Consider the following 144,179-nt stretch of genomic DNA (forward strand, 5'->3'; position numbering starts at 1 on the left):
TTTTTCTTGATTTCTGCTTCTGCTGATTCATTGTTAGTATACAAAAATGCCTTTGATTTCTGGATATTGACTTTGTAACCCACTGTTTTGCCAAATTCATTTATTAGTTTGAACAGTTTTTTTGGTAGAGTCTATAGAATTTTCCATGTACACTATCATGTCATCTGCAAACAATGACAGTTTTGTTTCCTCCTTTCCGATTTGGATACCTTTTATTTCCTTTTCTTGTCTGATCGCTGTGGCTAAAACTTCCAATACTATATTGAATAGAAGTGGTGAAAGTGGACAATCTTATCTTGTTCCTGATCTTAGTGGAAAAGATTTTAGTTTTTGCCCATTGAGTATGATGTTGGCTGTAGGTCTCTCATATATGGCCTTTATTATATTGAGGAATGCTCCCTCTGTTCCCACTTTGCTGAGTGCCTTTATCATAAATGGGTGTTGTACCTTATCAAAAGCTTTTTCTGCATCTATTGATATGATCATGTGGTTTTTGTCTTTGCTTTTGATTATGCGATGTATTATATTTACCGATTTGTGAATATTGAACCATACTTGCATCCCTGGGATAAATCCCAGTTGGTCATGGTGTATGATCTTTTTGATGTATTGCTGGATGTGATTTGCCAATATTTTGTTGAGGATTTTAATGTCTATGTTCATCAGCGATATTGGCCTGAAGTTTTCTTTCTTTGTTGTGTCTGTATCTGGTTTTGGAATTAGGATGATGCTGGCTTCATAAAAAGAGTTTGAGAGTTTTCCATCATTTTGGATTTTTTGGAATAGTCTGTGAAGAATAGAGGTTAGCTCTTCCGTAAATGCTTTGTAGAATTCTCCTGTGAACCCATCCGGTCCAGGGCTTTTGTGTGATTGGAGTTTTTTGATTACTGCTTCAATTTCAACTGCTGTTATTGGTCTGTTCAGGTTTTCTTCTTTTTCATTGAGTTTTGGGAGATTATATTTTTTTAGAAATTTGTGCATTTCACCTAGGTTTTCAAATTTCTTGGCATACAGTTCTTTATAGTAATTTCTTACAATCCCTTCTATTTCTGTGGTATCAGTTGTAATCTCTCCTCTTTCATTTCTGATTGTGTTTATTTGAGTCCTCTCTCTTCTTTTCTTGACGAGCCTACTTAAAGGCTTGTCTTTTTTTTTTATCTTTTCAAAAAACCAACTTCTGGATTCATTGATTTTTAGAATTGTGGTTTTAGTCTCCATGTCATTTAATTCTGCTCTGATCTTGGTTATTTCCTTCCTTCTGCTTGCTCTGGGCTGTCTTTGTTGTTGTTCCTCAAGCTCTTGCAGGCATAGGGTTAGGTTGTTTGTTTGAAATGTTTCCATCTTCTTTAGGTAAGCCTGTATTGCTATGAACTTCCCTCTCAGGACTGCCTTCGCTGTGTCCCATAAGTTTTGGGTTGTTGTGCATTTGTTTTCATTTGTTTCCAGAAACGTTTTGATTTCTATCCTAATTTCATTCTTGACCCATTCATTGTTTAATAGCATACCATACAGTCTCCATGATTTTGGGCGTTTTGGGTTTTTTCCTTTGGGGTTGGTTTCCAGTTTCATTCCCTTGTGGTCAGAGAAAATGCTTGGTATGATTTCAATATTCTTGAATTTGTTGAGGCTCGTTTTGTGTCCTATCATGTGGTCTATCTTTGAGAATGTTCCATGTGCATTTGAAAAGAATGTGTATTTAGCTTCTTTGGGGTGAAGAGCTCTGTATATATCAGTTAAGTTCATTTCATCAAGGGAGTTGTTTAATGCCACAATATCTTTGTTGATATTTTGTTTGGAAGATCTGTTCATTTTTGACAGTGGGATGTTAAAAATCCCCTACTATAATTGTGTTGCTGTCAGTATCTTTCTTGAAGTCCTCTAAGATTTTCTTTATATATTTGGGTGCTCCTATGTTGGGTGCATATATATTTATGATGTTAATGTCTTCTTGGTGGATTCTTCCCTTGAGTATTATGAAGTGACCTTCTGGGTCTCTCTTTATGGCCCTTTTTTTGAAGTCTATTTTGTCTGATATGAGAATTGCTACCCTGGCCTTTTTTTCCTGTCTGTTTGCTTGGAAAATTTGTTTCCATCCTTTCACTTTTAGTCTGTGATGGTCTTTTGTCCTGAGGTGGGTCTCTTATAGGCAGCATATGTGTGGGTCATGCTTTCTTATCCATTAGCTATTCTATGTCTTTTGATTGGAGCATTTAATCCATTTACATTTAAGGTTATTATTGATAGGAATTTATTCATTGCCATTTTTGTACCTGTGTTCCTCTTTGTCTCTCTCTTTACCTTCCTTTCTTAAAGCAGTCCTTTTAGTATTTCTTGTAGAGCTGGTTTGGTGGAGGTGTATTCTTTTAGACTCCTTTTGTCTTGGAAGCTCTTCATTTGGCCTTCTATCTTGATTGAGAACCTTGCTGGGTAAAGTAGCCTTGGTTGTAGGCCTCTGGTTCTCATTACTTGGAATATTTCTTGCCATTGTCTTCTTGCTTGGAGTGTTTCCACTGAGAAGTCAGTAGCTAACCTTATTGGGGCTCCCTTGTATGTTACTTCCTTTTTCTCCCTTGTTGCCTTTAAGATTCTTTCTTTGTCTTGGAATTTTGCCATTTTAATGATGATGTGTCTTGAAGTGGGCCTCTTTGGGTTCCTCTTGATTGGGACTCTCTGTGACTCCTGGATTTGTGTGACTTTTTCTCTCATCAAATTAGAGAAATTTTCCATCATGACTCTTTCAAATAGGTTTCCTATTCCTTGTTCTTCTTCTTCTCCTTCTGGTACTCTTATTATTTGGATATTTCTATGTTTCATATTGTCTTGCATTTCTCTTAATCCCTCTTCATTCTTTCTCAGCCTCTTTTCCTTTTCTTGCTGTTTCTGGGAGTTTTTTTTTCTACTTTGTCCTCCAATTCACTGATCCAATTTTCTGCTTTATTGATCCTGCTTTTGATTCCTTCTACTGTGTTCTTCAGTTCAGAAATTGTATTCTTCATTTCCTCTTGGCCTTTGCTGATAGTTTATATTTCCTTTTCCATGTTGATATAGTTTGCAGTGAGTTCATTATGGCTCCCCTGTAGTTTCTGGTAGTTCATTGTGAGCTCTTTGAATTTCCTGATAACCAGTGCTTTGAATTCAATATCTGATAGTTGACTTGCCTCTATTTCATCTAACATTCTTTCTGAGGCTTCCTCCTTTTATTTGGGAATTGTTTGTCTTCCCATTGTTTGTGAGACTCTTCTTGTTAGCCTCAGCTTCTTAAATTGATCCGTTCTGACTCCCTGGGTTTATGGTGTGAACTTCTGTGGTAGAATAGCTGTGAAATTCAGTGGTGCAGTCTCCTTCAGGTATCTTGATGTTCTCTGCTTCCACCTACTCCTTTTTTTGTTTGTGTGTGTGATCACTTGGAGGGGGAGGCAAAATGGTTTATGATAGCAGAAGAGTATTTTATGATATTTACAGTCACAGCCGGTAGAGAAGAGATAGAAGATCTTTGGGGTTTATGTAGTGTTAACCATAATCTTCAACCCAACTTGCCACTTTTAAGGAAGGATGGACAAAAGGTAAGTCTCTTGTTGGGGAGGGAAGTCTAGTGAGTTGGATCTAGAAAGCAGTGAGGCTGCAGGCGGTCAGATTTTGAGGTAAGGTGAGAGTGAAGAATAGTAAATAGGTGTAGCATGTGAGCAAATAGAGTTAATCACTACAGTAATAGAATTCAGGAACCTGTAAAGTTGGCTAAGACCTAGGAGATGGGTTGTAAAGGATTTACAGTTGTATAGAACAGCTATTATTTACAATAATATTAGAGCAACAATCATATAACAGACTCTATGTGATCTGTCTGAATAGGGGGTATAAAGCTTTGGGTAGTGTGCTAAAGAAAAATAAGGCATGAAGTATAGAAAATTAGCAGTACACCGTGGAGGAAAGAACAGGGGCAACCTGTCAAATGATACAATACAACCAGCCAAAACTAAGAAGCCTATAGAGAAAGAGGAGTAATACAAAGATACTATTAAAATATAAAAGAAGTGAGAATAATGAAAAAAATAATACAAATATGCAGCAACTTGTGGCTTCTCTGCTATAGCAAAGTGAAATTTGTCTTTCTGGCTCTACTGTTGAAATGCCCCCTCTTTGGGTCCCACTCTTGTCTTTTTGCAGTTTCCAGTTGTTTGTGTCTCTTGTGGGTAAAAGAAAACAAAGCAACAAACAAACAAACAAAAAAGAAAAGGCAGGAGAAGGGAGGAAGAAGTGATAAGTTGGGAAGAAAGGAAGAAGGACTAAAACAGGGAAAAAGAAAGGAACAAAGTATTGAAAGATAAGGCAATAATAAAATTAAAAAAATATAAGATTACTAAAAAAAAAAAAAAAAAAAAACCCTTCCCTTGTTGGTTTCAAACTGTCCAAACTGGTTTTTCTGGTTGCAGCAGGACCTCTCTGTGTGCTGGGGTGCTAGCATGCGCATGCGCCAGCAAGGCTACCAGACTGGGGTGCAGGCACCCGCACACCCGCCAGGCTGCCTGGGTCCCAGGGGATCTGGCATGGTCCTTTCCAGACCTGTGGTGGGACTCAAATGCTTCCACCCATCCTCTGGATCGCTGCCAGGCTGGGTGGGGAGCAAGCCAAGCTGCTGTTGCAGGAGAACACCTCAGTCCACTTTCCAAAATAAACTTCTCCAGAAAGCCTGCCTCTCAGCCCAGCCCAATCCCCAGCCAAACCAGTGATGATAATGTGCCTCTCAATTCTCCCAGGCTGGCGACTACAGAGTCCGCAGCTGAACATGGCCTTTTGTCCTTGTTACCCTCTCTGTAAACTCAAACAGACAGGTCTCTGCCCAGTGTTGCCCAGCCTTGCTGAGACGGGGAGGGAGGGAGCTGGTGACCAGCGCTGGTTGTCTACCGAGGCCGCTGGGTGCCTGGGCTCCTGTGGCAGACACCTCTGGCACTAGTCCTAGACCGATGCCTCTGGACCCGGACCAAGGCGGCACCCGGCCGCCTGGCCGCGGGCACTAGCCCCCACTGCCACTCTTGTCTTTACCTAGGTCCCCGAGACCCCACTGGCCTGCCGCTGTCTGGTCCTTCAGTGTCCATCACAATCTGTGGTCTCTTAATATCATAAATGCTGGGGAAATGTTGGTTGATTGCACTGTTCCTCAGTAGATCTGCCAGGATTTTTCTCCCATGTGTATGGGAGCTAGAACCCGCTCCGTCCTACTCCACTGCCATCTTCACAGCCTCTCTCGATTTTTTTGCTTTAAAATAACTCATTAAAATCCTAAGTGATAAAAGGTTTAAGTTTCCAAACTGATTGATACAGAAAAAAAATGACTATTGTTTGCATAGTTTTCAAAGGGCTGAAGCCATCTACTGTCATAAGAAAGTACTTCAGGCAAAATACTAATGTCAGCTGAACTTTAATCGTTTTTATTAAAAAAAACTATATAGTATATGTGTGAGAGTACTGGTTTATGCACATTTTCCTCAATCTTTCAGAATACTGTAGCATCTGGCTTTTGTTTTGCTGAAGTATGTAGGGATTTTTAAGGCATACGTTAGTTCAGGGAAAGGTTTCCAAATTGCAATGTGAAAATAAACAAGACAAAGACTGCTCTTTTTTTAAAAAACAAATTATTTATTGTTGTTCAAGTACAGTTGTCTGCATTTACCCCCTCCATTCCCCCCAACCCCAGCCATCCCCAAGGACTGCTCTTCTGAATCATCTGCTTTCATTATGTTAATTAAAACAAAAACTCTATAGAGCGTGTAAGTGCCTCTTGAGCTATATTTTTAAAAAAACAGTTGATGCATGAGAATTATAAAGATAATTTACACAGTTGGTGAAGAAAACAGCCTCTACAGAAACGCAATTAAACAAGAGCTGTATCACCACACTACATTTATAAGGGGAAATATATGTGCAGAAAACTATGTAATCATCATTACTCTTATACTTGTCTTCTGGAATGGATTCTCTTAAAATTCTTATAATGCCTCCTTTCCTTTCCTTTTCCCTTTCCATTTCCCTTTCCCTTTCCACTGTAAACAAGGGCTACTCATACCTCAATGTGCACATACTCACCTGGGAATCTCGTTAAAATGTCGATTCTGCCTCATAAGGTCCAAAGGGAGGCCTGGGTCCTAATCAGCTCCCAAGAGTTTCCATGTCACTGGTATTTGAATCGGACTTTGGTTAGCAAGAACTTTTCGCAGCCAGGAGTTGAAATGCCAAAGGACAAGGAGTGCCAGGGTTTCTGGTTTGTTTTGTTGGTTCCACTAACCAAAACTCAAACTGAAATTGTTAGCTTGCTTACTTAGCTTAATTCTAAGCTTAGATTAGTTTACTCCTCTTTGCCCTAACTTCCTCTTCACTGGTGCCTTCTCTATTCTCACAAAAGTAAAGGTTCTTACATACTGACACCAATTATTATCTCGGATGCCAATGGGTAAATGTTATCCATGTAACCTGTAGGCTAGGGGTCCTGGAATAGTGTTCCCTACTGTGCCTGACGGGGTCATGGTAAAGGGACCCTCTGTCTGACTCTACTAGAGAACAAATTGTTTCAAAACCTAAGAGTGAATAATTCAGCAATCGTTTCTATTGGGTTTTTGAATATAATAGAATTTGTAGAGGATTCATTTTCTAATTGCATTTTATTCAAGGTAATATTAAAATAGATTTGTATGCTCTGACCATAAACCAACTAAGAATATTGGGAAGAAGAGGACGGGGATGAGGGCATCTACCTGAAAGCTTGAGAAGTGTATGTCGGAGGGAGGTGTAGGCTAAACATTTTTCCATGGATGATACATCTGTGGAAAGTCAAGAGTTCATTTGTCAAGTCCTGTGAAACTCACAGCAACTCAAATATGACGAGTAAATACTGTATTATTTAACCACTAATGGCTTATTTAAAGTGCATTTAAAAACACTTTCTTTAGTACTACTATTTATGGAGCACACAGAGTGTTTCAGTCCCTAATTAAAGAGCTTCCTATGCAGTGGCTTATTCAATTCTTACTTCATACCTACGAGGTAGGATCCATTATGCCAACAACACACATGAGAAAAAGAGAGCCTATTAAGGAGATTTTTAATCGAAAAAGACTTTTGAAAAAATTTAACCCAACTGATATTTTTGTAAAAAGCTCTGTTGTATGGTTCATTTTATATGAATAAATAAACCAAATATATTTAAAAGTTAAGTTACAAAATAGGAAACCTTAGGGTTATTATTTACCTCATCAAAAGAATACTACTTTAAGTGGTCAGTATGAAACAGGGTTTTGAGTTACATACATTTAACATACACATAATTTCCCAGGTAAACACTTGTACAAAGTAAAATATGTCTAGTATAACACTGTCAAATCATTTATTTTGATTACTTAGGAAATGAACCTGTTATCTACTCCAGTGTTTCCAAAACTGGCCTGATCGTAATGACCTGGAGTGTTGGCTAAAACTTACAGAATTTCCAGTTCCCTCCACCTGGAATTTCTGAATCAGTAACTCTGAGGTGTGGTCTGGGAATTTGTATATTTAACATTTTATCTGTATGTCTATGATCAGGCATGTTTGGGAAACATTACTCTGCTGAGTAATGCTCAGTTCTTTCTGTTTTTTTTTTTTTAATCTTAGTAAGTCCTTCACAGTCTGGCCTTCAGGTATATTTCAAAGATCTCCTACAACATTAACCTGTGTTTAAAATGATCTATTCATTATTGCCCAAAAGGACACCTTTTCCCCCTTAGAGCTTTCCTTGAGCTGTTCCCTCTATTTAGAAGGAATATATTTGTCCATCAAAATCTTTCTTGAATTCATCTCATCCCAGACTTTAACTTCTCTGTAAAGGCTTTCCTGACCCCAGGGGCAGGATTACATTCTCTCTCCTATGAACTCCCACGGCATTTCAAACCTCTGCTGCCGAGACTCCCTAAACATGATCCCTGGATCAGCAGCATCGGCAGACCCAAACACTTGTTAGAAACACAAATTTCAGGTCTCTCTCTAGACTTACTAAGTCAGAAAACCTGGGTATGCCCAGCAATCTGCTTTCAAACAAGCCCTCTAGATGATTCCAGCACACCCTGCAGCTTGAGAACCACTTTTCTGATGTTTATTATGTATTTTAGTATTGCTTTATTGTATGTCTTACTTTTTCTACCAGAATGTAAAGTAAGCTCTATGAGAGTAAAAACAGTGCTTTCATCATTTGCATCCTTTGCAGTACCAACAGTGCTTTCGCTTAGCAGATACAATAAGTCTTGTTGAACTAAATTGTTATTTCTTTAGTGTCAAAATCTATGTATGCAAGATGAGCAGATTGTAGTGCACCAATATTTCATATTAATGGTGTTTAATAACCTTTAAAGGTTGTAGCATGATTGATTCAGATGCAGAAACATCACAGTTGTAAAGGCGACTAAAATAAAGAAACTAGTTGCCCTCATTTTCCAACAGAGATAAGGCCTCTTAGTTTTAAGTTTTTCTCTATGTTTAGGACATGTGATGACTCATAAATGTTTACTAATAATAACACTCTCATCTGGAAGTTTCTCTTCTCTCATCTGTAAGGCTTTTATGCTTAAAGAAAATTTCTAATATTTCTAAAATTTCTTAACTGGACTTCAACTTCACACTGTTGCTGTAAATAAATTAGATAACAAATACTTCTTAGTGTGCTTATCTACTACCTATCAATAAATAAAGTTGAGATATAATTTATTGGAAAATAATGTAAGTAGCTTTTGCTATAGTAAGAGCCAACATAACAAAGTTGTATTAATTCACTAATTGAAAAACAAACTAAAAGAACACAATAATTTATATTGATTAATGATTCATTTATTACTTGAAGTTATATAACAACAGGTTCAGATGGCCACTGAAGTCTTAAAAATCTTTAGTGAGACAAAACAGTACTGGTGAATAATTCATACAATATATAGATTCACTGAGAAGCATTAATTTGCTTTAATAGTATGCCCTTCTAAGAAGAAATGCCTTCATTAAGAAAAAATAAAAATTTAAATTGGTTCTTATCAAAATCCAAAAATCCAATTAATATCCAAATAATAATTTCTAAGTATAATTTAATTATCAGGTTATTGAAACAAAACTGCTATAAAAGTGCTTTTCACAAAGTTAATGGGAAAATAAATTAGTCCAGATATTTTGTTGTGAAAATATCAACAAAACTGATGAAATCCAACAGAAATAAACCCAAACAATTATTATCTACTTTTAAAAACAAAAAGCATGCTTTGTAATTAGGTGTCCCTATACTTTGTCTCACTAACATAAGGAACATTTTGGTTTTGTTTTTAGAAAATACCATCAAATATTCCCAGAAAAGACTTCATTTCATCGGCTTCATCATCAGGATGATACCTATGGGGGGAAAAAGCAAATTAAAAATAACTATTATTGTATCACAGTTTATTTAAAAATACACAATAAAGAATGTAATAAATATGAAGTGGGTAAACTTGAAGAATGCTAAGATGTTAGTATAGCAAATGAACTTCAATATGCATAACCTTGTGCAAAGTCTGTAGGAGAAAATTAGAGTTAATAAACTGTAGGGTAGCAACCAAATCTCTTAGATATTTCTTTAGTTATATTGGAAAGTAATGTCATTTATAAACTTTGACTATTCAAGAGGTGGGGGGACCTGCTACAGAGTTACTCATAAAAATGACCCATAGTTTGGGCATTTATTAGAATTAACCTAACTTTTTTTCCTCATTGAACATGTAGAATTATGAAAGAACTACCTGGCTAAAATACAATGTGAACTTTTGAAATATTAGCTGATCTCGTTTGGATTTCTTATTTATGTATTTTAGTTATTACAATATTATGGAGATTTGGATTTATTTTTGTTTTAGTTATTACAGTACTTTTTTCCCTATGCTGTACTTTACAGCCCCATGATTATTCTGTAACTACCAATCTGTACTTCTTAATCCCTTCACCTTTTTCACCCATTACCCTAACTCCCCTCCCATCCAGCAACCATCAAAATGTTGTCTATGTTTGTAAGTCTGTTTCTGTTCTGATTGGTTTGACTTTTGGGTTCAATTGTTGACAGATATGTATTTATTGCCACTTTATTGTTTATATTTTTATCCTTTTTTTCTTCTTAAAGAATCCCTTCAACATTTCGTGTAATAAATACCGGTTTGGTAGTGAGTTCTTTTTATTGTTTTCTTGTCTGGGAAACTATATGTCCTTTGATTCTAAAACAACTTTTCTGGGTAATCTTGGTTGTAGGTCCTTGCTTCTCATCACTTTGAATATTTCCTGCCAATCCTTCTGGCCTGCAAAGTTTCTCTTGAGAAATCAGTTGACAATCTTCAGGAGCAACCTTGTAGGTAACTGCTTTTCTTTTGCTGCTTTTAAGATTCTCTGTCTTGAGGTAGGGATGGCTGGGGTAGGGGGAATGGGTGGGGGGTAAATGCAGACAACTGTAGTTGAACAACAATAAAATTATTTTTAAAAAATTATTTGTCTTTCACCTTTGGCATTTTAATTATGATGTGTCTTGGAGTGGGCCTTTTTTGGGTTCATCTTGTTTACGTTGCTCCGAGCTCCTTGGACTTGTATATCTATTTCCTTCACCAGCTTAAGGAAGTTTTCTGACATCATTTTTTCACATAGGTTTTCAATTCCTTGCTCTTTCTCTTCTCCTTCCAGCACCCCCTTGATATGAATGTTGGTACACTTCAGGTAGTCCTAGAACTCCTTATATTATCCACATTTGGGGGGGATTCTTTTTTCTTTTTGCTATTCTAATTGGGTGTTTTCTGTTCCCTTATCTTCCAAATCTCTGACTTCATTCTCTGCTTCATTTACTCCATCACTAATTCCCTGTAATGTATTCTTCACATCAGTTAATGTATTCTTCATTTCTGATTGGCTCTTTCATGTTTCCTATCTCTTTGTTAAAATTAAGTTCAATTCTTTCCCTAAGCTAATTAAGCATCCTTATAACCATTGTTTTGAACTCCGCATCTAGTAGATTGCTTGTCTCCATTTTCTTTAGTACTTTTTCTGGAGTTTTGATCTGTTCTTTCATTTGCAACATATTTCTTTGTCTCCTCATTTTGGCAGTCTCCCTGTATTTGTTTCTATGTATTAGATAGTGCTGCTGTCTCCCAGGCTTGGTAGAGTAAACTTATGTAGTAGGTATTCTGTAGGGTCCAGTGGCATAGCCTTCTGATCACTCCAGATACATCCCTGCCCTGTGTAGGCTTGTGCAGCCTCCTGTTGTAGTTGAGCCTTGATAGCTGTTGGCAAGTCAAAGAGAGGGATTGACCCACCCAGATTAATTGTTTATAAGGACTGGCTGCAGCCACCATAGAAGATCAGCTATGCAGGGGTCCACTCCATGGGCAGAACTTATTTCAGTGGGCCTGTGGTGCTCATTTAGTCTACCCTTTGAGTGTATTACTTGTGGAGGTGATTTGGTTTGTTCTTGGATATGGTATGAAGCTGCCTGCTGGATGTGCTGGCTCTGGGGCCTCCTGGGAAGTGTAGGACAAGGTCAGTCATCATCTGTGTTCTACTCCGGACCATCTGGCATGAGCTATAAAGTGAACTGCAGATGACTGCTATTTGTACAAGGGTTGGTGGTGCTCAGAAGAGGCCAAGCTGTAAACCAAGACTGGCTGCCACTAGTGCCAGGCCTGCGGCTACTTAGGAAGATGTGAAGGGTATGCTGACGCCAGAAAATGATTATTTGAAAGATTTTAGGAAAGTCTGAAGCATGAGCCAAGATAAGCCATTTGAATGGAAAAGGCTTGGGTGGGCCCACAACTTGAATGGGGCAGGGTCCCAAGAAATTCCAGGGCTGGGAGAACAGTGTCAGCCAGGTTGATGAAAACCCAGATATGGTACCCACTTGCCAGCTCTGTGGGGGAAGAGCTCAGGAACAGAACAATAATCTCTGCCAGCACTTCTATCTGAGAGAAAGCTGCCCCTCCAGCTCTCACCCTGATGTCAGACACTGCAGTTCCTCCCCGTATGTCCCTGCTACCTTCTGAGCTGCTGCCTCAGCCCTGGAACTGAGAGAGGGTGAGTAAAGGTCCTATGCAGGCCTTTAAGAGGAATACCTGGGACTCCAGCATTCTCGCTCAGCCACAACCTCTGCTGGTTTTCACAGCCAGAAGTTATGCGGACTTCTATTCCTGGTGTTGGAACCCTAGTCTGGGGAGCCTGGTGTGGAGCTGGGACTCCTTGCTCCTCTGGGGGGCTTTCTACAGTGGAGATAACTCTCCTGATTTTTGTCTGCCACACATGGGTGTGGGAGAGGCCTGTACCGCATCTCCACCCCTTCCACCAGTCCCCATGTGGCTTCTTTTGTATATCCTTAGTTGTAGGACTTCTGTTCAGCTAGATTTCAGGTATTTCTGAATAATGGTTGTTCTGTAGTTTAGTTGTAATTTTGAAGTGGTTGTGGGAAGATGCGAGTACCATATTTTCCTAGGCTGCCCTCTTGACTGGAACTATTGTTTTTCCTCATTTGAATTTCTTAAATGACTACACTTCATATTATCAACATACTGCACTCATATCAGTAAAAGAGTTTATCATGATATAATGTATTAGTTAATAGGATCAAACATATATATTCTCAAAAATTGAGATATTTGATATTATAAACTATCATAAGAAAGTTAGTTCACTAGATGTCTAAAATTTCAACATCTTCAAGTAAATACAATGTTTAGATTCTGTCTTTAAAATAACCAATGGAAAAGAATCCTGAATTTCTCTATAAAAAATATTTTATTGATATTTCTTGAAATGTCTTTAAAGAATTCTTACCTGAAATCAATTTGGTTTTTACATTCACTGTTTCTAGTAAAGAACTCCACATTTTTGAAAAAATTTGAAGAATTTGAATTTTTTTCAGAGTGAGGAAAGTACAGTCTTTCAATCTCTGGTGACAGACTCTGTTGTTTTCCTTTTTGTAAATGTACCTATATTTTGAGGTTAAAAAAAAAACAGCCATCATTAAAAGTTCAACTATTTGAGCAGAATTTTAAAAATTCACAAACAAATAAAAACTGCTTCTTACAAAATTTGTATTTTCATCTTGTTGAGGCAATTTTATCATGGAGGATGCACCAAACTTGGACATAGCAGAATCTGATAAATAAATATCTGGCTCCATATGTGATGAAACAAAACTAAAAATTAAAATCAATTATTTGTAAAATGTGACAAATATGATAAACATACCGTTTCAATTTAGATCAACAGTGATTTTTTGGGAAATAGGATTAAAGTTTATACTTGTTACCATAAAATTGATGCTCTGTTTGTTAGATTCATGGAGAACTCATTATATCTTCCTTTCCTCTGGACAAAACAACAACTTACATATTTCAAATTAGATAACAAAACTATTTTTAAAGGCCTACAGAAATAATCATTCAATAGTTTTCTTTAAAAATGGGTCTTATACTTAGTTGTCTTTCATCTAGCAGTCTGTAAATCTTTTCTAAATCCCACTTTTAATCTCCTTTCCCTATTCTGATCTCAGTGTAGACAGACATCTCTAGTTATCATCCTATGTATAACTTTATACCAGAATTCACCTTTAATCTTCTGTATTAAATTCATTCATAAAAAATATTTATTATTCTCTTCTCTATGTCAGATATTACACTAAGATCTGGGTATAAAGTGGTAAATAAATCTTCAGGGAGTTATATTCTAGTACAAGAGCAGGCAATGTGTAAACAACAAATATACATAATTATAGATCCTGAAGTGACATGTAGGAAATTAACTGAGGAATATTACAAGAAATAACCCACTTGTGGAGGTACAAACCCACTGTAAAATGGTGGTCATCACTGCCTCTCTGGGGAGTTGGCAGTTTAAAGTGACATTATGGGTTAAAATGTGTCAGCCATACAAAGAGCAACAGCAGTGGGTAGGAAAACAGGGAATCACATATACTGATAGAATTAAATCTTTTTGTCTTTGATTAATGACAATGAATTAAAATAGTAAAAAGGGTGTAAAAGGAAATACATGTCTCCTTTGCACCCACATCCTGGGGTTGCACTGGCCTTCTTCCCATCAACAAGTTCCAGCATAGTTCCTTAGGGGCGTCCAGATAGGACTCCTTGTTAAACCCACTAATCTCCTGTTGATCACATTTAAACTCCTCCCAAATTATTTGTAGTTTTCTAAAGGTGTGGCACACAAAACTGTTCATGTGCTTTGTTATCGTTCTCCTTTCTACAATTTTTGCTTCTCTAGATCTGCAGCTTTGTTCCACTGTGATGTTTCTACCTGTACGACTCAGAACCAACAAGTGGAAATAATACAAAGAAATTTTAGGCAAACTCATATTTTAAAAAGCTATTGAACAGTGTAAGAGATCCAAACATGGAACCAACACTCAGGAGTGAATGTGTTCCTGTTCACTGGAGTTGTTTGGGTGGAGATGGCATGATTACTTGCCAATGATGTTGAATGGCATTCTCTAAAATCTATAATTCTTTGATGTTGAAGATCAGTAAAATGAGTAAATAACAGCAAACATAACAAAAGATGCCACAAATTTAATATCTTAACAAAGGAGAAATAAATGATCCTTAAGTAAACTGTACCCTGAGTAAGAAGTTGCTAGTATTACTTCTCTGGAAAAAAATTTGGCTGCAGCTATCATTTCTCTCCCTTGATATCTACTCAAGTCCAATATCCAAATGTATTTCTCATTTTTGTAAAAATATATCAAGTTGAACATTTCTAAAACTGTTTTCTTTTCAAAATGACTATGTATCCTATATTCTGATAATACTTCCATCTATCTACTTGCCATTTATTCTTCCCTCTTCCTCAATTACCATATCCCATCAATTGCTAAATCCAATCTGTGTTATCTATGAAATGTTTAAAAAAATCCAATTCTATCTCTCAGTTTTCATCACCTCTGCCCCAGTTTAGGCCTCCTTATAAGTTGCCTTTCTCAAATTGGCCACCATGCCTCAGACTCTACCCTCTATAATTCATTCTCATTATCACATCATATCAATACATATCATTCTACAAATCACTAGAATGTTTTTCTTCTGATTATACTGTTTAGCCTGTGCTTAACAATCTTAGATGACTCCTCAATACCTACTATGGAGGTAAAAAGTAGAGGTCCTGAGGCTACATCCATACATCCAGCCTGTAGACATTACTACTACTACTACTACTACTACTACTACTACTACTACTACTACTGGGGCAGGGTCACATTTTTAAAAATCAGTTGTCAAAATTTAAAAGTCAGGAGATGTCACATAAAATTTTAGATTCCTAGTTTTTATTTTTTTAAATTAGAGTATTTGACAACCCCAGACACTCCTTTCCTGCACAGCAACAACTTCCTGGAGCTGAGCAGTGGTTTCTCTCTTTGGCTGGCACACTCTATAGTTGGCTTTGGCCCACCAAGTCCTGAAGTCAGTTTGAATCTGTGACCTACTGGATACAGTATAGGTGTCTAAAAATGTTATTTAATGTTCCTCACAATCAAACCTCAGCAATTTCAGCTTTACTGCTGTGGCCACACAGACCACATTTTACTGACCCTTGAGCATGGGACACCATTTAAAGCCTTATCCCTTTACATGGGCTTCTACTTGGAACACCTTACTGAACTCCTATTCAGCTTTCAAGTCTTGTGTAAAATGAAGGTTCTTGGGTTCCAGCCCCAGAGACCATGATTCAGTAAATTTAGTGTGGGGCCAGGAATGTGCATTTTTAATATTATTTCTTATGCGATTCTGAGGCAGGTGGTCTGACAACATCACTGTGAAAAACACAGCTCTAAGATTAAGTGAGTTTAGTCTGGCTAATAATACCTAACAGCTTCCTTGACATCTTAAGACTTTATGTCCATCTCCAATTACATGTCAGGAGAATACAAAGTTGTAAAAACTTGTATTGAGTTGTTTTCCAAACCAAGTTTCTAAAACTTGCCTGTTTGACATTTCTCTTTGGAATTTGCTCTTTGACTCTTGGCAGGATAGATTACTTCCCCTGGTACTTGAACTCAAAGTGTTTCCAAATCCTACATAAAGAGATAACATTTTGAAATAAAATGCCAGAAAAAAGCTGAATGGAGCTTTTCACAAGTTCTAAAAGGGCTCACTCTCTCCAACACTTATAACCTGGTTATGGAAGGAACGAATAATTCTTCTCAATAGTCAAATTTAATTTGCATAGAGAAATAAGGGAGCAAAGCTAAGGGAGTAAAGCCATAAAACACATACATTAGCTTATTAGTCATATATTAAAAGTCCCCATATCGCTATTATGTATTTAGTTATTTTAATTCAAATAAGTTATCAGGTTAAAGTTCATTCAATGTTTTCAATGGCCTACTTGTAATTAAGTTCATTAAAAGTGCTCTCTACACATGGAGGATCATTTATTGTGATTGATTTCCCCAGTGTCAAAGCTATACCCAATAGGATTAGGCTACCTCAAAGGACCAGTATAAATTGCCTCTTAACTTGTAGTTCACAATGACTTTTAATTTTGAGGTAGGGTCCACAGTTGTCCAGAAATATAGGAAACTGTGCCTCTTGACCCCCATGTTGGAAAATTTTCAGGCCTATTTTGTGAAGGTAGTCAAACCCTATTTCTTTTGGAAGGAGTATTAGCTCTTCAGGTAATTCTTAGGAACCTGAAACAGTATTTCAACTTCTAATTGCTTCCTTTAGAAAGATTTTTTTTAAAAAAAGAGGACTGGCATGGATACATTCAGAGGCAACTATAATTCTGAGGGAATTACCTCCTTCTTGCAGCTGTCATGGGAAAGAATATCTCCATCCTGTTGTCATGTAATACATTACCAAGATTTTCACTTCTCTGTTTTAGTGAACTAGAGTAAATCTGCCAGTAACTCAAAGAACTAAGTCCCATTATTTTTGGATTGTATATAATTTAAGTACAATATCCAATACAGAAGAAACTAATCCTTTCCTATTTATTTATACCTGAAAAATTAATATTTCTACCAGAAAGAAAAGTTATCTGTTATTATTTTCCTAGCAGATGAATTCTTTAAAAAAGGAAATACTTTGGCTGGTGTAGCTCAGTGAATTGAGAACAGGCCTGTGAAGCAAAGGGTTGCTGGTTCAATTCTCAGTCAGGGCACATGCCTAGGTTGCAGGCCAGGTCCCCAGTAGGGGACACATGAGAGCCAACCACACATTGATGTTTCTCTCCCACTCTTTCTCTTTCCCTTCCCCTCTCCCTAAAAATAAATAAATATGCCCTGGCTGGCATAGCTCAGTGGATTGAACGCCAGCCTGCGAACCAAAGGATCATGGTTCGATTCCTAGTCAGGGCACATGCCTGGGTTGCAGGCCAGTTCCCGGCAGGGGACTCACGAGAGGCAACCATACATTGATGTTTCTCTCCTTCTCTCCTTCCCTTCCTCTCTAAAGATAAATAAATAAAATATTTTAAAAAAAGGAAATACTTTTGACTTTCACAAACATTAACACACTATGTGTGATCTTGGAACGCAGAGCCGGATAATGTTTTATAAGGGAAAACTGAATAAACAATCTGAATTTGAATATGGTCTTTAAAAATATAGAGGAGCAACAGAATAGAAAAAGCCCATTTGCTATATTATAGTCATGGAATAATCTTGACCTCTGTCCTTAGGAGGAGGAAATGTTATTTGTGGAATGGTCAATTTTCAGTTTTGCTAAAAATTATAATCTTAAAAAAAACAAAGCTAATTAAGTAAGCAGATAAAAGAGAACAAAAATAATTAGTCCCAGAAGCTGAACTGAAAAACATTCAAAGAATTTCTCATGAAATTATTTCATGCTAACATACAATTTTACCTGATATTTTTGTCTTCTTATTATCTGTTGAAAAGGTAGTAGCTTCTACTAAGCTTTCATCATCAAAATCATCCCAAACTTCATTTCCCAATTCAAAGTTCACATTCAAAACTTCTGAAAATGTAGAGTTGTTTTTATCCACATCTGTGAAACTGTAGCTTTCAGATGGATTAAGATTTCTGTTAAACAGCATTGTTTGAGGGACTTTCTCATTTAAACTTGTAGAATAGGTCCATCTAGAAAAATCTGTCATGTGTATATATAAAAGAGTACAGGTACTTTATAAACCATAAGCATTAGTATCTATTGATATATAAAACACATCTTTCAATTACTAAACAGAGGTCTTGAGTAGTAGTTTTCAAAAGCATTGGATCAAGCACTGTTGAATACTGTGTTAAACCAAGTCTATTTACTGAATTACATGTACTGATAATTGACCTAAATTTATAATTTTCAATGGATTCTTTTAGACTGAATACATTTTCTTTCTTAGCTTGGAAAATTGTCTTCCTCCCTCATATGTTTTCCTTATATGTTAATTTTGGGTATTTTATGAAGTATATTTGTCCAAAATATATCTTAATTTCTCTCCTGCTAAAAAATCCTTATGGTTATATATTGCTTGAAACCTGGGCTTAGAGCCAGACTATATGGGTAAGAATTCTACCTCTCATCTATTAGTTGTATGATCTTAGACCAGAAATTTAAACTCTCTGAGCCTAGTTTTCTCCTCTGTGAAATGGAATGACAATAGTACCTATGAGATAAGATTGTTATGAGGACTGACTGCCTTCTCTTGTGCAGTTTTCCATGGCAGTATGCTAATATTTAGTAACTGCTTCTCTTAAAAAGTATGCATATACAAACATATATGTGTTTAATATATGTGCTTTATGTATTTATTATAAGTAAAGGGTATGCAGCATACAGTTTACAAATAATAAAATATACAGCATACTTTATTGTAAATTCCATGTATCTAATTGCTTCTCACTCAATGTTTTCATTGACTTTTGGCAAACTCTTACATCTACAGTCAACCTAGGCTGCAACTGACAAATAAATGTAGTTCTTACATGAATGTTATTTGATATTTTTGTTGACTTTAACAAGTAGGATGAAAGTTAAATAACAAAGGTATATGTTGGGACTTCATCCATTCATCTACTGACTTAGGCAACTTCTTTGCCAAATTATATAATAGTTTTCAGTTTTTTTTCTGTGCTATTCACAATATAATGGCTACAGACACAATACACTGTTAAACTTAATCTGTACTGTTAACATTTTCTTCACCTTATTAAGTCTAAACAATAAATAAAACAATAATCAAGCCTGATTTGTAGTGTTTGTTGATTCCCACATTATAAATACTTCCACTCTGGTTGACTTTAAACTATCAATATGACATCACTGGGTACAAAGTTGAAAGAAATGCATAACTGCCTCACTGCCCAGTATTTCTACTATATGGATACAAATACAAATGCAAATAATCTGAAGAACACAGATAATAAAATTTAGTAGAATAGGAAATGACTCGCTTTGAATATTTACAGCCTTTGTTTTTAATATTTTATTGAGTTGAAAGTTTACGTAACTAAACTTTTAATGATAGTTGAAAGATTCCCCCCAATTTACTAATAATCTCTCACAAGCCAATATAAATTTGCTTATATCACTGCTAAGTTTCCTTCACTGCAAATATCTTCTATCCTCTTCTTCACCTCTGCAAATCCTACTTTATCCCTCAACTGTACCTACAACCTCTGTTCACATTATTCTGCTTTTGCACATCGATATACATACACAATATACAATAATATGTACTAATACTACAAGTATGTACAAAGTGCAAAGGGAATTCAAAGAGAACAGGACCTAAACCTACAATGGAAGTCAGAATAAATATCTTTCAGATGTAACTGGGTAAAATGGTAACATTGGAATTTGAGCTTGATAGAGCTGTGTGATTGTGGAGCAGGGCAAGAAAGAAAGTCAAGATGTTCCATGAAGTAAGAACAGCATGTGAAAGGCAAAGCAGTATGAGAGAGGAGAGAATGTTTGGAGAAATATGCACGTTCTCATGATTCCTGGAACACAAAGTAGAAAGAGAAGGCAGGCCTCTTGAGACTGTACAGATAGTTAAGAGCAAGATTGTATTGAAGTCTGTTAAGGAATTCCCTTTATTTTTCTTATAGGCAGTGAATAACTATTGAAAAGATTTCAGCAAGAGGCTTACATGACTAGATATGCCTGTTAGATTACTCAGAATATTTATGGATTAGAGGATAATGAGACTGGAAGCAAAGGAAAAAGTAAGAAAGCCTCTGTAATAAGTGAAAGACAATGAATGCCTAAGTTAAGAGTATCTGCAGAAGAAATGGAGAGGAAAGAATGGATATAGAGATGTTTAGGTGGTAAAATACATAGGACTTGGTGATTAATTTGACATGTGATCTCTTAGGTGGACATGCCCAGAAAGGTGACTGTGTAGATGGGTCAGGGAATAACAGAAAGATCTAGATGGGAGTATAGATTTAGAAATCACCTAAATACAGTTAGTAATTGAAGACATTGGCTTAGGTGATATTGTCTAAGAAAAGTTTATTAAGTGAGAAGAATAAAGAAGCAAAAATAGAATCTTATTGCAACATCAACAGGAAGAAAAGCCCAATCAGTTCCGGAAGTAGTAGGAGACCCAATTGAGTGGCTTAATTGAAACCAAAGAAGTGATTTCCAAATACAAGAAAACAACGAATGTGTCAAATACTACAAAACTCAAGAAAATAAAAGATGAAAAGAGTTTACTAAATTCAGCACTTAGGAAGTCACTAAATGTGTATGAAGAGAGATAGGGAGATAAGAAAGTGAGCACAATGAGTATCAATTGCTCTTTCAAGAATTTTTGCTTTGATGGAAAAGCAAAAGATAGTGAGTATAAAGACCAGTGATTCTGTTTTTTGTCTGCTTGACATGCTTTTCCTTCTTTTTTAGTAAGAATATCTTTCTTTTGCTATGAGGAAACTGCGCCCAACATTCCAGATGATCCTGGTGAGGATGTCATTCATGGTACTCTGGCTTCCCCAGGGCTACATGGGTAAAGCACACAAGCCAGTCCTCCGGGTATAGGGATTGCTTAAAAGATAAACACAAGACTCAAATACGGCCAAGCAGAATGAACTCTGGCCTGCCAAAGCTAACAGGAAAGGCTGCATTTTTCTACTGAAGCTATTAAATTGGAAAAATGTGATTTGAGAAATCACTGCTGTACAAGAAGTCCTGTTTAAAAAATAAAGCCAATTAGTAACCAGGATATCTTTTTTAAAAAATGAAAGAAAACCAGAGGCATGATGAGATCATTTGAATGCCTGAATCTAGCAAGATCAAAGTAAGATACCTGTCTGAACTTTCCAGTTTACATGAGACAGTCTCCTTTTTTGTACTAAGTCACTTTGAGTAGAATTTCTGTCACTTACAATAAAAAAGACCATACCTAGTTAGATGGGAACATGGAGCTGAAGAAGAAAGAGACTTGAGCATATTTATATGCTGAAGAAAAAGAGACAATAGTGAGGAGAGCTTGAAAAAAGTGGGAAAAAGGAGAGGGATAAATGGTCTCCAAAGTTCCAGGGGAGACAGAATTGGAAAAATTAAGATCACAGATGGAGAGGTAAACCTTGAAAACAAGATCATTATTCTTTTTAGACAAATAGAAAGTTTAGAATGGGTACAGAGACAGAGAAATATATAATTGTGGGGCGAAAAGTTGAGAGGTCATATACTATTGGTTAATTTTCAATTCTCAACTGGTAACCAGAAGTCAATTTCATTTTATAGAAATGTCGTTGGTCTGGGAATCAAGAGATATGGACTTTATTCTGGTTCTGCCATTAATTAGATATGTAATTTTGGGCAAGTTATTTAATCTGTCCAAGTTTTGGATTCTTTCACTGTAAAATGAGAAATTGCACAAAGGTAACAACTAAAATTTTATGATTCAACATGCTTTTTCTTAATTTCTGACATTTTTTTCTTTGCTTCTTGAGATTGGAATACAGGTAATAAAACTTACTATGTTTTTTTAAAAACATTCTCAAGAACAATATTTGAATAAATTTATAGTATGTTTTGTCACCAAAAACAAATAATTGTGAAAAGTATGATATACACAATTACTAAATTACTCCTACTAATAGTACCATATACTATGCTATGAGTTTTATATACACTATCTCATTTAATCCCAAGATTCCTAAAATATAACCAGATGAGGGTATCAAGACAAAATTGGTAAGTATACTATGAAATGTTACCCAACTACTAAAAGGCAGAGCTAGAATATACTATACAGATCCTTCTTTCAAAAAAAGGGGGCTCATTAAGCAAAACAGGGAAACAGTTAACATTGGGGGTTAAAGTATCATGATGAGACTTTTGTATCATAATGTAAATTGGATTTGTAGTAGTGGGTAGAAAAGAAATACAAGTAGAAGTACTCTGTAAAAACATGAAATAAGTAGAGGGAAGGATAAACTCTGGTATGGAGAGGGGCCAGGTAGAGCCAGCCATACAAGAAGTCAGTCAGAGGGCTATGGGGTTGAAGGGAGATAAAAAATGAGGGTTGACAATCTTATACCTCGTATGCATATTGTAATGACATGCAGGCTTTGGACAAGTTGGATAAAGGCTCTGATACTCTAGGTGAGATTAGGGGACTTTTCTTGACCTTATATTGGGCCTAATGGCTACCATGGTGTCATAAGAAATGGTGGGTACTCTAGCCCTTGCCTACGTAGAAGAAGCATAAATCAACAGCCTGAAGTAAAGCATAGCAATAGACGCCAAGTCTACACACATGAAATTATTTTCAGAAACCATTTCTACATATAGGAACTTGAACAAACAACTCTGTGGCCAACATTATTTCTCACACATTTTAACAGACTGGTTGTTAATAATGTGACCCTTAGAAATGATGTTGTTAATGGCAGATCCAAACTATGATGAATGAGGCACAAGGTTGAAAAATTTATATGCACTATTATTTCATTACTTTAATGATAGATACAGATAAAAGACAAATCTAGATTACATAACAGCTGTCTCCTACAAAGTAGGTTATATTCTTATTTGATGTCAGAAATTATAAGAATCATAGGCTTTAGAGATATTAAAGGTCACCCTACTTAATCCCTTAATTTTAAAGATAAGGCCCAAAGAACTTAAATAATTTTTCCAAGGTCACACAACTATTTTGTAAAATTGGACTAATCTTATAAACATAAAATTATTTAAAATAATTGTAAAGATATGTAAAAATAATAGTTCATAATTTTAATGCCTTTTGTACCCAGAGACCCCTTATCTCAACTTTTCCTTATATTATCTTTAAATTAAAATTCAACACTATGTATTTTTTTTTAAATATCACAGATATGGTAGGACCATTTGAAATAACAGGCCCAAAGAATTTGATATTGGTTCAGTAACTCAAGAGAAAAATGTTGCCAAATTTTAAACATTATTTTAGATGTTAATTTTCAAAAACATTTGTCAATCTAAAATAATTATAAACCATATTCTTTTTGAAGTCAATATTAATGGTAATCTACCTTGGTCTTGATATTCAGATATTTCTTGTTGAGCATTTGTACAGATTTCATGCTGATCCCTCTCCTCCATGACAGATAATTCAGGTATGTTTAAGTATTCTGACCTTTATAAAGATAAACAAAACCATAAGAATTTTAAATAAAATAATAAAATTAATCTGACTTTGAAAATTATTTATTAATATATTTTTGTTTGTTTTTATTTTTAATGTTTTATCAATTGTGCTGTTAGAGTTGTCCCATTTCCCCCCTTTATTTCCCTCCATCCTGCACACCCACCCACATTCCCCCCCCTTTAGTGCATGTCCATGGGTTGTACATATAAGTTCTTTGGCTTCTACCTTTCCTATACTATTCTTAACCTCCCTCTGTTTAATTTCTACCTACCATTTATCCTACATATTCTTTACCTTTTCCCCACTCTCCTCCCCCACTCCCTTGCTCATAACCCTCCATGTGATCTCCATTTCTGTGATTATGTTCTTGTTCTAGTTGTTTGCTTAGTTTGTTTTTGTTTTTGTTTTTGTTTTAGGTTTGGTTAATAACTGTTTGTTGTCATTTTATTGTTAATATTTTTTATCTTCTTTTTCTTAGATAAATCCCTTTAACATTTCATATAAAAAGGGCTTAGTGATGATGAACTTCTTTAACTTGACCTTATCTGGGAAGCACTTTATCTGCCCTTCCATTCTAAGTGAAAGCGTTGCTGGATTGAGCAATCTTGGATGTAGGTCTTTGGATTTCATGACTTGGAATACTTCTTTCTAGCCCCTTCTTGCCTGTAAAGTCTCTTTTGAGAAATCAGCTGACAGTCTGATGGGAAGTCCTTTGTAGGTGACTGTCCCCTTATCTCTTGCTGCTTCTAGGATTCTCTCCTTCATTTTAATCTTGGCTAATGTAATTATAATGTGCCTTGGTGTGTTTCTTCTTGAGTCCAACTTCTTTGGGACTGACTCTCTGAGCTTCCTGGACTTCTTAGAAGTCTATTTCCTTTGCCAGATTGGGGAAGTTCTCCTTTATTATTTGCTCAAATAAGTTTTCTATTTCTAGCTCTTCCTTTTCTCCTTCTGGTACCCCTATAATTCAGATGTTGGAACATTTAAAGATGTCCTGGAGGTTCCTAAGCCTCTCCTCATTTTTTTGAATTCTTGTTTCTTCATTCTGCTCTGGTTAAATGTTTCTTTCTTCCTTCTGGTCCACACCGTTGATTTGAGTTCCAGTTTCCTTCCCTTCACTATTGGTTCCCTCTACATTTTCCTTTATTTCACTTAGCATAGCCTTCATTTTTTCATCTAATTTGCAACCAAGTTCAACCAATTCTGTGAGCATCCTGATTACCAGTATTTTAAAATGTGCATCTGATAGGTTGGCTATCTCTTCATCGCTTAGTTGTATTTTTTCTAGAGCTTTGATCCGTTCTTTTATTTGGGCCATTTTTTTTGGCCTTGACACGCTAGTTACATAGCGAGGGGCAGAGCCTTAGGTGTTCACTGAGGCAAGGCAACCCACATCACTGCGTTGTGATGCTCTTTGTTGGAAAGGGGTTCATGAGGGAACAATGGCACTTGCTTCGCTCTCTGATGGTTTTCAGTCACTCCCCTGATACCCACAAGCAAATTGAGCCCTTCTGGCGCTGATTCCCGGGTGGGTGGGTTTGGGCACATTCTAGGGTCCTGTGGGTCGCTCCAACAAATTCTCCTGTGAGTCTGGGAGTTTCTCCCACTGCTGCCTCAACCCCCATGGGTATTTTTAATCAGAGATTTGAAGCTTTATTTCCCTGCACTGGAACATTGGGTTGTGTGGTCTGTCTCGCTCCCCAGTTTTTCCTCCCAGTTTATCTGAGCATGAACATGGGACTACCTAGTCTGCAATCTGCCACCTTTCCAGGTCTGCCAGCTCTGCCTTGCCATGAGTCTTCTCCACCTGGCTGTCCATCTCTGCCTCTCCTATTGGTCTAGATAAATGTTTCTTTTTTAACTCCTTGGTTGTCGGACTTCCATACAGTTTGACTTTCTGTCAGTTCTGGTTGTTTTTTGTTTTTAAATTTGTTGTCCTTCTTTTGGTTGTGTGAGGAGCACAGTGTGTCTACCTACACCTCCATCTTGGCTGGAAGTCCTGAAAATTACTTATTTATATAAATGAAAAGAAGTATGGTTCATTCACTCAACACTTTTATGATAAATTATACCAACCTAGATAGTGAAGGGTAAAAAATTAGGTGTTTATTGAAAGCAACACTTAGTCATCTTTACATATTCCCAATATGTAGATATCTGCTATCTGTGTATAGTCTCAAAAATCTATTGTCAATGCTACTTGCTGTTAGATAAACAAAAGCTAGGATCTCTTGAAGTACTGTTGGCATCTGTTCTAATTTGTCGGTGACTATTCTGAATGAATTAAGTATATTAAATGTCATCCCAGCATATAAAATGTCCTTATCTAGAAATAAAATGACACATACAATTGTCTTCTAGCCATAATAATATAGGTAAAAAACTTATTTATCATATATGACCTTGTGCTTATTAACTATGAATGTGAGCTTTAGTTATTTCATCTAGAAAATGGGATAAAATACCCCATTTTATGAGCCACATTGTTAAGGGCAAATATATAATATATAAATGTAAAAAGTTTCAATTGTAAAGTATTTTATAAATCTGAGATATTATTAAAATAAAGTGGGCCCCTAAATGGAAAGGACTACACTTTGTACACCAATGTGAATTCTCTTTTTAAAGTATATTCTTGTCACCTCTTAAGTTTAGAAGGCAGAGGGAGCCTGATGGAATGACATATAGGATGGGTAGTTTCCCAAGGCAGAGATTATTCAGTTAAGTATTATTTGAAGTATTCTATAACTGTAGGGTTCTAAGTAAGTTTAGGGTATAAAAGATAATGACACTATTATGATGTCATTACGTCATTATGGAACTAAATGATTACTGTGATTTGAAGGTAGATAGCAACCATCTTTCTCTGAATAAATGACTATTTTGAGGAACAGAGAGTTTATGATGAATATTTACCATAGATATTAACATTATATCTGTACCTTGATATATTAGGAAGAGAAGCTTTTGGAGTAAAACAAAAATCCTTAAGGTCCACATTCTGAGATTTATTCATTTGCATCTATTAATGAAAAAATATAAGTTTAGCTACCAATTTTATAACAATACCTTTTAATAAATAAGTCAAACAGCAAAATTCCTGCTGGTATATAAAGTCCAAAAACCAATGAATTATGAGAAACTCAAGCTAGTTCTCAAGTTTCCTTCTTAGGCCCTTCTTAAATGTACATATTTTTCAAAGTTCTTTACCAGGTCTTCTTCTCACTCTATACATTCTTAATCAAAGATTTAATCTCCCCCCATAGCTTCAATGATCATCTACATGGGAATGACTCTCAAATCTGTGTTTCTAGCATAGCTATCTCTCCTGATTTTCAAAATTACATACGGCTGTCTATGAAACAACTTTAGTCAGACACCTAATACAAAAATCAGGCCTCTAGTTTAGAATTTCCCAAATTGAACTTACCCTGTCTCTACACCACCAAGCTTGCTTTTCCTTTAGAGTTCCTACCTGAGCTAGGCCCTACTTTTTCCCCAGTTGCTTAAGCCAGAAAGCTAGGCATGGTCTTTGACTACTCCTTCTGAGTTACCCCTCATAACTAATTAAGTACCAAGCTAGTTTATTCTACCTATAGAAAATATTTTAAACTTTTCTCTATGCTACACTAGATTAGGCCATCAACTTGCCTGCATTATTGCAAAACCCCTTCTAATGATTCCTTGTGTTCCTTTTGTATCATCCTCTACCAAGGGTATCCAACCTTTTGGTGTCTCTGGGCCACACTGCAAGAAGGAATCGTCTTGGACTACATATTAAATGCACAAACACTAACAAAAACTGATGAGCAAAAGAAAGGGTTTTAAGTAAATTTACGATTTTGTGTTGGGCCACATTCATAGCCATCCTGGGCCACATGTGGCCTGCAGGCCATGGGTTGAACACCCCTGCATCCATTCTCTACATTACATAAATAATGAACTTAATTAATGCAATTCTGATCATATCGCTGATTAAAGCCCTTCAGTGACTTCCCAATACTTCCAGAATAAAGTCCAAATCCTTAAAATATCACATAGATGTTCATGATCTAGCTTTCACTTACTTTTCTAGCTTCATCTCTCTCTACTACCACACCCTCTACTTGTAATCAAAGTCCAGACATACCGTATTACTTCAGTTTTTTAACAGAAGAGATCTATATCTCTTTCTCAGCTCTGTAATACTGCATATTCTCTACTATGAAATATTTTTCTGTCCCTTTCTACCACCATTCAACCCACCTCTGCCCACTTCTTCATACTTGGCTTATGTCTATATATCTTTTAGGTCTTGGTCATGTTCATTCAGAGTCCTTTTCTGGCCTACCAAATGTGGAATGAGTATACTTTCTATTTAAGTTCAAGTTATCTTTTACTTCTGTCACAGAATCACTCATCACACTATAGTGAAAAAGCTTATTTATTTTTTGTATCTTTCACTTAATTATAAGCTCTATGAGAATTGGGACTAAAACTATCTTATTCATCACTGTATCTTAGCACCTATTATAGTGCTTGGGATATTCTTGGTGCTCAATGAGTACAAAAAGAAAAAACTAATATAAAATAAATATGGAAGAAAGAAGGAGGGAAAAAGCTTGAATTGCTAAAAATTATCTCAGATGGTAGTCATTTCAAACTGCATGCTTCTCCATTTCCCAATATTCCCCTTGTTTTAGCCTCATGACTTAGAATCTTCATTCTTATATAAGCCCTAGAAAAGAAATAGCCATTCTGCCATTTTCTTGACTCTGTTCTGTGACCTGATTCACTATTTTGCCCTGGATATGATGAGTCAAGCTTAGGATAAGTCTGTCATGACTAGCCTATTAAAGAGTAGGAACTCCCATTTCTTTATTACTTGGAAGGGAGGCTCTTGCTCAGTGCTCATCTAGGTACATGAATCAAAATGAACTTCAGACTTCCCAGTCCAGGACAGCACAGATGGAGCCAGGGAAGGGCAAGAGTGTCTAGTTTCAGTTGCTGAACCAAGTCAAGCTACATATCCCTCTTTATTTCCCTCTTTTCTGGGGGGGGGGGAAGCAAATGAGGGAAGGGGCTGTTAAAATGTCCCAAAAGTGGATTTACAGATTGATTGTTAAGAACTATAACCCCTTTCCCTTTAGAAACACTATCATAACTAATGGTCATATTCCTAGTCAGGCTCTCAAGTACACTGTTGATGTCTACCTAATTGAGACACAATAAACAAATATTCATATACATTTAATTACAGAACAAGGGATAAGTATTATTAAAACTAACCTTGAGACGTTTAACTGGAGGAAGAGATGAAGCATTTCTGTTTCTTAAATCAGATAAATATGAAGCAATTGTTGGCCCTTTCATTTCTGATTTCTGTGCCACTCCAGTTTTACCTATGAAAAGAAAATCTAGATTCTTTAGGTCATACTTTAGCTATTGTTCATACAAAGCCAAATTCCTTTAAAATTTCTAATCTAATATTGACTTTTTTCATGTTTTCCACAAAAGAAAGAAAATTATTTGTTATAAGTAGCATAGTATAAATATCACACATAGATATTTAGAATGTAATTATTATTTATCAAAGACCTTCCAATTTTTAAAGCCTGAGATACACTTGTTTTATGTAACTTACAACAGTCATGTCCACACGTCTGTTTATTTTTACAGTGATGGTTACACTCTCGGTTTCCAGGTTTTTTGCGGGTAGTCATTCCTAAATTAATATAAGATAGGTCTATTTTTACTACATATATTTTATACTTTAATATAATTAATTTATATCATCTTTTTCCCTTCAGTCAGTAAAACAGATTATGATTTTCACACTTCCACTTAATATGTAATTTTTTAAAAAGATAGTTCTGATAAGTTAGTCGCTGCCCCACTTCTGGCCCCAACTCAGCTTTCCACAAGGAACGCTGAGCCACCTATAAGCTTTTGTTAGCACCCCTGACACAACAGTAACTCAGTACTTCTTGTCCCAAATGAGGTAAGAATAAGGGTGGAGTTTTGAAAGTTTTTTGCTGCTTTATACTTAAGCCTCAAGAACTAGGAAAGATGCAAACTTCGTGGCATTTTGATGGTGTCATTGACGGCTGCTAGGATACAGAGGACTACATATTGAATAAATGTTAGAAATAAGTATCTTAGGGGTATAATAAATTTGCTGTATAAATTCACAGAAAGGAGAGATTGCTTCCAATTTGATCCCCAAAGCTAGAATTAAAATATCTGAATGCGTAATTTATTCATTAATTATACTTTAACTAGGCTCTTTGATCTTAGCTCTCACTAGTATCAAGGAGGAAGGGAACATATATGAACTGGTCCATGAAGGACAGGCAGGATCTATACGTGAGAAGGGGATCAGGGGATGATGTTCCAGGCTAAGGATACAATATCCAAAGGCAGCACATGACAGATGGTAGAAACGGAAATCAGTTTATTTTTGCTGGAGCATAAATTTAAATGACTAGAAATGTAGACAGTGAAAAGCTTTGAAAGCTTTAACCTTTCTTGGTCTTTTACTCTTCATTTTCAGTGTCACTGCTCCATCAACCTTCATCAAGGCATGGCACATCTAGACAAGGATAATGCTGTGTATGTATGTATAGCACCCTGCGTTAAATGGACGACCTGCTCAGCATATGAGGCGACTGGCTAGACACCTTGAGGGCTAAGCCAATCAATGTATTTGGTACTGATTAAGTAATAGAACATCCCTGGCAAATGGAAGGTAACAGCTGAACAATACTGTTCCCAACTGAACATAAACAATTTTGGAATAATATAAATAATACACAGATAAGGCCACCGTGACTACAGAAGACAGAGATAAGACTGCAGTAAAATTCAGAAACTAGATATAAGGACACTCAAGAACCAGAAAAGTAACTAAACATCTCCCTCTTCTGGCTAACACAAATGACTACTATTTCTTTCACCCTCCCATATCCAAGATAAAATATACCAAAATATGCAGTACTCCACTTTCTGAGAGCACCCAATCCAGAACTGACCTCTGCTTTCTCTAAATGCTCCTACAAATCACCTAGCACAAGCTGAAATCCTCAGATAAGCTCCTCTCAACTCCCTGAGATAACTCACAGTTCTGCCAGTGCTGTGTTTTCCAATACCTAACCTTCCTCGGTTCCAGGTGCTCTTCCAGCATCCCTGGCGGAAAAGTTTTGACATTAATACTTTACAGGGTGGGCCATGGCTTGCACAGTTTTGCCCCAGATCATGATCTCATCTCTCACTTAGTTATCCGAATTCTTTGAATCTAGTCCCACAATGCTACAATTTATTCTATATTCTGTTGTTTCATTAGTCCATCTCAAGTTCAACTCTGATCAGATCATTTGTCCACTTAGAAACACTAGTTACTACCTGCTGCCAATGAAATTAATTCTTTATTGAAGGTCCTCCACAATATAATTCTAGCCTTCCTTTCCAGCACCTGCACTAACCTTATAGCCACCAAAACACATTCACCTGCTGTTATTCAGTCTCAAGCCTTTCAATGATCGTACCTTTGATATTACCTCATCTTCAAAGACTTGCACTTCTTTGTCTATCAGAATTTATGGAGATCTATCCTAAATTCTGTCACCCCATCTGGAAGTGATTTATTTCCCTAGCTTTTGAGCCACTATGGCATAGTCTTTGTCCCTCTCTGCTTCCTATATGCTCTTATACTTAATGTATTTACATGTATACCACACTGGAAAAGTATGGAGTACTCTAAACTAGAGTAAGAAGACATCAGCTCTTAACATGGGCTCTTATCTGTAAAAAACAGATTAAAATAATATCTATTTTACAATAAAAGATCCAAACCATTAGCAGGTTCCATACTGTCTTGTGGTCAATCAGTCTGTAAGTAGCAGTGGGGTACCTAACCTACACAGAACTGGCTACTTAAGAACACAAGAGGCCCAGATGGATTTCGATAGTTTATTACTTACACAGACAGCAAATAAGATCAGCGTGGTATCCACTGCTTGCTGGAGGGGCCATCTCTGTGTTTACCTCACAGAGATGAAAAGATAAAATTAAGTATGTGAAAGCACTTTAAAATTAAGTGATAAATTAATCTCTACTATTACATGAATTAAAGATTCTACTGTAATTATAAAATTAAACTTGTTCCAAGTGCTATAAAAGAAAGAGGTACAAAGCTATTTGATAACACGTCAGTTCCCTAGGAAGTGACAATTGGGCTGATGAGTAAGAGTGGGGGTTAACAAGGAAAAGAGGTAGAAGGGTGTTTCCAGCAGAGGGAGTAGCATACGCAAAAGCTCTATGACAAGAGAAAGCACTGAGAAACTGACAGGTCAGTGCAGCTGATGCCCAACAACTGAGTGTACAAGATGAGACTGTGATGGTAGAAAGGTTGGCCTATGTTCGTAGGGCACTCTGGCCATTGCATGTCTCCACACAGGGCATGTAGGGAAGGCTCAACTACTTACAGAATGCCCTGTGATTCTCCTTGGGACGTGTCAGGATAGGCAGTCTTGTGAGAAGTTAAAGGCCATTTCTCATCCGTCTCTTTATCCTCCCGGAGGCTCTCTATCTTGCAAGTGGCTGCCATGAGGCAGTTTCTTATCTGCCTCCTGGTTCCATCCAGTAAGGCATAGGACTTTTCACCTTGCCCCTCCCAGGTAGAGCTGCAGGCTGTGAAACCACTAGCTACAACCTAGAGTTGACTCCTCAAAAACAAAGTAACCCACCATTTGCATTATCTGGCCCCTCCAGCAAGCAGTGGATACCACGCTGATCTTATTTGCTGTCTGTGTAAGTAATAAACTATCGAAATACATCTGGGCCTCTTATGTTCTTAAGTAGCCAGTTCTGTGTAGGTTAGGTACCCCACTGCTACTTACAGACTGATTGACCACATGACAGTATGGAACCTGCTAATGGTTTGGATCTTTTATTGTAAAAGCTATGGGGAGCCACTGAAATGTTTTAACCAAAGAAGGGACATAATTGAATTCCATTTAAAAAATCTATGGAGTATACTGAGAATGGATTTGAGAGAGGTCATAATGAATGCAAGAAAACTAGTTAACTTACATGTGAAATATAAAGAATAAAATAAATAAACAAAATAGAAACAGATTGATAGTACAAAGAACAGACTGACAGCTGACAGATGGGAGGTAAGTTGGTGGGCTAGTTGTAAAAGGTAAAGAGATTAAGAAGTACAAATTAGTAGTTACAGAATAGTCACAGAGATGTGAATTACAACATAGAGAATATAGTCACTAATATTGTAATAACAGTGTGGGGGCCAGGTGGGTAGTGGAAATGTTGGAAGGACCACTCTGTAAAGTATGTAATTGTTTAACCACTCTAATGCACATCTGAAACTAATACAGAATGATATTGAATGTAAACTGTAATTGAAAGATAAACAAACAGAGGAGAACTAGTTAAGAAGCTACTGCAGTTGTCTATGCAAGAAAGTGAAAGTAACTCAGTTGAGGTGGAGAGAGAAGTAGAGTCAAAAAGAATGGACTGATTTGAGATATATATAGAAGGTAAAAAATATATTTTATGGACAGTCAGGGGAGTGCTTTTCTTTCTTGAGCAGCATATTTTTGTCCCTTAAGTTGTATTGCCTTCCTTTTAGTCCAGCAATATCTACCTTAAATTCATTCACTATCAAAGATAAAGACAAATATATGGAAACACTTTACCTATTTATTCTCCCTTCATAGATATCACCTTCCTTGAGCCCCTTGCCCTCCTCCTAATGCAATCTAGGCCTATTTTATAGTTGTCACCCTGGAACTTCCTTTCATTCAACTTCTGAACTGAACCCACTATTTCTGGATTCTTTGACTTTTCCTTTCTTGGTTAACTGCTTTGTTTTATTGTGTTCATCCCTAAACTGCCTTAGAAAGAATGTGTGACAATTAAACTTTCTAAATCCTTGAATGTATTAAGATACCTTTATTTTACTTTCAGATTTAATAGTTTGGCTGGGTACAGAACATGGAGTTCAAAATAATTTCCCCCTGGTTTTTTAAGTCCACTGTCTTCTAGCATCCAGTGTTGCCAATACAAAAACTAACACAACTTTGGTTTTTGTTCCTTGGAAGCATTTATGATTTTTTTCCTTATCCATGATGTTCTGAAATATTATAATTATGCTTCCGTTGTATATCTTATTTTGTTTATCCTAACTGGCACTGTCTTTCTGATGTGCAGATTTATGTTTCAAGTTTACACAATTTTACAAATTATGTCTTCTGGTTTGTTTTTTCTCCTTTTATGGAAAACTTATTAGTTAGCTATCAGACTCCTAGATATTGCCCCCCTTTGTCTTTTATTTTATGTCTCCTTGTTTCTTTGCTTTCATTTAGATTGTAATGACTTTATCTTCTGGCCCTCCAGCCAAGCTATTTTTTTCAATCATAGCTCTTATTTCCTTGTACTTGCTCCAGTTATTGCTTGTTTTCATGGCATCTGTTCTGTTTTATGGTTGCAATTTAATCTTTAATTTATCTGACATTACTAATTAGTTTATGTTACATTTTATTACATTCCTGAAATACTCTGTGGCTCTTTCATTCCATTTCTGTTTGCTTATTTGGGGCTTTCTTTCACATGTTCCAGATTTTCTTCAAATGTCTTTTCATCTGTGGTTGTCTAAGCCAGTCCTATTCTAGCCCCATTTCACATAGGAGAAAATTAATTCATACAGAGGTTAGTAACATACTCAAAACCATGCAGATAATAAATAGCAAATTTGAGATTCTAATTCAAGTAGTCTAATTCCAGAGCCCCATCTTTCAATCATCCTGCCTCCCTAGTTATACTGCTGCCTTAGTTCTCCACAGGTAATACATTTCATTTATTTAGGAAAAGAATCTATTGTTTTGGGGGTGGGAAGACAAGGAGAAAATACCTCATATGTTGTTTTGCAGGGATAAGGAATTGCTTCATCCCTTAACCCAAGGACTTTTAACAGATGCATCTTTAAATATTACCACAAGATGGCGTACAATGATCACAGGCATTTGTTCCCAGGGGTGAAAACTAGGATCTGGGTTTCTAATTTTACAGATTCTGGGAACTCCCCAAAATTTTAAGGAAGAATTAGCAAGTCTTGTTAAGAATTAATGCTGTATACAAGTGTTGTAATAAAATACTAGTATATGGATATTACCTAAATGACAAAAACTTTTTACTGTAATTCTGTTTAGAAATGGCACTTAGAAAATATGAACTCCCTGCCCTGAACCCACTCCCTAAGTTCCTCGAATTGTCTGAATTTGTCTTATTAACAAACATAAGCTTACAGAGGTTTATAATTGGAAAAATAAGTTTCTCAGAGATAATTGATCTAAGCTGCACTCTCAGGTGTATTGTAATGAGATTCCATATTCCATCACTATCATAATCTGAAATTCATACATTTTCATGGTTTTGTCACATATTACATTAATTTACATATAATTAAAGTATGTTTTTAAAGTCTCCAGTTCCAAAAACTTACAGTAAAATAAATTTACATTGTCACCTAGAAATGTACTTAAGGGAAATATTTTAAATTACTTTATGGGGGTCAATTAATTGCTGCTGGAGCAAGGGTCAGTTGCTTAAAAAATTTCAGGAAAAAAATGAAAATAGCCAGACACATTTAGCCTCAAATCCTAATTTTAAATTTAAATAATTTGCTCTGTGCACAAGCTACTGGAGTTAATATTGCTAAAAGAGTTTTACTTAGACTTTTGCAGTTCCTGACTTATGTTAATCATAGATCTATGCACATTATGATTTTACTTTTTAAATGAGAGCATCCTCTTTTACTTTTTTATCAAATATCATACCATAATTTCATTTTTTATTTATGAAAGGATCACATTGATGAATTAGAGTTCTTGATTTTTCAATTTAATGCAAATATACACTAAAGAATATAAAGAAAAGCAGACTTCCTTTTGAGTAGCATTTAAATGTGCACACTTCCAAAGTGCTTGAGCACTGGTTTTATCCTTGCATTCTTTGAGTACATTAAATTTTCATACTCTGGATGGCACAGAAAGTGCAAATGAATCGATTAATGTCAAATCAATTTTCTTCAAATTAAACAAAGCCTGTACTTCTTATTGAGAATGCATTTAAAGGATAAGAAGGTTAAATGTCTAATGTTCCATATTAAGAACTGGCCTGAAAAAATATTAAAAGTATTTTTCGCATTGCTGTATCTTTAAAAAAGCAGAAATATTTTTTCTAAATTCTAAAAATAACTTATGTCTTGTACTATTACTATATATGAGAAACTACTGCTGAAAGAATATTTTCAAAGAGTTATAGAAAGCACACAAATAACAATTATATTATGTACACTTAGGGGTATGCTTTTGTTTTTATATATAGTCTAATAATTTGACAATATATTATTTAAAAATATTTATTGAACTTGCAAACACATTTGGAAATAACCATTTAGCAACTATATTCTCTGAACTAAATGCCACTTTGTATTACTTAATAGTATGGTCTGACGGGAAGTCAGAAAAACTAAAATTTGGTTTTGAGAAAGCCTAAATTCTGTTTTCACAGCCTTAGGAGGGTAAATCTGACCCTTCATTGTGTCAGTTACTGAGAAAGAGAATGCAGATTGTGTATGTATGTTATACTTAAAGGTATAACGGTGTATCTTTATTTCGAGATATATTAACTGGCACATAAGAACTAAACCGTACCATCAGGATGTTCATAAGATTTGGGATGATTGTGTATTTTGAGTGTGTTTCTGCATGCAATAAAACAGTCATCTGACAGGAAGCATCTTTTATCTGTTTTCCACAGTGTTGTGCTAAATATGAGGGGAATTCTGACCTTTATAAAAGGCTCATGTTAGTAGGAACTTTTTGGGGGACAATAAACGTCCTAACTTTTTTTCTACAGTTGCAAGTAACAGAAATTATTCAAACTACTTTTAAGAACAAGTGGTAGGTAGGGTTTTGAAATGTATTACGTGAACAGATATCTCACAGAATCCAAAAGCAGTATAAGCATCATCAGGATGGACTGAAAGCAAGAAGTAGAAAGTCATTAGAACTCTGGCTGTAGCACTCTCCCCTTTGCTTCTCTCTGTGTGCCTGCTTTACTCTTCTCATCCACCATCCACAACTATCTAGAATCCTTTCCATACCTGGAAAAATATGGCTATCTTATAGCTCTGAGTTTATATTATCTTAGTGCAGTCCTAATTCTAAGCCCTAATTCTAAGTCTTTTTTTTTAATGATGTCTTTTAACTTTTTAAAAATTTTTATTTATTTTTAGAGAGAAGAGGAAGGGAGAGAAACATCAATGTGCGGTTGCCTCTCATGTGTCTCCTACTGGGGACCTGGCCTGCAACCCAGATGTGTGCCCTGACTGGGAATCAAACCAACAACCCTTTGATTCTCAGGCCCAAGCTCAATCCACTGAGCTACACCAGCCAGGGCTCTAAGTTGTCTTCTTAAACTGAGGTATTTCCATCCTTCTGAGAATCTGAATTTGATACTGATTAAAAGGTCATTTTGGTTCCTGATATTTTTGCTATCAGGAAAATAGTGGCCAGAATGGAGATTCAAGGAAAATGTAGTATAAATAAGGCAAACACGAGTTACTTCTGTGATGTTGTAGTAAGTTCTAAGAAAAAGGGGGTCACTGAAAGTTAGGAAGAAACCTTTCTTCCTCTTTTATTTTCAAACATACACCATGAGCTTTCCCCCTTTTTTGATTAAAAAAAAGGAAAAAGGAAAGTACTTTCTTCTAAAAGATGGTATACTATCAACAATGGTTACATTTAGAAAACAATTCATTAATTTACAAAACATTTTCACATATGCCCTTTTCACTTGCTTTTTAATCCCATCTAAACAAGTATTCCTCCAATTTCCTCCAATTCAAGAGATACTTACTGAGAACCTACGATGTACCACTTTCAGTATATATTTAGGAGACAATGACAGGACATGCTGACATATGGGATAAGAGAAAGGAAATAATCAAGAATGATTCCTAGGTTACAGTCTTGAGCAACTTGGTGGATGGACAGGTGGTAAGATCACTAAATGAACTGAAGGCTAGGGGAGAAACAGGTACAGAAGATGCAGAATGGAGAAAGGGAGAAGAGATCACAGGATCAGATCTGAAAAATTGTACTGGCCTAAGAAATGCCCAAATAGAGATGTTCAGTAGACATCTTTATGTATCGTTGGCATTTAAAGTCTTACTTAAAGACAGATAAGATCACCAAGGAAAATAATGTAGACAGAAAAAAGAGAGGCCTAAGACTCTCTTAGGTAACTTCAACATTTAGAAATCAGAGAGAGAAAGAAAGGTGGGGAAAATATGAAAAAAGTAGCCTTTGAAAAAAGCAGCAAGTCAAGGAAGAATAGTGTTATGGAAACATTTCTTTTGCTTATTAAACACAAACATTTAAACAGGTACTTTAAGGACACTTTTTAAAAACTGATCATTGGTGTTGAATGTTGCTAAGAGATACTGTTTCCTCATTTTACAGATTTGGAAACTAAAGATCAGAGAAATTGTAATTTGTACAGATCATAGCAGAAAGTACATATCAGAGCCAAGATCAGAACCTACATTTGTAACTCAAATTCTTTTTGCATAACTTTTTACTTAACTATATATAAAAAACTGATATTTCCCTTTTGTATAACTTTTTTAAAAAATTATTTTTCAAGCACAGTTTTCTGTCTTTTACTCCCATCCTAGCCCACCCCCCCATCGTGTTCCCCAGTTCCCTCCCCTATCCACTCCTGTTAGTTTTTGTCCATGTGTCCTTTATACTTGTTCCTGTGAATCCTTCCCCTCTCCCCTCTGATCCCTATCAGCCTGTTCTATATTTCACTGGCTTTAGTTATATTTTGCTTGCTTATTTGTTGTTGTTTAGGTTCCTGTTAAAGGTGAGATCATATGGTATTTGTCTTTCAACACCTGGCTTATTTATTTAAGTATACATAAATATAGAAAAGTACATATGTAGTAAATGTACAGAACAATGAATTCTTATATACTGAACACACCCATGTAACCAAAACCTACATTGTGCAACAGAGAATTATCAGCACCCCTAAAAGCCAATCTTATGCCCCCTTTCTGTCACCTCTGCCAAGAATATCCCTTGTCTGAACTTCTTTTTAAATAATTTTTAACGATGTTATTTATTTATCTTTGGAGGGGAGAGGAAGGAGAGAGGAAGAGAATTATCAATGTATGGTTGCTTCTCATGTGTCCCCTGCTGGGAACTGGCCTACAACCCAAGCATGTGCCCTGACTGGGAATCAAACCGCAATTCTTTGGTTCGCAGGCCTGTGCTCAATCCACTGAGTTACACCAGCCAGGGCCCTTATCTTAACTTTTAATAGCATAGATTAGTATATTGTTTTTTCAGGGCTGCCAATGAAAAAGTACCACAAACTGGATGATTTAAAATATATATATTTATTCTGTTATGGTTCTGAATGCTAGAAGTCTGAAATTAAGCTGTTGGCACAACACACTCACTCCCTACCCTCTCAAAGAGGATCCTGCCTTGCTTCTTCCAGCTTCTGATAGCTCCAGGAGTTCCTTAGCTTGTGGCAACTCCAAACTGTACCCCTCTCTTTGCATGCTACTTCTAGCTGTGTCTGTGTCTTCATAGGGAGTTTTCCTCTCTGTTACTATGAATCTTTTCTCTTTTCCTAATACCACCAGTCATATGGGATTAAAGTGGATCTGCATTTTAACCTGATTATATCTGCAAAGATCCTATTTCCAAGTAAGTTCACATTCACAGGAACAAGGTATTTGAAGGTCAATGCATGTTTTGCGGGGACAGAATTCAGCCCATTAATGGTTATTATCTATTTTTATAACATATAAATGGAATAACACAGTATTATCCTTTTTGTGTCTGGCTTCTTTTGCTGAGCATTATGTTAGAGAAATACATTCATAAAGTTGTGTGTACTTGTAGGTCATTTATTCTCATTACTCTACAGCAGGAGTTGGCAAACTATGGTCCATAGGCTAGCCACCTTTTTGTAAATAAAGTCTTATTGGAGCACAACTAAGCCCAGTCATCTATATATTGTCTATGGTTGCATTCAAATTACAGAGATAGAGCTGTGTACTCGCAAAAGAGACCATATGGCCTGCAAGCCTAAAATATTTACTATCTGGTGTTTAAGACAAAGTTTGCCAACCCTACAGAATTCTGTCAGGTCTGTACAACACAACTTATTTGTCCACTGAACTACTGATGAGCATTTGGCTGGTTTCTAGTTTAGGGCTAATATGATAGCAGTACTTTGAGCATTCCAACATACATCTTTTGGTGAGAACACATGCACACTTCTATTGGGCATATACCTAGAAGGGAAACTTGTGGCTCACAGAATATGTGTACGTTAAACTTTAGTGGATATTGCTGGCTTTCCAAAGTAGTTTCAACAATTTCCACTCAGATTAGTGATTGAGAGTAATGGCTGTAGCACAGCCTCATCAATATTTGGTGTTATCTTTTTTCTTTGTTTTCTTTCTTTATTTTTGTTAGAGAGAGGAGAATGGAGGGAGAGAGAGAGGGAGAGAAACATCTGTGTGTGAGAGATACACTAATCAGTTGCTTCTCTCATGCCCCCGAGGGGGGACCTGGCCCACAACCTAGGCACATGCACTGACTGGGAATAGAACCTGCAACCTTTTGGTTTGCAGGACAATGCTCAACCCACTCAGCTACACCAGTCAGGTCTCGAATTTTCTTTTCCATTTAAGTTATTTCAGTGTTTATAAAATGATATCTCATTAATGTTCTTCTTTTTAATTAAACTTATCGGGATGACATTGGTTAATAAAAGTATATAGGTTTCACACATACAATTCTATGTCATCTGTATATTGCATTGTGTGCCCACACCCCAAATCAAACCTCCTTCTTATATATTAATTTTTAGTAAATAACCATTCATATGTTCTTGACTGTTTGGATAGCCTCCATTTTGAAGGATCTATTTAATCTTGGTGCCCATTTTCCTAATAACTTCTCTTTTTCAAACATACATAGGAGTTCCTTATATGTTATATATAATAGTTCTTTGCCAGTGTGTTAGTTTGCTAAGGCTGCCATAACAAAGTACCACAGATAAAGTGGCTCAAATAACAGAAATTTCTCCCAAGTCTTGGGGTTACAATTCCGAGATCCAGGTGTTAACAGGGTTGGTTTCTCCTGAGGTCTCTTTCCTTGACTTACAGATAGCTGTCTCCCCTGTGTCTTCACATGGTCTTCTCTCTGTATTTGTATCTTAATATCATATTGAATTAAGGCCCACCTAATTCTTCATTTTAACTTAATTATCTCTTTACAGACTCTAAGTTCAAATAAGGTCAAATTCTGAGGTACTGGAGGTTAGGACTTTACTGTACAGATTTTGGAAGGACACAATTCAACTCGTAACAGCCGGGTATATGTAGTGCAATTTTTTCTCACATTCTGTGATTGCCTTTCTCTCTCTTAATGGTGTCTTTCGATGAACAGAAGTTCTTTCTTTTAACGTGGTCAAATTCATCAAATGGTTTTATAATTAGCACTTTTTGTGTTCTGTTTAAGAAATCAACATATTCCAAGGTCTTGAAGATCTATTTTTATTTCTAAAGGTTGTACTGTTTTCCTTTCACGTTTAAATCAGCCATATATTTGTAAATAACTTTTGTGTAGAGTCTGAGGTCAGGGTCAAGACACAGTTTTCATTATGGGCTTCCAATTGATCTAGCACCATTTTTTTAAAGACCCTCCTTTCTTTACTGCATAATACTGTGACCTTTGTCATGCTATTGATTTGTCATAAACCAGTAACTGTATATCTGTAGGTCCATTTCTGGACTTTAATCTCTTCTACTGGTTAATATATCTATTCTATGCCTATATCACACTCTCTCAATATCTATTATTTAATAACAAGTCCTGCTATCTAGTTAAGTAAGTTGCCCAGTTATATTTTCTTCTTTAAGTCTATCTTGACTATTCTTGTTCTTTTGAATTTTTGCATAAATTTTATAATCAGTGTGTTGTCTCAAAAAAAAAAAAAAGACCCTGCTGGCATTGGGTTAAAGCTAAAGATTAATTTGGGGAGAACTGACATCTTTATAATAGTGAAATTTTTTTCAACATCATAAGATTTTTTTAATTTTTTATATTATACTTTATTGTTTATGGTATTAACATTTGTCCTATTTTTTCTCCTTTGTCCTCCTCCACCCAGCCCCACCTACAGCCTCAGGCAATCCCATACTGTTGTTCATGTCCATGGGTCATGCATATAATATTCTTTGTCCACCCTATTTCCTACACTGTACTTTATATTCCATGACTGTTCTGTAACTATCAATTTGTACTTCTCAATCACTTCACCTTTTTCACCCATCTCCCAAACCCCCTCTTATCTGACAACCATCAAAACATTCTCTATGTCTATGATACTGTTTCTGTTCTGCTGGCTTATTTTGTTTTGTTTTGTTTTTAGAATCAATTGTTTAGCAGCACAATTTACAATAGCCAAGAGTTGGAAGCAACCTAGGTGCCCATCAGTAAATGAATGGATCCAAAAATTGTGGTACATATACACAATGGAATTCTATGCAGAGAGAGAAAGAAGGAGCTACTACCTTTTGCAACAACATGGATGGAACTGGAAAGCATTATGCTGAGTGAAATAGGCCAGGTTTTAAAAGACAAATACCATATGATCTCACCTTTAACAGGAAGCTAAACAACAAAACAAACAAGCAAGCAGAATAAAAACAAAGACACTGAAATAGAGAACAAGGGGATAGTGACCAGAGGGGAGAGGGAAGGGAATTTAAGGGGGAAAAAGGGGAGGGATTTGGAAGAACAAATATGAAGGACACAGGGAAGAGAACTAAGGGGGGTGGAAATGGGAGGGAGGTGGGGAGCACAGGGCAGGGGTGGGGCTGGGATGGGAGAAATAGACAAAAAACTGTACTTGAAAAATAACTAAATAAAATTATTAAAAAAAAGAATTGTTGATAGACATGTATTTATTAACATTTTATTGTTCATATTTTTATCTTCTTATTAAAGAAGACACAATGGCATATCTCTCAATTTATATTTTCCTTAGTTTCCCTGCTATAATCATTTTTAGTTTCCATGTAGTGGTCTTGAATATCTTTTACTGCTATATTACTAGATATTTGAGATTTCAATGCAATTTTAAAAGGTAATTTTAAAATTATGATTTATATATTTTAGGTAGGTATATAATAATATAATTAATTTATAAGTTAAAATACAATCCATACCATAAAATCCATCCCTTTAAAGTATATAATTCAGTGTGTTTAGTATATTCCCAAGGCTGTGCAACAACCACACTTTAATTCCAGAACACTGTCATCACCACAAAAAAGACATCACATAACTTATTAATAGGGGCCCCTTATTTTTTCCTATCCCTGGTCTCCAGCAATCACTAATCAACACAAACACTCTTCTGTAGCCATATCTTTGCTTTAATGCAAAATATAAGTATAATAGCTATTTACCTTTATTGGGTTCTGCTACAGTAGATCTATCGGAATGTTTAGAATGAGAAATCTCTGTTTCTGATTTTTTTTGCATAATTATTTCATTTCTAAACCTCTTGGGTCCTAAGTAAAAGACTGTGAATTTCTTCTGAATATCAAGTCCAACTTGAAAAAGGAAAAAAGTATATAAGTGCTTATTTAAATCCTAGAAATTCAAACATGAGACCATTTATTTGTTTTTATATCTCTTATATTTTTATAGCTTTTAAACTAAAAGGGCTGATAAGCCTAGGAAGTAAAAACTCAAAGGAAGAAGTTTAAAAATAAAAGATTATGTATCAGTATAAAAAATAAAAATCAATGTTCCCACAATAATTGATATTTATCTTGGAAAAGAAAATAAGTACCAGTATATATAAAATTTTAATTGTGTTATTCTGGTCTATACTATCTTTTACATATATAAATTTACATAAAATTCCCTTTAAAAAGATATATATTATTTAAATCAATTATTTTTATATATCATTTACATATATTATTGTTTTGTTTCAGCATAAAATAATTTTTAAGTGATATCATATTCTTAACATTCATATCTTCATTACTTCAATGAACTTACCATATTCAGAACTAATTAGATTTATGCTAAGTTCTTCAGATTTAAGAGCTCTCTTAACATCAATCTTTTTAGCCCAACTTCCAGCTTTTAGCAAAACAGAATCTCTGAAAAAGAATAATTTAATTAATGATCTAAACACTAAATGAAATCACATATTAATTTTCAAGACCTGATTGAGCCTAAGATACATCCAGCCTGGTAGTAAACTGAAGTCCTGAAAGTTACTTTCCCAGATTCTTAGAAGAGGAAATGGAGTGTCAATAGAACTACCATGACCATAATTTTCTTAAGTACAGATGTTTCCAAGTTGCATTTGGAATCAGGCCTGCTTGAATATATAGCTGCTATCAATAACCCATGAACTTCCCTCTAAATCATTATCACTTTAAAATAGCTATATATAAATTATATGACTTTGTGAGAACGTCATCAATATCTTTATCTTTAAAGTTCACATAAAATAATTTGTATCTAATAACATCACAAACAAAAAACAGTTTTGTGATTGAACTTATTTTAGTCTCATATAATTAAGGCTGTCATTAGATTTCATTGTCACAGAGAATAAAGATTTGTACAATGACATATTCTCTGTAAGTGAGCCATGCATGGTTGCAGGAGAGTAGTTACCAGTGAAAAGGATATCCTATCAGTCACTGAAGTCCCTTTAGGAACCTTGCATGGGACATTTTAAGGGATGTATCTTCCAGTACACTGGCAACAATTAGGAGACTCCCATTTCAGAGTCACTGCCATTTCTGAATTTACAACTATATACAGTAATATGATTGGGGGAGCATAGGCTCTGGAGTCAGAATGCCTGGGTTCAAATCTAGACTTTAAACTACCTATGTGACCTTGCACAAACTGTTTAAACTCTCTTGGTCTCTATTTCTTTCTCTATAAAATGTAAATAATAATAGCACTTGTCTTCTACAAAAATTAAACAATTAAATACCTGGAACCTATTAAGTGTACAAAAATATCAGCTACAGCTATAACTGATATCCTTAGAGTCTTTTGACACCTTGGGGAAAATAATAGCATTAGAAAAAAACCCTCAGGTAAAAATTATATAATGGCATGCTAGAGAATTAGGTGTAAGGAAAGTACCCCCTTTATATATTTGATCTGGTTGGCTGGCTCCTACAATGGAGCTATAGTAGTTTGTTCAATTTAAATTCGGAAATAGAAGATATATTTTGTGGTGAGTGGTATGGTCAGGAATGACATGAAAGAAGCAACAAGGAAGTTCAGCAACAGTGGACTATATACTTCTAAAGGTCATTTATTCACTTGATTCAAACCATGGTAATAGATTTCATACTTTGTTCATTAGATTACTAAATATAATAATTTAAAACAACAGACCCAATGGTAATATCTTCTTTAATAGACGAACAGAAATTACCTCATTACAGTGTGATAATGTAATATGATAATGATATGTAATGTAATATGATAATGTAATGTGATAATGAATTGAATTGTAATATGATAATGAAATGTAATGTAATGTGATAATGTAATTGAATTGATCACTGTGATTGTATTACTTTTTTTCCTCAGTGGAAATTTTCTTTTATTCTATATGCTTAGAAATAAAATCAAATAGAAATTTTTACACTTACATAATTTTGTGCTTAAAAACCAGTTGATTATCTGCATCACCTATGATTAAGGTAACATAGTGCGAGTCTGGTGCTGTTCTTTTAGTTTGTAGCTGTTCAAAGTTTCTTAATATAATGGTCACTAATATTTCCGCCACAGTATCACTATATCTTGCAATCTTTAAAAAAGAATAGGAATGAAGAGTGTTAAAAATAACTTTACTGCTCATATTCAACTTCAAGTCAGCTATGGGTAGCATTATTCCTGAAAAGACAATCAAAGTATTTAAAAACAAAATATTTACCTGTTCTATTTTGAGTTCATATTTTGGAAGATACATCACTGTTTCTTTTATCTGAGTTCCAAAGGGGGGATGTCTATTTAAAATCTGAAAACATTTATATCATTATACTCTTACCACAACACTAAAAGTTCTTTTAATAAAATAATTTTATAGTCAATATTTTTAATAATGATTATTACTTAAAACCTTAGGTTAATATGACTATGAGAAGGAAAATAATTTTTCACTGAAATAAAGTTTTAAAAGTTAAGCTTTAGAATTCACATAAAATACATGAAATATTAGGAATAAGAGAACATTAAATACCAGTTCAAGTTCCCTTGCATCTGTTTCTTCTATTTTTTTAAAGGAAGTCAAACCTGCATTAACCATTGCATTTGACAATGTTATACCTGTGGAAAATTAATCAAATAGCAGTTTTTAAACAACCCATTTTAAACTAAAGCTACACTTAAGAATTTAACTGTACTAGTAAAAAAAATATTACAGATCCAGGCTAATAACTAATTATTTTAAGTTTTTAAAATGTTTTCAGTTAGGTTAGTTGGGCTGTGCCATTACGCAGTTGTTTGTATTTGCTTGCTTTACAAAAGAAAGAGGACCTCTTTGGTTTCCATGACAACTTAGTCCTTACTTTTATCATATGTAATCCATAGAACAAGTACCAAGAGACATCTATTATTATATTCATGTTCAAAAAAGGCAACATGTTTCAGGAATGAGAATATTGCTTTATGAAGATATGGCATTCTGAGCACTTCTTAGAGTTCTCTTTCTGTCTGTACCTAAATTAGAAAATTTTTCTCTTCTGCCTAAAATTTTCAATGAATTTAGAGTAAAAGGACAATTTCCCTACTATGGCCAAACTCCCTTACCTACCTACACAATCTGACCACAGCCTACCTCTCCCATCTAATTTCCTACCATTCTCCTCTTGCTGAATATTATTGTCCAGCCACACTACTTCAATTTTGTTACTTAAATACCTCAGATTCACATCTATCTTCTGAATTTTTTATATTAAAAAAACTAAAATTTAAAATTCTTATGCTCATGCATGAATTTTAACAAAATCCTCAAAGAGAAGATATTGTCAAAAGTTTATATAAAGTTCCAAAATATTACCACTCTAAGGCACATATATTACTGGTGATGGTATGGCACTCCTACTTCCTAACTCACATACTTATTCTTTCTTGGAAATTTGTCTTACTAATTCTTAAAATACAATTCCTAGTATTCATAATTCCTTAATGTTCATTTCTATTTTCTCTCAAAACTTCTCCTGAATTTTTTTAGTTTATAATCATGGTTGAAAATCAGTGTATATTCTTTATTTCTTTCCTGATGCTCTATTAGAACTTACATTTACTTATTTGTTTGGATTCTCTCACTCTTCTATGATTAAGTGTGGGAAACTGTTAGCATTCAACAATTTGGAAGGTACAGATACTCAGACTGTCAATACTCAAAAGTCAATCAGAAAGATTGGCTTTTTCAAGTAAAATGAAACTTTTATTAGTAGCCATTTAATCTAATTTCAAATATTTCTGTAAATTGCTATTTCCTAAATGTTGTATGAAAGCTCCTTCACAATTCAGAACTCTTGTCTTTGTGGGATGCATGTCACATGTGGTTCGCCAGGACTTCTGTAGGAAGAAGACCCTTTACATCAGGAATCTCTCCTCCAAGCTGATCTTACTTTCACCAGCTAGACCCCACCTTCACTCCAGCTCCCAGGACTGGTCCGCCTTCTTCCACAAACTGCTTTCAAACTTCAAGAAAATAAAAAGTGGATCTTTGTTGTAAGCCTTAGAACAAAGGCTTATTATTCCTTAGAAACTAAGGAATAACCACGGAATAATAAACCAAACTGGAAAACTCCACAGTGCTTTAGTCATTTCCCAGTCTTTGTAAATGGCACACTCTAGAGTTTTTCAGTTCATAACCTGAACTAGACCCCAACAGACACGAAACAGGCATAATTCTTTTCCCTGCAGAATGTCTGTGAACATCAATACTAATATCATCCTGTTACTAAAAAAACAAAGTTAAGATATAAATAAGTGGCAGAATTTTCTGTATTAATGACTAGGACTATTAGCTCTGTACCTTGTCATTGAGATCAAAACAAAATAGTTATAAAAGTGGAAGAAAGAGCAACACACAGTTACCTAGGTACTAAAACAAAATTTCACTCTTGGTTCAAAAACAAATTTAAAATAAGAGCATTAATTCTTAGTAAGTTTCCCAATTGATTTCAAATGGTATTATTTAAAACAAGGCAAATAAAAATCAGTAAGTACAGTACCTCATTTAGTCCTGCTAAGATGGTGCTTCCTTATAGGTCTATAATCATCATAGAATTATGTTTCCTAACAGCAAAATACAAAATAAACTGCAGACATTGACAAACTGCCTGCCTATATTCAGTACCTACCAATTTTTTCCAGCTGTTTGGACACATGCAGAGAATTTTCCCAAAGTTTACATCTAAAACATTTAGTTAAAATCAAACTGTTCAATAGTACAGCAAACTTCTTTTCTTGAAGAGCCACAAACTCTGACAGCCCTAAAGAAAAAGTTTCCAATATTAAATCTAGTATACTAGGTTTACTAAAAAATACCAAAATACATTAATCCTCTAACATACATTTTGTAATCCGTGAGCCACTTCTGAAAATCTTCGAGGTATCTTGTGTCAAAGCAAAGTCTTGTATGGGAATACATCCTAACTGAGCCTGAATAAGACTGGCAGAAAAGAGAATTTCATTATTTTCTTTGAAAAATTATCTTACATTATTTGACATCACTGATTGAAGTTTCTCTTCTTAAAATTCCTCTCTGCCTCAATTTCTTTGACACTAACTACATGATTTTGTATCTTATATCATTATTGTTGCAAGTCATTTTTGACTTCCTTTTCCCAATCTCCAGAAGTCCAGTTCTCATTTCTCTATTCTTCTTTTTCACCTTTCTTTCTCTCATAAATCTTATTTCTTCTCAAGGCTTTCATTATATTCTCTAGATTGATACATTTCCAGTGCTTAAAGGGCACTCTCACTTAGACTTTTTTTTAATTTTGAGAGTATGTTTATTAAAACAGGGAATAGTGAAACAAAGGAAAGGCTAAGGATAGGATAAGCAACAGGAGAGAGCCTAGGCAGGGCCGCTTTTGCTCTCTGGAAACGTTATAGGAAAGAAGCGAGCTAGGGCAGGGCTTCAGTTAGCTCACTGAAATGTCAAGAAAAGGGAGCCTTGAGGACACATTCAGGGCATTAGTCCAGAACAAGCTGCTGCTGCCAGCTGCACCCCTGGTTGCAAGTCTCATGGGGACCCTTAGAGTTTAGGAGAAAGTTCACATCCAGTAAAGGAGTGGGTGTGCTCCAGAAAAAGCCTGCTAGACTATTTTAAAAATCTCAGCACATCTAAAATTTTTGTCATATTCCCTTCCAATACAGTTCTGTCCTTGGGTTTCATTGTAAGTATTATAAAAAAAACCATACAATCTGTATAATCAACAAATATTTATTAAGTGCCTATGAGTAACAAGTATAAGTTAAAACTGGATAAAAGTTATATTCCATTCTGTATAAACCCATTATGTATATTCCCCTCTAATTTTAAAATATAACACTGTACTTTCTAGATTAGCAAAAGTTCAAAAATACCTCCCAGGTATTGAGAGGACATATGAAAATAGTCACTCTTTTTGCATTGTGCATAGAAACTGTTAGAGAAACTTTTTCAAAGGCAATTTGGCCTTATATATAAAATCTTTTAATGTTTTTACCCTTTCACCCAGAAATCCTTGAAAAATATGGTGTAAATACAGGAAAGTTCATTTTAGCACCATTTATACTAGCAAAAAATTATAAACCATCTAACCCTCCATCAATACAAACTACAATATATTCATACTATAGAATGCATTACTATTAAAATATATTGCTATTAGAATTAAATGAGGTTGATATGCATACATAATAATATAGAAAAATCATTATAATGTATCCTCAGAGCAATAATTATAGTACAAACTTGCTTACATAGTAGACATTACATATGTTTATTAGCACACCTGTATGTACTAAAATAAACAGAAAGAAAATAAACAGAAAATTTTTACATCAAACTACTGATATTATTACTTCTGGGGGGAAAATACAGAGGATCAAGAGTCACCTTAGTTTTTGCTCAATAAATTTTTCTTTTGACTCTTTACAAATAAATCCATGCCTTAGTTATATAATACAAAACAAGAAACAAATTACTAAGAAAAGAAGTCAATGATTTGGAAATATATCCTATGAGCTAATGAAAACAGCTGGTGCCGAAGGCAAAAAACCTGGCAATTAAAATTATGAAAAGAAAATAGCCTTAAAGTAAAGGGCAGGGACTTGAAGGATAAAAATTTTAAGTTCAAGATTGCTCTATCCAGCAAAGCTTTCATTTAGAATGGAAGGGCAGATAAAGAGCTTCTCAGATAAGGTCAAATTCAAGGAGTTCATCATCACCAAGCCCTTATTATATGAAATGTTAAAGGGACTTATCTAAGAAAAAGAAGATAAAAAAGATGAACAGTGAAAGGACAGCAAACTCACAGTTATTAACAACCACACCTAAAACAAAAGCAAACTAAGCAGACAGCTAGATCAGGAGTGGAACCATAGAAATGGAGATCACATGGAAGGTTAGCAACAGGGGAGTGGGAGGAGAAGAAGAGGGGAAAAGGTACAGAGAATAAGTAGCATAGACGGTAGGTAGAAAATAGACAGGGGGAGGGCAAGAATAGTATGCAAAATATAGAATCTAAAGAACTTGTGACACATGGACATAAACTAGAGGGGGAAAATGGTGGGGGAGGAGTGTGTAGGGTGGAGGGGAATGAAGGGGGAAATGGGACAACTGTAATGACATAATCAATAAAATATATTTAAAAAAATTTTTAAGTTAAAAAGATTAACATCTGAAATTCAGCAAAGTAACAGGAATATGAGGGAGACATAAAAGTGGTAAATATCAGCTATCATCACCCACCAAAAGACCACATTCTGGATTAACAAAGACCCCACACACATTTTCTCTCCCAGCCAAATAAATGCATAAAGGTGGGAAATAATAATGGAAAGCAAAATTATGATATGTATAAAATCCAAAAGAATGTATGACCCAGTTAAGGCAAGATAAGTAAAAGTATTAAAATTGCAAATGGGGAGGGGGTTCTCAAAAAGATGCATGTGGAGAAACACTTTGATTTGACTCAACAATTGATGCAACAGAGTATATCAGTAAAACAAACAAACAAACAAACACACATTGAATCCAAGAGATCTAGGTTCTAGTTCTAGCTCAGTCCCCAGTACAGCAGCATAATGTTGAGCAAGTCACAACTCCTCTGGGCATCACTTAATTCACTTGTAAAATGAGATGATTAGACTATAATGGTCTTTAAGGAGTTGGAATTTCTAGAGAAATATAGCTAAGAAGCAGAACATTAACTTCTGTTGTCCAACCTATAGACTGGCCTGATGAGTTATACACAACAATAAGAAGTTTGTTTCTGAGACATCAGGTACTTGGGAGATAAAAGTCAGTGAGATGTCAGGAAGTATCCCAGAGATGAAGTGACCTCCTCTAGCTAGGAAGGGAAAAAATTCTTTTGCTAATTGGTTTAATTGAGAACAAAAAAAATCATTTTACCTGAAATTGCATTATCTAAATCAAAAGGTTTAACACTAAGATCTAAATACTGAGAACACTGAGCACTTGGCACAACTTATCATTGATTGCATTTGTGATTGCAAACCTGGTAAAAGTCACTACAAGTTACAATATAACCTGTTTACTATTCTAATTACTGCACCTTTATATAAACTTCCCATTAGTGGCCCAATATTTATCCCACTGTCATGTATGCATTCCATTACCCATGCTTTTGCTTTTACTATTTTTGTCTCCCAGAATGCCACTATCATTTGACAGATATTTATTACATGTGTTTTCAGACTGTCCATTATTTTTATATGCATGGTTCCCATTCAAGCTAACTTGAAAGCTCCTGATGATAAACATATCTTCTTTCTACCATTTACATTGACTCAACAGAACACTCTCTTATTGTCTTTTGGTTTAAAAGAATTCACAAATTATCTGAATTAAAGTCTGAGCTTTTAGAAATTAATTTTACATCTACATTGGACTCATTTTTATATATGTTATTTTTTTATATGAAGAAAAAATTTTAAATTAGTTTTAAAACCATTTAAAAACCTTTATAAATATGAATCATGAACAGGTAGCCAGTATTTTAAGACATTACACACTGAATCATCTTTACCAATTTACTTTCATTTCTCTTGTTTTAATTCTTCCTTCCATAGGAAATCTGTAAATAAAACCACAAGGTAAAACTTTTATTATTATTAGTTACTTTAACTAAATAAAACCTTTTTAAATTATTTAAAATATATTTAATTTCTATACCTGATAGTTATTTGACTTGGATTTTTGTTCAAATTATTCAGAGTTTTCTTTTCATTTATCCTTAATTGTACATCTAGAAATTCCTTGCAGCTGGCTATCATTGTGACCTATAAAATTTTAGCATTTGTCCATTTAATTATGTCCATTCCTTCTTTCCTCTCATTCTCTTTCTCTGCATTTATTTATTTTTCATGTTTCCTTAGGACAACCCAGTTTTATCCTTGGCATTTAGTCAAAAATTTGCTTTATACATTTTGCTTCTTTAAGGATTCATTAATTCATTCATTTACTAAGAAATGTTTATAAACACTTGTTATATACCAGACATTGTGCTAGACACTGTAATCAAGACTGTGAAGATTAACTAGATAAAATTTTAAATATTCAGCCTAGTACCTACTACATAGTAAGCCCTCAGTAAGTGTAGCTCCTGATATCACTACTATTACTACTATTAATTATTATTCACTTTTCTATAGTTTGCAAATCATTATCTCTATTGAGGCTAACTTTGTAAGAAAAAGAATGCTTTAGATATTACAGTTCTGCCAGATAAGTTTGAGCAAAGCACTCTCTGCTCTAGTTTCTCTTATCTGTAAAATGAAGCTAATACCTATTCTAATTCTCTTACACGTACACTGAACTCAAAATCAAATGAACTAATGTTAACATTGGGGATTTTTCTACTCTTGGTTTCTTCTTAGTTAAAAATAATTTAATAGGTAAAAAAAGCCTACTTTTCACCAATTTTGTGCAGTTTTTGGTATAAAATCATACCAAAATAGTCTACTTAGATATTTTAAATAAAAATGAATGGTTTAAATTTAAGAATAAATATAAATACCTTGTCTCATGGTCATGTCCCCAGTAAAGGGAAAAAGCACCAATACAGTTGGCAGGTACCAACAACATGACTATGGTTCTATTCAGTGCTGTAGCTACAAAGTTACCACCATCGTTCATATCTTAATGTAACCTGTTTTTACTTCCATTTTCTTTACAATCAGTTCTTTTCATCTGGTCTGTCACCAATGCCATTCTATTTCTATTATTATTATTCTGTTGCAAAAGGCTTAGGGAAGAATTGCAAGTATGTGGCACATATGTCCCTCACTCATGGCACTTTTCTCATGTATTATGCCACATCATTTCTCAACATATTATACTTGGTAGCCACTACCAATGTAATTGGCATTTTCTTGCAAGTTGAAAGGTAGTTGCCAGCCCTACTTTGCTTATGTATATAAATTTTCTTAGTCCTCATACAGAGATACAACTGCAAATATATTCTAAGGAGTAAAACTATTGCATATTGCATGATCAAATGTATGTAAGGAGGAAGACATAAGCACTATTAGAAATGCTTTCTTTCCTCTCATTCATTCTTAAATTACATGAGATATACAAATTAGTTGTTTCCCCAATATTATTCTATACTATATCATTATGTAATTATTTTTTAGTGAAAATTAATTTACCAAATCCAATAAAGTTTCTTTTCCACTGATTGTACAAAATTTCTTCACTGTTTCAAATGTAATATAATACCACGCCATCAACCTTCCTGTCTCTGTGGGGAAAGATGAAAAATAAACATTTATCCCATCTGCTGAAACAACTGGCTTTTTTTATGAGTTTAACAAACTTTTTGTTTCTTTAAAAATTTATTTTATTGTTATTCAAGTACAGTTGTCTGCATTTACACCTCTCCACTGCTCCCCACCCCAGCCATCCCCACCTCTCTCCCTTGCTTCCACCTCCCCTTGGTTTTGTTCATGTGTCCTTTATAGTTGTTCCTGAAAATCCTTCCCCCCTTCCCTCCCCATTATCCTCTTCCACCTCCCCTCTGGTTACTGTCAAATTGTTCTTAATTTCAATGTCTCTGATTATTTTTTGCTTGCTTGTTCGTTTTGTTGATTAGGTTCCTGTTAAAGGTGAGATGATATGGTATTTGTCCCCCACCACCTGGCTAATTTCACTTAGCATGGTGGTCTCCAGTTCCATCCATGCTGTCACAAAGTAGGAACTCCTTTCTTTCTTCTGCATAGTATTCCATTTTGTAAATGTACCACAGTTTTTTTTTATTTATTCATTTACTGATGGGCACTTAGGTTGCTTCCAGCACTTGACTATTGTAAATTGTGCTGCTATGAACATTGGAGTACATCAGTTCTTTTGGATCGGTGTTTCAGAATTCTTAGGGTATAATCCCAGCAGTGGAATTGCTGGGTCAAAAGGCAGTTCCATTTTTAGTTTTCTGAGGAAATTCCATACTGTTTTCCATAGTGGCTGCATCAGTCTGCATTCCCACCAACAGTGCACTAGGGTTCCCTTTTCTCCACATCCTCTCTAACACTTATTGTTTACTGATTTGTTTATGACGGCTGTTCTCACCAGTGGGAAGTGGTATTTCATTGTGGTTTTAATCTGCATCTCTCTGATGGCTAGTGATGCTGAGCATCTTTTCATATGTCTCTGGGCCTTCTGTATGTCCTCCTTGGAGAAGTATGTGTTCAAGTCTTGCCCATTTTTTAATTGGGTTTAACAAACTTTTCTTTAACATCTATTCTGTGCCCATAATGACATCAGGGACAAAAGACAGACCAGAAAGTCTAGAAGACAGAGTCTCTGAACTTATAGGTTGGCTAGGGAGATAACTAGATGCAAAATAACTGGACTAGCCAACAAAGTCCAGTTAATGATAATATTTACATATACCAACTTAAATACAGAGGAAATTAAACCTAAGAGAATGGTCAGTGTGGGATGGTCTAATAGAAATAATGGGTCTTGAGCAGAATTTAAAAGTAACTAATATGTCTTGGCAGAAAGAAAATAAAACCATTATGACCTCAGGAAAAATCAAGACTTGTTTATCAAAAGAGTAAAGTTAAAAAGACTATCATTATGAGAGATATGGCTTGATAAACATAAGTTTCATCATACCTAGGTTACTTTACCAGCTTCTTAATATAAGGTGAGAATAACAGAAACGCATATCTCATATGTTTATTATAAAGATTAAATGCAATAACACATGTAAAGTATTTAGCACAGTGTCTAACATTCAGTGTTGCCTACTTCTGTTATCAAAACATGATGAATGATAGACTACAGAGGCCCTGAAAGAGCCTTGAAATGCTATTAAAGGAGTTTACATTTTGGATTTGATTTGTAAAATAAGAGAATCACTTAAAATTCTTGAGCAATATTTTAAGTAAATTGGAGTTTTAATATAAATTGTTTTAGAAACAGAACATTGGGTTGGGTAGGGGTGTGGGTAAAGTGGGGATAAGTAAATGGAATTCATTTAAAAGGTTACAGGTTTCAATTACAAGTTGTCAAAAACATTAGAAAGAATTTCAGGTCTTGTAAGAAGAAAATGGTGGGAAGAAGAAAATGACATACTGCTTCTCAAGGAAAGGCTAACATTTATGTATGTACTACAAGTTTTGCTGAAGGGAAGAATTTGATATTCCATCAGACTTAGATAATTCTATGGTACAGAAGACAGAACTAAGAATCAGAAATAAAGAACTAGCAAGGCTAGCTTAAAAGCCACTTTTTCAATTAGGAGACTGGTGAATACATTCAGCCAAAATGTGAGTAATTCAGTGGTTCATAAAATGGAGCTTCTGAGAGCAGTATGTGAGACATCAAGAATGTGGTTATCAAGGGAACTAATACATTAAACTTTAGGGTATATTTGAAGATGTTCTTCTTATCCTAAGTGTTTATAAATTAATATAGGCTATCTCCCTGCTAGAAAAAATGAAAGATCTTGGTAAAGAATGAAAAGAGTTTTTAAAGATATGCAAATGAAGAGAAGAAATAATGAGGCAACTTATTATCAGTATAGCTATTGAATGATGAATATACTTATAGTAGCAAATTCAGGATACTTCAAAGTAAAAATTATCTAGTTGGGGTTGGGGTAAAGGTAGAGGCTATGACAATGCACCTCTCACATCTCCTATTACAAGAAGTGTCTCTGACCGATGGCCCCAGCTGCTATGTTCTGAATGTATCACCACATTCATACCAAGATCACACTTCTCAAAGACACACCAAACCAAGGACTGAGAGTGGCAGGAATATTAGGCTAGGTCTGTAAGATAAAGGACTCCTCTGATGAGCAACTTCAACTTGAAGATTCCCCATCAGCTTTGCCAAATGCTTTTAGGACTGCAAATTCCTCTTTTTTTCCTTTCTTTTCTCCCTCCCTCCTACAGAGGTTCCATCTGCAACCCAGTTTATTAACTTTTCAAGCCTCTTACAGTTACATGACATTTTCAGACCATTAACCCTTCTTAAATTCACACAAATTAATAAGACCTGGATTTTAAGCCCTTCTCTTGTACACATTACCAGGCAGAATAACTAAAAAACTCAACAAGAACATAAACATACAAAAATTTTATCTATGTTTTTTGTACATATGACAAATTTAAAAGCAAAAATTATGTGAAGCAGAATTAAAACACAGAGGCTAAGAATTTAAATACAAAAAGTAAATATGAAAGAGATAAAAGAAAATATTAGCAATATATAGGGATAAGAAATCACAAAAAGAATTAATTAGAAATACTATGTAAGGACTTCCATCTACATTAATGGCAGGCTAAGTAATTATGAGTCAGCCCTCCTGCTTAAGGCAGCTAAAATAGCTAAATGAAATGCAGAAATTATCTTTTATAAAGCATCAAACGACTACTAAGATATTTATCTAGAAGAGGGCTTAAAACCAAAGGGATAAACACATACAAAATTTTACAAAAACTGACCACAAAGTGGACCATAAACCAAATCTCAACAAATCTCAAAAGACTGTAATCCTACAGAAAATGTTATCTGATCACAAAGCAACTATATCAAATATTAAGAACAATAACAAAAACAAAAAGGTAGAAAAGGTAACTTTAAAAATCACCATACATACAGAAATTAAGAATTACAGTTGCAAAAAATCCATAGATAAAAAATAAATCATACTGGAAATTAGAAAATATAACAAACTAATTGATAAGAATACTACAACTCATTTCTATGGTTCTGCTCCCAATCTAGCTACCCTCTAGCTGTCCTTTTGTTTTAGGTGTGGTTGTTAATAACTGAGTTTGCTGTCCTTTTACTGTTCATCTTTTTTATCTTCTTTTTCTTAGGTAAGTCCCTTTAACATTTCATATAATAAGGGCTTGGTGATGATGAACTCCTTGAATTTGATCTTATCTGAGAAGCTCTTTATCTGTCCTTCCATTCTAAATGAAAGCTTTGCTGGATAGGAATGATGAGGGAGGGGGTGTGCAGGGTGGAGGGGAATGAAGGGGGAAATAGAACAACTGTAATGGCATAATCAATAAAATATATTTTAAAAAAAGAATACTACAACTCAAACCCAATAAAAGTTCTTAGCCTAAAATAAATATATACTGTTCTTGTATTTTACATACATATTTATTTCCTGTAAATATATGGTATGTGTATTCCTATAAATTCTTGAATTCTGTAAAACTACACACTAAATATCAGGGGTTATAAAAAATTATTGAAGCAAACAACTAAAAAATTCATACAACCTTGCAAAAAGAACACTAACCTAAATAATAATCATAATAAAAATACCATCATGGTTAAAAAAGCATGTTAAATTCCTCATAAAACTACACATACATAGGTATAACATGTTGTGGGTCTTTTTAAAGTAGTTGGATGATGTAGGGTGTAACAAGAGACTGCTGAATATAAACACAAAGGACAAAATGTCCAAAGAATAAGCATTGCATAATATATACTTTCAAGGCAAAAATACATGGCCAACCTAGGCTCAGAGGAGGACTGGGTAAAAAGACATCTATACAGAACGTATTCCTCTGAGAATTTAGCTATGTTCAGCTATATTTGTGCATTTTATGTTAAATTGCTAGAATAATGAAGTCAATATTATACTCCAAAAAACTTCTAATCATGAGTGCTAAAAACTATAAAACATTATTTCTCTCTTCTAAGTAGAATAAAAAAGGGAGCATAAGTAACTATCCAGATAATCAATGTTTGAATAATTTAGAACTGGTGAAAGGATACCTACAAGTTATTACAGGTCTGAAACAACCCAAAGATTTGAGAATTTCACTCATCTGCTGAAAGTCACCAGAATCCATGAAGACAAATACTATGCCTGTCAAAAGGAAGCTCTAGTTTTTGCCCATTGAGTATGATGTTGGCTGTAGGTCTCTCGTATATGGCTTTTACTATGTTGAGGTATGCTCCCTCTACTCCCACTGTGCTGAGTGTTTTTATCATAAATGGGTGCTGTACCTTATCAAGTGCTTTTTCTGCATCTATTGATATGATCATGTGATTTTCTCTTTCCTTTTGTTTATGTGATATATTATATTTATTGATTTGTGAATATGTACCATCCTTGCATACCTGGGATGAATCCCACTTGATTATGGTGTATGATCTTTTTAATGTATTGCTGGGTCTGGTTTGCTCATATTTTGTTGAGAATTTTAGTGTCTATGTTCATCAGCTTTCACTGGCGATATTGGCCTTTAGTTTTCTTCATTGTGTCTTTATCTGGTTTTGAGAAGCATGATGCTGGCTTCATAAAAAGAGTTCGGGAGTCTTCTCTCTTCTTGGATTTTTTTGGAATAGTTCGTGAAGGATGGGGGTTAGCTTTTCCTTAAATGTTTTATAAAATTCTCCTGTGAAACCATTTGGTAGAGGGCTTTTGTGTGCTGGGAGTTTTTTGATTTCTGCTTTGATGTCACCAACTGTTATTAGTCTGTTCAGGCTTTCTGCTTCTTCTTCACTCAGTTTTGGAAGATTATACTTTTCTAGAAATTTGTCCATTTCACCCAGGTTTTCAAATGTCTTGGCATATAGTTGTTTGTAGTAATTTCTTACAGTCCTTTGTATTTCTGTGGTATCTACTGTAATCTCTCCTCTTTCATTTCTGATTTTATTTGGGTCCTCTCTTTTTTTATCTTGATAAGTCTGCTTAAAGGCTTGTCAATATTGTTTATCTTTTCAGAAAACCAGTTCCTTGATTTATTATTGAGCTGTTCTTTTAGTTTCTATGTTGTTTAATTCTGCTCTGATGTTAGTTCCTTCTACTTGCCCTGGGCTTTGTTTATTATTGTTCCTCCTGTTCTTGTAGATGTAGGGTTAGGTTGTTTATTTAAAATGTTTCTATATTTTTTAGGTAGGTCTGTATTGCTATGAAATTCCTTCTCAAGACTGCCTTCACTATGTTCCATAAGTTTTGGACTGTTGTGTATTCATTCTCATTTGTTTCCAGGAACTTTTTTATTGCTTCCTTGATCTCATTCTTAACCCATTCATTGTTTAATAGCATGCTATTCAATCTCCATGAATTTGAGTGTTTTCGAGTTGGTATGTCCCCTAGAGCAAGGGACATAAAGGAAAGAATAAACAAATGGGATCTCATCAAAATAAAAAGCTTCTACATGGCTAAAGAAAACATCAGCAAAGTGAAAAGAGAACCTACTTTATGGGAAAATATATTGCCAATGATACCTCAGACAAGGGTTTGATCTCCAAAATACATAAAGAACTCACACCACTCTACTCCAGGAAGACAAACAACCAAATTAAAAAATGGGCAAAGGACCTGAACAGACACTTCTCCAAGGAGGACATACAGAGAGCCTAGAGGCAGCCATCAGAGAGATGCAAATTAAAACCACAATGAGATACCACTTCACACTGGTCAGAATGGCCACCATAAACAAATCAACAAACAATAAGTGTTGGCGAGGTGGTAGAGAAAAGGGAACCCTGGTGCACTGTTAGTGGGAATGCAGACTGATGCAGCCACTATGGAAAACAGTATGGAATTTCCTCAGAAAACTGAAAATGGAAATGCCTTTTGACCCAGCAATTCCACTGCTGGGATTATACCCTAAGAATCCTGAAACACTAGTTCAAAAGAACCCACATACCCTAATGCTCATAGCAGCATTATTTACAATAGCCAAGTACTGGAAGCAACCTAAGTGCCCAACAGTAAATGAGTGGATCAAAAAACTATGGTATATTTACATCATGGAATACTATGCAGAAGAAAGAAAGAAGGAGCTCCTATCCTTCACAAAAGCATGGATGGATCTGGAGAGCATTATGCTAAGTGAAATAAGCCAGGTGGTAAAAGGCAAATACCATATCATTTCACCTTTAACAGGAACATAATCAACAAAACAAACAAGCAAGCAAAATAGAACCAGAGATATGTAAATAAAGAACAAATTGACAGTAACCAGAGGTGTGGGGGAAGGGATAAAGGGGTAAAAAGGGGAAGGGTCATCAAAGAACATGTATAAAGGACACATGGACAAAGCCAAACAGGGCAGGTAGAATTGACAGTGGGAGGTGGGGATGGGTAGGGTGAGGAGGAGTATTGGGGGAAATGGAGACAACTGTACTTGAACAACAATTAAAAATAAAAATAATAAAGATTGGTAAATAAATAAATATATATATATATTGTAATTTTTAAAAAGAAGCTCTATAATTTTATAAATAGGATTGTTGTATAAGTTTATCATATTAATGATGACTCCCTGTTGAGAATGAAATCACAATTTAACTTTACCATCATCTAAATTCAGTACAACAAAATTTCGTATTTAGTTTTAAGTAAACAATTGTTAAATTTACTAGTAATGATGGAAAAATTACCAGTTGGTTTGAAATTAACACCTTCATCCATTGTTATCAAGTCCAGAGATGATAAATCATTCAGATTCTTCAAACATAATTCTGTTCAATTGTAGAAAACATATTTTTATTTTAGTGAAATAAGGAAGCAGCACAAAATAGAATTTATTGTTAAATATGCTAAAGTTATGTTTCTGTTCTTTAGTGGAAAGAACTGTAATTCCTATTTAAGCAGTAAGAAAAAAGCTCATTTAAATAAAAGCTGAGTGATATGCTAAAAGATTTTCTAACAGTAACAATAATACAAATAATAAAAACAACACTCAGTAAGCAATAAAATAGCATTTACAACTTTGAGCTTTTACAATAATATTTTTATTTCCTCATTTAATCCTCAAAATAACACAATAAGATAGGCAGCATTAATATTACTTCATGTACAAGTTAGGAAACAACAATAGAGAAGCTAAGTAACTTGCTCTATGTCTAAGTAACCACTTTGTTTTATGACTTTCAATAAGGGTAGTTTCCTTTTTTAACTTTTACCAAAGATATATACACACAAAATATAGAGTCAAATAGTTCTAAAAGAATTGTTCTAAAAAACACCAGTCTTTTCCCTCTTCTGGGTTTGCTACTCTTTTGAAGCAACCACTTATGACTATTTTAGCTGATGCTTTTGGTTTTTACAGCAGCATATCTGAAAATGCCACTATTTACTACGTGGAAGGAACCTCTGTAAAGGAAGCAATACAAGTTACTCTCTCTGATTGAAGGGGATCAGAGCAATTACTATAGTCTGCTGCTTTGAGTGCTCTCTTTGTCCCATGCTATGGAAACATTTCACAGGAGAGTGGGATTACCACAATCTGTTCAAACTGAAGTGGAGTAGCGGCTCACAAAAACACAGCCTGGAAGGCAAGGTTCTTTGGGAAATACTTTGGTTTACGAACATTGCTTAGGCAGCTTGATAGTTTTAATTGTTTTGTTTAGTAGGACTTTTGAAGTTTTTGCTAATTTTCTTATTACCCACTATTAACTTAACATTCAGTAAATTAATCAGCCAAAGAAGAATGTCTGTTACACGCTGAGCACTATTCTAAGCTTTAGGTTTGTAGTAGTAAGAGACAAGGTTCCTTCAGAGCTTTCTACTGAATAAAGCAATCAATATACAAATATAAATAATATAGTTTCAGGTACTGAAAAGTACTATGAAGGAAAATAATGCTGAGAAAGAACCTAGAGAATGATGTTTTTTACCTTTTAACTAAAGTTTATGTGTATTTCTGATATAAAGCTCTATAATTTCTGATATAAAGAATACAGTCATCCTAAATTTCAACGTACATAAATGCATCAGCTTTCCCAAGAAACATGAAAATTACCATTACCAACAGAGAAATCATTTTGCCTTCCTCTCTGTAGAGGTTGGCTTAAAGTCGTCCAGGAGAGCCTCTGTGAGAAGCTGATATTTGAACAAAGACCTGAATGAAATGAAGTGCAGGCCATGTAAAATTTGTGAGAAGAATTCCAAGAATAAGGAACGGATAGCACAAAAAGCTGAAGTGGAAACAAGCTTCATGTATGTAAGGAACAGCAAGAGAGCCAACTGCGAGACAGAATAGAATAAAAGAGAGGAAAGTGACAAAAGATGAAGTCAGTGAAATATGCAGAGATACCAGTAGGACTTCGTGGGCTCTGGTGAAAGTTTGGATTTTATTCTAAAAGTGATGGGGAGCTACTGGAGGATATTGAGCAAGAAAGTATCACCAAATTTAGAAACAGCATTTTCTACACTAAGGATCCTTTCTAAGAGATTTAAGGAAGGCCTCCAAGGACACCGAAACATTATATTCAGTTCAGTTATATAATAAATTGGGATATTAAATATAGGCAAAACTTAGCTACCCTATAATAACTAAAGATAAGGCAAATATAAATTGTGATTCTGCCAATTTAACAAAAGTTAAATCATTACAGTTATCAGAACATAACAAGATATCTCTTGGGACAATGTGATTTCTTGTGTGCATTTTGTCATTATAATCAATATATGCTTTAAGAACTCAATTATAAAATTGGGCATTAAAGAGAGGATAATACAACTATTTATAGATGTTTCTCAACAGCAGTGTTATAAATTTACGCTATTGCATATCACATCTTTCAACAATATACTTATGCTTTAGGCAATGTAATTTTACCATTTCATCTTTATTTCTGCATTTTTATTTGTCATATGTGTGTATCCAAGTAGAGAATAAATTAAAATTGACTAAATATTTTTAGTAGAGCTAGCATTTTTTTTCTTTTACTGGAAGAGAGTCACAATACAAAGAAGAGATAGCCATTTTTAATCCTAATAAATTCTCAACAATCTTTTGTTATTTTAAAAGATAGTTAATAAAATACTGAGTGACAAACTCAAAAATAAATCTGGTATTTAATAGGAATACATCATTAGTGCAAATTAGGATAAGAAGCCTATAACCAAACTAGGCTTATATTTCAATAAAAATTAAACTAGAAAAGAAAAATAAAGAGTTGTGTCTATATGTAACATTTTCAAAGACCAGAGTCATTTTAAAAATAAAAACAAATAAACCAGGTTAACATATTATACAAAGGAAGATATTCTTTTTTATATATATATAATTAATTTTATTTAGTTATTTTTCAAGAGAAGATATTCTGATAGAATTAATAAATAGACTGATTCAGGGAAAAAAAGTGTATGTGCCAAGCTTTATTCTGTATGAAAAAAACCAGTTCATGTATTCTTTTCTTTGAACAACAGGTTACTTTTTGTGTGTGTGTGTATGATTTTTTTATTTTTTAAATTTTATTTAGTTATTTTTCAAGTACAGTTTTTTGTCTATTTCTCCCATCCCAGCCCCCCCACCCTGAGAACAGGTTACTTTAAAAAAAATAATTCACAAGAAAAAAATAGGGAAAATAATTTACAAAGAGGATTCACTTTCGTAATACCTGATCTTTTTCATTAAAATATTAGAATATCATTTTTTAAGAAGTATATCTAACCTTGTAATTTTGCTTCAATTCCATCTTTGTTCAAGCCAGATGCAAAACCTGTACAAGTTATAAAAATTTATGAAAAATAAAATAGAACAGAATTCATCTTTATAGGCTCAGTTTATACTCTAGTTAGTTCCAACTAAATATTAAATAAAAATTGTTTAGGAGCTAAAGCAAGGCTTAAACATCTATAGAAAATAACCACTATGTTGAAATTCTTCCAATACACCAAATGGCTTCCTTTCCTTATGTGATTGTATAACAGATACCAGGAGTACTCTATGTACTATTTTTCCTTAGAAATCTGAATATTTTGAACCTGTGTCCATTAGGATGGTATTGCAACAAGTCGAATTTTAATTTGATATATAGCAATCTCAATTATGTTTATTTTATAATCTGTACCACATGAAAGGATCCTCTAGAAGCAACATAAGTAGGTATGTGTTAGCTTTAGAAGAATGAAAATTCCAGCAGCAACAGTAGTACTATATACTTTGATTTCAACACCAGTTCAAATAAAATTCAAGAATTTTTAATAATTATTTTACACATTTTTGTTATTTTTACAGTTAATTTTTTCCTAAAATATCTATTTTTAGTGGTGATTTCACCGACTAGAAGTGCAACATTAAGATGTCTCACTTTTGTCTATTCTTGCCTCTAAATGTACTTATGATTGTTGTTGCTTTTGTTTCTGTTACTTATCAATTTCTATAATCTATTTTATGACCTATTAAAATAAGTATAGTTCCAACTGACTTAAAAAAATTCTGACTTTTCCAAATGAAGTAACAAACCATAATGAGATGGATTTTTCAAGGCTCTGATATAAAGCAAAGTTGATCGTATCCATTCCAAAGCAATATTTACATCTGTGATGGTATGCAATACTATTTCTGCATTTAAATGCTCAATAAGATGTCTGTGCAAACTAATGGGGAAAAAAATCTTTGCATTAGTAATAGGTATTTTAATACAATAGCTCTTACTGTTTTAAACTTCAATGATACTTAAAATAATTCAATAATGTAATTGAATAATATAGTCATTGGTACTTTGATAATTCATTAAGATAAATTAATTTTCAAAAGTATAAGAGAAAACCATTATATCAGTTCAACTTTTAAAAATACTACAGATTTCTTTCCATTCCATGGGTCTAGAAGACATTATTGCTTTAAAAAGAAGTGGGGAATGACAACAAACAACAAGTGTTGATGGGGATACTTGTGCACTATTGGTGGAATTGTAAATTAGTGCAGCCACTATAGAAAACAATGTGAAAACTCCTCATTACCATATGACCCACAAATTCCACTTCTGGGTATTTATCTGAAGTAAACAAAATCACTATAAATTTGAAAATATATGTGCACCTCTATGTTTATAATAGCCAAGATATGGAAGCAACCTAGGTATCCATCCATAGATGAAATGGATAAAGAAAACATAGCACGACATACATAGAATGCAATGCTACTCAGCCATAAAAGAATGAAACCTTGCCATTGGTGACAACATAGATGGACCTAGAGAGTAGTACACTAAATGAAGTAAGTCGCAAAGAGAAAAACAAATATTGTATTATTTTACGTATATGTAGAATAAAAAAAAAAAGCAAAATGAAACAAAAACAAACTCCCAGATACAGAGAACAAATTAATGGTTGCCAGTGGGACAGAGATAGGGGATTAGACAGAAAGAGGGAAGGGAATGAAGAAGTATAAATGTCCGGTAATACAGTAAGCCATAGGAATATAATGTATAGCATAGGGAATGGAGTCAATAACATGTTAATAACTATGTATGCTGATAGATGATTACTAGACTTACTGTGATAATCACTTGGTAAGGCACATAAATGCTAAATTACTGTTCTACACCTGAAACTAATATATGGTATGTTGTATGGCAACTATAATTAAAAATAAATTTAAAAAATAAAATCTTTTCAAAAAGGTAGGAAGGTAGGGAGTGAATTATATCCTATTTCCTCCAAGAGTATTATAATCAAATAACCGAAAGATCTCAGCTTGCCTATCTCATTAAACAAAATGTTAAGATATAAAGAGCTGTGAAAATTATATTCCTCTTCTTATGACTAATTTGTACTTTTATAACAAGGACACATGCTACCACATGCTAAGAAACATTGCTGAATAAAAATATTGTAGTGTTTTTTAACTATTAAATTTCTAAAAAAGACATAAAATTTCTAATTAAGATTATAGACCAAGTTTTAAACACATAGCTTAGAAAAGCCCCTAACCAAATTTCCTTTTAATATATTAAAATACATACCATAGGCTACATTAATAATATTTTTTGGATATTTAATCCAAACATTAATAATGTTTATCTTTGGCTACATTAATAATATTTATCTTTGTTATTACCTGCTTTCTACGGTGTCACTACAAGCTAACATCTGAATATACTTCTCTTTTGTACTTAACCGAGTCATAATAACTGCAGTAGCTGTAGTATCAAACTGGGGGGAAAAAGATACACACACACACACAGAGAAATTTAGTAAATGTGAGCACATGCTGACACCAGTCCTCTTCAATGCTCAAGACTTTGATTTTATATTAAACAGTCCCCTGTCTTAAATAACAGGTCAAAAAGGCCTTAAAAATGCTTCTAAATTTGAATGTTAACTGAAAATTTATTAAAAATCTTCCAAGAGTATAGATGTAAAAACACCATTTTGGTTTCACTGTAACATAATTTTGGCAGTGGTGAAATCAAAACAATCTTGGATAACTGTATAGAAGTTGTAATATTTTGTGTAGTTTACATATAATCTAATTTATCCTATAAAAATTATATTTTTGTTTAAAACAATGTTTTGACATTCTTAGAAAAGATATTTTCCCTAAATGTTTCCTTAGAACCTATATGAATGACTTCTTTACTCAAGTATTTGTCAGACTGGGATGTTTTGTTATGTGTATGAGTTGACTTTTTATTGTCACAATACCCGGGGGACACCAGTGGTATTTTGTGCTAGGATCCAGGGATGCTACATATTCTGTAGTGCACGATTGACCTACATAATGAAAAACCGTCCCACACAAAAGTGCCAAAAGTATATCCAGTCAGAATAAAATAAAAAAACAAAATAAAACCCTCAAAACCAAGAAAACCTTTAAGAGCATACACATTCATAAACCCAAACATTCAGCAACCAACCACTGACTGGAGGGAGTGTCTTTTTTGGTGAGACTTGTTTTACTTCTAGATTCTTTCATTAAAGCAGATTTTCTGTGACATTTATTTTTAAACCTAATTCAAATATGAAAACTTAATCTTTTGTTTAACAAAAATACACAAAAAAGAATTTTTCTTTTTACTTTGTCTTTAAAATGTTACAAAGAGTAAAATACTGTGACTTACTTGAGGTCGGCCAGCTCTCCCAATCATTTGTAGAATATCTGTTTCACTGTACTCTTCAAACATCCCTCCAGCATAATGCATTGTAGATTTTATAATTACTAAGTGAGCAGGCAAATTTACTCCCATAGCTAAAGTACTGGTAGTAACTGCATCAAATTAAGGAATGTTACTTTCAAGACATATAATATTAATGCTTCAGATAGACTTTTTTTTATAAAAGACATATTTTTATAAACAAAATAGAATCCCATGTAGGAAATTTAAAATGAAAAAAAGCATTACAATATAAAATTATACATCTTTTAAAATTATTAAATTCTTACTTTTTGTTCAAGTTGCACTATGGTCAATAACATGATAAAGAACTAAAACGGCAACAAGTTTACTATAGCATGTATATGCAGGAACACTTACATAACATTGGACTTGACAAAAAGCATATATAAGTGAATACTTGACTTTTTTTCTTTTATCCTCTTAAAAATAATTTTCCAAACTATCTTATAATACCCACAAAAATATTTTTTACTTACAAAGAGCTGGTAGATCTCCAACAGTAAAAGCTCCTTCAACTACTTTTCTATCTGACAGTTCCATACCAGCATGATGATAAGCAACACCATGTATTAAGAAATCTACAATGGAAATATGTCATGTTATGTACCACTAATATTTCATCAGCAATTGACTCTTTTTAACTATAGCTGAAATACTATGTAACAGTTACCTCTAAACCTACCTCTCAGTTTTGAATCTCTTATGGAATATGTACACTTCTGTAACCTATTTAAAAATACCATAAAATTATTGAGTTATTCTCATGAATATCAACATAAACTCTTAGTTTATTATTTTAATCTTAAAGATATAAAAATATTTTCATAATATCCTTATTTGAAAACCATCTTTAAAAAGTAGATAAAAATCTAACCTTCATACTCAAAAGTCCCTAATTAAAAAATTTAGCAAAAATATAAAATAACCTAATTTAAAAAATGGGCAAAGGACCTGAATAGAAATTTTTCCAAAAAAAAAGACAAACAAATGGCCAAAGTACATTAAAAGGTGCTCAACACCACCATTCGTCAGGGAAATGCAAACCAAAACCACAATTAGATTATACCTCGTACATGTTAGAATGGCTATTATCAAAAAGATGAGATAATAAATGCTGGCACGGATGTGGAGAAAAGGGAGCCCTAAGCCTTGTTGGTGGGAATATAAACTGGTACAGCCAGTATGGAATACAGCATCGAGGTTTCTCTAAAATTTACAAATAGACCCAGCAATCCCACTTCTGGGCTATATCCAAATGCACAATCAGTATCTCAAAGAGGTATCTGTACCCCCATGTTCATTGCAGCATTATTTCATAACAGCGGAGTATAGAAACAACCCTAAGTGTCCACTGACATATGAATGGATAAAGAACATGTGATACATATAAATGACATGGAATATTATTCAGCCTTAGAAAATAAGAAAATTCTGCTTTTTGCAACGACATGGATGAACCTGGAGGGCATTATGCTAAGTGAAATTGGTCAGAAAGAGAAAGACAAATGCTGCATGGTATCACTTACATGTGGAATCTACCAAAAAAAAAACCAAAATAGAAGAATAAAGAAAGTTGAACTCATACAAATACAGTAAAAAAAGTGGTTGCCAGGGGCTGGAGAGTGGGAGAAAATTCAGAGAGGTAGGTAAAATGATACAAACTTAAAAAAAAAAAAAAAGAAGTCCCTAATTTATCAGCTGTAACAGTGAAAGTTCACTTTTAAACCAGGAATTTGAAACACTCACTTTCCACAGAAAAAAAACATTATAAATGGTGATTATGTTCATGGGTCAAAATATAAGCCTACTCCTATAATCTGCCTGAAAAATATTTATAGTAATAACAATTTTTAAACCTCTACTATATAATTAGTAAGTAATAAAGAAGACGGAAATAAGAAATAGTGGTTATTGTGGTCTGAGATATGGCACTTAAACTAGGTTAGAAGAGAAAAGGAAGAGATTTTCTTGACAATTTGAAAAGAAATTCTGGGTACTTTCGAAGATTTTGTAGGTTGGTAGGGTTGGTTCTTAATTATATCTACAAACCTCCAAATTTTCAGTTTTCTATTTCCTTGTTGCAGATATGACACTAGCAGGCTTTTGAAATAACATTCACAACTTTTTTAAAGGATCCATAATGTAATAAACAGAGGAGAAGGGAAAGGACATGTTAGTATTAAGTACAAACTATGCGCAACACACTGTTAGGTATCTTAGATATGTTATCTAATTCTCACATTAATATGGTGAGATAGATAGTTGATTCCCATGTATCCAACCCTGATTAAGCAACTGAAGCTGAGAGAAGTGAAGTGATATGCCCAATGGTACCCTGCTAGTAAGGTGGCAGCACTGCCATTCAAATCTGGGTGTTTAACTTCATGCTGTTTCTCATACCAGCATTGTATTCCTGAAAAAAACAGGAATTAAAAAATTAGGATAAAGAAAGAAAGAAAGGACAAAGAGCAAAGAAAGAAGGGAAATGAAGGAGAGAGAAACTACCCTTTAACTAGGTAAGAGTAAGAAATGAGGAAAGGAATTATGACACATTTCTGTGTTAAAAAAAAGATTATCTGGAACAAAATGAGCTAATTTGTCTGCAGCAGAGAACAGGATAATAGGGAAAGGATGAAATGAATATTATTTCTGGGTTTTTTTTAAGGATTTTATTTATTTATTTTTAGACAGAAGGGAGGGAGGGAGAGAAACATCAGTGTGTGGTTGCCTCGCACACACCCCCCACTGGGGACCTGGCTAGCAACCCAGGCATGTGCCCTGACTGGGGATAGAACCAGCGACCCTTTGGTTTACAGGTTTGTGCACAAGCCACTGAGACACACCAGCCAGGGATGAATTAGTAAAGGTACTTATATGTTACCTATTTCAGTTCCTTACATAAATAGGTTTGGCTAAAAAAGGCTAATTATTTATTAAATATTTATCTTGGGAGGCCATTAGTTATCTCTGTGAATGATGCCAACATTGCACAAGAATTCTGTCTTTTTAAACTGATTTAAAAGTTAATTTATGAGCAAGAAAATAAGTCTCATTTGACAGACACGTCTGTTTCTGACTAAACATCACATAGCCCAACTTTATCAACTGGCTCACTCACCCAAAAAACAGAAGGCTCCAAATTCATAGCTACTTATAGCCTGTTTACTCTATACCTATACTTTTCTAAAAATTCCAGTTTTTCCTTTACTCTATAACTAGTTTTATAGTGAACTGGTAAACTTGTTTTTGAACCCCTATCTTTGTTAAAAACATTTAGGAAATTAATAATCAAGAATGTTATAAAACCAAGTGCAGCTGGTATAAAAATTATCAATTATGACTCCATTACAGAAAAGGTTTTTACCAGAAAAATGACCTAATTGATGCATATATTCTTCCAATATGTTTGATCTGTGGCCACAAACAGCCAAGGAGTATTCTGACTAAAACTAAAGGCTCAGGAGACATTCTCACAATGAGTAAACTACCAATTAGCTTCCTGAAGTTAATCAAATATTTTAATATAATGAGGGGAGGGAAGGGGAATCCTGTGAATCCACAGGAACAAGTATAAAGGACACAGGGACAAAAACTAACAGGGGTGGAAATGGGAGGGAGGTGGGGAGCACTGGGGGGATGGGCTAGGATGGGAGTAAAAGAAAACTGTACTTAAACAATAATTAAATTAAAAAATTTTTAATTAAAAAAGAGAAATATTTTATTATTTAAATGCACAATATGAAAGTTATTTAATAAAACGCTAAAGAGGCCAGAGCCCCAAAAAGTGGGGCATGTTAGACAGATTTGGAAACCTCTGCAATAAAATGTGGGGCTTGGTAGACAAAAAGAAGCCTTGCAGGAGTTGGTAGAATGTGACTGGTTAAATGGGAACTGACGGAAGCAGTAGTGTGTTTTCCTAGTCTATACCAACTCAAAATGGCATTCCATTCCATTTCACTTACGCTTCTCTCAGGGAATGAAGCAAAAACAGAACATATAAATGAGATTCTCTTCAATTCTCTCTTCTATGTATTGTTTCTAGTAAAGATTGGCTGGGATATTTGATAAATATTCTTTGGAGTGTACAACAAAGAGGTGGACAGAAAGAAATCTATGGTATTATAATGGAGGCATCACTAATTTCATTTTTTCCCTTTCTGTCTGCCTCTCATACGCCACCTACTTTTTGGCTGTGAGCAATTTGTTGGTTTCTCTCACTCTCTCTGGTTCTTTACTGTATCTTATGCTTAATCCTGCTTTACTGATATTTGTCATAAAAGCATTACTCTACATGCTTCAAACCCTAAGACTTTTTTCATGTGGCAGTAACTAAGGGGGTCAAATTAAATCCTTCACATAGAAGTAAAATTATGAAAACAGTATATAGAGTACAAATAAATGGCTACATAGGTGATTCTGTATTAGACAAGTTGGCCAGGGAACCATCTTTAATGAACAGAAAGACAAAGAATGTCAGAAAACTAGAGAGATATCTTCTAAGCTTGATACACATCTTTGGTTGACAACATGAACAGAGGTGGAGGCCATGGGATAGACTGGTCCAAAGTGCAGGAAAGCACATCCCCCCTATACAAAAGTAGCTAGAATATCAATATTTGCTCATATATACATTTAATCATTCAATCCAATTTTAGTCTGAGGTCTATAACTAAACAAGTTTATTTAGTCCCAAGAGTTGTTATTAATTTTAACAATATGCTAATATTAATTAAGTAGTAACCATTTGCTGGCACTCTGGTGAGAACTACTAAGAATGAACTATAAATAAGATGACCATTAGTCCTCCTTTCCTCAATCAGTTTATAATCCAATGAACAGATATTAAAATAAAATTAATTATAGCAAGTGCTATGAAATAAAAAGTACAAATATCTATAAAAAGTAAATAAAGGGAAACTGAAGATCACTGAACACTTCACAAGAAACTGACATTAATGGTAAAATTTTAAGGATGAGTAAAAGTTGGGTAGAAAACAAACAAAGAATCAACAACAAAAAACATTCTAGGCAAAGAAAACAATGTAGGAAAGCCCTGTATAGGGCTTTCGGTTTGGTGCATTTATCGAACAGAGAGTACAATATGGCTTGAGTATAGTGAGTAATGGGGGAACATGGTCATGCGGAGTCTGGAGAATTATCCAGACACCACATTACACAGGGTAATGCAGGCCATATTAAGGATTTAGGATTTTATCCTAAAGACAGTAAGAAACTATTAAAGGAATTTAAGCAGGACACTGACATACTTAGATTTCTAACTTTAAACAATCACTCTGCTATGTAGATAACAGACTAAAGTAGAAAGACTGTGTGTGTGTGGCCAGCAGATAACAGGCAACAGATTAATAGTGACTTGAACTAGGGAGGTGGCAGATGCTAATGGAGACAAAATAATTGAAATATATTTAGAAGTAAGAATAAATAGGACTTAGTAATTGACTGCCTATTGGAAGGAAAGTAAAGGAGAAGTCAATGATAGATTTCTGCTGCAAATAACTAAGTAGATGATCGGTAATTAAAATGGGGAACACTGGAGGAAAGGCTGGTTTCAGAGAAAGAACCAAGGTTCTCTTTTGGACATAATGATTTGAGATGCTTACAGATGTACAATTGGAACTGTCAGTTAGGCAGGTAGACTGTAGACATGGAGCTCAGAATGAAGGTCTGGGTTGGAGCTAAAAACTTAGGAATTCACAGATACACATAAATGTATGTACATATATACTCTGAACCCATGTGATAGATACAAATACCTAGTTGTGTGGAATTAGAAAGAATAAAAGTTGGATAGAACCCCTGGAATGTTAACATTTTTAAGTATACTATTTTTATTTATTTTTTAAAGATTTCACTTATTTTTTTATACAGGGGGAAGGGTGAAAGAAAGAGTGGGAGAGAAACATTGACATGAGAAACATTGATTGGTTGCCTCTTATACACACCCCAACCAAGGACCAAACTTACAACCAAGGCCTGTGCCCCGACGGGGAACTGAACCAGTGACCTTTCGCTTTGTGGGATGACACCCAACCAACTGAGCAACATTGGTCAGGGCTGGAATGTTAACATTTTAAAAAGTTAAAATGTTGAGAGTTGGGTAGAAGAGGTGAAAGAAGGACTAAGAATTAGCTACCAGCAAAGTCGGAAGAAAGTGGGTAGATAATGAGCGTGGAAGCACAGAGTCCATAGCTTTTAAATAAAGTGGGAATGTGTTAGAGGCTCCTGAGAGATGAATTAGCAAGATCCCCTTTGGTGAAAGATTACAACAGAAGCTGCACTGAATGTGGATAAAAAAAGATGAAAACAACAATATGAATACCCTGTCAAGAAATCTAGCTATGAAATAAAAAAGACAGGATCATAGTTGCCCTAAGATTTATTATCTCACTCAATCCTCTAAATTACTACTATGCTTATTTTACAGATGAGAAAACTGAGGTACAGGGTCAAGAAACTTGAAAAGATTATAAAATTAACCCAGTTTTCTCATCTCATCTACATGATCCCTAAAAGTCTTTCTACCTCCAAGAAAAAAATGAAAAAATATACCTCTGTTTCTGTTCCACAGTCATAATAAATTTAGCATTTTTCACAAGAACAGAAGCAGCCTGTTGCACGCCTTTCCTTGTTGTACAAAACTGAAAATGAATGAATACATTTTGTATTAAAAATCCATATTAAAAGCTTGGCATTACACTGAAAAATAAGCAACCAAAATTCATACCACAAGTGTGGGTTTCTGATCAGAGTATGTTTGTATAACATTGGCGATTTTATAGTTGAGGGCTAAATCAAACTTGAATTCAGTTTGGTTACTACAGCAGGGAAATCCAAGGACAACTTTCCGAAGTTTCACTGGTCTGTGTCTCTCATCCATTTTCAGACATACAGCAGGTCTTTCACCATTTGAAAGCCATTCTGCAATCTTTAAATAATAGAAATGTATACATTGAGTTTTTTCTAATAAAGTTTTATGACTAAAAGTAACCCAATTATAGACCACATTAAAGTATAAGTATAAAAATATTTAATCATAGTCTTTTGCAATATTACATGGTAGTTCATTGACACTACTCTGTTGATATATTGATAAATATTGTATTACCAACAGCAGTATTTCAAGATTATGTATACTTTTTACCATGGCAAACCTCCAATTAATTATTATTATTTTGTTTCCTTTTCCTTATTAAGACTCCAAAGTAAAATTAAATTGATTTTGGCATAGAAATTGAATTTCTCACTATCACTGTAACTTCTTTGCTTTTTCAGAACTATGTCTAGATATGGCTGACACCACTGTGTTGTCTTATATACTGGCTGAAGAGTAGCAAAGGAAAGGTTGGCTTAGAATGATAAGGGTTGACAAGTGTTAAATGAAAAGCAAATAAATAGTTGAGAGATGGCAGTGCCAAAAACACATGTCAGACTCAGTGCTAGAGTCACTAGTTGGAACTGTGTGGTGAGCAATCCTTATCTTCATATAGTGGGCTTAATAATCAGACTTCATGCCCCCTATCAACCTGACCATTGCTTTGAGTGGAATGTGGATTAATGAGTTTCTACTTGCACAGGAAAAATTACTGAAACATTTTCAGTGCTATCATGGTTAGGGATGAGATCACATAAGAATTTACAATTCGAGAATAGCAGTAGGACAATGATAAAGACTATAATTTAGGGAAAATTTGAGAACTTGGATTTTTATCATTTATATATACTTTAAAATGTTCTCCATTAGTCTTAAATATAAAAAAGTTGTCATTTTTAAGAACAAAAATGACTAATTGTGTCAAATTAAAGATAACAGCCAAGTTTTCCATTGGATTAGACAATATAGCAGCTATTTGTGAAAACAATTCCTAAGTAGTAGCAGGAAGAAAAAGTCACATTATACTAGGCTGAGAAGTAAATAGTGAGAAAGCAGAGAGGAATTGTAACATTTTTCAAATTTGAGAAAAAAATGAAAAAAATGTAGGACATATTGTATATATTATCCTTAATGACAGGGTCTATGTTTTTACTTTTGCATCTATCATTTAGTGTTTACCACAATGCTAGGCACACAGAACTGGGGAGGGTGAATGGTAATGAACTAAACAATTATTTTTACTATCATACTCTGCTATACAACTACAGTCAGCTGGTTCCAACTGCCGTAACATATTGAGTCATGTTATTACATGGTATATGAAACTAAGACTTTTAGATACTAGTAAACAACAGGCTTGCACCAAAAAATGTTTTATTAGAAATAATCACTCAAATTTTATGGCCTTAATACTGCCTTCCCTATGAAATCTAAACATTACTTTCTACAACATACTTTCTATTAAATTGGTTAGGAGACTAACAACAACAAAAAACCCCTCAGTTTTCTCTAAGACTAAAATGACTACGTATTTCAATAGTCATAAAAAATTTCAGTCTAGAATTTACATCTAGAACTTACATCCTCAGCATTTGGAATTGTTGCAGACACAGCCACAAATCTCATTGGAATAACAGAACTGGTATTTTCTAAAGTATGAGATAAAGATTGCACAGTTTTCATTCTGCTAACTACAACTTCAAGAGTTGGTCCACGATTTTCATCTTTTACAACATGTACCTAAGAAAGAAATCAAGAAAGAAATCATTAGCTACAAAAATTTTAAAATCTGCCCTGGCTGGTGTGGCTCAGCAGATTGAGCACTGGCCTGGGAACAAAAGGGTCCCTGATTTGATTCCCATTCAGGGCCCATGCCTGGATTTCAGGCCAGGTCCCCAATACGGGGCATGCAAGAGGCAACCACACATTCATGTTTCTCTCCCTCTCTCTCTAACCCTTTCCCTCTCTCTAAAAATGAATGAATAAAATCTTTTTTAAAAAGATAATTTTAAAAATAAATAAATCTAATTAATTAAAATTTGCAAGAACATTAATGCTCATCCTTAGAAAAATAAGCACTTTCCAATTAAAGGGATAAAACAAACATATAGTTTATTTGAAATGTCTTGCTTTTCTTTCTATCCATTCTACTCATCTTTCTATGTTTATTTCTGAAAGTGAATCACGTGTTCGCTACCTCATCAATGAGAAACAGTCGAACCAGTTGTACTAAAGAGTTGTCTCTCCATTTCCTAGTCATGCTATCCCATTTCTCCTAGGGAAAAAAGTACAAGTGGTTTAACATAAGAGATTGTAATAAACATTATTAGGATATCAATGAAATTTTTAACCTTACATGTTATAAATGATGGGCTATATTTTAGTTAACATCTTAAAAGTATTGTGAAAAATTTTTTTTAATTTGTATAGGTTTTGACAGCCTTTCAAGTGTTTAAAAATTGAACTTCCATTTACTTTTAAGTTTAACCAAAAATGTTCAAAATTATAGCCTTTTAAGCTCTATCAAGATCCTTCCTCTGCAACACATAATACTTGGGTAGAAGAATACAAGGAATAAGTATGACTATAAATAATCTACAATAACAAATGCCTATTCATATCTTTTGTTTATTTTTCTTATTTGGTTGTCTTTTTCTTATTAATTTGTAAGTATTTGTTATATATCCTGAATACTTACCTTTTGTTTATTTTATTATATTGCAAATATATTTTTCTACTTTGTATCTTCTTTTAACATTTTTTCTTGGTGAAGAGAAATAGCTATTTTCTAATAAACCATGAAAATAATAAAGTATAAATAACACCTACTGGAGTTGTCATAATAATATGGGCATGCTGAATCTCAAACAGGTCATCCATTAGTGTATCTCCAGTGAGTTCTTTACACTTCAATCCCATTGGTCCAAATTTTTCTTTCCAGTCATCAAAACGCTGACTACACAGGGCTTTTATTGGTGCCACTATAACAATATAAGATATTTATTTGAATGCCAGTGAAATTTTTTAATTATTTTCATAAAAACACTGGTTAATAAAGTTAAGATAAAAATACCTATCTAGGTACTGCCTAATATTTATAAGTTAAAACTTAACAATAGAAGCATATTATTCAGAGTTACAAAGGTAATCACCAAATAGAACTAAAAATAGAAAAAGAAGTGATTGCTCACTTCTAACACTCAGCTAATTGTAACTAAGAGTGAAGAGAAGTAGAGCAAGAGATTGTTTTTCATTATAATCCTTTTTGTGACCATTGATTTTTTAACCATGTACATAAATTATTTTGATGAAAAATTAAAAAATATATATACCTATGAAAGAAGGGTTCCTGTGGGAATTTCTAGAATTATAAAATGTTTTATATTATTTGCTCATCTTGCCTGTCCTTTTAAAAATAGGCCTGTTAAAGCCAAACTCTCAATTCAAATATTACTTTGTATTTATAACTGAGCAAATGTGTTTTGAATTTAATGTAACAGGTAAGACCAAATGTGAACTGTCTTTATGAAAAAAGTATGGAAAATCAAGTAATGAGTCTGATGAGTTGAATTTATTTCTTACTTTAGCCTCAATGGTTTTTCATTATTACAATTATCACTCTTAAAATATATAAATACTTACTGTAAACAATTTTAATATTTGACCATGGCAATGGTACTTCCATTAACAATCTTGTTATAGCAAGTTCAAACACTACAGTTTTCCCAGAACCAGTTGGAGCACAAATCACAAAATTCCTATCTGTGTAAAGAAGCTAAAATATAAAATTTAATGAATCATGTAATATATAGAATTTTTCATTCACATTTTCAATTTGTTACAAAATATGCCTTATAAAGACTCTATGGAATAATAAACAGTTTAAACATTTTTATCTCTAAACTAATTAAAATTATTACTTTTCTCTAGATCCACCACCTTAAAAATATAACTATTAAAATTTACTATCTTGTTTTGTCAAAGTAAATATGTTAGACCTAGAAGAAAATCACTTTGTTAGCTTCCAGAGAAATTTTTATACATCTAATAAATACAAACCAACCCACCTATGAAAATCACATGCATTCATTCAACAAACATTTTTTGAGCTCCTATAATATACCAGCCACTGAGTGTGGCACTGGGGACATAAAGTGAATGTGATCTAGTCCCTGCCCTTCAAGAGCAAACAATCTAGTAAGAAAAAGCAGAAAAGCAAATAATCAAAATAAAATACTTACATCATCAAAGGCTTTGGACTGTATATAGTTGAAATATGGGAATTCTTTGAAAATACCTCTAAATTTTGCCGCTTAGTATAACATTAAGGAATCAAATATTTTGGAATTTAAAAAATTGGTTACTTTTAATTTTAAAATTAAATTAAATTAAAATTGACTGCCAATATTTAATGATAAAGCTTTAATACTTGCTATTTTGATATCATAAGAAAGGGATTAACAGATAGAAGAAGGGACCAAGATGGCACCATAGGATGCCTCCTGAATTTCCCTCCTCTCACAGATCCACCAAATATACACCTTCAAGCAATAAGTATGATTACACCTACGCACAGAACAATTTCCTCTGAGAGAAATCCTAACGAGTTGAGTGACTCCTATACAATGGATAAATGAGAAAATGACACTGAAATAGGTAGGAAAGGCTAGGAGAACTCTCTTCATAAATTCCACCCCTAGCATACCACCATACAATTGGGAAGGAACCCCCAACTCCCACCTTTTTCCTGAAGAGCAAAGGTTTTAAACTACACATGTAGTGACCAAACTTTTAAGGCTTCCCAGCTGAAGGTTAAGGCCCCCCAAACACCCAGCTCTGTAAGCTATAGGGCTTGCATTCATGAGTTACACAGGACTACAGCAAAGATCAGTTTTCACATGGGCATAGGAACACACCCCTCCCCACACGCACCCCCACAGGTACACATCCAAGCCCAGCACACAGGGGACAGGCCCATCTCCAGTTTCTCCCTTGGAAGGAATATAACTGCATACTTTTTCAGCTGCTGCCTTGAGTTTCTAGCTGCTAATCAGAATACAAACACTACACTTATTTAAGAAATTATATTTTTATGAAGATATACAAAAATTGCTGGATTATGATAAACATTCCTGTTAAAAGTTAAATGAGAACATATTACTTCTCTGATCAAATGCCCCATTTCTCTCAGAATATATAGCTACAAGGCCCTACATGATCTTGCCTCCTCACCCCCACCTCCACCTTTGTGTTTCTGACTTCATGTCCTACTACTCCTGACTGACCCATCTCCTCTACCTATATGGAATTCTTTTCTGTTCCTCAAAAACATCAGCCAAATTGTTCAAACTGTTCTTCCTTTCATATTTCCTTGGGTCTTTCACTTCCTTCAATTGCTTACTTACATCTCACCTTCTCAAAAAGAGCTACACTAATAATTCTTACCCTAAGTCCCTGATCCCAGCATTCCCATGCTAATCATCTTTACTCTGCTCCACTTTTTTCTTTCTCCCTATTACTCATTATCTTCTAAAATACCATATGTTTTATTTATAGACTTACAATTGTTGTCCTGTCCCCCAAGAATGTTAACTCCTCAAACACAATGATTCACTGTCTGTTTTCTTAACTGACATATCCAAAATACCTGAACAGTGCCTGGCACACAGTAAGCACCCAATTAATACATTTGCATTTATTAAGTGAAACAATTTACAAATTTTCATTTTACTTTCAGTTCTGCAGAATGTCAGAATATTGTGCCAAAACAAAATGTAATTTTCAGTGTGTCAATCCATCAGCTTTCAAAGGAATCTCATTTTTCCTCCAAAATATGTCTCTTCCTATAAAATATTTATTTGTAACAAGCCCACATGTGGGCCATCATGCTGGTTTTTCTCTCATTAGGCAGTTCCCCATCAGTTTACACTCACAAAAATGAATCTCTAATTCAGAGTAGATACAGAATCAATTTTTTACTCATGAGAAAACTCTGCTACTAACATCATTTATCATCACCATCAACACTTGATATCAAATTTTTCCTTTCGTTCAGCAAACTCTCAGCAGTGTCACTATAATTATATGTTATTACAGGTGAGAAGATGTCTTCAGAACTGCAAATGACAAGATTACTCTGGCAGCATCAAGCTGACCAAACTTCTATTGTCCTGAGGATTCAAATATAGTAAAATATTGAAAATAAGTTATATCCCCAAACTATCAAATTATCATCAATAGTATTCAGCCTTCCATTTTAATTTAAATACACACTTGGACAACATGAAGGGTAGCAGTACTGTGAGTTTGACAGCAAATGAACTTTTTGAACAATACAATGGACACAAAAGTAGGCAATAGTCTTAATCAACTGAGAAGCCTAAACAATAGAATCACTTCAGCTGTGCAAATACAGAACAAAGATCTTTAAAAATCTTCAGAAGTTACTGTCATAGTATGGCCAGTTTCAGTAAGGGATAAGAAGAATTTCCCATCATGCAGATAACAAAATTAATTTTAAGTGTTTACATTTCTTCTGTTCCTATCATACTTTGATCACCACAGAGAAGGAAGCGTGGCAGGACTGAGACCATATGCTGAACAGGAGCACTAAAGGATGTCAGAAGTTATTACGTTGTCATATATAACCTTTTTATTGTCCCCTCCCCCCCATTCTAATGCAATTCAGTTATCTGCATTGGACACAACTCTTCACAAGGGATCAGGCAAGTATTTTCTAACCAAAATTCAGCATTATCTCAGTCTGCAGAGTAGCTGGGATTGAAATTACTTTCCCCTAGATTCTTCTAACTCAACTGCCCAATATCTGGAATTCACTTTGTTTTGCCAACTAGATCATAACTTTTTGTCAGTTCTAAGTGGCTTTCCATAGCTATTGAATCACTAATTCTATCATTCTAAAGCACAATTTTGATGATATAACTTGACCTGCTCAAAAATTCTGTGCATGATTTCTCCTCATTGCTTAATAAATTTATTAAAACTAAACACAAACCCTCTTGACCATGGTATTCATGGTGTTAAATGATCTGATCCTAAAATACCTATTCAACATTATTTCCTACTACCCATTTAATCATAACTTTCATTTCAACTAAACTGGAATGCTTGTTGTTTCCAAGTATATTCCATACTTTACCCTCACCTTGCTCATGGATACACTTTTTCAAAAACACTTTTGTTACTTAATCTGGTTTTCACTGTATTTTGAGATATGAAGATAAATAAGGCATGGTCCTTGCCTTCATGGAGTACATAGGTCATAGGAGAATAGTCATATGACAACTGATAATTTCTAATAAAATAGAATAAGCACACTATTACAGACATAACACAGGGTATCAAAGAAACTAAGAAGATGTTACCTCCAGAACACTAATATGTACTCAAAATATGTAAATTAGATTATAGGTATAAACTGCAAATTAGGTTTTCAAAGACACTAGATTTGTAAAAATGTCCCCCAATCCACAGTATTCCTCATTCTCATTCATTTTCCTTCTTTATGTTTATCCCAATATGTTTTTCTTCCCGAAGTAAAAGAAATTGTATCAACTTGTAAGTAAATATGCTCAGAGACCAGCCAGTAATATAGACTCATTTCTGTACTTATCTTGTCACAGACTGGAAATAAACAGTTTATAAACTGGCACCAGACTACAGACCGCTCTTTGAGTAGCACTATCACACATACTGAGTCTCTTACATGACCCCAAGTATTCTCTTTTCCTTCTTTTTCTTGTTAACCAAAATAAACAGAGATAATGAAACAAAGTATTTAATAATTATGATTTCAAATAAAAGCTACTATAGTAAAATGATTTAATTTGAAGGATACGAATTTCTGTGATAGCCTTCAAATCATTTTCTGTTACTCCTAAAAAAAAAAAACCTACATACTTATATGGTATTTTAAAACTTTTCCATAAAAACTGTTTCAATAAAGTTTGCATAACTTTTTATTGACAGCACAGTTAAAAATTTATACCACAGTTTAAGGTATAGTGCAATATAATTAGGAAATGCAGAAATTGCACATAAATAACCTATTCAAGTTTACTATATCTTTATATTACTCCCTATGCTAAGAAATACAGACTAGACACTTTTATATACTTTTACAAACCAATGAAAAAAAGCAAAGAATTACCTTGAACTTCATGAGGCTGTGGAGCAACTGAAAAAGATGGTATTTTGAATACATCTCTGATTTCAGAAGCAGGAAAAGCATCACTTGCTGTAAACATGTTAACATCTGAATATTGAGGTTTCTGCTTACTGTTGCTACATTTCCATGATTTCCCTTTGTTCATTTCTGTTTGGACAATTTCCCCTGAGCCAACATGAGAATCCAAGTTTGCAATGTCATTAGAATAAGCACTCCTATGCATACTGTCAGATATTTTAAATAATCTGCAAAAAAAGGAAAAACATGTAAAAAAACTAGCATAAAATCGGTCCCTTTAAAAATACCTGTAGATTATGGTTTATTCAAACACAAAAATGAATCATTCTCCTAAGATAGGACTTGTTAAATTTAGCACTGAGTTATGTCTTCACTTTCCTAAAACTAAGGTAAATCCATTTGTGGTAGCCAGCCTCTGAGATAGCACTAGTGATCCTGGTCTCCTGGTATTCATACTTTTCTTTAGTCTCAAATCAGTACTAGCCTATGTGATTAGTAGCATACTGCGGAAGTACAAGTATGTGATTACCAAGGCTAGGTCATAAAAGACATTGTATCTTTCACAAGATCTCTTGTATCACTCACTCTGAGAGAAGCCAGCCGCTAGTATTTCATGAGAACACTCAATCAATCCCATAGAGAGGCCCATGTGGACACTGAGACATCTTGTCAGTAACCAGCACCCTCTTACCAAAAACTATTTAGTAATCATTTCAATGTAAGAAATACTTCTTTAAGCCCTGGCTGGTGTAGCTCAGTGAATTGAGCGCAGGCCTGCGAACCAGATAATCGCAGCTCGAATCCCAGTCAGGGCACATACCAGGGTTGCAGGCCAGTTCCCTGCAGGCCAGTTCCCAGCAGGGGACGCACAAAAGGCAACCATACATTGATGTTTCTCTCCCTCTCTCCTTCCCTTCCCCTCTAAAGATAAATAAATAAAAATTTTAAAAAAATTCTGAAAAAAAAAAGAAAAAATAAAAATAAAAAGAAATACTTCTTTACAAAGTTCTGGAAAATACAGAAAAGCCATCTTTATAATTACAATTTATCATATTAAACTGATCTAAAGACAATTTGCTCACAACAGTCCTAAGGGATGAAATGACCATTGAGGTTCCTAATACAGCACTTACATGTCATAATAGGAATGACTGCAGGTATCAGTCTTATGGAATTGCAGTGGTCCCCAACCTTTTTGGGGCCAGGCACCAGTTTCATGGAAGACAATTTTTCCATGGATGTGGGGGTGGGGGTAGGGATGGAGGAAGCAGAGCTCAGGTGGTAACATGAACAGTGTCTGCAGACAGGAGGAGGAAGGTTGGGGATCCTTGCCATAATGAATGACACCCATGAAAGTACTAGAAAAATATAGAATAGTTTCTAAATTAATTTTTACTAGTCTTTTTAAAAGTATTTTATTTAGTTTTCATCTTTAAAGGTGTCTATTACAAAAATAATTATTGATTAGGGTAGAATAGTGAATTCTAAAGAAATTAATAATTAAATAAACAACAAAGTCCTTCCATTCAGGAGTGCCCTAACAGGTGGTGTTCACTTTTCTAGTCATTTCTCTGTGTACATGTGTGTGCCTGTGCACATGCATGTGTGTTGAAATGTGTGCACATACACATATGTTTGAGCAAGTGTAGGTATCAGTGTGCACATATGTGTATGTGCACTTGTGGATGTTGGCAAGGAGGATTCTAGAACCTGATTTCCCCAGGAGTGAACACTGCTAGTCAATCCTCTTCCTTATTCCATTTTTCTATGGATGTGCATCAGAATTTTTGAAGAATCCCTGCTGTGGAACATGGACAATTTTTCATTTTTTCACTCCCATCATTGTGCTGAAGGGAACATCTGCATCTATAAATCTTTTTTAGAACAAATCCCTAGAAAGTGGTGATAAAGTATTGCTCACAGTTTCTTACATCCACTTTTTAAAATTTTATTTATTTATTTATTTATTTATTTATTTATTTATTTATTTATTTATTTATTTATTTCTAGAGACAGGGGAAAGGAGGGAGAAAGAGAGGGAGAGAAAGATCAATGTGAGACAGAAACATCCATCAGTTGCCTCTCACACATTACCTGATTGGGGACAGAACTCACAATCTAGCCATGTGCCCTAACTGAGAATCAAACTGGGCTGAACCTTTCACTTTTGGGGACAATGCCCAATCAATGGAGCCACATTGGTCAGAGCCAACTGTTTTCACTTTGAGTCTTGTTTGGGACAGCAGTTGTGTGAAGACTCTGGGGCTGAGACCTTAGGAAGGAAGGGAGGAAGAGGAGCTGGAAGTGGAGATGATTTACTACAAATCTTAATAACATGTTTCACATAAGAACTAGTCTTTCAAAAAACCAGAAATAAATGTATTTTAGAACAAACTGTATGACTGCATCTTCCAATGCCAGCAGTTCTATCTTTGAAGATATAAAATTCAAAAGCAGAGGGTTAGCCTTAGATAATATATTAATAGTAGAATGCCATCATGAAATGATATTGAGGAAAAGGAAAACACTTATGCCATAGGATGATTCCTCACCATATGTTGTGATATAAGTTAAAAGCAAAGACTTTGGACTCAGACAAACCTGAGTATAAACCAACAGCTCCTCCACTTTCTAGATGTGTGACTTTAGAGTCTGAAATAAGTTTTCCAAACTACAAAAATTTTATCCACATGCTAGTTACCTAAATTCCCTGAACCTCATATTCTTCCTTTGGAATTTCTGCTCCACAATTTCCCCTATGTCCTCAACCTCTTCATTCATTGTTATATTAATTCCTGGTTGTAATAAAAATATTGCTTTGTCATGCAAAACTCTTGCTTCTTAAAAACTCAAGTGGAAACTACTAATTTTCCTACATCCAGTGTGCTTGGGGTAGATCTGTAGCTTCTTCTTCTCCCCAAATCTACATCATTATTTTTTTCGTTCTTCCACAAAAGTTATCTATCCTCTCTAGCTACACCACCTTATAACCCTACACATGGCATATATCATATATCAATCTCTGGTCACTTTAGAATCTATTCCTCTCAGTTCCAAATTCTGTCATCGTGTGGGTCACTTCAACATTCATACAGACAACCCATTCAAAATTCTACCCTATCAGTTTCTCAGGCATTCATCTCCAGTGCCTTTCTCCCCCTCACAATCAGAGTCACCCACTCTCTTACCTTAGACCACTGGTGGCAAACACAAGGCCCTCAGGCCAAATCCAGCCCTCCACATTGTTTTATCCGGCCTGGCACATTGTTTCTACCCAGGAGCAGCACTGAACTCTCACTTAGCTGTTAAGGAGTAATTAATTACATTTACACAGTCCTAAAATTACATTCGGCCCTTTGAAGGCAACGACAAGGCTGATGTAGCCTCCAGTGAAAATGAGTGTCATTATCCAGAATTGTTTCTCCCATCCAGTCAATCATTTTGATACATCATTTTCTGACTATAATCTCCTATCCTTTTAGCTTGTCTGCTCAAGGAACCACTGAAGTTAAAGAAAAACTCACTGTAATTAACCTCTTTGTTTTCTCCCAAAACACCTTCCCCTTTGCTTTCTCATCCACCTTTAATGAACTTAGAATTCATAAGTTATCTCTTCAACCACTCTCAAATAATATCCTCAGCTCTGCTTCCCTTTATCCCTTTTATCATACTTATCTTGCAAAACCTCAATCCTAGATGAATCTATTTTTTAAAAAAATTCAACCAAGCAGTGGAAACACTACCAGGAAAAGCACACCTATTAGGTAGATGAATAATATTAAAATGCAGAGTCATCAGCAAAATTGCAGATACAAGATCAATATATAAAATAGTTGTATTTCTATATACTTGCAATGGTCAATCTGAAAAATAATTTTTAATCCCATTTATAAAAGCATCAAAAAATAAAATACTTAGGAATAAATGTAACAAAATAAGTATAAGAGCGGTCCACTTAAAACCACAAAACATTATTGGGAAAAATAAAGAAAACAAATAACTGGAAAGATATCCCATATTCACAGATTGGAAAACTTACTGTTATTAACATAGTAATACTCCTCAAGTTGATCTTCAGATTCAACATACTATTTATCAAAATCCCAGCTAGCTTCTTTGCAGAAATTGACACACTTATCCTAAAATTCATATGAAAATGCAAAGAACCTAGACTAGCCAAAAACGATCTTGAATAAAGGAACAAAGCTGGAGGGTTCACACTTCCCAATGTGAAACCTTACTACGGAGCTACAGCAATTGAGACACGTGGGATATGACAGTGTGGGGTATATCCTATGCCAGGCATAAGGACATCGATCAATGGTATGGAATAGAAAGTCCAGAAATAAACCTTTATGTGGTATAATAAGGAATATAAATTTGGTCTTTGTTTCTAGTTCCTGGCACAGAGTTCCCAAAACCTTTGGAATTTCCCATGTGATAGAAGTGACAGAGTACCTTTTATTATTCATAACAAGGCCTTTTCGATCATACCTGAGTTTATGCTAATGAAGTTACTCTTGTAGGGCCCCTAGATAGTTTCAGGATGGGGGCTGATGCCACAAAGACAAAACCTCAATTACAGGTTTGAGACTTTCAGCCCCACCACTGACATCTAAGAAGGGGAAGGGGCTGGAGTTCAATCACCAATGGCCAATAATTTAATCAATCATACCTATGTAATGAAACCTCCATGAATAAAACACCCATAAATAACAGGGGTTCCTGATAGCTTCTGGACTGATGAACACGTCGAGGTCCTGAGAGTGTAACATACTCAGAAGGGGCAAGGAAGGTCTGTGCACCCTCCCTCTCCATACCTTGCGTTTGCATCCATTTGGCTGTTCCTAAATTGTATCCTTTATAATGAACTGGTAAAAGTAAGTAAAGTGTTTTTCCTGAGTTCTGTGAGTCATTCTAGAAAATTATTGAATCTATTATGGGGTCATGAGAACCCCCAAATTTGTAATCTACAAGGCAGAATTGTGAGTAACTTGGCACCCTATCTGTGGCTGGGATATGAAGTGGCACAGTTTTGTGGGACTAAAACCTTAATCTGAGGAATTTGACACTAACTCACTCTGGAGTTGGTGTGAAAATTTAATTATTGGTCACCCACTGGTATTAGAGAATCAGAGAATTAGTTGCATCAGAAAACCTTATATTCATGGTCAACTGACTGCCAACAAGGGTGCTATTACATTCAATGGGGAAAAATTAGTTTTTTCAACAAATGATACTTGAACAACTGGGTATCTACATGCAAAAGCATAAAGTTAGACTCTCGCCTTGCACCATATATACAAAAAAAAAAAAACTCAGAATAGATCAGAGACCTAAATGTAAGAGCTAAAACTATAGAACTCTTAGAAGAAAATGTAGGAGTAACTCTTCACAACCCTGGATTAGGCAATGGATTCTTGGATATGACTTCAAAAGCCTAAGCAACAACAACAAAAAATTTAGGTAAATTGGGCTTCACCAAAATTAAAACTTTTGTACTGCTAAGGATACCATCAAAAAAGTGAAAAGCAACTCTTACAATGTTAGAAAATATCTGCAAATCATATAGCTGATAAGGAAATTTTACCCAGAATATATAAAGAACTTTTGAAACACAATAATGAAAGAACAAATAACCCAATTAAAAAAGAGGCAAAGGATTCGAATATACATCACTCCAAAGAACATATACAAATACCCAGTGATCACATTCAAAGATGCCCAACATAATTAGTCATTAGGGAAATGCAAATCAAAACCACATTAAGATACCATTTCACATTTACTATAGTAAAAAAGACAATAACGAAGGCTAGCAAGGATGTGGAGGAATTGAAACTCTCATATATTGCTAATCGAATTTTAAAGTAGTGCAGATACTCTGGAAAACAATTTGGCAGTTTCTCAAAAAAGGTTAAATACAGAGTTACCATATGGCCCAGCAATTCCACTTCTAAGCATAAACCTAAAACAATTAAAACATATATTCACACTAAAACTTGAATGAATGTTCACAGCAACATTATTCATAGTAGCCAAAAAGTGGTAACAACCCAAATGTCTACCAACTGATAGATGAATAAACAAATGTGGTTTATCTATTCAATGGAATATTATGTGGCCATAAAAGGAATAAAGTAATGATACACAATAAAACATGGATGAATTTTGAAAATGTATGCCAAGTGAATGAAGCCAAACACAAAAAGTCAGATATTTAATTATTCCACTTATATGAAATGTCTAGAATAGCTGTATCAATAGAAACAGAAAGATTAGTGACTGCCAGGGCTGCAGGTAGGAGAGGAACAGAGAGTAACAGTTAATGAGTATAGTTTCACTGGAAGAAATTACAATGTTTTAAAATTAGATAGTAGTGATGGTTGTAAAACTCTGAATATTTTAAAAACCACAAACTGTACACTTCAAAAGGGTAAATTTTATAAATGAATTATATCTTAATAAATCTGTTTCAAAATATTCACAGACATCAATCTCAACTGAGCCCTTTACACTGTTTAACAATCCTACCATTATTCTAATTAGGTTGCTTTCCCATTCTCCCTAGTTGTTTTTCATTCTTCTCATACTTGCTCATTACCTCCACTTCCCCTCAAGCTCCACAAATGATCTCATCTCTTTTGTCATAGAGAAAACAAAAACTAACAACTAGATCTTTTCTGAATCATAAATTCACAAATCCAATTATCTATCTGGGTAATTTATAAGCACTGAAGATCAAATGTCCAAATCTGTGCTCATTTTTCCCAAAACGTGTTCTTCCTTCACAGTTTTGTATATTATGAAAGGGTACTACCATCCTTAATCATTCTGGCTCAAACCAGAACCTAGAAGTTGGATCTTATATCCAATAATCATTTAAGTCCTGTAGCATTCTATCTTCTAAATAATTCTGAACTCTCTCACTCTTGCGACCACAATCCTAGGTCAGGCTACCATTCTCTTATCTAGACTAATAAAATAACCTTCTAAGTGGTCCTTCAGAATGTATTCTAGCTCCCTTCTAATTCATCATACTGGGGCCTCAGTAGACTTTAAATAAAAAGAGAAATCTAATTTCACTGCTCTGCTTAAAACCAAGACCTTGTCCAATGGTTCCCAAACTTTAGTGTATATAACAACCCTCTAAAAAATGTGTTGCAAATGAAGATGCCTTGGTGACATCCCACCCTTCATATAGACTGTGATTCAGTAAGGCCAAGGTAGTATCCAGGAATTCAAATTTTTAATAAGCACTCCAGGTGATTCTTTTGCAGTAGGTCCATGGGTCACAGTTTAAGAAACAATGCCTTAAGGAAAAGTATAAAATGTTTACCCTGGCCTACAATACTATGAATGACTTGGTTCCTCCATATCTAACCTCTCAGCTTTCTCTCTTACTTTAAGGAGATTTTTTAAAAAATAGACCAGGCTCTGTACTACCTTAGGACTTCTGCACACATTACTCTTTTTGTCTGGAACACTCTCCTTTATTTGCACTTAACTTCATTCTATTCCTCCTTAAAGTTAAAGTTTAAATACCACTTCTTCAGGAAAGCATACCCTGACAGTCCAAAGCAGATTAGGTCCCCATGTTATACGCTCAAACAGCAGTTCTCAAAGGATAGTAGAGTCTATTACAGGGAGTTCATAAGATCAAAATTATTTTCATAATACTACTAAGGCATTATTTGCCTTTTTCTCACTCATTCTCTCACTAGTTAACATGGAGTTTTCCAGAGGCTCCAGGTTGTGTGGCATTACAACAGACTGAATACAAAAGCAAATATGAGAATCCAAGTATATTAAGCCAGAAATTAAAAACATTTACAAAAACATAAAACAACACCACTCGTCTCACTAAATTATTTTTTTAGAAAATAATTATTTTAAATAAAATACATAGTTTAAATTAACAAGTATGTTTATTATTTTAAAATGAATTAGTAAATAAGTATTTAAAAATTTTTAGCTTTAATTTCTAATACGGTTAAGCATTAATATTTAAATATTAAAAATAGCCCATATAAATAAAAATTCTTTGGAAATGCTTAATAATTTTTAAGTGTAAAGGGATCATAACAACATAAAGTTCAAGAACCTCTGCTCTAACCATATTCTTCATGAAAAATAATTGTCGTACTATTCAGTCCTTCCCCCATTAAATTGTAAGCTCTCCTAAACCAAAAACCTATGACTAGAATCCCAAAGTTAACAGAATATCTGGCATATACTAGACTCTATTTGTTATTGGTGTTTTTCTCATTCAGATTATAACATTTCATACTTTCGGACATACACATAGCTATTCAACTTTATCAATGAATGTTATTTCATTTAATTAATTACCTTTTTCGGAAGGCTGGTGCACTCTCTCCTTTTTCTTCTACAGAATTAATTAATCTTGTATCATCTGGAATATTTTTCTCAGGTGCTATCTCAGTGCCAAAGTGATTTTTGAATTTCTGAGAACTATACGTCAGCTTGCCAAAAACATGTGATAAACCATTTTTATCTGTCCCTCCAAAATTTACACCATCTTCTCCATAATTATTAGAGGGAAAGGCAAATTGGAATTTTTGTGTTGGTGAAATATAATTTGTGCTTTCATCAGTTATCTTTAAATTTGACGTTAACATTTTTTGCCTCTTTCCCATACCTACAAAAATGGAATGTGTTAATTACTACATGTTCTCCACAGAATCAAATTTTCAAAACAATGATGAAGAATTTAATAAAAATTTTCAAAAGAATTTACTACATAAATATGAAAGCCAAAAGAAAAGTATTAGTACAATAATAAGATAATTTAAAATATTGTACATGGTTTTAAAATATAGGGATTATCACTTTATGGTTTATTATATCACTGAAAGGTCCTCAAAAATTAAGAATTATTTAAATTAAATTTGAAATTTATATAAAACCTACATTATAAAATTGGCTTAATTTCTGACCCACAGAAATAATCATACATGTAATATTTATTTTATCTACTACAAATGATATAATTATATAAGTAACTATAAAGATTTAAAAATTTATATAAATAATTTATATACAGAAATACAATGACCAGCCATATATAATGTCAATGAATATAATTCAGTATTAAAGTACACAATACAATACTTTTAACTTTGATATTGCCTCTAAAATCAAGATAAAGGAATGCTTTCATCAAGGTGACAAATTTGTAAAGGTTTCTTCAAAGAGATTTTATTAATACAAGCATCTTTGAGAGGCTGAGGAGGAAGCTTATTAAGGCTTAAATATGCTTTACCATACACACACACGTATATATGTATAACACAGTGACATATATATATATATATATACACACACACACACACACACACATATATATAATAAACTCTGTATACTATTTGGTACATAAAAGAGTATATATATTTGCATTTGTAAGTATATAAATTATGAAGCTCAATAATAAAATGTACATGCATGAACCCACCACCCAATTTAAAAACACAAATTTTGCCAACAATATTACATTAGATCACATATAATGTTTGAGTGTGCTTGTTTTTTAGCTTCATAAAATGATGATATCAAACTACATATAATCATCTGCATCTTGTCTTTTTCACTCAGTATATTTCAGAAATCTGGTTTCCTAAACTAAAGAATTCTACCTTTGGTAAAGAGCAAGACAAAAACTAAATAGCAATGATAGTTTTAATGGTAAGAGGAGACAAAATTCACAGAACAATAAAATGGTTATATATTATATTATATGCATATAATATGTATATGTATATATATGCATATATAGGGAAGGAAAATGTCCTAGATTTTCAGAGTTGGTGAGCACTATTCTGAGTAAGTCTGTAATTTTCATCTTATTCCATTAAAAATAAAAGAAATTAACATTTTAATGTTACTAAATTTTTTTACATTGCATAGGTTTGGCTTCGCAACAAACATGTGATAATATACCTAATGGTTTATGATTTTCTATTTCTTCTTCTAATGTCTGAGTATCTGGAATTTCTGAAACCAGTGGAGCAGGTGGGGGAAACCAATCCAATGATTTTCCATTGTCTGAATAGCTAAATAAAATATAAAAATGTGAATATACATATTAATAAGATAATAACATCAGGAACTATATATTTATCAGTTAAACACCACTCAATCACAGGCTCTTAAGTATCCTATAAACTTAATGTGTTAACTTTAATTTACCCCTATATAGCAGTGTTCTTGATTTTTTTTTCCTTGTGACATTACTGTGTGATTAATGATATTACTATGTAAAATATGCTACCTAAATAATGGCTTTAACTCCATCTCCTTTTCTCCAATTCAAATGCTTTTGACAGGACTCTTAAATATGTTCCAATTTTTTTAAAGTAGTAAATCATTCTGAAATTTTAGCACCTTAACAAGTGACAATTACTTTTGACGTACCTCATGATTAATCATAGATCGTCAGTGTAAATGACACCATTACTAGTATTCTAAAGTATTCCTAAAGGACTATTACAAATCAATCTTCTAACTCAAATATTCTTGGCCCAGAACCATCTGAAAACCACAGAAAATCCAAGAAAAGAGTTGAAACTCACAATCACTTTGTAAACTTACAGTAATTGATGAGATTTTTGCCATCCAGTTGGCATTGGTAACTAACTACCTTCTTATTTTTCACCTGTTATCCTATTAACAGATAATGCTTTAATGTTTTCTTTCCAATCAAAGATGGCTTGTCTTTCATGAGAACAAAAAGATAAGTTTTAGGTGATAGAAAATGAAGTTGAGAAAAGCACCACATATGATTCCTATGCCAAGACTCAAGAATTTTATGATTTATTTCTTATCTCTGCATTTAGAATTTCAAACTCTTAAAAGTGAGAGACTTAGTCTTCTACTTTTGTGCATCTCATAGCACCCAACATATAGCTACTATGGCTATATTTTCCAAATCAAAAATCTACAACACATTATCTGACTTTGTCTGATTGTCTGACCAAAGGCCAAAGCATTTGCTGCAAATCAAAACAACACTAAGATACCACCTCACACTTGTCAGAATGGCTGTCATCAATAAATCAACAAACAAGTGTTGGCAAGGATATGGAGAAAAGGGAACCCTAGTGCACTGTTGGTGGGAATGCAGATTGATACAGCCACTGTGAAAAACAGTATAGAGTTTCCTAAAAAAATTAAAAGTGGAACTGCTTTATGACCCAGTAATTTTACTTCTGGGTATATATTCAAAGAAACCCAAAACACTAATTCTAAAGAATATATGTACTCCCATGTTCTCTGCAGCATCATTTACAATAGCCAAGATATGGAAGTACCCATCAATAGACAAGTAGATAAAAAAAGTTGTGGTACATATAAACAATGGAATATCATTTGTCCATTAAAAAGAATGAAATCTTACCTCTTGCTACAACGTGGATGGACCTAGAGAGTATTATACTAAGTGAAATAAGTCAGACAGACTTATTTCAAACAAATACCAGAGTTTCATTATATGTGGAATCTGAAGAATAAAATAAAACCAAGAAATTGGACACAGGTTCATGCATACAGAGAACTCCTGACTATGGGGTGAAGTTCTGGGGAAACCAGGCACAAGCTTCTAAAGGTTCTCTCTCAGTGATAACCCAGGATGTGCTTAATTCCCCCAGAAACACATTGTGACAGTACACATGAAATGATACCAATGAGGGAAGTTCACTAGAGTCTCCATGCCCAGGGTTTTTATTAGGGACTAATCACTTGGGCTTTCCCTCTCTGACACATTCTAGATTCCCAGAAGCAAAGCAAATGTTCAGAATAAACCATATTGTATAAACTGTGAGCCACTCTGTTATCAGTCAATGGTGGGAAACTTCCACTTCAGCCAAAAGCATCTGGCAAGCAGGCCTTTTCAAGGATAACAGTGTAGGCCTAATATATTAACTCTTCTGCACAGTGACTACTCCAGAAAATCCAAGAAAGCTGTTAACAAGAAACAAAAATCACTGTTCTACTGTTCAGCCTTCCCATAAAGTCATATCTTTCTCATGATTTCCCTATTTTCCAGAGATGCCATCATTTCCCCAGCCACTCAGAACCAAACCATAGTATAATCTTTTACCCAGTATATATAGACACTAACAGATCTTATTGCACCTTGTACATTTTCTTGAATTCATCATTTTCTTGTATTTCTACTGTCACTCTCATAATAAAGGCCCTAGTCAACTTATATTTGGTTGATAACAACTGGCCTCGCCACCTCCAGGCTTTCTCTCTCTAATATAATTTACACACTCCTATCACATTAATTTGGAATTGTTTTTCATCATATTATTCCATTCAAAATCCCTCAATGGTATCTGAATAATGCCAAACTTCCAAGTAGCCCAAGACCATCTCACAGTTTTAACTCTCCTACATGTAGCTTATAGTCCAGACCAAAGTGAACTATGTATATACAGATAATACATTCTGTCCCTCCTCATTTTTGTTCAAAAATATTTCCTTTACTCAGCTTGCCTCTGTACCCTACCATCACATCTACCTATAGAAATTCAACTGTTTTATTCACTCAGTCCACTGAACAATTATTTACTGAGAACTGTGTCAGGCACTTTTCTAGGCACTAGAATATACATTAATTTAAAATCTAGCTCAAATTCTTCCTTCATGAAATCTCCCTGGTTCTCTAAGATTTTCTTCTCCCTTCCCTCTCCTTGTTATCTGAACCTATCATATTTATCACAGTCCTCCTTGTAGTGATAATAGAAAGATGGCTGATAATAGATAAGCAGATAAATAAATCTACTACCTCCTCTAGATTGCAAATGTTTAAGGGTCTTTTTTTGAAATGTATTTATTGATTATGCTATTACAGTTGTCCCATTCCCCCCACTTTATTCCCCTCCACCCTGCACACCCCCTCACATCCATATTCCCCCTCCCTTAGTTCATATACACAAGCTGTACATGTTAAGTTCTTTGGCTTCTACATTTCCTATAGTATTCTTAACTTCCCCCTATGTTATACCACCATTTATGGTACTTATTCCCTGCACCTTTTCCCCACTCCTACCTCCCCTACCCCACTAATAACTCTCCATGTAATCTCCATTTCTGTGATTCTGTTCCCGTTCTAGTTGTTTGATTATTTCATTTTTGTTTTTGTTTTAGGTTTGGTTATTGATAGTTGTAAGTTTGTTGTCATTTTAGTGTTCATATTTTTATCTTCTTTTTCTTAGATAAGTCCCTTAACATTTCATATAATAAAGGTTTGGTGATAATGAACTTCTTTAACTTGACCTTATCTGGGAAGCACTTTATTTGCCTTTCCATTCTAAATGATAGCTTTGGTGGATAGAGTAATCTTGGGTGTAGGTCCTTGCCTTTCATGACTTGGAATACTTTTTTCCAGCCCCATCTTGCCTACAAAGTTTCTTTTGAGAAATCAGCTGATAGTCTCATGGAAACTCCATTGTAACTGTCTCCTTTCCTCTTGCTGCTTTTAAGATTCTCTCCTTATCTTTCATCTTGGCTAATGTAATTATGATGTGCCTTGATGTGTGCTTCCTTGAGTCCAACTTCTTTGGGACTCTCTGAGTTTCCTGGACTTCCTGGAAGTCTATTGCCTTTGCCAGATTGGGGAAGTTCTCCTTCATTATGTGTTCAAATAAGTTTTCAATTTCTTATTCTTCCTCTTCTCCTTCAGGCACCCCTATAATTCAGATACTGGATCATTTAAAGTTGTCCTGGAGATTCCTAAGCCTTTCCTCATTTTTTTTGAATTCTTGTTTTTTCATTCAGTTCTGGTTGAATGTTTCTTTCTTCCTTCTGGGCCACACCACTGATTTGAGTCTCAGTTTCCTTTCCTTCACTGTTGGTTCCCTGTACATTTTCCTTTATTTCACTTAGCATAGCCTCCACTTTTTCCTCTATTTTGTGGCCATACTCAACCAATTCTGTGAGCATCCTGATTACCAGTATTTGGAACTGTGCATCTAATAAGTTGGTGATCTCTTCATTGCTTAGTTGTATTTTTTCTGGAGCTTTGATCTGTTCTTTCATTTGGGTCCTTTTTTTTTGTCTCGGTGCACCTGTTATGTAATAAGGGGCAGAGCCTTAGATATTCACTAGGGTGGGGCAACCCACAGTGCTGCATTGTGGTGCTATATGTGGGGAAGGGGTTTTAGAGGGAAGAATGCTGCTTGTTCACTAAGGGTCTTGTTTCTATTCCCATTTATATTGACAGTACTGAACACAGTGCTTTGTATAATTAGACATATTATATAATAAATGTTTGTTGATTCAATTCCATGGCTTTTAACACATAGAAAGTCATGTCCAAGATCCTCGTTCTGGCATTTAACCTTTATCTTTAGCTTACTTTTCTAATCATATATCCCACTGCTTTTTTATCCCTTTATGAATCTTCTATTCCAGGAAACTTCTCTAGATACACTATCCCCTAAAAATCCTATGAATCATCTCCACTCTTTTTCTCTTGCTGCTACACTCTGCCTTCAAATGTCCCACTTCTTTTTCTCAAAGCCTCCTCAAGTTTCCCACCACTACTATAATGTGTGACCTGATCACTCTGGTCCAAGTCTCCTTCTAAATCTAAAATTTCATTATATTAATATATATGTATGTATGCATATATATGTATATGTGTGTGTATATATATATAAAAGCATATATGTATATGCTTATTATTTGCCTTGCAGTCTTTCTTTTTACTTTGTATTGTTTGAATGGCAAACATATGTTCCAATTTGCCCAGACCAGTCCTGATTAAATCTTGTTGTCCCATTTGGATTCAACTTTTTCACTCTTAAAAGTGTCTCAGTATAAATGATAAATTACATGCTCACATTATTTATTAATGAAATTTACATATTTGTGTTTAATTTCCTCAAGTAGATTTTAAGGAGTTTTTTAAAGCAAAAGTCTGCTTCAACCTTTTTATATCCCTTTTAGCACTCAATAAATACCTGAATTAATATTTAAATGAATGAAAGACTAAACGAAGCCTGCAATTTATTCAATGCTTCATTTTGAAAGGGTAATACAAAGGAAAAAATACATAGAAGTGTTACAATTGAGAGCAATACACATGTGAAAACTCATAAAAGCCAGAATTTAACAAACTACCCATTCTCCATTCTTATATTACCCTTTGTTTCTAAAATGTATCACCATTTCTTCTAGTCTTTACCTTAGCCAAAAACAATTGGAACAGAAATTCAAATAAATAAAAGCCAAATAGGCAAGACTCTATTTTTTTAAATTATAACCTATAAGATGTTAAACTTTAGCTACTCCCTTATACCTGAGTTCCAAGATTATCAAACATATACCTAAAACATCATTCTGTTTATCCCTTATTTTTAACTTATATATTTACCAGAAGAAAATTAAAATCCCTTAAAAATTAAAAAACATGCCTAAAACAATATACTCTATTATCATTCTTTAAGGCAGACTTACTTTTCAGCTTCATCTTGTTTTTCAAAAAATAAATTATCCAAAGAAAACAAGGAGTCGTTTGATTTCGACATATTAAAAATTAGACTTTTTCATAAATCTAAAAAATATAGAAAAAGCAGTTTATATTTATAAAAATGTAGAACATTTCTACATAAATGATAATCATAAATTTCCCAGAATAAACACAGACTACCTTCCCAGCTGTATCTTCTGCAACTCTCTCCAAAGCACCTCAATATTCAAATACATTATTCTCTGTCTTCCCTCATTCATGATTTCACACTTGTACCCCTCTCTTCATATTGCACAAATGCTTAGAATGTGTTTTCTTTCATTCTCCACCTGGCAAATTTCTACCCATCCTTCACTGTATAGGTCAAGTGTCATTTATCTTTCAACAATTTCTCTGAATTTGTCCTCTTACCCAAGAGAGAATTAATCCCTCCTTTTGGGCTTTTATAAAACTTTGTTCAAAACACTATTTTTAGTGCATTTTATTGTGAATGCGTGTGTCTCTAACAATACACTATTTACATAGCAGTTACTTGCTTCAAAATATAGGCAGAGAAGTCAGAGGTATTGACAATACAAGACTACAATCATTTGATAATTGATAAAGCTATGTACTAGTATGTGGAGCTCATCATAATGCCCTGCCTATGCATGCATGTTTGAATTTTTCCAAAATAAAAAAAATCACATGTTTAACATACAGATGTAGGTTTACATTCATATTACATAACATACAAATGCTTATGTTCCTTTTTTAAAAGATAATTTTTACATTCAGTGATGTTATCTAAAGGCTAAAAACATTCAGCATTGGCTCCTTGGAATATGATAAAAATGCAGGGCACAAAAAAGCCTCAAATTTGATAGGAGACATTAGAAACATTTCTACACACATATACTGCTTCCTTCACATTGCAACTCTTACCCCTACACATGAACACTCCATGACATTTTTTCTAAATTCTGAAACATGGGAGAAAATTCTATATAACAAAACATGAATCAGATGCACATATCATAAAACATAAATCACAATTCTATTTATTCTGTGTTAATACATTGCAAATCTTTCCTTAAGCTAGAAATTGAAATCAAAGAAACTATAATAGTGCCATCTCATGGAGAAGTCCATATTACCAAATCAGATTATGTCTCTCCAAGTTTCAATCTTCTGTGATGTGGAATGAGACACATGTGGGAATAAGTAGTGGAGGGAGGAATGTTTCCACATGCAGTCCTTGAAAAAATGCTATCGAAAGGGCTACATTTCTGTATACTTTATATTAAGAGGTTTTTCGTTGTTTTAGTTATTGTTTTTTCCCCCTTCTACCTGTTTAACTTAATTACTCTCTTCATTTTTCTCAATGCATTAATCAGTCACCAACAAAAAAAATAGTAAAACACAAACAAACTAGAATAGAAACATTATGCATTATAGTAGCTCTGATGCACCCCTGTTAACAAAAACACCCTGATCTCAATTTCTCAATCCCCACAGTGTGCATTATTTTTCTTCATAGCACTAATTGATAACTGGAATTACTGTATTTTTAGGACTATAAGATGCACCTAGGTTTTAGAGGAGGAAAATATGAAAGAAAATTTTAAAGCAAAAAATGTGGTAAAATATTTAATAATCTATGACCCTGCTCCACCACCACCGCCCCCACACACACACACAGCAAGCCAGGTAAGCTACACTCAGATTTTAAGACTCACCCTCCTTTTCCCCCCAAAGTAAGGGGTGTGTCTTATAGTCTGAAATATACAGAATATGTTTTATCGCTTATCTTTTCTTCCTGTAGATTGAGCAGGGACTTTCTGCTCGCAAATGTATTTCAATAACCCAGAACAGTGCCTGTCACACAGTAAATGGTCCATAGGAATTCACTGTGGAATAAATGCATTAGCAATGACTGGTTTATAAAAATAATTTTAAATAAAAATAATTTCTATCAACTCTGAAACTTAAAATTTTACTCTCAAACCTTTAAGGTTCAATTTTAAAATGTAATTTTTTTCTAGTTCAGTATTCATGTAGTTAAATCATAAAGATTCTGAAAGACTATGAGTTTAAAATTTTTATTATGTAAATAAATACTGTTTTAAGAACACAGGTCCTAGAAAGGACCTTAGCACATTTCTTTACCTTTATGACTATAGGAGATGCTAGGTTTTGAATTCATTGAAGTTTCAGGTTTAGAGTCAGGTTTCCTGAGTAAGTTTCCATGTTGGATTTTTTTTTTTAACAAAGTTTTCATTTCAGCACACGATATAAAATGATATTGCAACAATTATTTTAGGTTTAAGTGTTTGCTTTGGCTCTAATCGCTCTTAAAATACCGAAACTTTCTGTGTCTACATAATTTGTTTTCTGGTAAAATGACTAGCACCTTATGTAATTATTTTAACGACAACTCATAACTTTCTTACATTTTATAATCCTTAGTGTATAAAATGTTCACATCTGTTAGCTATTGTTTACAATTTTTACTCCTAAAAATACACTCATTTCAAGAGTATGAAAACCCTCATAAAATACTGACTTGCCAGAAATCGGTAGTCACGGAAGCCCGGACTAACATTCACTGGAAAAACCAACCAGCACAAATGAATTCGACGGTTGGGACCTGGACAAAGAGAATGAACGTGGGAACACATTACTCCCTGCACCGCCCCGTCCCAACCCCGTGTGCCAACGTCTCTGAGTCTCGGGCGGGGAGAGGTCCGCACGGTAGAGGCCCCTGGTCCCCACAACCTCCCCAGGGGGACCCGTGGGATGGGAAGGCTCTAGCTAAAAACGAATCAGGGCCTGATGAAAAACTATCCCCGTGGATTTCCTGAGGAATACCCTGCATCCAAGCAAGAACATTCTAGGCTCGTGACCGCGAGGGTGGAACCTTCTGGGCCATGGGTGTGGCTCAGACAGGAGCTCAGGGCTGGTTTTTGTGCCACGGGAACTCAGTTCCCACCACTGTCAAACTAAACAGCTAGAGAACACGCACAGGCCCCACCGGCTCTCGCTCTGAGCAACACACCTGAAAATAAACACAAGGGCTCCGGGGACTACCAAATCCACCACCCAGCCAGTTCCGTGGCAGGCCACAGACAACCAGGCCACGCGACCGGAAGAAAGCCCGGGGCCTCCTGGGTTTCTGACTAGAATGCGCTGCGGCCGGAAGCCGGCGGTGCTACAACTCAGGGGTCCGGTATGGTGCCCGCCCAGAGCCGACTTAAGGGTCCACCAAAGCTGGGAAGGTTGGCCCCGCCTCAACCTCCCCACCGGGTCTGGTTCTCCCCTCTGACTGCCCTGGAAGAGGTCTGGGCCCCACTTCCCACCTTCCCCAGGAAACTTCGGACTCCTAGGTCTTACTCCCGCGGGAGTTCAGAGAGGCGCGCCTATTCCCGGCTCGCTCTCGGAACCACCCACCTGGCCAAGCTGAGCTGCAAACAATAGATGAACCGCATTCCGTAAATTCTCCCGTCTACGGCCGTACCACCCTGAATGCGCCCAATCTCGTCTGATCTCGGAAGCTAAGCAGGGTAGGGCCTGGTTAGTACTTGGATGGGAGACCGTAAATTCTCCTTTGCCGCTTCTCTCTTTTTTCCTCTCCAAAAGTTCATAATTAGTCTTTAATATGACGCTGGCAGTATAAGAGTAGCCTATTAAATAAGACTACCACATAAATTAAATGAAGCTCTTAATTCTGGTAACCTCTGTTAGGACAAGGCTCGCAAGTCTGGGTGGTTCTTTCTAAATGCTATTTTTGCTAAATGTTGAAATGTGGCATAGAATTTTGCGGATACAGGGTGAACGTAACAAGGACTGAGCCCAACAGGATAGGTGTAGCCAATGCAAAGAAGAAATCAATATGTAATTAACCAAATAGTGTTAACAAGAGATGGCTAAGTCTCTCTTCCAGGAGATGGAGCCTTGTATGTGAATCCCCTTTTTACCTTGTTGCAAGTATATAAAACTACCTAGAAAACCACCTCTGTAGATCAGCGATTTTTAACCTTTTTCATCTTGTGACACACATAAACTAATTACTAAAATTCTGTAGCACACCAAAAAATGTGTTTTGCTTATCTGACCAAAAAATAGGTATAGTTTTGATTCATTCACACCAACTGCTATTGTTGTGTTGGCTATTATAATTTTTTTTATTTGACAATCTAAGGGAAAAAGATATCAGTGCCCCTAACTAAACAGCATGTTTTTAAAATTCTTGTGGCACACCAGTTGAAAATTGCTTTTGTAGACAACCATGTCTGGTTTATGAATGGAACACCCCAAGGGATGAGCCCCTTGTGTTCTGTGATGCCTCTATTCTACTATACCTCTCTACAAATTTGCCTGCCCTGCATTCCTCATAAATGGAATATACAATATTTGTCCTTTAGTGTCTGGCTAACTTCAGTTAGCATAATATTTTCAAAGTTCATCGATCCTGTAGCAGTTATCAATATCCTTTTTAAGACTGAATATCCCATAATATATATACCACATTTTGTCCATTCATCTGTGGATGGACATTGGTATTGTTTCCAGTTTTTTGGCTATTGTGACTAGTGCTGTTATAAACTTTGTGTACAAATACCTGCTCTGCTGCAGTCCTTGCTTCCAGTTTTATAGATATATACCTAAGAGTGGATATATACCAGGTTCCGTCTCCTGGAAGAGAGACTTAGCCATGTTTTGTTAGCACTGGTTCATATGGTTAACTCTAATCACCTGAAAAAGCACCAAACTGTTTTCCACAGCTACTGTATACTTTATATCCTTACTAATAGCACAAGAGGGTTCCAGTTTCTTTACATCCTTGTCAACATTTGTTATCTTCCTTTTTTTACAAACTACAGCCATCTTAGTTTATGTAAAGTAAGTAGTATCTTGTGGTTTTGATTTGAGCATTTTTTGACTGAATGGAATTTACAGTGAATGACTAATGATGTTAAGGATCTTTTCATGTTCCTAACGGCTATTTGAATATCTTCTTTGGAGAAATGTCTGTTCAAGTCCTTTGCCAAATTTTTGGTTATTTATTTTTTATTATTGAACTGTAGTTTTTAATACTCTTGTGATATTGGAAAATATTTTGTTCCATTCAGTGGGGTTTTTGTTTTTTTGGTTTTGTTTTTTGTTGTTTTGGTTTTTGTTTTGGGTTTTTTGTTTTTGTTTTTGTTTTTGTTTTTTCCTTTCTTGATAGTATCCTTTGGTGCACAAGGATCTTAATTGGGATTAAGTCCAGTTTATCTATTTTTCTTTTGTCACCTGCGCATTTTGGTGTCATATCGATGAAGTCATTGCCAGACAATCCAATATCATGAAGATTTCTTCAGTGTTTTATTTTAAGAGTTTTGTGGTTTTAGCTCTTATGTTTAGGTCTGTGATCCATTTGGGACTCCTCATAGGCGAATAAGATATATTAACTTTAAAGAAATGGTGTGTGTATGGACATACAATTCCTAGAAAGACTGGAAGAGCTTGAAAGACAAATAATAGGTGTTTACCACACAGGAACAAGATAGACTTCTGCTAATATAACTAATGTTATGGGTTCTGGCTCATAACTTCAACATAAATAAAATTTTCTCTACTTTCTAACCTTCCTCTGATCAGGAAGAGCCAATATGGGAAAAATTAGTGCTAGATTGTTCTAGATAAGCAGAAACCAAGAAATGTTGACATTGCAAAACTATTTTTCTCTGGGTGACAGCCAGGAATGTGTTGTGCTGTTGTCAGACTTGGGGGAAAGTTAAGATTTTTTTTTAAAGGTAAGAGCAATTCTGTTAATTGTAGAGTTAATGTTTGAGGAAAGAGGAAAAAAGAAATCTAATCTGGTATGATGGGATGCTTGGGAAGAAAGAAAAATTTAAAGAGTTATGCACAATTCTGGTTGAATAGTCCATTGTTATTTATCCATTTAGTAGATACTTAAATAGCAAAATGATTAATGAATGAAAATCAAAGGATAATTTTTCTTTAGGGAAATATTTAGTAGGTTTCTATGTAACCAAGAAAATAAAGGACATAAATTGATCAGAAAATAATTTCTTGAGTTCCAGCTGCTACAGATTATGTTTAATGGTGATACAGAAAAGACATGTATCTGTATTCTATGAGATTTGTTTGTTTTTCAGGTACAAATTGACTGTTCCAGCCAACATGAATTTAAAGTATCTTCAGTTCTCCAAAGCCAAGAATGTTGGATATAATAGGACTGCCAGACAGGATGTTCCAATTAGACGTAGAACCAAAGCATCCCACAGTCACAGCTAGACAGTGTATAATTACCAAGGGATCATAGAAATCGGTTGATAAAGATTCAATATTCAATGGCTGTTCTTTGTGTAACTAAATAAGTAGAATCTAAAGTATGATAACACAAACCCTGAAGTAAGAAGCGAATATCCCAGAATGAAAACATTGGGACCAAGGGTAGTATTCCACACTGAAATAGAATTATTTCCTAATTAAGAATTAATGCCAGTTTCTTTAGAAGGAGTAAATGGGGACTGGTCACCAGTGTATATTCCCTATGATAGTTGTATCAATATTTAGATTTATGTATCAAGTTGTACACACTTTTCCTTATAAAGTATACTAGGTTTAGACATTCTTATGAAATTTCTGCCATTATTTTAAAGTCCCTGTGTAAATAGGGATTAATATATTCCTTTAAGTGGTTAGTATCTAAATGCAGTATACTTTATAACTATTATACTTTATAACTATTAGGTGTCATTGTTTCAGCAGGTTAGTCTTACCCTAACTAATACATCCTGGGATTGGTCTCAACTCTTCTAGGTTGTAGTACAGGCAGGGAGAATAGTCTGAGCAGCAGATTTTACAATTGTTCTGCCCCTGCCCTTTTACACAGGGCGCCAGAGAAAAGAGCACCTGTATTTTCAACTGTAAGATTCCTTCTAGGCAGCTATGCCAGTTGATTGAACACTGGAACTATGTAGAGAGAAGTTGTTTTCTATAGTAACTTTGACCAAGGCCAACATAAGAAATAACAGATATGCTTCATTCCCAGAAACTCTTTTAAAGGAGAGGGCTAAAATTAACTATCTTAAAATTATTCACATTCTTCCCCTCTGGATCTCATTCTTTGTCTCTGGCACGAACCCACCCAACTTCTTCCCAGACTTCTCCCAAAGTGATGCTAAGAGGCTCAAGAGCATGATTTTGAACAACCCCAGAAGTTGCCGTACACATCAGAGTCTCATTGTTTTTTACACTGGTTTTTTCCTAAAACTGTATAATGTTATTACCATTAAGTACAGGTCCCAACTCTGGGACATTAGGAGGTAGCTACAAATTTCAGCTTTTCCTGTGATAATGGAACTCTTCGTGATTAAATTTGTGCTGTTCTTTGCTTGCCTTACTCTTGAGAGCAAGAGAATGCAAAATATTTTATAATCCTGCCTTCTTTTTCTCCGTATTTTGCCTGTCTTAATGTCTCACTGACCTATACAATATCTCATGAATTGACTAACTTCCCATAGTCTGTTTCAAATACTTAACCTTAGTACATCCCTTCCTCCACTGCACTAGTGTCTCTATTTCCATTTCTCTTCTAATACCTCCTTACAATAGTGTCTTTCTCCCAAATCATGAGAGGACATTTCTTTTTCCAATTTCATTGTTTATCTTTGAGTGCAGTAGGATTTTTTAAGATGTCATTTGCTAACTTCTGTTAGAATTCCTATCCCCCCACCTTTCTGAGCACTTTTATAATGGCCTTATGATCAGTCTTGGGCTCCAAGTGTATCAAAGATGGCTATAGGCTAACCAAATCTGCTTGCTCTTCTTCAGCCTGGAGGTGACTACATTTCTCAGTCCTATTGTACTTTATAATACCAAGGGACTAAGTCCTACTATACAATTAGAAGGGATGTGTCATCTTGGGGCCAACAAAGGCAGTTAAAAGATAATGTACCTTCTTTATACTCTGTTTTTGATCCTGGGCAGGCCAGAGGGAGAGGGTCCAGGAAGAACTCAAGGTCCATAGGAAAGTAAAGCCAGAAGACAGAAAGAGACTGGGTCCCCGAAACATCCTGTGGAAGGTCACCGGTCAAACATCTAATTAGGATGATAAAAACAAGAGGTAAATTTTTGTTATTTTAAGCCACTTAGATCTGAAGGTGGGGAAAACAAGGAAACTTTATCACTACATTTTAACTTAGCCTACCCCAAGACATCAAGTAATTTTTCCTCAGCTGTACCTAAATATCTTTTAATTGAGATTTTTAAATCAAAATAATTATGTGAAAATAACAAAATCACACAAAAGATCAATTTAAACACTTGTAATAAAACTTTTAACTTTAATAATTTTTACTACTAATTTTTCTTAATAGGTTGCTATTCAGATTGTAATCACCAATATTTTCTCACTAAACAGAGAAAATTATTAGGACAGTTTCAGTTCTTTTTTCAGTAAATATTTTAATTGAACTATAACATACATACACAATTGGGTTGGCCAAAAAATCTGTTTCATCTTTTGCCATAAAATAAAACACACATTTTTTATTTTCACCAATAACTTTATTGATTTGGATATTTTGAGTATATCAGCTATCTCCCACATGGTATAACATTGATAGTTCTCAATTAATATCTCGATTTGACCCCTATCAACTTTAACTTGTCCACCTGACCATGGAGCACTGTCCAGCAAGAAATCTTTCATCATAAAACTTTGCAAACCACTTTTGATATGTTCAGTCAGTCATAGCACCTTCTCCACACACTGCACAAGCGTTTTTACCTTTCTTGAAATAATGAAGCAGAATATGCCAAAAATGTCACTTATTTTCTTCCATCTTCAGTATTAAAATGGTTACACAAAATTCACCAATTTTGATGGTTTTTTTAAATGCATGCTGATATGGCAGCTGTCACAATTCAATCTCATAAAATTGTTTCAAATGAAGTTAAAAATAACTAAGCACTACTAGAGCTATCTGAAAGAAAACAAACTTTTTGGCAAACCCAATACATACATACATACATGTATACACATATAAAAGTGTACAGGTCCTAAGTACACACCTCCTTTTTTTTTTTTACGAAGTGAACACCCTGTTTTACCAGCTCCTTGATGCAAAAATGAAATAATTATCTTCCTATAAATGTAACTTTAATGGATTAATATGGCCTGTACCTAAATATATAAATTAAATCATATAATACATATCTTTATGTGATTAACTTCCTTAGCTCAATGTTATGTTTATGAAACTAAACCTTGTTGTTGCATGTAGTTGATATGTTGAGTTTTACTACTGTCTAGTATTCCATTTTAAGAATATGCCAAATTTTTTTAAGCATTCTTTTGTTGATGGACATAGAATCAGGAAGCAGCTCAGACACAGAATATGCCAGCACCTTTACACTTCCTAGATTCCAGATCTGTGAGAAATAAATTGTTGTTTATAAGCCATCCAGCCTATGGTATTTTGTAATAGCATCCCCAACAGACTAAGTTAGACATCATGGTTGTTTCCATTTTGGAGCTATTACAAATAGTGTTGCTATGAACATTTTATACATGTCTCTCGGTGTACTTATGAATGTATCTTTGTTCAGTATATAACCAGGAGTGGAACATCTGGGTTATACAATATGCACGTGTTCAGTTGAGCAGATACTGCCAATCAATTTCAAAGCGGTCGTACCAGTTTATAATCCCTCTAATAGCTCCACATCCTAGCTAATTCTTGATATTGTTAATTGATTAATTATATATATATATATTTCTTTTTACAGAAAGAAAAACACTGATTTGCTGTTCCACTTATCGATGCATTCATTTGTTGCTTTTGTATGTGCCATAACTGGAGGACAAACTCACAACCTTGACATAGCAGGACAATGTTCCATCCAACTAAGCAACATGGCCAGGGCCAATATTATTAAATTTTTTTAATGTTAACTATTTTGATAGGTGTGAATATCATCCCATTGTGGTGTTATTTTGTATTCCTCTTATGTCTAAGAAGTCTGAGCATTTTTTCATGTTTATCGGCCATTTATATAATCCTTTTTTTTTTGCATGTGTGAAATGCACGGCGCAGTTTTTCATTCTCTTCCTCCTTTTTATTTTACTGATTTATAGGCATTCTGTAAATATTCCAGGCATGAGTCTCTTGTCAGCTACATATGTTGCAAATATTTTCTCCCATTTTGTGACTTGCCTTTTCACCCACTTAACAGTGTCTCTTGATAAACAGAAGTTCTTAATTTTAATGATGTTCAATATATTAATATTTCCTGTTTTGGCTAGTGCCTCATTTAAGAAATCTTGGCTTAGTCCAAGTTCATAAAGATATTCTTCTATGTTATCTTTTAGAAATATTATTACTTTGGTTTGCACAAGGACTAATTTTTGCATATTAATTTTCTGTATGGATATTCAATTGACCTATTTGTTGAAAAGACCATCCTTTCCCCCACTGTACTGTAGTGGCACCTTTGCCATTTACAAAGTGTGAGTTTACTTTTGAACTCTATTCTGTTCCATTGGACTATTTGTCTATCATTATGACATGACCACACTGTCTATCACTTTAGAGTAAGTCTTGGTATTTGGTAATAAAAGTTTTTCAACTTTATTCTTCTTTAAGATCTTCCTTTTATATGTTTCCATATAAATTTTAGAATTGGTTTATCAAGTTCTACAAAAAAAATCCTGCTGGGATTTTGGTTAGCATTGCATTAAATTGATAGATTGATTTGGAGAGGACTGAAACTTTACTATTATTATCAGATGATTTACTGTTTATTCTATTTTAATTTTCTTTGTTTTATGAATCAGGATATTAGTTTCATGAGAGCGGGAGATTTATCCATTTTGTTTGCTGACCCATCCCAGAACATAGCACACTGTAGGTTCTCAATAAATATTTTTTGAAGTAGTTAATTAATGTTATACTAAGAAGCCCCTTTTTTTAATCCTCTTCTCATCTTCTTGGTCAATCCAAATCATATGCCATTTCCTTAGGGGAACCTTTTCCTGAGCTCCAGACTGGGCCAGGCTCCCCTGTTATCTGCCAGCTGCTATGACATCCTGTATGTACTTCTTCTTAAGACTTACCTACATACTACTATACAATAATAATAAGTATACAGTGTTATTAAAATTATTTGATATCAGTCTCCCATCTAGAATGTAAGCTCTGTAAGTACAAGGACCAAGTCCATCTTAATTTTTTTCTTCCCTGCTATACTTCTATACCTGGCCTGGTCCTGTGCACAGGCAAGTGTCAAAAAAATTAAGTTATTTCCTAAAAGAGGCCTAGACTCCCTTTTTTGTTTATTAGAAATAGAAGTCATTAGAGGCCAATGCTTTGATACTTCAACATCAAAAACCTCTCTAGATGTTTTCTGCTGCTTTCATCTTCTGGATTATTTGATGAACATTCTCTACCAGATATTGTGGGGTAGAGAGGGGTCATGAAGGACCCTTACCCAGACTTGCTGAATCAGAAGACTCTCCTAAACTGGAACTCAGGAGGCTAAGAAACTGTAACTGGCACAGTGGCAAGTTTAGCACTCACTTGTTTGAATTACATTCATGACATCGCTGCTTTACCTCTTGAATTTTTATAACACAGACCTAAGTCCAGTTTCTCTCATCATCTCTGCTTATGTTTTGTTCTGCTTTTGCTCTCAAGGCTGCATCTTTCTCTTTGGCCATCTGCCCTCCAAGGACAGCTGGAAGGCCACCCTGACTGCTTAGTAAGAACGTCACTAATTTCATATTTATCTTTTTGGTCAGGCTGACCACCCAGACTACAGGGGCCACACACTGTCAGAACTCTCTGATCCAACTTCAGAGACAGTGAAAAGGAAATAGCCCAAGACTGAGAGAATTTTGAACCAGGAAACCAAAATTTGCTGTCTGTGTGACCTTGTAACTGTCACTTAACTGTTCACTCCAGGCACAATAACATCTGCCATCCCTATTTCAGAAGTGTTGTGAGGGTCAAATAACATCATGTCAGAACTTTGTAAACTATAAATGGATGTCTAAATAGTAATTACAGTTAATAACCTCAGCCACTCTTTTCATGGTGGGAGGAACTATTTACACACTGTGGTGTTTTATGGAAAAGGACATGCTCTCTAACACTGCTTTGTTCCTTCTAAAAAATAAACCAACTGACTATTGTCTCTTCTGACTTCAAAATGTTCCATACACTGTAGTTATGGCTGCACAGTAAAATCTCTTAACATTTTTGAGTCTTTCTATGTTTCACTACCCATCTGTATAGGTTACATAAACTTGCCTGGGTGAATGTAGTATTTTTCCAAGTAATGATAGCAGTTGGCCCTGGCTGAGAAGCTCAGTTGGTGAAAGTGTTGTCCAATATACCTAGGTTGCAGGTTCAATCTCCAGTCAGGGCACATACAAGAAGCAACCAATAAATGCATAAATAAGCGGTATAACAAATCGATGTTTCCTCTCTTTCTCCCTCTCCTTTTTCTCTTTCACTCATATCAATAACTATAAGTAAATAAATAATAAATAAAATATCTCAAGTTGCTCTTTTAAAAAGTCAAAAGTATTAACCTATTAGGTGAAGTAATGACTTCCACCTTTGTAATTAACTTTCATGATCCTTCTCCTATAGTCTATCATTCAATCCTGTTAATTTTAATCACTAGCTCTCAATTCCTTCCTCTCTCCACTTCTGTTGCCATTTTCTTGTTCCAACTCCTCATTCTTATTGCCAACCATTATAATTTCCTCCTGACTCAACTGATTCATTTAATGCCTTCCAATTCTTCCTTCACACTGCCATCAGAGGTCAGTGAATTATGACTCATGGGCCAAAGTGGGCCCTTAACATTCTATTGGAACACAGCCACACTCATGCATTTTACATGTTGTCTGTGGCTGCTTTGGTGCTAAAACCCCAGAACTGAATAGTTTTGAAAAAGACCATATGGCTTGTGCAGTGGGTTGAATGATGAGCCTCCCAAAGATATGTCTACCTCAAATCTCTGGAACCTGTATACATCACCTTTTGAAGAACAGAATCTTTGCAGATGTGATTAAACAAAGGATCTTGAGGTGAGATCATCCTGGATTATCCAGGTGGGCCCTAAATTCAATGAGAATTACTCTTATTAGAGCCACACCAAGAAGAAAACACAGAGGAGAAGTTGATGTTAGGATCGAGGAAGAGATTGCAGTAATGTGGCCACAAGGCCAGAAAGGTAAGAAATACCTGGAGCCACCAGAAGCTGAAAGACACAAAAAACAGAATCTGCTCCTTAGAGCCACTGGAGGGAACACAGTCCCACTGACATCTTGATATTGGACATCAGGCCTCCAGAACTGTGAGAAAATTAATTTCTGATATTTTAAGCCACTAAGGTTATAGTAATTTTTTTACAATAGTGTTAAAAATTAATGCAGCACACAATTATAAAATACAGTCATACCTCAGTACTTGTCAGCTTCAGAATTTGTCAAACCCTGTGCTTGTCACATTTTGACAAGAAAAAAATATTTCAGCACTTGGTGCTTGCTCAGGGCTCATTGCACTTGCTAGAAATTGTATAAGTCACAATGCCACCCAGTAAGAGAAGATGCTTCATGATTCAGTACTTACCAGTTTCAGCACTCGTTGTTGTTAGGATGGGTAGGGTAGGAGAAAATGGAGGCTGAACCACAACCTGGAAAAGATGGCTGATGTCAAACCAGAGAGCTGAAAGGGCGGGCTTTATCTGCATAGCAACCTGAGCCCAAGGAGAACCACCAATGATATATTGCCACTTTGTTCAAAGGGGTCCAATCCCCAGCTCCCATGAAGAGAGCCAACCAAAATAAAACCTCACCATGTTCCCTGCTTGGGCATGCAAACCCCAATAAAGCTTTATACTGCCTAACTTTGTGGTTGATTGGCATTTCTTCCTTGGTGGAGCCTAAGAAAACCTTTCAGTCATGAGTTCCAGAATCAATTAATGATGAGTACCAAAATACCACTAATACTGACTCTCAAAGATAGTTTGCAGACCCTTGCATTGGAGTCTTCTAAAATACAAGTTATTTAAGCCCCTTATTTCAACAAATATTCCAAACTTTATTAGCATGACAATGACTTTTTATTAAGCACCCAAAGGCCATAGTTTATCTTAGGGTTCACTCTGGGTGTGTGTGCATTCTGGGTTTGGACAAATGACATATATTCATTGTTACAGTACCAGGCAGAGTAACTTCACTCCCCTAAAAATCCTCTGTGCTCTGCCTATACATCTCTCTGCCTCCCCATACTTTCCTCCCAACATCCACTGATATTTTGATGGCATCCATAGCTTTTCCTTTTCTACAATGTCATATAGTTGCAATATACCACTAACTCTAGTTTTACTTGCTGCTTCAGGTAAATGAAATAAAAATGAATGTAAAGAAAGTAATTTCATGGTTATACATTTTCCTATTGAAGATCTTAATGTGGAAAGAAAGAGGCTCCAGCACTGATGACTCTTAACCTAGTTAATACCAACAGCGAGGATTTGATAAATGATGAACCTGGATGAAGTAAGAACAGGAAGCTGGAGAATCATTGAGCAGTTTAATCAACGCCATTTCCAGAATGAACTAACCAGCGCTGAAGTTCTCCATGGCTGTTTGTTGCATGAATTTGTAGAGAGTAAAATTTCCATCATTTGTATACACAATGAGGAATTTCCTAACTAACACCCACCTGTTTCTCCAGCTGAATATTGCCTACTTTTTCACTATTCTCTTCTTCTTTTTTAAAATAAGCTTTTAATATTAAAATACTTTTAGATTTGCTGAATAATGGCAAATGGTACACTGTGAACCAAGTTCTTTCCTGTTGTTAACATTTTACATTAATATATTTTTCACAGTTAACAAGTCAGTCTTGATACATTATTTATTAACTGAAGTCCATTCTTTTGTTGAGATTTCCATAGTGTTTTTTGGTTTTGTTTTTGTTTTATTAATTTTCTGTCCCAGGATTTCACTTGGGCTACCATGTTACATTTAGTCATACCACTTTCTGTTTATCTCTTTTCCTTTCTTTTCCTTTTTCTTCCTTCATTCCTTATTGGTTGGTTGGTTTTCTGGGAATGTAAACAAACACAGCTTTCCCTTAAAAATTTAGAGAAGAAAACTGAAAATGAAGTTAATAAATTAATTAATGAGAATATAGTTAAGATAAATGCTAAGAAAAGCATGAACAGTGCACAAACAGAAGGCACATGAAACAGAGCCATAGTAAGGAGTAACTCCATCTGAGCTTTTTTTTTTTAAGACTGTTCGTAGTGGAAGTAAAAATGGCAGCAGAAATACTGGTTAAGGAAGCTATTGCAATAATTCAGGTTAGAGATAATAGTGGCTTGGATTGAGCTAGTGAGTGAAGACAAAATTAGAGATATTAGCCATATTCCAGAGATATTTTTGAGGTATTAACAAGGGGACTTGTTGATAAATGTAGATGTGGAAGATGAGGAACAAAGTGGAATTAATCATCAACTTCTCACTATCGATCTTCCATACCCAAGCCATACTAAACACTGTTACTCTTCATACTTGCTGTGAGAGCTAAGGTCTCAAGCTCTTATATGTAATGAACCCTCTGGCTACATGCCTTTTTTTCCCCCAATTATCTCACCTGTAAATAATTGCTCTTCAATATTCTGCTCATTTTAATATTCTTCACTGCTTCTGGAAAGCCTTCTACTACTTTGCCTTCATATTCCTCCCTCTACTCTACATCCCTGAATTAGGGGGCTTTCCACCCTTTCTCTCCCATAATGCTTGAACATCCTTTAGTGCTAGCTTGTAGCATCCTGTATTGTTCTGTTACGATTTACTCACATATCTGTTCTTGAATGCATTGTGTCATATTCACAAAACAGTGCCTGATACACAGAGAAGTAAATTAACATTTAATTGATCAACTATTTATTATAATTTCATAGAAAGAGAAAAAACAATATAATTTTCATATAAGGAAGCCATAATCAAAGCAATTACTGGTAAATCTAAGTTACAGCAATATAATGTTGCCAACAGTGTATTTACAACTTCTGACATTTTGCAAGCACATTTCTCGTTAAAACTTGTCATCTAAACAAGTCTCTTTCATTCTAAAATACATTTCATAGAACTCTCTATTGAAAGATATCTGTAGCACAGCTATATCATTTGTAGTTTCAGCCTTTGTTTTTTAATTACATTACTCTGTTGGTTTTAAATAAGAGCAATAGTCTTCATTTCCTATAAGTTAAGATTCAGTAAAGGAAGTCAAAGAACTAAAGCCCTAAACTTTTATTAATTGAAAGCTTATCTGGGTGTTCTTAAATATGCTGTGTGTGTGTTGTTCATCCCTTTTCATTTAGAATACTCTCTTCTGCTTCAGTTCAACAAGATCAGATTATGGTCACATAACTTAATCAGCTTGCTTTATAAATTTAATCAGCTCACACTGATTATGAAAGTGTTTTCCTTCTTATGAAGATACTTGCTTTGTATTTATTTTCATATTGGAAAAGTATTTACAAGTTGGTTATACTTTTTATAAATAATAGACATTGCATTTCCTAAAATCAAGAGCAACTTATAATGACTTAACTATGCCTTGTTCAACTTTTTACAGGTTCCTCTCAAGAGTTTCTCAGGAAAAAAATGTTCTACTTGGTCTTGTTTTCTTGTCTGTTGTAGTATATTATATAAAATACTTTAAAAATGTGAAGTTGAGGTTGCACAAATGAGCGATCTTTCAAAACTTTTAATATTAAAAATGTCAGCTAAATGCCTCTGTGAAGAGGCATTCTAGAAGTCTTAACTCCAGAATGTGAGTCAGAAAATTATGACTTATTTCCAGACCACGGAGACTCAAAGTTAGTCACCATATGTATGCAAACTATAAAGAGTTTTTTGTTTATTCCCATTACGTGTAGGATAACATTGCTAACATTTACTTGTTAGCTTGAGTTAATAATACCAATTCTGACATTTAAATTCCTAAAAGTCAGGATCTAATTCTGTTGAAAATACTGTTTTGTATTTTGGATAATGATAGGTATATATATGGATGTTTTACAAATAATATTTAATGACAGTATAGCAACTTTCAAAAGTTCCTACTGGGAAAACACTTTTTCCCTCAATGTCATCAAACATAGATAAGATAGTTTGATGCTATATTCAATTAAAAGTTCTCTTTTAAATAGCCTTTCGCTATTAAAGAATTCTGACCTCTGACCTTGCATTATTTTTAGGAGAAAATTTTACCCTTATCTATGAAAGAGGCCTATTTTTTTTTAAAAAAAAGAATATCTTATTTCCTTTTTTAAAATTATATATTCTTGATTATGTTATTACAGTTGTCCTGATTTTTCCCTCTTTGTCCCACCTCCACCCAGCACCTTTAGTTTCTCAGGCAATCCCCCCACCATTGTTCACATCCCTGGGTCATGCCTATAAGTTCTTTAGCTACTCCATTTCCTATGATGTATTTATATCCCACGGCTGTTCTGTGACTACCTATTCGTACCCTCACCTCTTCACCTATACCACCACACCCTCTCTCATGCAGCAACCATCAAAACATTCTCTGTATCCATGATCCTATCTCTGTTCTTATTTGTTTAGTTTGTTTTTTAGATTCAATTGCCATTTTATTGTTCATAGTTGTGATCTTCTTTCTTAAATAAGCCATTTTAACATTTCATATAATAATGCTTTGGTGATGATGAACTCCTTAGCTTTTTTCTTGCCTGAGAAGCTCTTTATCTGTCCTTCAATTCTAAATAATAGCTTTGTTGGGTAGAGCAATCTTGGTTGAAAATCCCTGCTTTTCATGATTTTGAATATTTCTTGCCAATCCCTTCTAGCCTTCAAAGTTTCTTTTGAGAAATCAGCTGACAGTTTTATGGGAACTCCCCCATTGGTAACTAACTGTTTTTCTCTAACTGCTTTTCAGATTCTCTTTTTATCTTTAATCATTGGCATTTTAATTACAATGTGTCTTGGCATAGGCCTCATTGCATCCATCTTGTTTGGGACTCTCTGTGCTTCCTGGACTTGCATGCCTATTTTCTTCACCAAATTAGGGAAGTTTTATTATTGTTTCAAATAGATTTCTAGGCCTGGCTGGTGTAGCTCAATGGATTGAGCATGGACATGCGAAGCAAAGGGTCACAGGTTTGACTTCCAGTCAGGGCACATGCCTGGGTTGCAGGCCAGTCCCATAGTGGGGGCCAGATGAGAGGCAACCATACATTGATGTTTCTCTCCTTCTCTTTCTCCCTCCCTTTCCTTCTCTCCAAAAATAAATAAATAAAATAAATTAATAAAATAAATAAATTAATTAATAAAATACTTTTATTTAAGTATTTTAAATAAAATACTTAAAAAAATAGATTTCTAATTTCTTGCTCTTTCTCTTCTCCTTCTGGCAATTCTATGATACAAATATTGGACCACTTAAAGTTGTCCTAGAGTCTTCTTATACTATCCTCATTTTTTAAATTCTTTTTTCTTCTTGTTGTTCTGATTGGTTGGTTTTCTGGGTTTTTTTTAAATTTTATTTACTTATTTTTCAAATAGTTTTCTGTCTATTTCTCCCTGTTTTTTTTTCTTTATGTTCCAAATCATTGATTTGATTTTTAGCTTCATCCACTGTAAAGTTGTTTCCCTATAAATTATTCTTTATTTCAATTACTGTATCTTTCATTTCTGACTGGATATGTTTTATGCTTTTAAGGTTTTTATTAAATTCCTTGAGCATCCTTATAACCAGTGTTTTTAACTCTGCATATGATAATTGCTTATCTCCATTTCATTTAGTTCTTTTTCTGGAGTTTTGATCTCTTCTTTCATTGGGGCCGTGTTTCTTTGTCTCCTCATTTTTACAGCCTCCCTGTGTTTATTCAAGATATTAGGTAGAGCTGCTTTGACTCTGTGTCTTGGCTTGACTCTAATGTGGCTTAAAGTAGTAGGTGTGCTGTAGGGTCCAGTGGCACAGCCTCCTCCATCACCCAAGCTGTGTACTCGAAGTGTGCCCTTTTTGTGGGCTGAGTAGACCCTCCTCTGGTAGTTGAGCCTTGATTGCTGTTGGCAGATCAATGGGACAGATTTATCCAGGCCAGTCAGCTGCAAGGATTGGCTGTGACCACTTACTACCAACCTCCACCCTCTATGGAGAATCAGCTATGCAGTGACGGGGTGATGATTCTCCAACATAGTCTATAGCTGTCCAGGAAGCTCAGAGGGTCCCAAACAAGTTGGACCCAAAGAGGCCAACTCCAAGACACATGATACTCACAAGGTTTACAGACAAGGAGAGAATCATAAAAAGCCACAAGAAAAAAGCAGGTAGTTACATACAAGGAAGCACCAATTAGGCTGTCATCTGAGTTCTCAACTGAAACATTTCAGGCCAGAAGAGAGTGGCATGAAATATTTAAGGTGATGAAAAGCAAGGACCTACAACTAAGGCTACTTTACCCAGCGAGGCTATCATTTAAAATCAAAGGAAAAATAAGAAACTTCCCTGTCAAGAAAAAGCTGAAGGAGTTTGTTAATACCAACCCCAAACTGCAACAAATGTTAAAGGGCTTGCTTGAAGAAAAAGGAGGAGTGGGGTGGGGGAGGGCAGGAGGAGGGGAAGAGAGGAGGAGGAGAAAGAAAAAAAAACAGAAGAAAATAGTCTAACAATAAAATGGCACTAAATATATATCTATCAATAATCACCTTAAATGGAAATGGCTTAAATGCTCTAACCAAAAGACAGAGAGTAGCTGAATGGATAAGAAAACAAGACCCATATATATACTGCTTCCAAGACTGACATGTATCAGATCAAAGATACACACAGACTAAAAGTAAAGAGATGAAAAAAGATATTTCATGTAAATGGAAAAGAAAAAAAGGCTGGGGTAGCAGTACTTATATCTGACAAATAGATTTTCAAACCAAGGCTATTATAAGAAATAAAGAAGGACACTATATATGATAAAGGGAACAATTTAACAAGAGGATATAGCCTTATAAACATTTATGCAGCCAACCTAGGAGCATCTAAACACATAAATCAAATCTTGATGGACATGAAGGGAAGGATCGACATAAATACAAGCACGGTCAGGGATTTTAACACCCCTTTGACTTTAATTAATTGATCTTCCAGAAAATCAACAAAAGATAGCAACCTTAAACAACACAATAGATATAATGGATTTAATTGATATCTTCAGAGCATTTCAACCCAAAGCAGCAAAATATACATACTTTTCAGGTATATCTGGAATGTTTTCTAGGATAGACCATGTTAGAACACAGGACAAATCTCAATAAGTTTAAGAAGGTTGTAATCATATCAAGCATCTTCTCTGACCATGATGCTATGAAACTAGAAATCAATCACAAGAAGAAAAAAGAAAACACACAAAGACATGCAGACTAAATAACATGTTATTAAACAAAGAATGGGTCAACAATGAGATCAAGGAAGAAATCAAATGATACCTTGAAACAAATGAAAATGGGAACACAACAATCTAAAATTTGTAGGACACATGGAAAGCAATCCTAAGAGGGAAATTCATAGTATACATGCCTATCTCAAAAAGAGAAAAAGAAAGAAAGAAAAAAAGGAAAAGCTCAAATAAATAGTCTAACGTTACACTTAGAGGAACTTGAAAAAAGAACAGCAAACAAAGCCCAGAGTGAGTAGAAGGAAGGAAATGAAGATTAGAGCAGAAATAAATGAAATTGAGCCTTAAAAATGATTTTAAAAAAAGATCAATGAATCCAATAGCTGATTCTTTGAAAAGATAAACATGATTGACAAAACTTTAACTGGTCTCACCAAGAAAAAAAGAGAGAATCCAAATAAACAGTAGTAGAAATGAAAGAGGAGAAATAACAACTGACACCAAAGAAATACAAAGGATTGTAAAAAAAATTATAAACAATGATATGCCAACAGACTGGATAGCTTGAATGAAGTGAATAAATTCCTAGAAACATTCAGTCTTCCAAAACTAAATCAGGAAGAACCACAGAATCTGAATAGACAGATTACACCTAATGAGATGGAAGCAATAACCAAAAAACTCCAAAATGACAAAAACTCTGGAACGGATAGCTTAACAGGTGAATTTTACCAAGCATTCCAAGAAGAACTAATACCTTTTTGAACTATTCCAAAAACTTAAAGAGGAGGAAAGACTCCTAAGCTCATTTTAAGGGCATTATCCTAATTCCAAGACCAGATAAAGACACTACAAAAAAGTGTCAACATCTACGTCAACATCCCTGATGAATATAGATGCTGAAACCCTCAACAAAATATTAGAAACCAAATATAGCAATGCATCTAAAAGATCATACACCGTGATCAAGTGTGATTTACTCTGGGAATACAAGGTTGTTACAACATTTGCAAATCAATAAATGTGATTTACCATGTAAACAAAATGAAGGATAAAAACCACATGATCACATCAATAGATGCAGAAAAAGCATTTGATAAAATCCAGCACCAATTTATAATATAAAACTCTCAGCAAAGTGGGAGTAGAAGAAACATACTTAAACATAATAAAGACCATATATGAAAAACCCACTGCCAACATCATTTTGTTCTATGGGCAAGAACAACAAGTATTCTCCTTAAGATTAGGAACAAGACAGGGATGTCTGCTTTCACCTCTCTTATTCAACATAGTAATGGAAGTCTTAACCATAGGGCGTCCAAATTGGAAAGAAAGGAGTAAAATTGTCTTTATTTGCAAGTGATGTGATTCTGTACATGGAGAACCCCAAAGATGCCACCAAGAAACTACCAGAACTGATTAATGAGTTCAGCAAAGTAGCAGGATATAAAATTAAGTCCCAGAAATCAATTGCATTTTTATATGCCAATAATGAACTAATAGAAAGGTAAATTAGAAAACAATGCCATTCACAACTGCTTCAAAAAGAATACTTAAGAATAAACCTAACTAAGGATGTGAAAGGTCTGTGTTAAGAAAATTATAAGACACTGAAGAGAGAATCTGAAGACGATAAGAATAAGTGGAAACCATACTATGTTCATGGATAAGAAGAATTAACATCATTAAAATGTCCCTACTACCCAAAGCAATCCTATCAAGATTCCAGTGATGTATTTCACAGAACTAGAACAAATATTTCAAAAATTTATATGGAAACACAAAAAGCCCCACATAGCAATAGCAATCCTGAGAAAGAAGAACAAAGTTGGAGGAATCATGCTACCTAATATCAAACTATACTATAAGGCCACAGTAATCAAAACAGCATGGTACTGGCATAAAAACAGACACGTAGATCAATGGAACAGAATAAAGAACCCAGAAATAAACTCACACCTTTATAGTCAATTAATATTTGACAGAGGAAGCAAGCACATACAATGGGCTACAGATACTGAATTCAATAAAGGGTGTTCAGAAAATTGGGCAGATACATGTAGGAAAATGAAACTAGACCACCTTCTTATACCACACACAAGAATAAATTTAAAGTGGATTAAAGACTTAAATGTTAGACCACAAAACATAAAAATAGTAGAAGAAAACATAGGCAGCAAAGTCCCTAATTCACATAGCTCGGAGCAATATTTTATCAAATGTATTTCCCCAGGCAAGGAAAACAAAAGAGAAAATAAATGAACGGGACTACATCAAACTAAAAAGTTTTTGCACAGCAAAGGAACAGATCAACAAAATAAAAAGACAACCCACAGAATGGGAGAACATATTCACCAATACATGTGATAAGGGGTTAATATCCAAAATTTATAAAGAACATATGAACTCGACTCCAAAAAAACTAATAATCCAATTTAAAAATGGTCAAAGGACTTGAATAGATACATCTCCAAAGAGTACATACAGATGGCCAATAGACATATTAAAAGATGTCCAATGTCCCTAACTGTTACTGAACAGAACTCCAAGGGGGGGCAATATTTGGCCCATCTAGGGATGCCAAAAACTGCTACAGAACAAGAGGGCCCCCTCCCAAGGATGGTATACTGGGCTTCTCTGTCCACCGCCAATTGGAAAGACATCTCTCAATGCCAGAGATTTGTGAAAAGGAAAGAAAAGGTTTATTTAAAGCTATACAGACTTAAAGCAGTGACCCAATGTCCCCATAAGAATATCAAAGTACTTTAAGATAACCACAGACACCCACAGCACTTCCTTCTTCCCTGCCCTAATTTGGGGTACCGTATCTCAGGAAAAGAAGCACCCATCTGTGTTTCCAGGCCACTGGCACCGTCAGCTGTGTCGCCGTCCAGGCAGGATCTCCAGTTAATCCAAAATCACATGGCACCTTCTCTTGACTTACTGGCAAAGAGTTCTTTGTACCCATTTTTCCATGCAAAGTCTCTCCTGCTTCCCAGGCCACGCAGCCAAAGGGAGCATCCCAAAGCCGCTTGGGCCTCTTCTACCAGAGCTGCAGGGGTCTGCACTCTGCCAAAAGCATGTGGCTTTCTTCTTCACCTGGACAAGAGGGGGTCCTAACTCTGCCAAAAACCGAATGGCTCTCTCCAATGGCTGCCGTGTTTAGGTTTAAATCCTGGAGCCAGTCCTCCTTTGCAACCTCATTTCCGACTCCTCCTACAATCAGTTACACCTGCCAGGACTCCCATACCCTCCCAGCTTTACTGGGCTACCATAGTGAGTCTGGGCAAGTGTGGCCCCATGGTGTGGAGCCAGTCAACTCCAAGCTCTCACACAGGCACTGTAACTCAGGGGACCAGCCCCCAGTTACATCCTGGGTAGAAGCCACTCCCTTCTCCCTGGCTCAAAGCATGTCCACAGCTATTTAACATATCTATGAAACCAGTTAAAGGTTATAGATACGTTAAATGACCACACCAGAGGTTAGCTGTGAAACTGTTGCTATGCAAAACAGCTCTCAATGGCCCTGCTCCATTTGTCCCTTCCCCCAACTGACACCTGGGGGGGGGACATCTTAATATTTCCCAGAAACCTCGAGTTCTGGACCCCATTCCAAATCCTTTTTTGGGGGGCCCACTGTCCTGGCTGTGCCCTGTTACATATCATCAGAGAAATGCAAATTCATACCACAATGAGATATCATCTCACACCTGTCAATGGTTATCATCAATGAACCAACAAACAACAAACTCTGGTGAGGATGTGGAGAAAGAGGAACACATTTGCACTGTTGGTGGAAATGCAGATTGGTGCAGCCACTGTGGAAAGCAGTATGGAGGTATCTCAGAAAATCAAAAAGGAGTCTGCCCTTTGACTTAGCTACTGCACTTAGGGAATATACCCAAAGGAACTTAAAACACTGATTTGAAAGCACATAAGCACCCCTAGGTTTATTGCAGCATTATTTACAATCACCAAGATATGGAAGCAGCCCAAGTGTCCATCAGTAGATGAGTGGATAAAATAACTATGAGACATTTACACAATGGAATACTACTCAGACATAAAAAAAAGAAGAAAGTTTTACCTTTTGTGATATTATGGATGGACCTGGAGAACATGATGCTAAGTGAAAGAAGCCAGTGAGAGAAAGACAAATACCACAGGATTTCATTCTCATGTGGAATCTAATGAATAAACTGAACTAACAGGCAGAATAGAAACAGACTCAGATGGAGAACAGGATGACGGCTAAGAAGGGGAAGAAGGTAGGGGGTGGAGGGATGGAGCACAAAGGAGAAAGGACACATGGACGTGGACAATAGCGTGGTGATAGTGGGGAGGAGGGGGGTGTAAGGGAACTAAATGGTAATGGAAAAAATACAATAAAAATCATTAAACCATAAAAATAATACATAAAGTCCTTTCACTTTCATAAAGCATTAAAGTTTTTAAATTGATACTTTTAATGTAATATTCTTTTCTTTTACATTCATAAAACTTGCAGTTATTTGAGGCCTGAGCTTTAATTCTGTAGCTAAATCGAAGACCTCAAATCCCTGTTCCTGGTTCTTAAGTACAACTTGCCTTTAGGTTATCTCCCTGCTCATTAGCACCTCCACCACAGGATGAACAAGGGAAACAAAAGCTCTGTTCTTTTCCAAAAGCACTCCTGGAATATAAATGACTGGTGCTGCAGTAACTCCTGTCCTTTATTTAGAAAGGAAGTACATAGGAAAGAATTAAAGATGAGATATGTCGGGCACAGTTCTGTACCAAGCCTCACAGGCATAGCAAGGCTGAGACAAGTATTGCTTTTATAAAGCGCAGAAGTATAAGTTCTCTTGCCTGAGTTCTTGGAATTTTCCTCCATCCATATTTGTGAGCATGATTAAAAGTGCCTGACCTTTGGTGCTTTCCGTGATCATTTTCTTTTGTGAGCCCAGAGAGGTGGCACCACATGTTCATGGGCAATGTATTTGTTTCTATAAAACCTCCATTTTATAATATATTTGTTTGCATTACTTCATAAAAAGGACATGGAAAGGACTAACCTGGCTGCATTCACAAAATAAAGTTCAGTCTTACTGAAACAGTCCCAATCTATGAACCATAAATATATTAGATATATTAGTGATTGCTTCACAGATTTATTAGAGGCTATTATTATTACTAGAAGATTACAGATATGGATAATGCCCTTAACACAATGCCTGGCACATTAACATATGCTCAATAAACTCTTGTTATTGTCATTAAGTTGGACTATATTAAAATATATTCAGCAATAACAATAATCTTAGTTCTTTAATTATAGTACTTACTAACAAATTTAACCAGTATTAGAAAATTTAGAAGGTACCTCAGAACCTGGAAGTATTTCAGGGCCCTTGCCCCCACCGAAGCTCTAAATGCAGCCAGCAGTCCTTTATAAGCTAAACAAACGTGCTTCCAAACCCCATCGAAGGCCCTTTAGAATTTCTACAAATTCATTCTGCGCTTTCTCTGTCGTCCATATCTTCTTTTTTCTTGTGTAACCACATAGAAACTTCACTTCTTTAATATGACCTTTTCTCCTTGCTTTCCTTTTGATTCAAACTGGCCTCGTCCAGCTCCCTGACTCACCTGTTTCCTTCTCCCTTGTAGGACCACTTCCTTAATCATTAAGCCCTGAGGACACTGAGGTTCTGATCAGCATCAAATAATCTTAGAAGAAATCCTCAGGTCCATTGACCACAGAAATAGAGTTCAGTCAAACTAGAGATAACACCTAGGCCTTGGTTGTGTTTCAGCTCCTGACCTAGAAAAGTGGAGAAACCAGACAAAGCAACCCCATGACTGACATGAGGACCAGATTCATTCACTGATCAACGACTCCCTATCCTAGCACTGACCATCAGTAAAGGCCATGATCCTGACCACAACCCTAACTTCCTTAGTCGCCATGACTGATCATTTTTTCCCAATATAACCCATTCCCTGGAAGCCATCGGGAAACCAGGTCTTTGAGCATTAACTCACCTGTGTCTTTAGTCGTAGGCTACTTCCTGAAACTAAACCCTTACTTTCTTTGCTGCAAACTCCTGTTCATGTCTTATTAGGCTTAGATGCATGCAGGCAAATGGATCCCTTTAGTCTGGTAGCATTTTCATGTCTTGATTCCACACCTCCCCCAGCCCCGCCATGGTTTAGTAACTCTGATCTTGGTCATTTGCTCTAGCTCTAACTTGTCATCCTTTCAGAGCCCAATTTCCAGAGTCTCAGCAAAGATAAGAAGTATCCAACCTGCCACCTCTACCCCTGCCAGAGCTTTGTCTGATGGTGGAGGATGTTTGGACAACTAGACTCTACTGAGTCTGATGCAAGTAATGGACACATTTCGAATTAGCTTCAGCAAAAGGAATGTATTGATAATGAGTCTAAGTCCAATGTGTGTGCATGTGCGCAGAGGGTGGGTTCCCTACACTACCAAGCAATTCTCTTCCACCTGCTTGATGTCCTGCAATTCAACTCAATTCTGACACTATCTACGTGGAAACCCCACAGGTTAGGGGCTCAGTCACAGAGGACCACCTTCTCCACCCCAACACACACATATACTTCAGACAGGTGCAAGTTCAGGATCTCACCTGTGCATCTGACCCATTGGCAATAGACTGGAGGATCCCATAGCTCCTTTCTTGGACTTGATTAATTTGCTAGAGAAGCTCACAGAACTCAGAAATAATTTGCTTATTAGGTTAATGGTTTAGATCAAAGGATATAACTCAGAAATAGACAGATTAAAGAGATGCATAGAGCAAGGGATGGAGGATGGGTAAGGAGCTTCCATACACTCTCCAAGTGAAGAGCCACTCTCCCCAAATCTTCACATGTTAACCAACCCAGAAGCTCATCAAACCCCTTCGTTTTGGGTTTTGTAGGCATGATTAATTAAATCATTGGCCACTGGGTCAACCTCTATCGCCTCTGCCCTTCTTGGAGTGAGCTTGAAAGTTCCAAGCCTCTAATCACACAATTATTCCTTCTGGATACCAGCCTTCATCCTTAAGTGTGGTCCAAAAGTCATACATTACCATAACAAGAGACAGTTTTATGGCTCTCATCACTTAGAAAATTCCAAGAGTTTCAGGAGCTCTGTGCCAGAAATGAGGAGGAAGACCAAATACAGGCTCTGGCAGAAGTAAGACCTGCCTCAGTGTGGTTGGTAGGGTAATAATATAGGTGTGATAATTTGTAGCTTTAATTTGAACATTTCACCTAAAATGTCATATGGTAAGCTTGAGTGTGATATTGTTATGTTACAGAATTACATGCTTATGATTTTGTGATAAAGGATTTTTTTAATAAAAAGGGTCATTGTTTGTGCCACACCCTGTATATATTTCTTACTAAAAATCACGATATCAAAATGAGAAATTGTGATTCTTTTACAGAGTGAAAAGGCAAAAACTAACGAAGGGCTTCAAGGAAGAACTGGGACCAAGGGCCAGAAGGTCATCAAGAATTCTATCTCTATCTTTGTCCCAAAGCTGCCCTATGGTTTTTATTTTAATGTGGCCAGCATAGCTTCTAAATTAACACCATTTTTGTTCATGGGAAGATTTCAAACTTAAGAGATGTCTCAACCCAAATTCCAAATTCTCAGGAGAGAATGGTTGGCCCAGTTTGGGTCAGCCGATGGTCCAAGATCCATTAGCTCTGGATAAGTGACAGACTTGTGTAACACAAGCACAACAGCCCAAGGTGCACTCCTATGTTTTCAGAACAGAGATGTGGCATTAGACACTCTAGGGGTGTCTCCTATATGGTATCCCTCCCATTTCCCCCCTCTTTTTCATTCCTATTGTCATTATTCCTGGCCTTTCAAGCCAACTAGACCTACCTAGTCACTTCTCCCCAACACTTGTTCTTTCTCTTCCATCTCTGACTTCTTTCATTCACTTTCACCTCCATGGTTTTAAATTCTTTGTCCATACCCCAGCTTTTATTTCTGCTTCTGGTCTCTTCCTAATTATGTGCCCCTTGCACAATGAACTGCAACTTTTCTCTATGATTTGTGGCTCAGATTACTTCTGTTGGCCCAGCAAACCTACTGACCCTCTCAGAAGAAGTCTCTTGCTGTATAGTCTTTAACCCCTCAGAACCTCATTCCGGGCTCCTTTCCCTATTTTAGGAAGAGGGAGATCGCAAGCCTACAAACTGCTTCCAAATGAATACAATATTCCTAAAACACTTGTTCAATTATAAAATTTCTTGCCTCAAAAAATTCATCCATGATTCTTTAGCCTGATATTTAAAGATCTTTCAGAGTCATGCTCCAAACTACCTTTCCCCCTCACTGTTTCCTCACACAAAGATTCTTCCTTATATCTTCCCCGAAGCTTCACACAGAATTGTTTTGTGGGTCTACTACATACTTAGCACACGGAGATCAATACAGGCTTATTACCTGTATGAATAAATGCCCAGAAAATGTTGGTGTGGCGTAAATGGATTTCTCTGACCCTGAACAGTCTTTACTGCGTAGCTATATGGAAGATGTGAGAAATTACACTGAACATGTACTGACCCTGTGCCATATGCTGGTTTTGGTTTTGAAACCTAAATTCTGGCAATAGCATGTTTCCTATTTGTCTTTTTTTATAAAAATAGAGTGCAGACTAGGAGGGGAAAACATTCTAGCTATTTTCATATGCTTGTTGATTGAATTCCAAGATAAACAAAACTTTACTACATTTCTAAATCCACTCTTTTCTAGAGTCCAGTAACTTGGGCTGTATTGTGAAGCCATCTGTAATTTTTGCCTCTAGGATCTTTTGGCCTTTGGACAACACTGTTGCTTATCCTATTTGTCACCCTTAGCCAAGGAGAATGAGACAATGCCTGTTTTGTATGCTATAAGAGCAGCCACTTCTAGTTAAATTCTTTAGAGTCTGTTCTCACGTTATTTTATGTCATAGATACAAAATACCTTGACCTTTATTCTCTAACATTTGCCTTTTGGAAGGCCATAATGAATCACAAATAATAAAAAAGATTTAAGCATAAATATTTTTTGCCAATTTATAAAGTACCCTATCGTCAAAGGGATGTTTTACTGTTAAACAGACTGTGTCTGTTTTAGCTCACTGCATAAACCAAGTTTACTGTGATAATCAACAAATATTTGTTGAATAAATGAATGAATGAAAATGAAAAGTAAAGGAATTATGCATTCCTAGTCAATGACAGTTACTTTAAATGGAGTTTGATTTGACTCAATTAATTTTAAAAGTAATTAAAGAAAAATAAAATATCTAGTAGTAACTTAATTTATTCTATTTTATTTATTCCATAACTATCTCTACCCTTTTCTCTTCTTTAAAAGTAAAAATTGTATTTAAAAAATTTTGGTCTTAAGAATTTTCAACATTAGCCCTGGCTGGATTAGCCCTCAGTGGATTGAGCGTGGGCTGTGAACCAAAGGGTTGCCGGTTCGATACCCAGTCAGGGCAAATGCCTGGGTTGTGGGCCAGGTCCCCAACGGGGTCCACATGAAAGACAACCACACACTGATGTTTCTTTCTTTCTCTGTCTCCCTCCCTTCCCCTCTCTGTAAAAATAAATAAATAAAATCTTTTTTAAAAAGGAAGAAGAATTTTCAACATTTACATTGCCATATAAATTTACAATGCTTACTTACTACTTCTGTACTAGATTCTAAAAAGTCTTTTATCATGGAAAATTGATCTTTATATTATTTTACTTCATTGAATTTTATAACCATCATGTATACAAAGTGGACTTGGGGCATGGGAGGTATAGTATCTCAAGCTGAGTTTCTAAAGTTAATGCTGTGACAATTTTTAGATAAAGTTTTCTCAGACTAGTTTTGTAGTGATAAAGGGTTATTTTATTAAAGGGCCACTCAGTCCTTGCCTTCTTAAAAATAAAGTTTCCTTAATGAATCTTTAAATCTTAGAAGATTTACATTAAAATATATATGAAGCTCATTCATGAAAGTTAACAGTCCAATAATTTTTTCACTTACAATATTAGAAATCTTGTGTTAAATTTATAATAATTTTGAGCTCTTTTAATATATCTAATAAGACAAACAGCTAACTTTTTTTCAGGGTTCTTACTCTATGTCAGCTACTATGGTGGGGCTTTTACATGAATTATCTCACCTAATCCTCACAATAGCTCTATTTGTGCCCATTATACAGATAAGGAAACAGGAATTGAGAAGCAAAACAATGTTGCCAAGGCAAATGGAAATTGCACAACAGGAAAAGGAGTAAGTCGAGTTAGTGGCTATTGCATTTCCAGGGCTAGTGCACTGAAGTAGTTACTATGTCTTAGTATTGGACCCTTGTTCTTTGGAAAGTGGGTTATAAACAGCTGTGTTTAATTATGAGGTTTAGCGTTTAAAAAGAATGCGAAGCCTGGAGAGCTAAGTTGCATGGGTACGAGGACGTAGGGGTGGCTGTTTGAGGAGAACCCCTCTTACTTCCCAACCCTCTCTAACCCAAGAGAATGAAATATCTACTATCCTACTGCTCGTGGAAGCATCTGGATTTTCCTTTTTATTTGGTCTGTCACAAATCAGACCTCTGGGGACTTTTTCAAAATTATTTTGTTCCCAAAGGGAAAGCAAAGGAGTGACAGGCTTTTAGGGCCATTTGCTGATTTTAAACCAAGAATGATGATGCTTCTATTGAGAATACATAGCAGTGGGAGTTATGCATGTGGCTGAGTGCAGCACATGGTCCCTTAATCTTATTAGAGCTTCATCCTGCAGACTGTGGTTGTTGGATGTCATCCTAAGTGTGTGTTTAATATTTCTCAGCTTTGAACTTTGACTTTAATTTAATCTAGACAGGCCATATGCAGCTACTCGCTTCTAAGCTGTGACACCAGCATTCCTTCTGTGTCAGTGTTTCAGGTCACACTCCTTGGGCATCAAATATTCCCAGAAACAGTCTACTATTTTCAGACTTAATTTTCTTAAGTCATCACTGATGGCTCTCGGAAAGAAAGATCAAACTAGCATATTAAAGTGAAATGTCTAAGGCTGATTATGACTTTTAAAAAGGTATTTTGCAATACTCTGATCCAGTTCTTCCTCTCATGTCAAGGAATATATATTGCTTCTTTCTCTCTGTCTCTCTCTCTCTCTCCTAGGAACAAGCCTTTGATTCCTCAGCCCACTCTCATTATTTCCACCCCAGCACTGTGCTGAAACTGCTTTGTTAAAGTCATCAGAAAATTCTATATTGCTAAAAATCAAGATTTTTTAGGTTATTGATTTTGTTCTTATTGTTGTTAATCCAATTAAGTTTCTCATCCCCTTTATAAAGCAAAAAATACAGAAATTTAGGACAAATGAAACATTCCCCCACCATGGCAAGACAGATGCAGCATGATGCAGAGGATATTTCTAGGACTCCTCGAAATCCCTAACAGGGCCTGTTGTTGCCAGCGAGCACCTCTGCATCAAGTGAAATCTTGCTAAAATTCAGACCACGGAACTCTGTGCAGTGCCAAGCAATTTATACTTGGAACTTACATCACCATTCAGCAAACAACTATTCACCTTTCTTGAAGCTGTTTCTGGTTTTTATTTATGTGTTAGAACACTTCTGATATCCTTTCTACTTTGTTTAGCTATTTTTTGTTGGTCTCTTATGTCAACTTCTTCCCCTCTACCCAACAATTAAATGTTGGTCATTCTTAGAGTTCTGCCTTATGCCTATACTCTTTGCTCTTTAAACTTTCCCCTGAGAAAACATCATCAGTTCCCATGACTTCAATTATCTATGCATTTAAAAAATCCCAGATTTGTATTTCTGGTGTAGATCATGCTTCTGAGTAACAGATCAGATTTAAATATGGAACTGACACATTTCATTTGGATGTCTCAAAGGCATCCCCAAATCATTCTGTATGTCTGAGACTAAACTCATAACCTGGGTCCTTATGTCGACATATGGCCCCCTCAAGTCATAAACCTGAGAGTCATCCTTGACTCCTACTTCTCCCTTATCCTTCACATCCAATAAAAAATTCAATTAATCTGCCCCTGGCTGATGTAGTTCAGTGGATTGAGCATGGGCTGCGAACCAAAGAGTCACTGGTTTGATTCCCAGTCAGAGAACATGCCTCGGTTGTAGGCCAGGTCCTCAGTGGGGGCCACATAACAGCCAACCACACATTGATGTTTCTCTCCCTCTCTTTCTCCCTCCCTTCCCCACTCTCTAAAAATAAATATATATATATTTTTTAATTCAATCAATCAAGCAAGCAATCAACTTTTTAGATATAATTTACCATTGTCCTATTCCAGTGGAGAGAGTGGCCTTGGCCACAGATGCAAACATCCTAGTCCTTCGGATGAGAATGCCTGCCTTACGGATCATCTATTACCAATCACTGAACTGAAGAAAGACATCACATCTGTGACAATCAAGTACTTAGCGATGATAGTAAACTGACAGCTGACCTAGCAATAACATCAGTTGCAAGTTATGTGCAGTTCCTGGCACTAACACTAACTCCATGCTTTTCCCTCTCACAGATGTATGACACATGGAACTTTCCTTACTCAAATGTCATAGTCCAAGCAGGTATCCCAGTCCCTGGGACAGTTACTAATATATAGATATTCTGCTTTTTTCCATCAGCCTTTGTGGGCTGGTTAATGTGAGCCATTAACGACAAATAGATCTATGTTACAAGTGTTGATAAAATCCAGTTTCTAAATCTACACGGCTGAGAGCCAGCTCATCGGCTGTAATAAATTCACCAAGATAATCCATCCTGTGGAGCCTCTTGAAAGGTAGCCAATTGATCTTGTCTGGAGATACCCATGTGCTTTCCATTTGAAATGTCTCTGAGGTCTCCTTGAGAAGATACTTAAAGCTCTTGAAACATTAATTAAAATAAATACAAAACTGCTTGATTTAGTATAAGGCATGCACAGACTTCCTTTAGTGATAGGGATTATTTGCAAAAATATGATGGAATTTCTGGTAGCAGAGGGGATTTCTTCACCAGTCATTCGGAGCACCTGGATCTGGTGTGCCTACACTATGTGGTGACCGCACAGGGAATTAAGAATGTGGTTATTGTCATAAGAGCAACCTGGGTACAAATGTCTTTGTTTATCTAACATTTTAGCCCCCCCAAAGAGAATTAACCCCCAAATGATACATACGTGCTTTTAGGGCCAGGTTTATAATAAATCACCTCAGAGAAGACTCTGCTCAGACACAATGGACTCTGGCACATGCAGTGCCTATTCAGTCCAGTCCACCAAGTTGGGCTCACTGAATACAACCTGTTAGGATCATTGCAACTCACACAAAAAGAACTGACCATTTCCCATGTGTGGCAGGCATTTTAAGGTTTCAAGACTCTCCTGAGGCCCATCCAGTAGAGACCAGAGAAGCTTTAGGACCTGAAATGGGAAGTAACAAGGCCAAAATAGAAAGAGGACTTTGAGAAGGAAACCATATTCCCTGAGTGCAAGTTGGAAAGGCAGGACATTCCAGAAAGGGAAAAGCAGTAGAAGCAAAAATGAGCTTTAAGGACACCAGCTGCAAAGAGCAGAGGGTACAAATCAGGCCATAGTTTGGTGACAGCCCAAGGAGGGTTGGTGACAGATTGCAGAAGGTATTAAAAGCCAATAAAAGGTGTTCAACTTTGATGTGGTTGGAAAGAGGTGGCATCTTGAGGACAAGTTGTAGAATGGAGACAAAGGATCAGGAAGGCCAACCAGGTGACTTCTGTGATAACCAGAGCCTACAGATGTGAACTGAATTGGTCGCAGTAAGAAAGAGAGGCATTCTGAAAGGAAGATGATGCAGTGGAAAAAACCCATCCACAGTTATAATCAGCATCATGCAGAAGAGAGTTTAGGGCCTTGCACTGTGAATCCCTTGGTGGGGTCCATAAAACATTCATAAGTTATCCACCTGGGTTTCATTTCATCACACAGCCTGGACTCAAAATTCTGGAACATTTTGCTGTTCCCTATTTGAGGTACAGAACTTCTGCAAAAGGAGAAAGATTTGGGGCTGTTAGAAAATTATTGACACAGGGCAAACAAATTATCCTGGCTCTTCACCTCTCTTTATCCTTCATATTTAATTACCAAACCTTCCCAGATCCCAAATCTGAAGATCCCAAATCTTCCTTGTATCTGCCCCATTTTCTCCATGTTCACTGCCTATTCTCATTGCTACATTTGGGTTCCTACCAATCCATCCTCCATACTTCTATGAAAGAGCTGATAATTTTTGTAACACATGAGTCTGATTATGTCGATCCCAACTTTAAAACATTTAGTGATTTTCCAATAAATGCTTTAGGAGGAAGTTCAATCTATTTTAGCATACAAAGGTTATCATGACTTGGCCCAGATGTTGCAAGCAGATGGTGTTTGTTTAGACACATAACATTTTAATAATTAGGGAAAATTCACATAAGAATCTGTATATCGAGGTTTTTTTGGGAAAATAACAAAAAATATCTGGCAATACATGAGCCTGCATTCACAGTAGCAACATCAGGCTGGGATGGGAAATGCGTTGCCCATTTAGACATGGTATGTGCTCTCTAGTTTGTCACAGTCTCCACTCTTCAAACTGTATTTTACCCAGCATGCTTCACTCATTGACCTTATCTGTTTAGCCTCTGTATTTCCAGTTGCGTCTTGTGGATATCCTCATGTCATTCTCTGTTACTTCTACTCTCACACCCTTGATTTACTGAACCACTTATAGTTCCTGCAATAGGCAAGGTAGCTTTAAAACTGGGTGACTTCGTAAATATTGTTTCCTCTGTTTAGAACAACCTGCCTTTACCTCAACTCACCATTTACCTATCTCACACCAACTTTTCCTCCAAGACCCAGTAAAAGGGCTCCTTCTCAAACTTTCCCTTAGTTCCCATGCTCATTGTTTGGGGCCCATTTCCTGTAGTTTTCAATTCTTAATACTCTTACTTTTATTGTTCCCATCATACCCTATGCCTGCCCTTTCACGGTACCTATCATATGGTGTTAATGCTTAGTATATTTTCCACACAAGACTATAAACTCCTAGGCAAATTTGCATTTCCATTATTTAATGTCTGACATACAATAAGAGATGAATAAATATTTGTTTAGTGACTATTGTTGAAAAAGTTTATTTAAAGGTAATAGGCGAAACTAGACAGTGTAAAGGAGAGTGTAATAACAATTAATAAGTGGGAAGAGAACCTGGCAAAGGAAACCAAAAAGAACCAATTTGGAGGAAAATTTGGAGTATCCACTGTCTTAGAAGCAAAAAGAAGAAAGAGTTTCAAGTTCCAAAAAAGGGATAGTCACAGCCATCAAATGCCCTAGAAATACCAAGAACAGAGGAGCAGCATGGGGTATTGAGGAAGTCCAGGCTTTAAACAACAAAAGTCCAATCTCAGTTTCACCATTACTAGCTGTGTGATTCTAGAAACTTACTTAATTCGAGTTACATAACTTCTCTGAGATTCAGTTTCCTTTTGTTAAGTGGAGCCTACTGTGGCAGGGAGGGTGTAGAGATAGAAAGTCAATAACAAAAAACTATGTGCATTAAAAACAATATAACAGCCCTGGCTAGTGTGGCTCAGTTGGTTGGAGTGTCTGTAATCGAAAGGTTGTGGGCTTGGTTCTCAGTCAGGGCACATACCTAAATTACAGGTTCGATCCCTGATCAGGGTGCTGATTCCTGGTCCAGGAGTGTACAGGAAGCAACCAATCAATGCTTCTCTCTCTCTTATCAATGTTTCTTTCTACTTTCTTCTCTCTCTCTCTCCCTTTCTTTCTCCCTCACTCTTTCCTTTCCTCTCTCTCTAAAAAGAATTTAAAAAATTTAAAAATCTATGACACATTGCTATTCCTTTATCAGTGTACAGCAGATGTTTTCTCTCCCACTTCTCCATAGAACATCATGTAATTTTAAAACCCTCAAGACTTCAGGCCGTTGACAGTGGTAGCCCATGAAATTGATAGTGATGCTCAGCAGAAACAATGGTACCCACTGGGAGTGGCAGTGGAGGACAATGAGGACACCCACCAAAGCCCGGAGGAAGCAGTCCTAGCGTCTGGCCATCTGCAGAAGCATGTGCATGGCAGACACACAGGAACTCGGCAAAGATGGTCACTGGTTGAATTTGTCTGTGAACACACATGAGGCCCCATCTTAGGACTCCCAGAAATATTTAGGGCAAGAAGAGAGTTTTGAAGAGCATTGATTAGTTGGTAAAAGAAAGAGCCGGAAAAATTCAGGTTACATTACTGTGGACAGTTGTGAGGACTCAAGGGAATGCTTGGAAAATCACCTAGCAGAGCACCTGGCACTTCGTAGGCACTTTATACAGACTCAGAAAGATGACGAGCACTTCTGTTACCATTAGGAGAAGAGCTTATCATCACAAAGAGCTTGTCACATAACCTGCCTTCCATGTGTTTTTAGAAGCACTGTTTTACCCTTTCTGTGCCTATGTTTATTTTGTTTTAAGCAAATGTAACAAAAAAAAAAAAAAGGCCATCCATCTGTTTAGCCCATCTTTTTTCTACTTTATTCTTTCCCCCATCTTGGATTTCAACATTGCAAAGTGTCAGAAAAGTCTAATAGAAATATTTTACTTCTCTTGGCCAATAAAACCTATTTCTGATCTTGTCTGCATTGCAAAATATGCAGAATGTGCTATGTCCTGGGAATTTCCTCCAGACCTTTGAAATACTGGCTATAGACACATAATGAAGGCCCAGCAAGATCTTTGGTTTTGGTGTTTCTTCACTAGAAACTGGACTATTTATCTATTCCACGTATGACCTAAGGGAATAAATGAGCTCCTTCATGTTTGTAATGGTCTCTAATGGCAATTTAGTCCCTCAGTATCCAAAAGATAACAAATTATAGGAATACACTTTTTTAAAAAAATGACTCATATCATTTTCATATGCTTGTTTTGATAATAATTGGATTATAAATGATATTATCCAGTTTTTTAAAGGTTTTATTTTTTTTTACTTATGTACTGTTAGAGGGGAACATCATGTTATTTGAGATTATCTTTGTCACTACAAATTGAATGGGCAAAGGTTTCTGAAACCATGGTATAGATGTGGATAATGAGACAAAGGAGAAATGGCTAAATAGTATATACCCTTAATATTTATTTTGAAATTGTGCTTCATATGCTTTTATAATGCTGTTAACTTACATAGTCTTAGAATTATAAATAATTCTAATAATCTTCCTTGATTCCACACTCGGGCAATTTCATTGATTGCATTACATTAGGAAAAGTCTTGATAATTAAGCTTGGGTGTGTCAAAAGGAGCTCCAAATGGGAACATTTTCACAGGCTTATATAAACTAGAAATAGGGTGACCACCTAATTTATTGCCCAAGCCACCACAGTTCCGAAAGACAAAGGAGCACTAGCCAGATGACACAGGACGGAAGGGGGCATACAGCAGGACTGTCTCAGGCAAACCAGCATGTGCTCCCTCTAGTCTAGCTGCAGACAGATCCCTTCTCCCATCTGGGCTTTTCAAAGGCATTTCCCAGTTTCAGCCCCGTCCTACCCTCATGGCACTAAGATAGTACTGAGGGAGAGGTCTATCTCTTATTCCTACACTAACTTCCCCTCTAATTCAAAGAGGCTGGCTTCACCTTCACTTTGACATTTCTGCATCAGTAACTTTCAGCACTGCCTACTTGTCCAACATCAATAAATCAACTATCAAAATTGCATACAACATATCTGTCAACTAGAGAAAAGATAAAAAGACTTTCAAAGACTAAAGACAAAGGAGATTGTAGGTTATCGCCTGATGACTCTGTTTAAAATGTGGTGGGAGGATATCTATGGAGTATTAATAGAATATTGTTCTTTGACACTTTTCCTTTTAACACTTCCCCTCACCCATTGCCTCAGGGAAGGGGTGTCACAGAAGAAAGCATATTTTAAAAGAGCCTCTTCTTAGCTTTTGAGTTTCAAAGCCTAGGCCCTGAGGCAAACAGAACAGGCCCAGGACAGTTTTCTTCAAAAAGAAAAAGAAGAAAAGAAACAAAGATAAGAACCTGATGTCAGTCCTGGAGGGTGAAAGGAGGTGGAAAAGGATAAGAATCAGGGGGTGCAAAATGAGATCAGAAGTTGGGATCCTTGAGAGAATGCTGTCTGTACACCCTCACCCCATCCCCTCAAGTTGAACTGAGTCCTGTGGTCATCTCTTACAGAAACTCTGAATGGCTTTGAGATAGTCATAACAGAGAGAAGGTCCTGCAGGAGGCAAAATCCTGGAGAACTAGTACCTTAGACGGTCTCACCCACATGCCCTGGCGTGGTGCAGAAACCATGGAATGCCTTCTATGTTCCCCAGACAGCACAGAGGTGATGAGACCCTAACAACTTACAGGCTTCTCCACTGCCCAGAGTGTCATGGGGGCACCTGAATGAACAGCAGAAGGATTGCTGTTGCGCAGGCAGAGGGGCCTAAACCCAAAAAGGGCTTTAGGAATGAGCTTCGGAGGTGACTCAATGACAGCCTCAGTCCAAGAGCATAGACTGAGGACCCTGCAAGCTGATAGTAGCCCCAGAGGATGTCAGCTTGGCCAGATGACTTCAAGGGTCTAAGGTCCAACCCCAATCTCATATCCTGGCACTCCTAGAACATAGGTACAGCCTTGGGAAAAGAAAGGAGAAATCCCAATTTAACTGAAATTATGTTTATGCTGTCCAAGGGGAAAGCTGAAAATAAAATGTAAGCAGAGCTAAAGAAAGATACTTGTATTTATTATGCATCTGTGTTTGTGGAGGACATCTGAGCCCAGTACCTATAGACAAGAACATGCAAGATGACTGAATCATAGTGCAATCAAGTCCTAAAGAACAATGGAAGAATACAAATCAGTGCAGCTTTCAATCCAGACCTCCTCCCATCACGCAGTGAATTCAGATAGCTCCCCTGTCCTCCATTCCTTCTAAAGCCACCTAGATACATACATATACGCCATCAGTGAGTCCTTTCACTTCCACTCTCCCGACACCATCCCCTTCTTTCTCTGTCATCACAGCCTTAGCCCAGGTCCCCACCATTTCTTTTTTGTACTAACACATAACAAAAATAACAACAATAACAAGCTAACATTTATCTGAGCCACATCATGTGCCAGGCACTGTGCTCTTTGCTGTTTTTGTCCCATCAGTCCTATGAAGTAGGTACTATTTTCATCCCCATTTCACAGAAAACTGAAGCACAACAAAGTTTTAAAAATTATCCATATCCATACAAGTTGAAAATGGTGAAGCCAGAAAATCTGGGCCCAGGCCCATCTCCAGAGATCACATTTTAAACACTACACTAAACTGGCTCCTCTTAGTTTCCTAACTCCCCCTGCTCCTAATATTGTGTTTTCCCCCTCCATGCCATTACTTAATCTTGGTAAACATATATCTGAACAGAACATATCTTTTGTAAAATTCTTTTAACAATTCTCCGTCACTCTGAACATAAAACTTAAACTTCTTAGACAGGTATACAACAGCTGGCATGACCCAGCTCCTGTCTCCTTGTTCAGCTCTATCACATGACGTATTTCCCTGGCAGTGTAAAACTGGCCAGGTAGTACAGTTGGTTAGAGCACTGTCCTGACATGCCAAGGTTCAATGACATGTTGCAGGTTCAATCCCTGGTTAGGGCACAAACAAGAAACAACTAATTAATGTATAAGCAAGTGGAACTACAAATTGATGTTTCTCTCTCTCTAAAAACCAATCAATAAATTTTTTTAAAAAACTAGTGGCAGTTATTTGTATCCCAAATGAATGGAAAGGACAGTGCACGCACACCAATTTCCACTTGCTCTTTTCAAAAGTCCACTTATGTGCTTCCTGGTTCTGCAAACACTTTTGTTAGCATCCTGTCGTAAAATATATCATATTTAATTTTAATCAGTAACTTTTTTGTCTAATCACTGATTTTTTTCTCGTCTTCTCCACTACACTGTGAACATCCTCAGTCAAGGCCATGTTTTGACTGTGTTTGATTTGGGGCAGAATGTAGCAGGCCCCAATACAACAGTCAAATGTAATATTCAATCAAAATAGCTTTTGTATCTTCATCTTTTCTGCCTGATACAGCAGAAAGTTCAGACATGTAAATTGGGCACCTGTTAAATGCCAGGCACTTTGATACAAACTTTTAAATTCTATGCTCCAGATGTTACTCCCATTTTAAAGATAAAGAAAACTAAAGCTGAGAAAAGCATGAACAAAATAATACTATATTGTCTTGCAGGATTTTTTTGAGAAGTAAAAATTACATAAGCACCAAGCACCAGATCCTGAACATAATCATAAGTCAGTAACTGGCAATCCTTAAAATTATTGATCAGCAGTTAAGTACCAGGGCTTATAGTGTCTCCTAATGATGTCTCAGTGATGGTCCACAGCTGCTCATAATTTAAAATTAATGGCTCATCTTTTCTTAAGATAATTACTTCCTTTCTTCAGTGCTCATCTTTATCCTCGGTGCAACCCCTTAATTCCCACAAGCTCTACATTTTTAATTTCTAGAGATCATTTCACAAAATGAGACACAGCCCCCTCTTGAGACTTCCTGACCCCACTTTGGGGAATACATGCTTACATTTTTCCCAGCATCGCAGAAGAATTTCCTTCCTGGCTTTAAAAAAACGGAACGCTGCCCACTTGTTTTCATTTTCAGAGTTGATGAGTTGCAGCCTTGCCTAAGCACAGTGAAGCTACCACCGCTGTGGAGGATTGGGAGAGAACCAGCTGGCTCCACTCAGATGAAACTTCAATTTCACTTTGCAGACCCTCTCCACTGGCACCTGGAAGTGTTCACACTCCCCGATGCTAATGCAGAACCATAAAGTATTTACTTGCCCCTGTAGGGCGTGGGGTTGGTACTGCCCAACACAATGAGCTGTCCCTTCTAGGGTTCCAGTCCCAACTGTGCCTCAACCCAAATGGCACTTACGTGACTGCCCAGATATTTTGGTGAGAAGGGAGAGGCAGAAAGAAAAAGAGTGGAAATACAGGAAAAGAAAAGCCAAGAGGGGGTCCCAGATGAGTACACATTCACCCAGAAAAGAGGACCTAACACTAAAGACCCTAGTGTTAGTGAAATATGGAGTAGGAATGGACCTTAAAGCCAACTAGTTCAGTCATGAGAAAACTTCTTTGCATGTGGACCAATTGAGGAAACATGAAAATGTTGACAGGTTTGGCAGGAATGGATCTTTGCAAGTTAACAAACATATTTTACTGCACATTTCCTCATAACCTCACGACCCTTCTCTTTTCTCAGGTGGCAGGCAGAATATGAGATATGCATTGTCTCAAAGATGATAATACACAGCAGGCTGATGAATTTCAAAATCCTAGACCTAAGCTTAATACTGCATCACACTAAGCATTTTACCTGTATTCTCTTATTTAATCTCCACAATAATCCTATTATGTGCTGTGATAGAATAATGGCTCCCTCAAAGATCTTTATTTCCTAATCCCTGAAGTCCGTGAATATCTTTCTTTACGTGGCAAAAGAAATTTTGCTGATATGATTAAGGGTCTGCAGGTGGGAAAATTAGTCTAGGCTATCCAGGCAGGTTCAATGTAATCATAGGGTTTTTATGAGAGGGAGGCAAAAGAGTCAGAGAAGATGGGAGAGAGACTTCCACCAAGATGGAGGCGTAGGTGGAAGCACTGTGCCTTCTCACACAACCAAGTTTAAAAACAACAAAGTTTTAGCAACAAAAATGCAGCCAAAACCACAGAAAATTGAACTATACAGAAGTATGACAACAAGAAACCCTTCAGCCAAACCGGTAAGAGGGGCAGAGCCAGCAGCAGAGCAGGGTCAGGCAGGAAAGATCCACCGTACCAACCCGGGCGGGCGAGCAATCCAGGCAAACAAACAGCTGTGGGTGGATCCCAGGTGTGGAGAAGCAGGCAGACCCACTGAGGGCGCAAGGTGTTGGACCCACTGAGGGCTGACCACTGTCACACATTCGCACGCAGATAAACCGGTGAAGGAGCTAGCTGTGAGACATACCGCACAGGCCCCAGTGGCAGGAAGTGGCAGAGGGGACTGCCATTGTCCCTCTCTGGCCCCGCCCCCACCTACAGCGTCACAAACCAGCGACAGGGGTGGCTCCGCTCCTCATACGTAACAGGCATGAACAGATCAAAACATGGCTCAAGAATAACTTAGAGCCCCAGAGCCAATAAATGTAAGTGATGAAGAAATAGTCAAACTTTCAAATGCACAGTTCAAAACACTGGTGATCAGGATGCTCACAGAACTGGTTGATTTTAGTCACAAATTAAAGGGATATATGAAGGCTAAGCTAATTGAAATGAAGGGAAATGCATAGGAAACCAATAGTAATGGAAAGGAAATTGGGACTCAAATCAAAGGAGTGGAACAGAAAGAGGGAAAAAATGACCAAACAGAAAAGAATGAAGCAACAAGAATTCAAAAAAATGAGGAGAGGCTTAGGAACCTCCAGGACATCTTTAAACGCTCCAACATCCGAATTATAGGGATGCCAGAAGGGGAAGAGGAACAGCCACGAGTGGAACACTTATTTGAACAAATAATAAAGGAGAACTTCCCCAGTCTGGCAAAGGCAATAGACTTCCAGAAAATCCAGGAAGCTCAGAGAGTCCCAAAGAAGTTGAACACAAGAAGGAACACACCAAGGCACATCATAATTACATTAGCCAAGATTAAAATGAAGGAGAGAATCCTAGAAGCAGCAAGAGATAAGGGGACAGTCACCTACAAAGGAGTTCCCATCAGACTGTCAGCTGATTTCTCAAAAGAGACCTTACAGGCAAGAAGGGGCTGGAAAGAAGTATTCCAAGTCATGAAATCCAAAGACCTACATCCAAGATTGATCTATCCAGCAACGTTTTCATTTAGAATGGAAGGGCAGATAAAGTGCTTCTCAGATAAGATCAAATTCAAGGAGTTCATCATCACCAAGCCCTTATTATAGGAAATGTTAAAGGGACTTACCTAAGAAAAAGAAGATAAAAAAGATGAACAGTGAAAGGACAGCAAACTCACAGTTATTAACAACCACACCTAAAATAAAAGCAAACTAAGAGGACAGCTAGATCAGGAGCAGAACCATAGAAATGAAGATCACATGGAGGGTTAGCAACAGGGAAGTTGGAGAAGGAGAAGAGGGGAGAACGTACAGAAAATAAGTAGCATAGATGGTAGGTAGAAAATAGGGGGAGGGCAAGAATAGTATGGGAAATATAGAATCTAAAGAACTTGAGACACGTGGTCATAAACTAAAGGGGGGGAATGGTAGGGGAGGGGGTGTGCAGGGTGGAGGGGAGTGAAGGGAGGAATAGAACAACTGTAATGGCATAATCAATAAAATATATTTTTTTAAAAAGATGGGAGAATGGAAGCAGAGGTGAGGAGGAGCTGAGGATATGGTGAGGGGAGGAGAGGGGAGAAGATGAGGGGAAGGGAAGGAGGGGAGAGGAAAGGAGAGGGGGAGGGGAGGGGACAAAGGTGAGGAAGAGGAAGGGAAAGGGACGGAGGGGAGGGAAGGAAGAGGAGGGAGGGGTGGGGGAGGGGAGTTCAAGCACTCACTCATATTAACTAGCATCAGGGAATGTTTGTTTTTTTTGTGACCTGTACAAGGTTCATATTTTGTTCAGATATAAACATGGAATGGTCTTAGCGTCTTGATGGATCACAGCTGCAGGGTGCCCGCATCTGATGTTGCTATTTGGTGAAATTGTTTAGATTCAAAGGGAACAGTAGGCCTTGCCCATAATACAAGGCCAGCTCTCTGATATCGACGGGGTGGGGGGGGGAACTGTTTCTTTTTCTTTCTCGTGTTTTACATGGTTTGTATAATTACCCATTTGATGTTCACTCTTTATTTAACTATTCTCTTTCTACTAAACATATAGGTTGTTTCCAGATTTTCCATGTTACACATAAACCTGTAAGTTTAGGCCTCAGACTGCCTTAAACACTAACAAAGATTCACCAGCTCCTGTAACTCATATGTCAAGAAATGAAAAGTCCAGTCATGGACTGGAGAAAATATTTGCAAATAAAATATCTGGTAAAGACCCCTCCTTTTTTTGTCTAAAATACATAAAGGGCTATCAAAACTTAATAAGAAACAGTAGCATTTGAGATATTGCTCCCCAGCATTTTTCATCAGTTTGGCTCAAACAAACTCCTTAAAAAAGAAAAAAAAACCCTAGTTTTTAAAAGGAACAAAAGATCTAAACAAACGCATTATTAAAAACTGTATATATCTGGCATAAAAACACATAAAATATGCTCAGCATCATCAGTCATTAAGGGAATGTACGAAGTGATACTACTGTGCACCTATCCGAATGACTAAAATGAAAAAGATGAATCATAACAAGTGCTGGTGAGGATGTAGAGCAACTGGAACTCTCATAACTGCTGATGGGGTATAAATTGTACAGCCACTTTGGGAAACAGCTCAGTAGTTTTTTAAAGGGTCAAATACTATCATGTTACCCAGCCATTGTACTCCTAGGTATTTATCCAAAAGAAAAAGAATATGAGGGTGACCCAAAAATCCAGGAATTATCTTCTGGAGGAGGGGCCCCTTGTAGTACATGCTTCCCCTGATAGAATAGTGTCCTAGGAACCCACCTATATAAGTGAACCTGCTGGTGTTGTTGTGAGAGACTGCATTTGGCTTCAGTGAAATTTTTTTTTGAAGACTCAATGCATTTGCCCATTTCATGATGGGTGATTTACAAGCACACCTGCTCACACCACACAGAGTGTTCAGCAGTTTTTGACCAAAAACAGCATGACCCTCATGCCCCACCCTTCCTATTCACACAATCTCATCGTAAGTGAATTTTTTTGTGTTTCCCCAGATGAAAAAAGTCCTCAATGAGAAATGTTTTGCCTATGTGGAAGAGGTAAAACCAAGCAGTGGAAAAAAATGTCTCAACAGGCGTATTGCATCAAATGAAGGAAGGTGACTGAAGTTTAAACATGTAAGAATAAATACACACTTTTTTATAAATAAATTTTGGGATTTTTTTGATACAAATGATCATAGCAGTTTTATTTATAATAGCCCCAACCTAGAAACAACCCAAATGTTCATTAGTAGGTAAATGGATAGATAAATTGTGGTACATCCATACAATGGCATACTGTGCAACAATAAAAAGCAATACACTTTTGATAGATGCACCAAAAATAGATTTAAAAGTCACTATGCTCAGTGAAAGAAGTCTAAGAGAAGTACATTTGTATGATTGATTCTATTTATGTAAAATTCAGAAAATGCAACTAACCTATAATGAAAGAAAACCCATCAGACTTTGCTTGAGGAATAAGAAGGGACAGGGATGAGTGATTACAAAGGATCAGGAGGAACTTCTGGAGGTGATGAGTCCGTTCACTATCCCATTTGTGGTGATGGTTTCACAAGATATACATATATCAATACTCACACACTAAATATGTATCATTTATTCTATGTCATTATACTTCAATAAAGCTGTTTTTAAAAGGGGGGTGGTGAAAGGAACGAGCTTCAACAAAGCCAAGGACCGTCATCAGAGATCCAATTTCTTTCCCCTTCTCCACGGTGCCCCTGGGTCCAGAAGACCACTTCTCCCCATTGGCGGGGGATTTCCAAGCAAGAATCCTGAGACCTAGAATTTGCCATGATTGCGTTGCATGAGGC

The 144,179-nt window shown here is 35.6% G+C and overlaps 1 protein-coding gene across 1 annotated transcript; it reads right to left on the minus strand.

Annotated features, from left to right (window-relative positions):
* Positions 1-9,326: 9,326 nt before the first annotated feature.
* Positions 9,327-98,020, minus strand: HFM1 (helicase for meiosis 1). Its single transcript, XM_037154422.2, has 39 exons — positions 97,950-98,020; positions 92,424-92,536; positions 90,816-91,125; positions 82,428-82,690; positions 82,116-82,154; positions 78,499-78,569; positions 77,900-78,032; positions 77,087-77,238; positions 76,455-76,532; positions 75,839-75,997; positions 74,111-74,311; positions 73,936-74,024; positions 68,048-68,091; positions 67,842-67,943; positions 67,309-67,454; positions 66,306-66,400; positions 64,707-64,840; positions 63,913-63,960; positions 60,892-60,972; positions 53,667-53,758; positions 52,189-52,295; positions 52,043-52,090; positions 48,356-48,453; positions 48,143-48,274; positions 46,009-46,094; positions 45,703-45,786; positions 45,419-45,576; positions 43,788-43,891; positions 43,184-43,330; positions 29,240-29,320; positions 28,885-28,997; positions 26,559-26,638; positions 23,501-23,604; positions 17,883-17,996; positions 15,997-16,087; positions 13,088-13,199; positions 12,835-12,989; positions 12,567-12,569; positions 9,327-9,393 (listed from the first exon to the last, which is right to left on the minus strand). The coding sequence occupies exons 1-39, from the start codon at positions 98,018-98,020 to the stop codon at positions 9,327-9,329; spliced, it is 4,305 nt and encodes a 1,434-aa protein (XP_037010317.2).
* Between the last annotated feature and the right edge of the window lie 46,159 nt (positions 98,021-144,179).

Source organism: Artibeus jamaicensis, unplaced genomic scaffold (assembly GCF_021234435.1).
Source record: "Artibeus jamaicensis isolate MK-2021 breed Jamaican fruit bat unplaced genomic scaffold, CSHL_Jam_final scaffold_1019, whole genome shotgun sequence".
In the NCBI taxonomy this organism is placed as follows: Eukaryota; Metazoa; Chordata; class Mammalia; order Chiroptera; family Phyllostomidae; genus Artibeus; species Artibeus jamaicensis.

Bases quoted from the DNA above. Each gene is read 5' to 3' on its own strand.
- HFM1 (XM_037154422.2), bottom strand. From the start codon at position 98,020: ATGTCGAAATCAAACGACTCCTTGTTTTCTTTGGATAATTTATTTTTT. The intron at 63,961-64,706 runs GTTTGTTACTTC...TAACTTGTACAG, and splicing joins GAAAAATCCATCTCATTATG to GTTTTGCATCTGGCTTGAAC. The intron at 46,095-48,142 runs GTAGGTACTGAA...AATTTTCCACAG, and splicing joins CAAACAGCTGGAAAAAATTG to GTATAACATTGTCAAATGCA.